General features: G+C 45.6%; 1 protein-coding gene across 5 annotated transcripts; it reads left to right on the top strand.

The window, feature by feature from the left end:
* Positions 1 to 25,611: 25,611 nt before the first annotated feature.
* Positions 25,612 to 89,110, top strand: USP48 (ubiquitin specific peptidase 48). 5 transcript variants are annotated; one of them, XM_047792332.1, is made up of 28 exons: positions 25,817 to 25,948; positions 36,891 to 36,951; positions 37,963 to 38,083; positions 38,998 to 39,154; positions 44,158 to 44,285; positions 44,724 to 44,848; positions 45,348 to 45,456; positions 46,733 to 46,866; positions 48,027 to 48,109; positions 52,831 to 53,010; positions 55,664 to 55,792; positions 56,529 to 56,678; positions 60,710 to 60,907; positions 61,541 to 61,655; positions 62,781 to 62,911; positions 63,554 to 63,625; positions 70,723 to 70,847; positions 70,998 to 71,120; positions 71,390 to 71,451; positions 71,700 to 71,810; positions 72,346 to 72,476; positions 72,814 to 72,920; positions 75,071 to 75,175; positions 80,504 to 80,659; positions 82,832 to 82,957; positions 84,635 to 84,683; positions 87,546 to 87,572; positions 88,570 to 89,110. In XM_047792332.1, the coding sequence occupies exons 4-28, from the start codon at positions 39,124 to 39,126 to the stop codon at positions 88,590 to 88,592; spliced, it is 2,730 nt and encodes a 909-aa protein (XP_047648288.1). In that variant the 5' UTR covers positions 25,817 to 25,948; positions 36,891 to 36,951; positions 37,963 to 38,083; positions 38,998 to 39,123; the 3' UTR covers positions 88,593 to 89,110. The 5 variants fall into 5 exon arrangements, with proteins under 5 accessions (XP_047648284.1, XP_047648287.1, XP_047648285.1 ...); XM_047792328.1 differs by lacking the exon at positions 36,891 to 36,951 and having other exon boundaries at positions 25,612 to 25,948; XM_047792331.1 differs by lacking the exon at positions 36,891 to 36,951 and having other exon boundaries at positions 25,620 to 25,948; positions 55,667 to 55,792; positions 62,784 to 62,911.
* The last annotated feature ends 26,130 nt before the right edge of the window (positions 89,111 to 115,240 follow it).

The raw sequence follows: 115,240 nt of genomic DNA, 5'->3' as shown, positions 1-115,240 counted from the left end.
AAGTCCTCCTGGATACCAGTCGAGTTCGTTAACCACTGAGCCACGATGGAACTCCCAGGAACTCCTACTCTTGTCTTTAAAACCTTCCCGTAAAAGTCATCAGGGAGTTCCCGCCTTTTGAGCACTAGCCACCTGGACTCCTTGCTTGGCGCCCTGCAATAAACACTGCATTTTCCTTTACCACGACCTGGTATCAGTAGATTGGTTTTACTGTGCACAGGTGAGGACACATTTGGTTTGGTAACCCTGGGGCTTGCCTGTAAATACTATTCAGATGGGATATATGCAACCTTCTCTTAAGACCTGGCTTTGTGGAAGTTCCCATCATGGCACAGCAGAAAGGAATCTGACTAGCATCCATGCGGATGCAGGTTCTATCCCTGGCCTTGCTCAATGGGTTAAGAATCTGATGTTGCCACGAGTTGTGGTGTAGGTCACTGACACGGCTCAGATCCTGCATTGCTGTGGCTGTGGTGTAGGCCGGCAGCTGTAGCTCTGATTCTACCCCTAGCCTGGGAAACTCCATATGCCATGGGTGCGGCCCTAAAAAGCAAAAAAAAAAAAGATCTGGCTCTGTGGACGTTACTGTAACGATATGCCCTATTGGATAAAGATGGTCTCCAAGAAGAGAAACTGGTACCTTTACCCAGCTTGCCTCTGGGAGATGCATCATGTTTGTGGACTGGGGACAGGCCAAGCTGTACTACATGCTCAGGACAGGAGACGCTTCACCAAGGCATTACCCGGAGTGGGGTGTGTGTGGTGTGGATGGTGGAAGATGCCAAGTGTCTGGGTGAACCTAGGGGGTTTTCTTGCTTTGGATTATCTTCTGAAACATATACCTCAAACTTTTGTTCAGAACAAGATGTAGAAAATCTTTTTTTTTTGTCTTTTTGTCTTTTTGCCTTTTCTAGGGCCGCTCCCACGGCATATGGAGGTTCCCAGGCTAGGGGTTTAATTGGAGCTGCAGCCGCCAGAGCCACAGCAATGCAGGATCCAAGCCACGTCTGCAACCTACACCACAGCTCAGGGCAACACCAGATCCTTAACCCACTGAGCAAGGCCAGGGATCAAACCCTCAACCTCATGGTTCCTAGTCGGATTTGTTAACCACTGAGCCACAATGGGAACTCCAAGATGTAGAAAATCTTGATGATGCAAAGAATGAAGATGATTAAGAGTATCTGTTCTCACAACTTAGAATAGATTTACAAGGAGATCCTGCTGAATAGCATTGAGAACTTTGTCTAGATACTCATGTTGCAACAGAAGAAAGGGTGGGGGAAAAATGTAATTGTAATGTATACATGTAAGGATAACCTGACCCCCTTGCTGTACAGTGGGAAAATTAAAAAAAAAAAAACTATACTTCAATAAAACTTTAAAATATGAAAAAAAGAGTATCTGTTCTTCTCTCTCTTTTTTTTTTTTTCTTTTCTAGGGCTGTACTCGTGGCATATGGAGGTTCCCAGGCTAGGGGTTAAATCCGAGCTGTAGCTGCAAGCCTGCACCACAGCCACAGCAACGCAGGATGCTTAACCCACTGAGCAAGGCCAGGGATCGAACCCATAACCTCATGGTTCCTAGTCGGATTCGTTTCCACTGCGCCACAACAGGAACTCCAAAAAATTTTGTTAATTTTTAAAAAGAATTCAACATGAAATAAGAGTTTAATTTCTACCAGCAAAAAAAAAAAAAAAAAAAAAGAAAAGAAAAAAAACAACCACCATGAGTTCCCTGGCAGTGCAATGGGTTAAGGATCTAGCATTCTCACTCCTGAAGTTCTGGTTACAGCTGTGGCATAAGTTCAGTGTCTGGTCTGGGAACTTCTGCATGCCGTGGGCGCAGCCAAAATAAAAAATCAGAGTTCCCACTGTGGCATAAGTGGGTTAAGGATCCAGCACTGCTACAGCTGTGGCATAGGTTGCAGCCGCAGCTTGGATTCTATCCCTGGCCCAGGAATTTCCACATACTGTAAGTGCAGCCAAAAAAAAAATTAATCTTAAAAAAGTTTTTTTTAGATAAAAAAACAATAAAACCAACCTCAAAAAAAAAAAAAAGAGAGAGAGAGAAAATTATAGTTTGGTCTAAAGCTCTTCACCCTAGTTAGCAAAAGGTGCGAATGGAATGAGTCTTAGGAAAAAGCAGAGCTTTCGAGTTCCCACTGATCTTGCAGATACCTACACCGCAGCTGCAGCAACACTAGATCCTTTATCCCACTGTGCCGGGCCAGGGATCAAACTTGTGTCTTGGTGCTGCAGAGACACAGCCAATCTTGTTGCACCACAGCAGGAACTCCTAATTCCATATTTTAAAGAGGGCCCTCAAACTGTCTGTGCTTCAGGACCCCCCAAAAAAACTAGTTCTCAGTGTTCCTGATATGGCCCAGTGGGTTAAGGATCTGGCATTGGTGCAGCCATGGCGTAGGTCAAAGCTGTGACTCAGATTCAATCCCTGGCCCAGGAACTTCCATATGCCGTGGGTGCCACCAAAAAAACCCACCACCACCACCAACAAAAAACCGGTCCTCCGGAGCTCATAGCCTGGTAGGGACTTCAAATTAAAACAGATAAACAAAGAAACGAACAAAGACTGTTATATAATTTCCAACCTTAACAGAAACGCGATGTACACTGGGGAGTCAGGAAAGTCTTCCCAGAGAAGAGCATTTCTGACTTGAGCCCTGAAGAATACGTAAGAGTTTCCATGCAGAAATTATATTAAATGCAATGATATATATTAAATGCACTTGTCTGAAATCAGTGCCTGAAATGTTCCTACTTCTTATGAACTCCTTGTAGACCTTTTCATATTACTTGCAATCACTTTTTTTTTCTTTTTAGGGCCACACCTGCAGCATATGGAAGTTCTCAGAGCTGCAGCTGCCAGACTTAGCCACAGCCAGATCCAAGCCTGGTCTATGACCTACACCACAGCTCAGGGCAACACCAGATCCTTAACCCACAAAGTGATGCCAAGGATCGAACCCACATCCTCATGGATACTAGTCTGGTTCTTAACCCCTGAGCCACAACAGGAACTCCAGTAATCACTTCTTAAGTGTTTGCAACACTCCAGTCACTGGCTGTGAGCTTGTCACATGCTTAATCACACATAACCTCACAATGAATCTACAAAGAGAGCACCCTTTGGGAGTTCCCGTCGTGGCTCAGGGTTAACAAATCCGACTAGGAACCATGAGGTTGTAGGTTCGATCCCTGGCCTCACTCAGTGGGTTAAGGATCCGGCGTTGTCATGAGCTGTGGTGTAGGTTGCAGATGGGGCTCAGATCCTGAATTGCTGTAGCTCTGGCGTAGGCCAGCAGCTGTAGCTCTGATTACACCCCCAGCCTGGGAACCTCCATATGCCACTGGTGCAGTCCTAAAAAAAAAAAAAATGATGAGAAATCTGAATACCGATAATGATAATAAGTAAGACTGGTAGGTAAGGGGGTTAGAATATTCCCCCGGGTCCCTCTTCCTCGCTGTGTGACCCTTAAGCAAGTGACAACCTCTCTGTGCCTCAGTTTTCTCATCTATAAAATGGAGACAAGGAGTTCCCATTGTGGTGCAGTGGAAACGAATCTGACTAGGAACCATGAGGTTGTGGGTTTGATCCCTGGCCTCACTCAGTGGATTAAGGATCCGGTGTTGCCGTGAGCTGTGGTGTAGGTTGAAGACACGGCTTAGATCCCATGTTGCTGTGGCTGTGGTGTAGGCCGGCAGCTACAGCTCTGATTAGACCCCTAGCCTGGGAACCTCCATATGCCGAGGGTGCGACCCTAGAAAAAGACAAAAGAAAGATCAATAAAGGAAGGATGTAAATTCACTTTCAGATATCGATGACCTCTGTTTAGGTATTAAGATACTTTAGAGAACAAAATAAATGAAACTCTACCCTGTGGAACTTACATTCCAGAGAAGGATAAAGGAGTAAAATGTATGGGGTATTTAAGAGCAAAAAATATTAAGAGGGAAAAACAGGGAGTTCCCGTCGTGGCACAGTGGTTAACGAATCCGACTAGGAACCATGAGGTTGCAGGTTCGATCCCTGCCCTTGCTCAGTGGGTTAACGATCCGGCGTTGCCGTGAACTGTGGTGTAGGCTGCAGACGTGGCTTGGATCCCGCGTTGCTGTGGCTCTGGCACAGGCAGGCGGCTGCAGCTCCGATTCGACCCCTAGCCTGGGAACCTCCCATATGCCGTGGGAGCAGCCCAAGAAGTGGCAAAAAGACCAAAAAAAAAGAGGGAAAAACAAGCATGGCCGGAGATGTTTAATGTCAGAGCCATGCTGACATTTTGATAAGACAGCTCAGGAAGGCCTCACGAGGAAGGGTCTTTGAGTAAAGATCTGAAGAAAGCGAGGGAGCCAGCCATGCAGTTCTCTGAAGAATGTACTAGGCAGAGGGGACGGCAGGTGCAGTGGCCCTGAGGCAGGAACACGCCTGGCACAAGCAACCACAGTGTGGTGTGAATGCAGCAATGCGGAAAGTGACTGGAGGTAAGTCCGATTATGTGGAGCCCTAGAGATCATTGCAAGGACTTTGCTTTTTCTCTGAGATGAGAACCACTGAGCAAGGCCAGATACTGCAGGGCCAGATAGGAGACAATTTTATTTTCTTTTTATTTTTTTTGTCTTTTGTCCTTCTTAGGGTCACACCCGTGGCATATGGAGGTTCCCAGGCAATCAGAGCTGTAGCCACCGGCCTACACCACAGCCACAGCAATGCCAGATCCGAGCCATGTCTGCGACCCACACCACAGCTCATGGCAACACTAGATCCTTAACCCACTGAGCAAGGCCAGGGATTGAACCCACAACCTCATGGTTCCCAGTCGGATTCGTCTCTGCTGCGCCACAACGGGAACTCCAGGAGACAATTTTAATAAAAGTCTAGAAACATTGTAAGATAGCAAGAAGTAGTCATTTGCTGGACATATTTTGAAGGTACTGTCCATAGGATTTGTTGACAGATTGGACATGGGGTGTGAATAAAATAGATGAGGATTTCCCATCGTGGCTCACAGGTAACAAACCTGACTCATATCCATGAGGATGTGGGTTCAATCCCTGGCCTTGCTCAGTGGGTTAAGGATCCAGCGTTGCCGTGATCTGTGGTGTAGCTTGCAGACTCGGTTCGGATCCTGCGTTGCTGTGGCTGTGGTGTAGGCCAGCAGTTACAGCTCTGATTCAACCCCTAGCCTGGGAACTTTCGTAAGCCGCGAGTGTGGCCCTAAAAAGCCAAAAAAGAAGAAAAGAGATGAGTCAATGAGTCAAGGTCAAGGAGGGCGCTCTGCAGTTTAACCTGAGCAACTGGAAGGATGGAGCTGCCACAGTGGGATGGGGAGGACTGTGGGAGGAGCAAGGTTGGAAGAGGATGAGGAGCTCCGTTTTGGACACATTCAGACTGAGATTCCCATTAAATATTCCAATGGAGAGGACAGGTGGAGGCTGGATCTTCAAGTCTGGATTTCAGGGCTGGGGATGTCATTTTGGGAGCACGTGGAAAACAAGTAAAGTCACAAGATAGAGCCACGGGAGAGCGAGGACGCACGGCCCAAAGGGTTGGCCAGGGTCCAACCCTTTTGGGGAATTCAGCTGGTACTCCCTGTTGTGTAGAAGATGACCACTAGGGGGCAGTCAATGCCAAGATGAGGATGAGGAAACATGCATCCTAGAAACTGCCCCTGAAGGCTGTAGGACCCTGCTTGCTAGACAGCTTAGCAACCGGGCATGGTGGCAGCTCACAGAGAAGCCAAGTGCTCAGCATCTGGGAATGAGGCTTCAATCTGTTTCCTCTGTGTTCCTGTTCTGGTAACCCTAGAGAAGGACAATTGTTTGCCAAGGGCTCTCTCCCCCAGACCTTCTTTGAGTCCTGGACATGGGCTGATGTTCCCGCATCAAGGCTGTCGCATCTCATCTGTCACATTCTTTCATGCAACTTACAGTTTGATAAGTTGCTAGTAAATAACTATTCATCGATCCCAACTCCAGGCCAGGTGCTTTGAATACCTTCAGTCCAGAAAAGCCCCGAGGCAGGTACAAACTTCTCCTTTTATATATGAGGAGGCCAAGTCCAGAGAGATGAGGGGCCTTGTTCAAAGTAGTCACGGAGATTGTAGGCAAAGTTAGGTGCTCATTTCCAGTGAGTTCCAAACCCCATTCTCTTTCTATTATATTATTCCACTTTGACCTCGAGTCCAAAAGTGCCTGGTCTCACATTAGGAGCTGAGCAGCCCCCAAAATAGAAAGGATAAACAAGGTCCTACTGTATAGCACAGGGAACTACATCCAACCTTCTAGGATAGACCATGATGGAAAAATTTTTTTAAATGTGAGTGTATGTGTGTGTGTGTGTGTAACTGAGTCACTTTGCTGTACAGTAGAAACTGGCACAGTATTACAAATCAATTATAATTAATAATTTAAAAAAAAGAGTTCCCTTGTCACAGCAGGTTAAAGATTGATCAGTGTTGTCATTGCAGCAGCTCAGGTCACTGCTGTGGGGCAGGTTCGATCCCTGGCCCAGGAACTTCCACATGCCATGGGCACACCCCTCCCACCCCCCAAAAAAAGAAAAGGCCATGGGAACAGAGAGGAGGGAACACAGCCTCTTTTGGAGCAGAAAAGCTGAAGAATACTAAGATAACAAGTATTAGGAAAATAAATAATAATTACTAACAATATTATTAGTAATGATAAGTTAATCGTAATTTATTAAGTGCTTTCTATTTGCCAGGGACCCTTGTTCTGTATTGGCTCATATCCTCTTCACAATAGTGCCATGAAGTAGCATCTCATTCTACAGATGAAGAAGTTGAGGCATAGGGCTGTTAAGCCCAACTAGCAAGTGGGGAAGCCATCTGACTCCCCAGAGGAGGAATCGTCGGAGCTGAAATCTGAAGTCTGCATAGAACCCAGCCAGCTGAGGAGAGGGTCAGCCTCCCGGCAGGAGAAGTGTTCACAAAGTTGAGAAGGCTTTAGAGAGCCCACGTTTGTAGTTTCTATCCGCAACCTGAGAGAGTGCCCCCTTCTGGTCACGGTGGACTCACACAGCCAAGCATGGCATTGAGATTGAATTCACAGACAGAATAGGCAGAGCCAGACATCTTTCTGACTTCCAGATTCATGCTCTTTCCATGACAACAATGTTAAGCAAGGTTTTTTGTTTTTTGTTTTTTGTTTTGTCTTTTTGCCTTTTTTAGGGCCGTTCCTGCGGCATATAGAGGTTCCCAGGCTAGGGGTCGAACCGGAGCCACAGCCGCCGGCCTACACCAGAGCCATAGCAATGCAGGATCCAAGCCGTGTCTGTCTGCAACCTACACCACAGCTCACGGCAACACTGGATCCTTAACCCACTGAGCAAGGCCAGGGATAGAACCCACAACCTCATGGTTCCTAGTCGGATTCGTTAACCACTGAACCACAACAGGAACTCCAAGCAAAGTTTGTCAACACCAAGTCCTGTGGGGAAATGGCTCTTCCCCTCCCATCATCCATATATCAGCAAAGGTTGTTAATAGCCCACAATACAAAAGTCAAGAATGAGATAATGAACACACAGTCATTTTTACTGAACTTGAGAAAGAAGCTATCAGTAGGTGAACCCAAGCCCTTACAAGTCATCAGACTGGCCAGAAGCAAAATGAAGATTGACAAGAGACAGAGGAGTTCTCCTCAAATTTGGCTCCAAGAAAATTTTTTATTTTTTTCTTAGTTTGACTGATTAATTTTTCATTGACAAAGGAATCGCTAGCAGGTGGCAGGACAGACAAGCCAGCTCAATCAGATGAATTCAAATCAGTACTGTTGCCAAGAAGAGTTTACAGGAAGGACATCCTGAAGTTGTCTTGAATTCCTGATTCACAGGCAAGTAGCCAATGAGCTGATAATTTGGTGCCCCAAATGGAAAACAAATAATTGTCTAATAAACAGATAACCAGTAGAGAAAACCACTATGGGAAACTATACACTAGGTTTGACAATCTTAACCATGTCTCAGCATCCAGAGAGGTAAAACTCAGAAAGAAAATATAAATAGGAAGTAGATCAATTAACTGGAATTATAACATCAAAAATAATTAAAACACTAGGGAATAAAATTGGATTGTGATGATCATTGTACAACCATAAATGTAATAAATTCATTGAGTAATAAAAAAAGATTAACTTTTCCATAACCAATAAAATTCTATCAACCACAAAAAAATAAATAAAACACTAGAGAGTTTATTCCCCAAACAGATAGATATTTGGGCACAAACTTACCAATTAAATATTCAAGGGAGAGAGATATTCCTAAAACAGCACATGCTAAAACATTGTCAAATCTGCCAATCTGGAGTTCCCGTCGTGGCGCAGTGGTTAACGAATCCGACTAGGAACCATGAGGTTGCGGGTTCGGTCCCTGCCCTTGCTCAGTGGGTTAACGATCCAGCATTGCTGTGAGCTGTGGTGTAGGTTGCAGACGCGGCTCGGATCCCGCGTTGCTGTGGCTCTGGCGTAGGCCAGTGGCTACAGCTCCGATTCGACCCCTAGCCTGGGAACCTCCATATGCCGCGGGAGCGGCCCAAAGAAATAGCAAAAAGACAAAAAAAAAAAAAAAAATCCGCCAATCTTTTCAATGTCACTTGACAGCCAAAAAAGGGGAAGGCAAGTAGTCTGGAAGAGCAGAGGATAAATCAAGTAGATAGACCGTGTCAAAGCCATGACCAAGTCACAAGAGAAACAGAAATGCCTGTGGGGCAAATCCTTTTTTTTCTTTTTTTTAAATGGCCATACCTGAGGCATATGGAAGTTCCCAGGCCAGGGATCGAACCCCAGCCTCCTCAGCGACAGAGCCACTGCAGTTGGGGATTCTTAACCCACTGTGCCTACAGCAGGAACTCCAAGGATGCTTAAGACTGGGATTTGCATAAATGCTAAACCCACAATACCAGACATATAGATACTTTTTAGTGTTTATGGAACTCCCCAGATCAAGAATCAAACCAGAGGAGTTCCTGTTGTGGCTCAGTGGTTAACAAATCTGACTAGGAACCATGAGGTTGTGGGTTCGATCCTTGGCCTCGCTCAGTGGGTTAAGGATCCAGCATTGCTGTGAGCTGTGGTGTAGGTCACAGATGCAGCTCAGATCTGGCATTGCTGTGGCTGTGGCGTAGGCCAGAGGCTACAGCTCCGATTTGACCCCTAGCCTGGGAATCTCCATATGCAGCGGGTGCGGCCCCTCAGAAAAAAAAAAAAAAAAAAGAATCAAACCAGAGGGAGTCCCCATTGTGGCACAGTGGGAACAAATCCAATTAGTATCCATGAGGATGAGGATTCAATACTTGGCCTTGTTCAGTGGGGTCAGGGATCTGGCATTGCCATGAGCTGTGGTATGTATTGCAGAGGCAGCTCGGATCCTGTGTAGCTCCCACTGTGGTGTAGGCCAGCTCTGATTACACCCCTAGCCTGGGACCTGACAGCCTAGAGTTAGCCCAACAAAATAACCCTATGGAAACCCAGCAGGACCCTGTGCAGCCCATCCAGGTTTAAAAGCTTTGTTTCTAGCTTGTAAACCTTCAGAGGGAAGGGAGGAGAGGCAGAAACAAAGGAGCAGCCTTGGGGCGGTGTCCCAGTTTCTCCTCAAAGGAGTACACATATATATTGGAATTCTTCGGTAGAAACTGGGGCTCCCGCCCAGGTGGAGGATGGTAACTTCTGGCTAAGCACCAGATTCCTGGAGTGTTAACCTGTCACCTCGCCACCAACCAATCGGAAGAAAGTCACACACCTTGCAGCCCTTCAACCCCAAATTTTGCCTTTAAAAACTCTTCCCCAGAAAACCCTGGGAAGGGTGGGGGTTTTGAACACAAGCTGCCCGTTTTCCTCCCTTGGCCCTTGCAATAACCCTTTCTCGGCTCCAGTCCAACTTTTCAGTTTGTGTATTCTCACCGTGCCTGTGCGTGGGGCACATGAACTTGGGTTTGACACTAAAATCAAACTTAAACACATTAAATTTACAGATTATGGGAGAATAAGGAATTCCCTGGTGGTGCAGCAGGTTCACTGTTGTGGCTTCGGTCACTGTTGTGGTGTGGGTTCAATCCCTGGCCCAGCTACTTTTGCATGCCTCAGGTGCACCAAAAAAAAAAAAAAAAAATTGGGGGGAAAATAAGTACAAATACAAGACTCTTACAGTATCCTTTTAATTTTTTAACTTTTTAAATTTTTTTTTGTCTTTTGGCCTTTTTCTAGGGCTGCACCCATGGCATATGGAGGTTCCCAGGTTGGGGGTCTAATCGAAGCTGTAGCCACCAGCCTATGCCACAGCCACAGCAACGCGGGATCTGAGCCATGTCTGCAATCAACACCACAGCTCATAGCAAGGCCAGATCCTTAACCCATTGAGCAAGGCCAGGGATCGAACCTGCAACTTCATGGTTCCCGGCTGGATTCGTTAACCACTGAGCCATGAGGGGAACTCCACAATATCCTTTTCAGAATAGAAAAATTTTTATATTGACAACTCTCAATAGCCTCATTATAACTATCACAACAACGTGCCCAGTTTTCCTATAAATAAACTGACCATAACCTAACAGGTCTGTTTGCAGGAAGGGGGACCCTTCCAGGGTCTTGTCTCACACTTGGAAATGAACTGTCAGAGGAGGCACATATGCCGACAAAGCAAGAGTTTATTGGGAAGGGGCATCCGGGCAGAAAGCAGCAAGTAGCAGAGTGAGGAAACCCAGAACTGCTCTGCCACGTGACTCACAGCCTCAGGTTTTATGGGAATGGGGTTAGCTTCTGGCTTGTCTCTGGCACTGAATATGGTGGCCCATATTTAGTCTGACTCAGGGTCCCTCGTGGTGGCACATGCATCTCTCAGCCAAGATGGAATCTAGCGCCCAAGATTTTGGGCAGTTGGTTGTCTCCCTCCATCTTTCTGGCCCCTCCCAAACTCTCTGGGTTTGTTTTCCAGGTGGCACCGTGTTCCTTGCTGGGGCCTCTGTTGTGAGATAACTCATGCAAGCTGAGGTTATCCGGCCCAGCTGAGGGGGGTAGGATGACACTTGCATGGCACTTCATGGATGAGGTAGCTCTGGCTCCAGCCACCCTCCTCCTCCTCCTCAGGTGGTAAGACGCTCTAACCCTTCACTTCCATCTTTGGCTTGGGGTTTTCTCCTTTCTCCCCCACTGGGTCTTGGAAAAATGAATGATGATGTTAAAAAAATGTTTTGTGCTTTATACGTATTTGTGAGCCGGCATAGGTTTTTTTTTTTTGTCTTTTCTTTTTTTGCTATTTCTTTGGGCCGTTCCCGTGGCATGTGGAGGTTCCCAGGCTAGGGGTCCAATCGGAGCTGTAGCCACTGGCCTATGCCAGAGCCACAGCAACTTGGGATCTGAGCCGCACAGCTCATGGCAATGCCAGATCGTTAACCCACTGAGCGAGGCCAGGGATCGAACCCACAACCTCATGGTTCCTAGTCGGATTCGTTAACCACTGCGCCACGACGGGAACTCCCGGCATAGGTTTAAGCCTCTCACATAGGAAAAAGAATCTACTTCTAGGCACAGCTCTGGAATGGGAGGGAACATTAATCCTTAGGAAGACTGACGCACATTCATTCAGTAAGCTTTTTTTTTTATTTTCAGGGAGTTTTTGTTTGTTTGTCTTTTTTTTTTTTTTTTTTCTTTTTAGGGCCACATCCACGGCATTTGGAGGTTCCCAGTCTAGGGGTCGAATCGGTGCTGTAGCCACCAACCTACATCACAGCCACAGCAACGCCAGATCAGAGCCATGTCTGCAACCTACACCGCAGCTCACGGCAACGCTGGATCCTTAACCCACTGAGCGAGGCCAGGGATCAAACCTGCAACCTCAGGGTTCCTAGTCAGATTTGTTAACCACTGAGCCATGATGGGTACTCCTTGTTTGTCTTTTTTTTTTTTTTTTTTGTCTTTTGTCTTTGTTGTTGCTGCTGTTGTTGCTATCTCTTGGGCCGCTCCCGCGGCATATGGAGGTTCCCAGGCTAGGGGTTGAAGCGGAGCCACAGCCACCGGCCTATGCTAGAGCCACAGCAACGCGGGATCCGAGCCGTGTCTGCAACCTACACCACAGCTCACGGCAACGCCGGATCGTTAACCCACTGAGCAAGGGCAGGGACTGAACCCGCAACCTCATGGTTCCTAGTCAGATTCGTTAACCACTGCGCCACGACGGGAACTCCTCCTTGTTTGTCTTTTTAGGGCTCCATCCACAGCATATGGAAGTTCCCAGGCTAGGGGCCTACACCACAGACACAGCAACTCGGGATCCAAGCCTCGTTTTTGACCTACCCGGCAGTTCACATCAATGCCGGATCCTTAACTCACCGAGTGAGGCCAGGGATTGAGCCTATGTCTTCATGGATACCAGTCTGGTTCATTACCACTGAGCCATAATGGGAACACCAGGAAGATATTTTTATTTAGGAATTTTTTCTTTCTTTCTTTTTTTTTTTTTTTTTTTGCTTTTTAGGGCCTCACCTGTAGCATATGGAGGTTCCCAGGCTAGGGGTGGAATCAGAGCTACAGCTGCCAGCCTACACCACAGCTCACAGCAAAACTGAATCCTTAACCTACTGAGTGAGGCCAGAGATCAAACCTGTGTCCTCATGGATACTAGCCAGATTGGTTTCTGCTGCGCCACAACAGGAACTCCTAGCAAGCATTTCTTAAGCACCTAGTGTGTGCCAGGCACTGTTCTGTGTGCCAGGAACACAGCAAAGAGCAAGGCAGCAAATTTCCAACTCTCCAGGAACTGGCAATTTCGAGAGGAAAGAGATAATGAGCAAATAAACAAGAATCCCTTCAGATGTGATAAATGTTAGGAGAGAAACAGGGATGTGACAGCTGGGGACTGAATTAGGTCTTATGGGCCCCACTTGGGCAGTAGCCTGACTGAGGTCCCAGGCCTTGGCAGGGACTGTTCTTCCTCTGCTAGGTTTCACACAGCCAAAGATGGAACTGAAGCTGAGGTTGAAGCCATGCATTTATTCACTGGCCAGAGAATGGAGAACTTGGAACTTCCTTCACAAATTAACTTTTCCCCTGGGGGATGATTAAAGTAAGACTTTATAGGCAGGGTTAACAAGAGGGAGGCATAAGCCCTGGTGTTCTGGGAATAGGCAGGGCTTTTCCTGGAACTGGGGACCACCTTTTTATTGCCCTTGGATGGTCCTTTGACATCTGAGTGGCAAGCGGGTTTAACCATCATGGCGCAAACAGGTCGAGATCCTGCTCAGCCTGAGTGGTTGGTGGTGTGGAAAGTGACATAATGTCTTTTCTATCAAAGGAAATCTTGGTGACTCCATTTTGCTTCGGTTTCAGCTGAAACGCCTTCCTGCGACCCCCCCCTTCGCCTCTTCTCCCAGTAACAATTTGTTTCAAATTAGCCAACCGAGAAGAATGTGCACCCTGACTTGACCCATGGGAAGGGGACAGGTACATCCCCTGTGTTAGGGATAAATAGGGAGGGTCTTTTCTTCTTTGCACGTGCTTTTTGAGCACCTGTGCCCTTCTGCAGAACTAAAGAGCCTTGTCAAGATCTCCCCATATTCATGTGTCTCATTTTTTGACACTGACAATCTGAGCCACATCCCCAACAGTGGTGACCTAGTTGGGAATCAGCATGAGCCTCTGGCTCCAAGGATCGGGGTTTTATGTGCTTGTGGGCAGCTACAGTTAACTGCTCCCACCAGGTGGGGGTTTTAGTATCTGCAAAACAGCTCAAAGGACAAGGGTCAGGGATATTATCTATAGCCCTTGAGGAGGAGGAACTAAATATCCTTGACTTTGTTTAATGCCTAAACTATTATTATTTTGTCTTGTTCGACTGTTTTCCTTTGCTTCTACATTTTCTCACTTCTCTGATTACTTTTGGAACTCAGGAAAGGCCTAGGGGGCTAAAATTTTTCTACAAGCAAGAGACTGGTGGAGGACATGAGCGGGTCTGTCCAGAAAGGCCCATAGAATTGTTGATTGGTTACGAGAGGGATGTCTGCTTTTAACAGGCTGGTCAGGGAGGCTTTCTCTATGGGGGTGACATTTGAGCTGAGATATGGAGGAAGCAGACATGTAAGAGCTGGGGAAAGCCATTATTAGCAGGGGGACTAGCACGCACAAAGGCTCTGGGGCAGGAAAGGACTCGATACTGAGGCTAAAGCAAGCTAAGTGAGGGGAGAGCAATAGGTTAGAGTTAGGAGGGCCACATCATAAAGGGTCCTTATATTAGTTTCCCAATCCTGCTGCAACAAATCATGACAAATTTAGTACCTTAAGGATGTTGTCCCTTATGTCTTAGTGGATTAAGGATCTGGCATTGTCACTGCTGTTGCTCTGGTTATAGCTGTGACATGGGTTCAGTCCCTAGCCGGGGAATTTCCACATGCTACAGGTGCAGCCAAAAAAAAAAAAAAAACCCTAAAGTTTTCTCAAGACAATTTATAATTCTGGAGGTCAGATGTCTGAAATGGGTTCACGGAGTTAAAATCAAAGTGTTGGCAGGGCTTCCCTTCAGAAGCTCTAGGGGAGAATCCATTTCCTTGCTTTCATCAGGAATCCATTCCTTGGGAGTTCCTGTTGTGGCGCAGTGGAAACAAATCTAACTAGTGTCCATGAGGTTGTGGGTTCAGTCCCTGGTCTCGCTCAGTGGGTTAAGGATCCGACATTGTTGTGAGCTGTGGTGTGGGTCAGAGACATGGCTCAGTTCCCATGTTACTGTGGCTATGGTGTAGGCCAGCAGCTACAGCTCCTGTTTGACCCCCACCTGGGAACCCCCAAATGCTGCGTGTGTGGCCCTAAAAGGCGAAGGGGGAGAAAAAGAATCCATTCCTTGGCTTGTGGTTCCTTCTGTCAACAGTGTAACACCTACCCTGACTCTGACCCTCCTGCCTTGCTCTTATAAAGATCCTTGTGATTACACTGGGCCCATTCAGGTAATCCAGGATAATCTCCCTATTTTAAGCTCTTTAACCTAATTCATCTGTAAAGTCCCTTTTGCCACATAAGGTAAGATTCACAGGTTTTGGGAATTAGGACCTGGGCATCTGTCCCACTCCATTTGGGCTCTGTCAACAAAAATACCACAGACTGGGTAGCTTATAAACCACAGAAATTTACTTCTCACAGCTCTGGAGCGTGGGAAGTTCAAGATCAAGGCACTGTTGGCGTGTCTGAGTGAGAGTTCATTTCGTGTAGTTGGAAGGCTATCTTCTCACTGTGTCCTCCCCGGGTGGAAGGGGCAAGGGAGCTCCCTGGAGTCTCTTTCATAAGGGCACTAACCCCATTTATGGGGGTCCCACCCTCATGAACTACTCACCTCCCAAAGGCACCACCTCTAAATACCATCACTTTGGGGGTTAGGTTTCAATGTAAGAATTTTAGAGGGACAAAAATATTCAGTCTATGGCAACCTTTTGGGGGATTCATTATTCTGCCTACTACAGCCCTATAAGTCATGAAAAGGAAGTTCAATTCTTGTTAAAGTGCAAAAGGATGTCAAAATGGAGTGACAGCTGACTTTGTTTAATCATCTTTGTCTCTTTTTTTATAGACTGATACAGAAGAAGGGCCAGGACAAAAGCTAGAACAACTCCAGCTGTGATATTGTGTTTATAAGAAATGTATATTTGGTTTTCCTCTGGAATCCTTGGAATTTCCACAGTGATTAGAATGATCAAGGTGTCTTTTGTTATTCAAAACAAGCTCCTTTCAGTCATACCTGAGTTGATGTTAATACAGTGACTTTTGGAAAGCCCTTAGGCAACCTAACCATGGGGGCTGGTTGCCAGGGGAACAAACTACCTTTAAATGAGCTTTCAACCCTGTAACTCCTACCCTCCACTCCTACCTCCCAGGAGATGAGATTGACAACCTGAAGATAAGAATTCAATCACCAATTGCTGGTAATTTAATCAACTATACCTGCTTGATGAAGCCTCCACAAAACCCCAAAAGACAGGGTTTGGAGAGCTTCCTGGTGGACTATGGAGGTGCTGGGAGGGGGCTATGCACCAAGGGCATGGGAGTTCTGTGCCTTGCCCTACACATCTCTTCCATCCAACTGTTCTCCAGTTAGATCCTTTTATAATGACTGGTGATTAGACATTAAAATGTTTTCCTAAGGATTTCCCTCTGTGTCACAGGGCATTAAGGATCTGGCATTACAGGAAAAAATGTCCCATAAAAAGCTAGAAAGGAGAGACCCCAGCCATGATGACTAAGCAAAGTCCAGCCAACTGCCCCTAACCACACCTCCCCCACACATCCACTTCTGTAAGCTTGCTTCCATATCTACCTTGCCTGACCTCACTCCTGTCTGCCAAGCATGGACCCGGAAGAGGTAGCCCATAAAAGCCTTGTGAAACCCTTCTTCAGGGCTCAGACTCTGGAGAGCGATCTCCTCTGAGCCCGCCAGTGTAATAAACCCAAGTTCTCCAACTCTCCGACTGCTCGCTTGGTTTCTTGCCAGGTAAAAGAGCTGATCCACTGCAGCCACAGAGCTGCTGGAGCTGGTACACTACAGCCACAGGGCTGTCACTAGAGTGGATATGCTGCAGCGAAGGGCTGCTGGGCAGCTGCTGTAACAGCATTGTCTCTGCAGAGGCTTGGGTTGCTAAGGCAGGGGCCCATCCTCAGCCCAGTGCAGTGGGTTAAGGATCCACAGCTGTGCCTTAGGTTGCAGCTGCAGCTTGGATTTGATCCCTGGCCCAAAAGTGATGTCACAGAATTGCTTCATGTGGGGAAGGCCCACATATTTGACGTCAGACGTGAAGAAGTGTGGTATTGGAGTACTGAGAATAGAGGAGATACATGGGAATGAGTTTTTTTTCCTTTACACCAGCAGTTAGAAAGCCAGTAGAGGAGGAGGTGGCAAAGAAGACTGAGGAACTCTTCCTGGCCCTCATCCTGCGCTGGTGAGAGAAATCAATCCCTTTCCTTGTTTGTTTCCCTGTTATGTTTTGCAACATAAAATACATCATCTGAGTGTAGGGGGAAAAAAAAAAAGAAGACTGAGGAAGGAGCAGTTTTGGTTTTTTTTTAATGTCTTTTGTCTTTTCTTAGGGCCACACCCACAGCATATGGAGGTTCTCAGGCTAGGGGTCTAATCAGAGCTGCAGCTGCCGACCTATACCACAGCCACAGCAACTCGGGATCCGAGCCACATTTGTGACCTACACCACAGTTCATGGCAACACTGGATCCTTAACCCACTGAGCGAGGCCAGGGATCGAACCCGAAACCTCATGCTTCCTAGTTGGATTGTTTCCGCTGTGCCATGACGGGAACTCCAGGAGCAGTTTCTAAGGCAGATTGAAAACCTGGAGATGATACTGCCCGGAAACGAAGAGGACATTGCAAGATGGTGGGGTGATCGTTTGTGTGGGTAATTGTAGAGAGCTGAGGATGAGAGAGCACTGGATTTGGTAACGTGGATGTTTTGGTAACCCGGATGAAAGCAGCTGTCAGAGTTCCCATCGTGGCTCAGTGGTTAATGAACCCGAATATCCATGAGGACTCAGGTTGGACCCTTGGCCTCGCTCAGTGGATTAAGGATCTGGTGTTGCCGTGAGCTGTGGTGTAGAATGAAGATGCGGCTCGGATCCCACGTTTCTGTGGCTGTGGTGGAGGCCGGCAACTATAGCTCTGATTCAATCCCTAGCCTGGGGACTGCAAGGTTTGCCAAGGGAGGAGCGCGCAAGGCCTAGTTGGTAAAGCAAAAGAGATTTATTAAGGCATCAGAGCGGCACGGGCTGGGCTCAGGATGGCACCAGCGCTGTGAGCAGGTGCTAAGCTTATAAGGGATTTGTGGTGGGAGTTCCCATTGTGTCGAAGTGGAAACAAATCCAAATCCAACTAGGAACCATGAGGTTGCGGGTTCAGTCCCTGGCCTTGCTCAGTGGGTTAAGGATCCGGCGTTGCCGTGAGCTGTGGCGTAGGCTGGCAGTTACAGCTCCTATTGGACCCCTAGCCTGGGAACCTCCACGTGCTGCAGGTGCGGCCCTAAGAGGCAAAAAAAAAAAAAAAAAAAAGGATCTGTGGCGGGAATCTGGCTGGAGTTCATGACGGAAACATGTGGCAGGAATGACGAAGGAGGAGGAGGGGAAGGCCAAGGGAGGGCTAGGTGGTGGAGTCCCGTGACAGAGGGCAGTTAATCCATGTAGGTGGTTAATCTCTGCTCCACAATCCGGGAAGGGGTGTAGATCTTGTGCTGGCCGTGCCCATGCCTGCAGCAGGTCTCCAAGGTGAACAGTCACATTCAGGGGGGTCGGGGTCTGTCTCCATCCTCCTGGGAACCTACCAGGAATTTTCATATGCCTCGAGTGCAGCCCTGAAAAAAAAAAAAAGACACACACACACACACACACACACACACACACACAAGCAGCTATAGAGGAACAATAAGGTTATAGGCCAGATTGGAGGTGGCTGAAGAGTGAACAGTGTTACCCAAAACCTGGGTTCCCTTCTTGGTAGACTTCAAGCCAAAAGACAACCAAGGCATAGAGGGGAGAAGAAAGGGTTTTTGCAGCAAATAAGGAGGACACTGGCCATCTGTCCCAAAGCAGTGTCTCCCTGAACAGCAAAATTGGGGAAATTTTTTTTTTTCTTCTATACACAGTGCATGTGGAAGTTTCCAGGCCAGGGATTATCACAGCAGCCACCCAAGTCCCGCAGTGACAAGCTATACGCCTAACCACTGCTCCACAAGACAATTCCCAGAATTTTTTTTTTTTTTTTTGGTCTTTTTGCCTTTTCTAGGGCTACTACTGTGGCCCATGGAGGTTCCCAGGCTATGGGTCTAATTGGAGCAATAGCCGCCGGCCTACGCCAAAGTCACAGCAATGCCAGATCCGAGCCATGTCTGCGACCTACACCACAGCTCATGGCAACGCCAGATCCTTAACCCACTGAGTAAGGCCAGGGATCGAACCCGCAACCTCATGGTTCCTAGTCAGATTCATTTCTACTGCGCCACAACAGGAACTCCAACTCCCAGAATTTTTAAGCTAAAGGTACATGCACATTTATGAAGGGCCTTAAGGAGAGGGAATTCAGCATAGAATTGGGGCAAAGGCTGACAGAGTCCAAGCTTCAGCTGATTGAAGTCACAAGGGTCAAAAAATCTCAGCATAGTCATTTCTTAGGTGCTGAGGTCTCAGCATGTAGTCACCATCCTTCACTTGGGTGGGGGGGCCTTAGTTCTGGCAAAACTCGGATTGTTATACATACCCTTGGAGGAAGAACTGGGACTCTATTTTATTTATTTATTTATTTTTGTCTTTTCTAGGGCCGCTCCTGTGGCATATGGAGGTTCCCAGGCTAGGGGTCTAATCGGAGCTGTAGCCACTGGCCTACACCAGAGCCACAGCAACGTGGGGTCCAAGCCACATCTGCGACGTACACCACAGCTCACGGCAGTGCCAGATCCTTAACCCACTGAGCGAGGCCAGGGATTGAACCCGCAACCTCATGGTTCCCATACGGATTCGTTAACCACTGCACCACAACGAGAACTCCAAGGACTCTATTTTATTACCAAACTATAGTTTCTTTTTGTGGCTCAGTGGTAACAAACCTGACTAGTATCCATGAGGATGCAGGTGGTATGGGTTGCAGATGTGGCTTGAATCTGGTGTTGATGTGGCTTTGGTGTGGGCCAGCAGCTGCTGCTCTGATTTGACCCCTGGCCCAGGAACTTTCATATGCCACAAGAGCAGCCCTAAAAAGTTTCCAGGCCAGGGATCACGTCACAGCAGTGACAACACTGATCCTTAACCCATGGAGCCACCAAGAACTCCTCTTTTTACGTTTTTAGATGTGGTTACCAGGCTACTAGAATGTGGCTCATATTTCTATTGAACAGTGCTGGGGTAGCTAATTCTTTTTTTCCCCTCCCTTTTGGCCATAGATCAAATCTGCGCCACATCTGAGACCTACACCACAGCTGTGGCACTGCTGGGTCCTTAACCCACTTACTGGGCTGGGATCAAACAAGCCACGCCACAGAGACAAACCAGATCATTAACCTGCTGTGCCACAGTAGGAACTCCTAGGTAATTGTTTCAATAATTTTACTGCAAAGGGAACCAACAAATTAGAAGGGAAATAGTAACAGGACTGACCATTCCCATCTTGCAACTTTCCTCCCTAAGATTCTGAGAGAGTCAATTCTAACAACTGCTCATTTGTACCTTTTTCCTAGGGTTGTCCCCCTGTTCCCAAAACAACAGGTGAAGGAGCAGGCTATGCGGCTGTTCTGGGGAAAAAAAGTTCCAGGTACAGGGAACAGCAAATGTAAAGTCCCTGAGGCAGGAGGCTGCTTGGGTAGCTATGGAACAGGGGGAAAGGCAGTGTTGTTTGAGCAAAGTTTGGAGGGAAAGGAGAGTGGTAGGAAATGAGGTCTGGGCAATAAGGTGTACAGGGGGTGGGCCTTTGTCATTGACTTTGAATGAGATGGTAAATTTTTGGAGGTTTTTAAGCAAAGCAATGTTCACCTGGTTTACATGCCAAGAACAAACTATAAAGACATGCTGGGGAGGGGGAAATTCCCCCCTCTACTCCTCTTGAGTTCTTATGGCTGGACTAGTAATAAAATTGACAAAAGACAGATTAACGGGATAAAAATAAACAATTTTTATTGTTGTTGTTGTCTTTTTGCTATTTCTTGGGCCGCTCCCGCGGCATATGGAGATTCCCAGGCTAGGGGTCGAATCGGAGCTATAGCCACTGGCCTACGCCAGAGCCACAGCAACGTGGGATCCGAGCCAAGTCTGCAACCTACACCACAGTTCACCACAACGCCGGATCGTTAACCCACTGAGCGAGGCCAGGGATCGAACCCACAACCTCATGGTTCCTAGTCGGATTCGTTAACCACTGCGCCACGAAGGGAACTCCAAAATAAACAAATTTTAATTCATGCCCATGGAATCTCGCAGAAATGGGACCTAAAAAATGGCCAGAGAAGGCAGCATTTATAGTTTTTAGACAAAGAATCAATAAATTTGTGAGCAATTGACAGGAGAAAGAAATTAAGGATTTGGGTGCCCAATCAGTGAAGAATCTAAACAGAGTTTGGGCTTGGGGCAGTAAATTAAAAAAGTAACAAGTTTGTTTATAGAGGCTTCTCAACCTGATTTCCCTGTCTTTGGCCATCAGGATGTCCTTCTATCTCCAGGGGCAGAGAGTGTACCTTTCACAGGAGAAATGCTTCCTGCTTTCAGGGAGACAGAAAGGAGGGTTAGGATGTATTCCTCTTACACTGGCCATTTCTTTTTTTTTTTTTTTTTTGTCTTTTGTCTTTTGTTGTTGTTGTTGTTGTTGCTATTTCTTGGGCCGCTCCCGCAGCATATGGAGGTTCCCAGGCTAGGGGTTGAAGCGGAGCCACAGCCACCGGCCTACACCAGAGCCACAGCAACTCGGGATCCGAGCCGCGTCTACAACCTACACCACAGCTCACGGCAACGCCGGATTGTTAACCCACTGAGCAAGGGCAGGGACCGAACCCGCAACCTCATGGTTCCTAGTCGGATTCGTTAACCACTGCGCCACGACGGGAACTCCTGGCCATTTCTTAAGTAACTGTAACTCAAAATAATAAACCACTGAGGCACATTTTGGGGTGGTCTACTCTGGGCCCCAACAGAGGCAAGGTTGAAAACAGGGAGATTAGGAGTTTCCTGGTAGCTCAGCAGGTTAAAGATCCAGTGCTGTCACTGATGTGTCTCTGGTGGCTGCTGTGGCACAGGTTCTATCCCTGGCCCAGGAACTTCCACATACTGCAGCATGAGGCCAATCTCCCAACCTGCCCTACCCCCACCCCTCCAAAAAAGAAAAGGAGATCAGTTTGGAAGCTTTTACAATAAAGCAGGTGAAAGGCTAGGTGGTAATGGTCCCTTTACAGTGGGTGCCTTCTGTATATACTTTGCAGGCATGGTTGACAGGATTTATGGAAGTTGTGCATGGGGATATAAGAGCAGGGGCATAAGAGAAAGAGGTTAAAGCTACAGCTCAGATTTCTGGAAGGATGGAGTTGCAACCTGCTGAGATGGGAAAGATTATAGAAGAACACTTGGGGGTGTTATAGGCTTCAAGTCCCCCTCAAGGAGATTAAACCCCAAAGCTTCCGGCCATGTCTCATTGTAATGCCCCTCCCCACACCTTGACCATCCTGGGCTGCTCACTGCCTGCTGGAGAAGGAATGTTGCCCATTCCTCACCCAGCCACCATGTAACCTCTTCCCCGTGTAAATAAGTTATCCTGCCTAAGACCAATCAGAAGATCAAACTGGGTCTGCACTCAGGTTGCATTTTGAGGTATAAAGACTATTGCAGAGGAGTTCCCATCATGGCGCAGAGGAACCAAATCCAACTAGGAAACATGAGGTTTCGGGTTCAATCCCTGGCCTCACTGAGTGGGTTAAGGATCCGGCATTGCTGTGAACTATGGTGTAGGTTGCAGATGTGGCTCGGATCTGGCATGGCTGTGGCTCTGGTGTAGGCCGGCAGTTGTAGCTCCAACTGGACCCCCTAGCTGGGGAACCTCCACATGCCACAGGTGCAGCCCTAAAAATGAGAACAAACAAAAAAAACTATTGCAGAGTCAGTCACGCCCTCTTTTTTAACCTTCGTGCACATGAGTTCTATCCCTCTCTGAAAATGCACTTTCACTTTAATAAACCCTTAAAATATCTGCTGTTTCAATGCTTTGTTATGGTGAGACAGGGACCAAGGAAACTCGCGGTATCAGGGGTGGTTGGAAGTAGAACATGTTAAGGACCCATGAAGTGCAAAATACCTTTTGTACACTAGAAATATCAGGTAAGCAGTAGGATATATAAGTCTCATATTTTAGGAGTTCCTGTCATGGTTCAGCAGAAAGAAACCTAACTGGTACACATGAGGATGCAGGTTCGATGCCTGGCCCCACTCAGTGGTTAAGGATCTGGTGTTGCCGTGAGCTGTGGTGTATGTAGGTCACAGACCTAGCTCAGATCTGGCATTGCTGTGGCTATGGCATAGGCAGGTGTCTACAGCTCCAATTCCACCCCTAGCCTGGGAATCTCCATATGCTGCAGGTGCAGACCTAAAAAGGCAAAAAAAAAAAAAAGAAAAGAAAAGAAAAAAAAGTCTTGCATTTTAGGAGCAAGGTCAGGTCTGGAGATAGTGGGATTTGGGAGTCATTAATTCACATCACTCAGGGAATAAGTGTAGTTAGAGACGAGGTTCAAGGACAACTCCAGGACCCTGAAGTTTATAGGTGAGTGATATGAGAAAGCAGAGGCATTTGGTGAACTTCATGAAGGTGGTTTTGGGGGTGATAGAAGCAAGAGCCTGATTTAGAATGGGCTTAAGGGGGCTAAGAAGAAGGGAATTGGAGAAGAGTATAGACCACTCTTCAGGAGTTTTGCTATAGAGCAGATAAGTGGGATGGTAGGTGGCAGGGGATGTGGGAGTTAAGAGGGTTTGTTAGACATGGGAGGAATTACAGCATATTTGAATGCTGATGAGACCGAAAAATCCATGATGCAGGGCAATATTTCCTGCAAGACTCAGACTCGTGTCTGCTATCCCTACATAGATGTCCCTGATGTACCCCAGATGCAATGTACTAAACACTGAAATCATCATGGAGTTCTCTTGTGGTGCAGGGGTTTAAGGATCTGGTGTGGTCACTGCTATGGCCTGGGTCACTGCTGTGAGGCAGGTTCGATCCCTGATCTGGAAACTTCCATGTGCTGTGGGCACCGCCAGGAAAAAAAAAATTGAAATAATCATCTCCCTTCTAAAGCTTTTCGTTCTTCTGTACTTTTAATCTCACTTGGTAGAAATTCTGTTTGTTTATAGGATCCCCTTGTGGCTCAGTGGGTTAAGGCTCCGGTGTTGTCACTCCAGTGGCTTGTGGCCTAGGAACTTCTGCATACCTTGGGCATGGCCAAAAAACTAAAAAAAAAAAAAAAAAATTCTATTCCTTTAATTACTCAAGTTAGAAAACTGGCATATAGCAGTGACAGCATGGAGAGTAATAGTCACAATTTCTATATGTGCTAGGTGAAGCAATGAATGACACAGGGAGCTGTAAGCACCTAGGAAAGGGCTATGACCTAGACCTGAAGGTCAAATAACAGAAAGGTAAACAGTTTGATTAGACAAACTTGAAAGATATGGAGTTTAACAATTCCATATCTTTCAAGTTTGTCTCCACAGTTCCACACCTACTACACTGCCCCATTTAGGCTTTCATTATCTCTGGCTTGTATTAGTTCTATAGTTTTCTACGCTTCTGACCTTGACCTAGACTGAGGAAACCATACAAAATGTAAAACTCCCATTATTTCACTTATCAGCTTTAAACCTTTCAATGAGTCCTCAGATAAAAGCAAAGCCTTGGCCATCCTTCCTCTCAAGTCTGACCTCCCTGTCTCATACCAAGAAGTTTCTCTCTTCTATCCTTTAACTTCTTGCGGTTCCCTTTGTCTGGAATGGTGCTTTTCTTCTCACCTGGGTAAACTCTATTTTATACAGGTGGGTTTAGGAGTGTTCCTCTTTGGGAAGCCTTATCCCAAGTACTCTAAACTTTACCACTCTTACCCACCCTCAAGTGCCGGACCACGTCTTATTTTCATAATTCCTTCATTGAACGTTTGTCTAGTGAATTACACACAATAAGCATCCAGTCCAAGGTTACCCAACTGGCAAGCTATTGATTCAGAAATTGGTGCTTAGACCGCCCTAGGGTTCTCATTCAAATATAAACCTCTCAAATCCTCACTCAACCAGGGCCCTTTACAATTTGCAAAACATTCTGATAAAGTTCCTCTTTATAACCTGAGGCAGGGGCCGCAAAAAAGGAAACGTCTTCAAACCCTGGAGCTAAAGAAGGAAGAAATCAGCATATGTAGATAGCGGTAAGTGAGGAGGGTCCGTCACAAGCTAGGGCGACCTTTCAGGTCAGAGAAACCCCGCCCAGGTACCAGCTGGCGTTCCGGCACAATCCTTGGCACAACAAGTCGGCTACTTCGAGGAATACAAATCCCAGCATGCCTCGCACCCAGCGAGTGGCAGCACGCAATGCACGCCGGGATACGTAGTCCAGTTCCTGCTCAGGAAAAGGCCAAACATCCCGTGACGTCAGAAGGGCCCGGGAAGGAGTCCGAACCCGTCCAGGCTCAAGTTAAATCTTCCAGAGAGTCGACTCTGGTTTCTTTCGTGACCCAAGTTTCAGACCCCACCCCCACATTCCAGCGGACCTATGGTGTGCGTTGAGTAGCCTCTCGCGTGAATCCTTCACGGTTAAAGGGAAAGTACCACCGGGCAAGAGTAGGCAGCCTTCGGTCCTCGAGGTGCCGGCTTGTAAGAGTAGTGTTGCGCAGGACGCTATTCTGGACAGGGGCTGAGACACTGCAGCCACATTAGCGCTGGTGAGGACGTGGCAGAAGTCTCCAACAGTGGCTTCCCTTTCCTCCGCCTGTCGGGCCACAGGCGCGGGAGGCGCAAAGGCTACTGGGGACGCGCATGCGCCCGCCGCGGCGTGGAGTACACCTCCAACGTCTGCGGGCGCGGGGGGTGTCGGGTATCCGTGGCGGTGCTTTGCGGCCGGTCGTACGGGTCGGGCGCGGGCGGGCGGCGGGCGGGCGCAGAGTCAGAGGCGCGCACAGGTGATTGACTGGCCAGCTGGCTGAGGGAGCGTCTGGTCCTCATCGCTGGCAGGTGGCGGAGCCCATTTGGGCAGCAGTGGAGGAGGCGGCGGCGGCCGGGCTCAGGAGGCACTCCTCGGGCCAAGGCCATGGCCCCGCGGCTGCAGCTGGAGAAGGCGGCCTGGCGCTGGGCGGAGACGGTGCGGCCCGAGGAGGTGTCGCAGGAGCACATCGAGACCGCCTACCGCATCTGGCTGGAGCCCTGCATCCGTGGCGTGTGCAGGTGAGGCCCGCGCAACATGCCTCGCGCCCCCTTCGCGTCGGACCTTGGACAGCCAGGCGGGGAGCAGGGGGTCGGGTTTGGGGAAGGAAAACGGCGGCTGGTGGCGTGCATGTAGCAGGCATGGGGAGAACAAGGTGAAGGCTTCCTCCTTTCCGCGGTCTGGGCGACCTGGGAAACAGCCTTCTCGGGCTCTGCACGAAGCCATGCAGAAAGGTTCTGCTGAAAGCCCTTCAGAAAAGGTTCTGGTTCTTATCTAGAAGATGGCGGTGGAGGTGGTTGAATGCAGAAAAGAGCTTAGCAGACGTTGGTAGTTGGTATATCTTGCTTGGCCACGGCTCGGCTTTTGGTTTGTAAAACGGGAACTTCGAAGTGAGCTTCATCACTGTGTATCCTGTATTGGTGTTGACGCTCAAGGCGTAATCATCTTTATTTTTGGGTAGGGAGGGTTTAGGAAAACGTATGGTTAGCCTGAGTCATCTATACCCTTCATCCTCAGTTGACCTCCGCACTCTCGTTAATCTAGTATTTTTTAGCCTTTTTCCGGAGGGGGCGGTTTGTGGCTCAACGCGGCTCTACTAAGTACAAAGTTTGAGCTGTGTTAAGTGCTGTCCTTTACTTCAACTTAGTCGTTGAACCTTGCGTTTCTTTTAGATAGAATCCTTAGCTGTTTTTCCACCTTTTAACGCGGGAACTATAGTTTTTGTTTCGGAATGTTGAATTGACTTGGCCAAGCCGGGCATGCTCAGTAGCCTTCTTGGAGCAAACATTTTGTAAAGACTTTCTGGAGTTTTTGCATTCCATGCCGGGATCTGGAAGGGAGGGAAGTCCTGGTCTCAGATTTGGAGCTTTAAGTTTAATATGGGAAGCAAAACAAGTTAGGAAGCTTCCATAAAGCAAAAGTAATTCCAGGCTCTGCGAGGCGGCTCACAAGGAGAGCAACAACAGTCAGTACTGGAATGACATAATACACGAGCCTCAGTTTCTCCACTTTATTAGGTTCTAGAGTAACCAAAAAAATAAACTTCCTATTTAAGTGCTGATTGTAACAGAAGTAAAGGAGTAGAAATTGGCTGAGATCGCTGTAAGGGGAATGTCATAGGTGAGCTTTGAGCTGCAGTTGCAAAGTTTACATTCAAGCAGGTTGGGCTGTGTCCCGGGCCAGGGATCGAACCCATACCACAGCAGTGACAATGCCATGGCTTAGGCCACCAGGGAACTCATACATCATATGGTTCAGGCATTTAAAATGTACAACCCAGTGTTTTTATTGCTTGTGTATTCACAGGGTTTTTTAGCCCTCACCAAAATCTAACTTTAGACTTAGCCCCCCCCAAAGAAGCCCTTTTCCCATTAGTTTGACGCTTGGTCCTCCCCTGTAAACCCATCCCCCTCACCAAGCTCCAGGCATCCATGGATCTACTTTCTGCCTCTAAATTTGCCTATTCTGGATGTTTCATGTATATGTAATCATACACTATGTGAACTTTTGTGACTGGCTTCTTTGACAGCATAATGTTTTCAAGGATCCACCCATGTTGTAGCATATATCAGCATGCATTTCATTAAAAAAAAATTGTCAGGAGTTCCTGTTGTGGTTCAGCGGCTCAGAACCCAACTAGTATCCATGAGGATGCAAGTTTGATCCAGGGACTTGCTCATTGGTTTAAGGATCCAGTGTTGCCCCAAGCTGTGATGTAGGCAAAGATGCCACCTGGATCCAGTGTGGCTGTGGTGCAGGCTGGCCATTGTGGATCTGATTTGACCCCTAGCCCTGGAACTTCATATGCCACAGGTTCGGCCCTAAAATAGACTATAATGTAATATAATATAAAATAATATATTATAATACAATACAATACAATATAACATAACATAACATAATATATATCATCCTGTAGGAGTTACCTGGTTGCTCAGTTGGTTAAGCATCCAGCAGTAGGTGGCTGGGGTTTGATCCCTGACTTGGGAACATCCACATACCACAGGCTCGGCCAAAAAAAAAAATTTGCTGTTTAAAAGCTATATAAAATGGACAATGAAATGTGCAATTTTTTTTGGGGGGGGGTCTTTTTTTGTTGTTTTAGGGCCACACCTGAGGCATATGGAGGTTCTCAGGCTAGGGGTCTAAATGGAGCTGCAGCTGCCAGCCTACACCACAGCGACAGCATTGTGGGATCTGAGCCACGTCTGCTACCTACACCACAGCTCACAGCAATGCTGGATCCTTAACCCACTGAGTGAAGCTAGGGATCTAATCTGCAACTTCATGGTTTCTAGTTGGATTCGTTTCTACTTCACCACAATGAGAACTCCGCGATTTTTTTCATAAGTTTGCTTTTTATGTTTGTAGTTTGTTTTTCAGGTTTCTTTTTTGTATTTTTAGGGCTGCACCCTTGGCATATGAAAGTTCCCAGGCTAGGGGTCAAGTCAGAGCTGTAGCTGCTGGCCTACACCACAACCACGGGAATGCCGAATCCTAGGCCAGGGATCAAACCTGAGTCCTCTTGGATACCAGTCGGGTTTGTTAACTCCTGAGCCACGATAGGAATTCCAAAATGTGGAATTTTCATTTTGTTTATTTATTTATTTATTTGTCTTTATGCCATTTCTGGGGCCGCTCCCGCGGCATATGGAGATTCCCAGGCTAGGATTCAAATCGGAGCTATAGCCACTGGCCTACGCCAGAGCCATAGCAACTTGGGATCCGAGCCGCGTCTTCGACCTACACCACAGCTCACGGCAATGCCGGATCCTTAACTCACTCAGCAAGGCCAGGGATTGAACCCAAAACCTCATGGTTCCTAGTTGGATTCGTTAACCACTGAGCCATGATGGGAACTCCTTAATTTTATTTTTTATGGCTGCATTTGTGGCATAGAAATGCCAGAATGTTAACCCACTGAGCAAGGCCACGGATCAGACCTACATCCTCATGGATACTAGTCGGATTCTTAACCAGCTGAGCCACAGCAGTAACTCCCTACAGTTTTTAAAATATACAATTCCTCAACATTCAGTAAATTTACAAGACTGTAAAAACATCACCATCATCTAGTTCCAGAACTTTTTCCATCACCCTAAAAGGAAACTCCATATCCATTAAGCAGTATCTACTCATCTCCCTCTCCCCAACCCCCGGCAATCACTAATCTTTTTGTCTCCATAGATTTCTTTCTTTCTTTTCCATTTTTGATTGCCCTGCAGGAGTTTCTGGGTCAGAGATCAGATTGAAGCCACAATTGCAACCTATGCTGCGGCTGTAGCAATGCAAGATCCTTTAACCCACTGTGCCCACTGTGCCGGGCCATGGATTGAACTCATCCTGGTGTTACAGAGACGCTGCTGATTTGTTTTGGATATTTCATATAAGTGGAATCATACAATATGTGCCCTTTTTAATTTGGCTTTCACTTACTATAGTGTTTTCAAAGATCATGTAATAGGGGGAAAAATGTAATTGTAATGTATACATGTAAGGATAACCTGACCCCCTTGCTATACAGTGGGAAAATTAAAAAAAAAAAAAAAGATCATGTAATAGCATGTCTCAGTACTTTATTCTCTTTTTATGGTTGAATAATATTCCACTTTGGAATATACCACATTTTATCTTTTCATCAACTGATGGACTTAAAAATTTTCCCCCCAAGATTATGGAGGAATAGTTGACAAATAGAGTTGTATATATTTAAAGTTACAACATGACAATTTTATATACAATGTGGAATGATTACCAAGATCAAAGTAACTAAAACATTCATCACCTTACATAAGTGAAGCTGATGGACATTGTTATTATTTGCACTATTTGGCTGTTGTGAGTAGTGTTGCCATGAACTTTATTAGTTAGAGGTTTTTGTTAGAACACCTATTTTCAGTTCTTTGGGGTATATACCTAGGAGCGGAGTTGCTGGGTCCTATGAACTCTGCTTAACATTTTGAGGAACTGACAAATTGTTTTCCAAAGTGGCTGCACTATTTCACAAACTCAGACAGTATTGGGAACACCAATTTCTCCTTGTTCTTAGACTGTTTTTGTCCTGCTTTTTTCTTATAGCCATCCTAATGGGTGTGAAGTGGTATCTCTAGTTTTTTTTGTTTTTTTGTTTGTTTTTTTTTGTCTTTTTTTGCTATTTCTTTGGGCCACTCCCGCGGCATATGGAGGTTCCCAGGTTAGGGGTCGAATCGGAGCTGTAACCACTGGCCTTCGCCAGAGCCACAGCAACGAGGGATCCGAGCCGTGTCTGCAACCTACACCACAGCTCACGGCAACACGGGATCGTTAACCCACTGAGCAAGGGCGGGGACCAAACTCGCAACCTCATGGTTCCTAGTCGGATTTGTTAACCACTGCGCCACGACGGGAACTCCAGTATCTCTCTAGTTTTAATTTGCATTTCCCTGATGACTAATAAGCTTGAATGTGTTTATTGGCCATTTATATATCTTTGGAGTGATATTTTCACATCCTTTGCCCATTTTAAAGTTAGATTGCCATTTTATTACTGATTTGTAAGAGTTCTTTGTATATTCTGGGTACAAATCCCCTATATTTGCAAATACTTTTTCATTCTATAGGTTGTCTTTCTTTCTGAATAAGTTAATATATTCATCAATATCTTTTTTTTAACCCACTGAGTGAAGCCAAGGATTGAACCGGCATCCTCATGGATCCTAGAGGGGTGTGTTAACCACTGAGCCACAATGGGAACTCCATCTAGTCTTTAATATAGCTGAACGCTTTGGCTCTGTCATGCCTTAAATTGTTCTGTGAAGTATTTTTAAAAGATATCGATGGCACAAAATTGTAAATCAACTGAACTTTAATAAAAAACAAAATAAAAGGATATTGATGATGTATTAACTTATATAATCTCTTCTTGCTAAAGGTCAGAAAGAAATGTTTAAACAAAGGGTGGGAAAAGCTGCTCTGTTTTTTTTTTTTTTTTTTTTTTTTGCTTTTTAGGGCTGCAGTCAGGCACATGGAAGTTCCCAGGATGGGGGTCTAATCAGAGCCACTGCTACTGGCCTGTGCCAGAGCCACAGCAACGCAGGATCTGAGCCATGTCTGCGATCCACACCACAGCTCACCGCAACGTCAGATCCTCAACCCACTGAGCGAGGCCAGGTATCAAACCCGAAATCCCATGGTTCCTAGTCAGATTCATTTCTGCTGCTCCACAATGGGAACTCCCAATACCCTGGCCTTGCTCAGTGGGTTAAGGATCCTACATTGCCATGAGCTGTGGTGTAGGTTGCAGACACGGCTCGGATCCCGCGTTGCTGTGGCTCTGGAACAGGCTGGCAGCTGTGGCTCCAATTCGACCCCTAGCCTGGGAACCTCCATATGCCGCAGCAGCGGCCCAAGAAATGGCAAAAAAAAAAAAAAAAAAAAGAATTTTCAGAGTTTGGACTTATTTTACCTTTAGTTGTGTATAGGAATATAATGTCTTGTTTTCATTACAAACATAGTACACGGAATTCCCTTCATGGCTCAGCAGAAACGAATCTGACTGTTACCCAAGAGGATGCAGGTTCGATCCCCGGCCTTATTCAGTGGGTTAAAGACCCGGCATTGCTGCAAGCTGTGGTATAAGTAGTGTAACAGACGTGGCTCAGAGGATCTGGCATTGCTGTGGCTGTGACAGTGGCTACAATTCTGATTCGACCCCAGCCTGGGAACCTCCATATGCCACAGGTGGGGCCCTAAAAAGATTAAAAAAAAGAAGAGGAAAAATAGCACATGACTATCAAAAATAAAAACATTACAGAAATATAATGCGTTCTGGAAAGTCATTGTTACCCTAGCTTGAAAAACACTTCAGCGACCTCTAGCTCTAGTCCAAAACCCTTAATGAGGACTACGGGGCCTCACTCTGGAGTTGTGTGGGTTTCTTTAAGTGGGGACCCAGGGATCAGACCCACTTCATAGCAGTGGTGCAAGTCTCTGCAGTGACAAAGCCAGATCCTTAACCCACTGCACCACAGGGAAACGGAATTTCTTAGGTACAGAAAAGTGCATAAATCATGAGATTTACACTGGATGAATTATCGCACAGCTTTCCAGGATGGTGCATAGTATATTTTTCTTGTGGCTCATTCACCTAATACATTCACCCATGTGCACTACAATTTGAGAAGCAGGGATAAGCTAAAATGAAATATGTGTATATTTATAAGGTTATTTATATTACCTTTTGGGGGTGGGGAGGCTGTGCTCATCGCATGCAGAAGTTCCCAGGCTAGGGATCCCATTGATTTGATGAATTCATTTCAAGTAAAAGCTACCTCCTGGAGAACAAGGTTATAATTTGAATAATTCCTTTGTCCTTTTCTATATGTACATTAAAACATAAGTTTAGTGTTGAATTTTATTGACTTTGCTTTGTCAGTTGCTTCTTAAACTTTTTTTGCACAGATTTCTCTGTATATGGCAGAGAAGTCCTAGAGAATAGGGATATAAGTGCTAAGGGACTGGTTTATTGTTTTGCCCTTTTAAAATTGTTTATTGTTTGTTTTGTTTTTTATTTAGTTGATTTACAAGTTGTGCTTCTGCTGTACAACAAAGTGATTCAGTTATACATACATATATGAATATATATATATGTGCACACACATATATGTACACATTCTTTTTTTAAACATGTTCTTTTCCATTATGGTCTGTCATAGGATATTCACTGTAGTTCCCTGTGCTCTACAGTAGGATCTTATTTATCCATTCTGTATATAATAGCTTACTTTTGCTAACCCCAGCCTCCTATTCCATCCCTGCTCCAACCCCCTTCTTGGCAGCCACAAGACAGTTCTCAATGTCCATGAGTCTGTTTCTGTTTCGTAGATAGGTTTATAAGTAATATGCAGTATTTGTCTCTTTCTGACCTCACTTAGCATGATAATCTCTAGTTGATGACATTTTGTCCTTTTGCATGTATCTTGCATGTCTAGTATCTGAAACTTTGATAAAATAATGCTAAGAGGAAAAACAGTAAGTTTTTCAGTGACTAGAACCTAGAATTTAGATGATAATTGTTCTTTATTTTCACTATGTTTCAGGAAAATAGGTGCTTTAGTAATTTAAGCAATTTTAATGCCTTTTCATTTAAAGTATAAAGTAAAATAATTTTATGTGAATAGCTAATTCTATCATTAAGGTTAGATATGGTAATGATTTTTAAAAGTACACACTAAGCGTCATGTCCACATCTGTCCCCATCATCCCATTCTTTCAGATCCTCTGTAAGAAACAACTATTATTACTTCTGGTTATTCACTCAGTGTTTCTTTATGTAATCAGCAAACACAAACATTTTCTTCTCCCCATTCTCAGACAAATTAAGCATACTACATTCAGTGTTTTATACCTAAATTCTATATCAGTCCTAGAAGTTTCCTAGTTTTTTTGGGGTTTTGGGTTGAGGGGTTTTGGCTGCACTTATGACATGCGTAAGTTCTCGGGGCCAGGGATCAAACCCATGCCACAGCAGTGACCTGAGCCACTGCAGTGACAACATTGGATCCTTAACCCACTGAGCCACTAGGGAACTCTGACCGACCCAATTTCTCCTTTTTTCCCCTCACTTCCACAAAAATAATCTGTAACAAGTAGTGTTGATTTGGACTCTTAAATCTACTGTTATCTTGGAGTTCCCGTCATGGCTCAGTAGTGGTTAACGAATCTGACTAGGAACCATGAGGTTGCGGATTGGATCCCTAGCCTGGGAACCTCCATATGTCACGAGTGTGGCCCTAGAAAAGACAAAGAAAAAAAAAAAACACACCAAAATCTACTGTTATCTTACATTTCAGGTTCTTGTTTCTCTTCTCTTATTAGCAGCATGTGTTAAATCTATTTCACTACTCCCCATCCCCCCACTTGGAGAAGAGCCAAGATTTATATTTTGAAAACCTCCCATTGAGAAAAAAAATACTTGGATGCTTAAAACTTGTCTTTTTAAAAATAGGAGCTATATAAGAATGGCATTGATTTTTTTTTTTTTTTTTTGAGGGCCACACCCATGGCATATGGAGATTCCCCGGCTAGGGATCTAATCGGAGCTGTAGCCGCCAGCCACAGCCATACCAGATCCGAGCCGCATATGTGACCCACACCACAGTTCACGGCAATGCCGGATCCTTAACCCCCACTGAGCAAGGCCAGGGATCGAACCTGCACCCTTATGGTTCCTAGTTGGATTGTTTCCATTGCACCATGACGGGAACTCCAAGAATGGCATTGATTGAAAAAGCAAAACTTCTAGAACCTTCAGATGATTCTGATAAGACACCTTGGTTAAGAAGCATAACTAGAGGATCTTTCTAAAATGAAACTTCCAAGTATTTTTCTTAAAATAAAATTGTATACTGGCTCCTTGTTGCTTATGGAATAAAGTCCAAGCTCTTATCATAGTATCTGAGGTCTTCTGTGGCCCCAGAATTATCTGCAGCATCATTGGCCTTCCAAGCTTCCTCTCCTCAGAGCCTCCAGCTGTGCTGACCTGCACCTGCAGGAGACTTAGCCAGCCACATAAACCTTCATTGGTTTTCCTCTAGCTTCCTTCTCTAGCTTCTCTCCACATGTGCTCCTCCCACGTCTAGTGAACTCCTGTGTGAGCTTGGAGACTCAGCTTGGCAGCAGTTCCCTCCTGTGCTTAATGCCATCACAGCAGCACAGCACTTCTCTGAAGTTGCCCTTTTACCTGTCTGTCGCATCGTGGGTTGTGAGCCATCCTTTTTCTTTTTTTTTTCTCCTTGGGCCGTACCTGTGGCATGTGGAATTTCCCAGGCTAGGTGTCAAGTTGGAGCTGTAGCTGCCCACTTACACCACAGCCATAGCAATGTGGGATCCCAGCTGCATCTGCAACCTACACCACAGCTCACAGCAACGATGGATCCTTAACTCACTGAGTGAAGCCAGAGATCCTAGTCGGGTTCTTTTCCACTGCTGAGCCACAGAATTTGACGCTTGGGACTTTGTCTTTATTTTGGTATCTGCAGGTCCTATAATTCTTATGTGAGCATCTCTGCTTCACAGAATGAACATGTAGAGCCTAGTTGCTTTTATGAGATCATAGATTTTGGTTATACAAGATGACATTGTTTACTTGCATGTGCATTGTGACGTAACTTGGGGAAGGCTGCTACTGGCAATATTTATTGACAGCAATTTGAAACTGTCCCTGCAGTAGCCCTCTGAGCATAAATCATCTCCCAGACTGATCACAGTCTAGTTCTTACCCAGCACTGCTTCTACCCTTGTTTTCATCATCTTCTGTTCTTGCTAGAGGTTGAAAAAGCAGAATAGTCTCATGTATTCAAGTGGGTTTCCAAGGGGATAGAAAGAAAAAAATTAGAAGATTTTAGTGTTACCTAACTCTGTTCCCCCCCCGCCCTTTTAAATCTTTTTTAAGGCTGCACCCATGGCATATGGAAGTTCCTAGGTTAGGGGTCGAATCGCCACTGCCACACCAGATCTGAGCCATATCTTCAACAAGTGGTAATTATTTTTCTTATTCTGTCCTTACTTCCACATTGATAGTTGGCTTCCTTCTTTAAGGAAACGATTTCTCATTCATCCATCCATCCTCTTTCGTCTCACTGGAGTCTTACATTATTGAGCAGGTTGTAATCCAGTCATCACTTATTTGCTCAGGTTGTTCCAAATTTGGCCACTGGGAGCCCCCTTCAAGCTCATCCTTTTTTTTTTTTTTTTTATCTTTTTTGGCCACCCTGCAGCATATGGACAGGGATCAGATCCAAGCTGCGGTTGTGCCAAGGCCAGATCCTTAACCTACCTATGTCCCAGCGCTCCAGAGATCCCTTTGCACCATAGTGGGAACTCAAGCTCTTTTTTTTTTTTTTTTGTCTTTTTGCCTTTTCTAGGGCCACTTCCCACGGCATATGGAGGTTCCCAGGCTGGGGGTCTAATCGGAGCTGTAGCCACCGGCCTACACCTGAGCCACAGCAACATGGGATTTGAGCTGTGTCTGTGACCTATACACCACAGCTCAGGCAACGCCAGATCCTTAACCCACTGAGCAAGGCCAGGGATCAAACCCGCAACCTCATAGTTCCTAGTCAGATTTGTTAACCACTGAGCCACAACGGGAACTCCCTCAAGCTCTTCCTTTTAACACGTGCCCCTTATTCTTTGAGTACATCCTTACTTTGTGGGTACAGCAAGATGTTCTATGTACATCTTGTACTTTCCCTTCCCAGCCTTCAACTTGGCCATCTCTCCAAGGAGCCCTGGATTCTTAGAGTGGGGAATATTTAGAAATCAACATCTGCTTGAGAACCCTTTCCTCTGCAATGACGGTAAAGCCTGTCTTTGGGGAAAAAAGAGAAAGAAAGATCAAGATCTGGTTGCTAGGTGAGCGCATGTTATTGCTCTAAGGCCCTCAGCTGACAAAAAGCTGTCCAGTTTAGGCTGCCCAGTTAAATATAAATTTCAGATAGACAAATAGTTTTTTCTTCTTTTTGGCTGCACTTTTGGCATATGGAAGTTCCCAGGTCAGGGACTGAATCCAGCTCCAGCTGCAGCTGCCAGGAATCGAACCCGCCCCTCTGCAGTGATCCCAGCCACTGCAGTCGGATTCTTTTTTTTTTTTTTTTGTCTTTTTACAGCCATACCCACAGCATATGGAGGTTCCCAGGCTACGGGTCAAATTGGAGCTGTAGCCACTGGCCTTCACCACAGCCACGCCAGATCCAAGCTGCATCTATGACCTACACCACAGCTCGCAGCAACGCCAGATCCTTAACCCATTGAGTGAGACTAGGGATTGAACCTTCGTCCTCAAGGATACTAGTCAGATTTGTTTCCGCTGAGCGATGATGGGAACTCCTCTGCAGGGTTAATTTTATTCTTACTGTCTTAATTTATAACTTTCCTCTCCAAAACCTGATTCCCTTTATCCCCAATATATTTATTCAATTTCAGATCGGGTGCAGAAAGTTTCAGAATTGTTGACCCATGTATGTGTGAAAAAGAAGCTATTAAGGTTTGGTATTTGTTCCTTTTGTCTTTATTGCTAATCACTGAGTTCAAGTCACTTGGGTCAGAGCCTCACCCTCTTCCTCTCAGTATAAGTATGTTATCTATTGAAATTTGTTCAGTGTGGGGTTCCCTCCATCCTTACTCATTTGCGTATGACATTCATGTGGCCTCAATTCAGCAGGTTATTGGAACAGTGTATTCAGAAAAGTGTCACGAATCTGGGTTTTTTTTTTTTCTTTTTTTTAAATTTTAATCCTAATCCTCCTCAGACTCTAGGTAACCAGTTTTCACTAGTCTCTGATTTATCCTTTGTGGGTCTTTGGGCGCAGATGAGCAGACCCATGCGTATTTTACATCCCCAGCTTTTACCCACTCAAAGAGTAGCATGCTGTAGTTTGTCTTTGGCATTTTGCTTTTGATTTCCTAATCCGGAAATTACTCTTCCTCAGTTTATAGAGATTGTCATATGTTTTTCCTGCCACAGTTGTGTAGTACTCCATTGTGTGGAAGTACCAGATTCCCTGTGTTTGGTCATATAGGTAGTTTCCTGTATTTTGCATACAATGCTGTAATGAATAACCTAGTATATATGTTTTTGTGTTGTTGGAGGTATATCTTCAGGGTGAGTTCTTAGAAATGAAATGGTTAGGTCAAAATATAGCTAAATATGTGGGTTTTTTTAGCAACTGCAAAATTCCTTTCTATAAGAGTTTTAACAAATTTGCATTCTCATCAGCAGTAAAAGAGTTATTTCCCCACAGCCTCACAAACTGGTTGTTTCTATAGTCTAATAGATGAGAGATAAATTTTTAAAAATAGTATCATTTGGGAGTTCCCTGGGGGCTCAGTAGTTTAAGAATCCAGTATTGTCACTGCTGTGTCACAGATTCTATCCCTGCCCCAGGAACTTCCACATGCTGTAGGCATAGCCAAAAAAATGGTATCATTATAGTTTTAATTTACATGTTTCTTACGGAACTATGGTGTTTTTTAATTACACAATATTTTTTCATAGACGAAACTGCAAAGGAAATCCGAATTGCTTGGTTGGGATTGGCGAACATATTTGGTTAGGAGAGATAGATGAAAATAGTTTTCATAACATTGATGACCCCAACTGTGAGAGGAGAAAAAAGGTAAGCCATCATTTTTAAGGAGATTTCTATACAGCATTCTTTTGTGTTTTGTTCTGTGCCTTTGGTCAGAAACAATTCCTCATTTCAGGTAACCTATGAAGCTTTAAGATCAGTAGTGGAATTTAAGACTCTAAACCATTTGAATTGGAACAGTTCTTAATGATATGCTTTAAAACAGGTAGCTGTGTAATCCAGTAAGTCAATAATTTAGTTAAACGGTGATTCTATGTTTGCTTTAACATCGCATGCTTTATTTTGAACTCTTTTTTAAGTCTCTTTAAAGGAGGTGGTAAATAAAGGCAACAGGCTCCCATAACGATATGACTTTGCTTTTGGGGGTTTATCTTTTTACATATTATGCATACAACTGATAGGTTTACTTTTTTTCCTTTGGTAATACACATTAATACTTTAACCATGAAGCCTGGCGTTCACAAAAGAGCGGCGTAGTTTTCTCTTAAAAGGAGTGATTCTTTGGTAAGTTCAGGAATTCTCAGCCTCTGGAAAAAGCTGTAATCAATGCCCTGTGCGCCCCATCTCCCACATCTGTAGGATAAACAGAACTCTCAAGAAGATATATAGCAAATGAAAAACCTGTATGCACATGTTGAAAACTGATCTTTGCTAGAGGCCACTGTTCTCTATGTTTAGATTTAAGCGGATGGAGTAGAAGATGACGCGAAGACTCAAGATGGACTGTGGTGCTGTCCGAAGTCTCTCCTACTGCCCGTGGTTAACCCCAGCGGGGATGTCATGACAATAGGCCCTAAGCTTTTCCAGGACAGGCTTATGGGGATGTATTGGTTGAAACAACTTAGCACATTCTTACTCAATTAAAAAAAATGTTTCTTAAGAGTTTTTTTTTTTTTTTAAAGGAAATTGGTGCTATAACTGTAAATTTTGTATTTTTGTAGAACTCATTTGTGGGCCTCACTAACCTTGGAGCTACTTGTTATGTCAACACGTTTCTTCAAGTGTGGTTTCTCAACCTGGAGCTTCGGCAGGCACTCTACTTATGTCCAAGTACCTGTAGTGACTACATGATGGGAGATGGTGTCCAGGAAGAGAAAGGTTAGTGGGCAAGGCCTTGGGGAGGGCTCGCTTGTGAGCATATTGCCAGCTAAACCACTTTGAACCAACCATACAGAGGAAACTTCAACCACAGTTTCTCTGTGTAATACATTGTGATTGCAGTGGTTGATAAAAATCTGTCAGTAGGAGTTGTCTTGTGGCGCAGCTGGTTAAGGATACTGTGTTGTCACTACAGTAGCTTGGGCCACTCTTGTGCCTCTGGTTCCACATTCTCTTTGAGTGCAGCCAGAAAACAAAAGCAACAGTCAGTAAAGCAGGAGAGCTTTTTACTGTTCTAACTAGTTTGAGAGACTTAATACTTTCATGTAACCAATCTTTTGTCGTTTTCGGCCACACTCACAGCATTTAGAAGTTCTTGGGCCAGGGCTTGAACCCAAGCCCACTGCAGTGATGCTAGCTCCTTAACCTGCTACGCCACAAGAAAACTCCCACCAGTCTTTTGTCTGATTTCCAAATAGGTGGTTTTAACAAAAATACCCTCCAAAATGAAGATTAAGTTAACCAACCTTGGCAAAATAAGCTACTAATAAGCAACTACACTCTTGGCAAATTTAGAAGTCAGTTTCAAACTGTTCCTACTGGAATTATTTACTTTTCTTCAGGCATATGTGAATTGTTACTCCTAATTGATATTTCTAATTAGATATTATTCTCTTTGAGATGAAACTTCCATGAGATGAACCAGCCTTTTTTCCCTCAAAGCTGGGGGGTAGAGGAAGTGAGTATTTTAAGATTATATACAGGTCTGCGAGATCCAGGTTTGGAACCCTTGACTCTTTTGTCTTTTTTTTTGGTCTTTTGTCTTTTTAGGGCCACATCTGCGGCATATGGAGGTTCCCAGGCTAGGGGTCTAATCGGAGCTGTAGCTGCCAGCCTATGCCAGATCTGAGCCACGTCTGTGACCTGTACCACAGCTCACAGCAAAGCCAGATCCTTTAACCCACTGAGCAAGACCAGGGATCGAACCCGCAACCTCATGGTTCCTAGTCAGATTTGTTTCTACTGCACCACGACAAACTCCAGTAGTAGCTATTTAAAGAATTAGTGTATGTAAAGGATGAATAATGAAAAACAGATCATTTTTAATTTCTAGTCTTTTTTTTTTTTTACTGAATTATAAATTCACTGATGAGAAGACAGCTAAATAATAAGTGAAACTAAATTTCTGTTTTGTAAAACGCTGTACCATGGCCTTCTTTGGGTGTTACAGTTTTAATATGTATCTTCCAAAAGTGTTGGAAGCGTCCATGCACAGCAGGTTAAGGATCTGCTGTTGCCGTTGCCCTATCTGTGGCACAGGTCGCAACTGTAAAAAAATAATTAAAAAAATTTTTTTCTGGGAGTTCCCGTCGTGGCTCAGTGGTTAACGAACCCAACTTGTACCCATGAGGACACAGGTTCAATCCTTGGCTTCACTCGGTGGGTTAAGGATCCAGCATTGTTGTGAGCTGTGGTGTAGGTTGTAGACATGGCTCGGATCCAGCATCGCTGTGGCGTGGGCAGGCAGCTACAGCTCCGATTCGATCCCTAGCCTGGGAACCTCCATATGCCACGGGTGCAGCCCTAAAAAAAGACAAAATAAAAATAAAAATTTCTAAACACTTAGATTCTCATATTTCACCAATCCTTCACCTTGATCTCTGATAGGAATGTGCATTTCGGAGTTCCCTTCGTGGTGCAGTGGTTAACGAATCTGACTAGGAACCATGAGGTTGCGGGTTCGGTCCCTGCCCTTGCTCAGTGGGTTAATGATCCAGCATTGCCGTGACCTGTGGTGTAGGTTGCAGACGCGGCTCGGATCCCGCATTGCTGTGGCTCTGTTGTAGGCCAGTGGCTACAGCTCCGATTTGACCCCTAGTCTGGGAATCTCCATATGCCGCGGGAGCAGCCCAAGAAATAGTAAAAAGACAAAAAGACAAAAAAAAAAAGAATGTGCATTTCTGGTGCTATTAACAGGCACAGTGCAGTGAAAAGGGTTTATGCTAGAAATGGTGGGATCTGAGCTCTGGTTCTAGCTCCACTACTCCGTTATTTTACAGTTAGGAAAACCAGTAGAGGATAAGTTATCTAACCTGTGAAATAAGAAAGTTGGAGTAGATGCAAACCTAACTTGAACAGCTTTTAACATCCTGTATAGCTCTTGCACCCCAGGAAGTAAGATTTTTATCTTTATTTTACAAATGAAATACTGACTTCCTTTCAGAATAGGTAGCAAAGAGATAAAGCACTCAGACCATTCAGGAGGCAAGCTATACAATGATTTGAACAGAGAAAGAATTATTAACAGGAATTTAGAGTAATGGGAGAATTGGTTAGTAAGAATTTCAAAGGACTTGAAAAAACACTGTCTAAAAAATCTGTCAAGCCAGAGTTCCGGTCGTGGTTCAGTGGTTAATGAATCAGACTAGGAACCATGAGGTTGCGGGTTTGGTCCCTGACCTTGCTCAGTGGGTTAAGGATCGGTGTTGCCATGAGCTGTGGTGTAGGTTACAGGCTAAAAAAAGACAAAAAAAAAATCTGTCAAGCAGATGTGGGGGCCAACTACTACCCCTAGGACTGAAAAAGATCATGCAAGGAAGAGTCCCCCACCCCCACCGACCAGGACTGAGATGAGACCTCACTGGAGAAAGCACTGCCCGTGCTCACCGGATGGCCCAAAAGGGGCTAGGGTGCCTCAGTGGGTTTCCTCGCTGGAAACTGGCCTCAGGGAGATGGGGGGGGGTGCCTAAGAGAGTGTCCAGGAGGTCGTTCACAAGGTGGTTATTCAGGAGGAAGTGCCTCACCAGACGCAGCGAACTGAAGATACTAGAGGAGGTGCTGGGAAAGCTGCTGGCTGAAAGAACCTGGAGCCCTGAGAGCTTTGGCCCTCAGAGCCTGATGAGAGGCACTACTGAACCCCCCAGCGCCCTCTGCTGACAAGGCTCAACCTTGCACTAGATGGCAAGGAGTTCATCTCAGCACAAAGCTGGCAAAGAAGGGTAGATTTGGAGCTAAAAAGCAATGAAATGAAGTTTTTTAGATCCATGCTTACTATTGGCATACCTTTCCCCTACTCATAGAAACTGGAAGCGAAATTTTAGGTTTCGTAAAAAAATTTTTTCTTTTTTTGGTCTTTTTGTCTTTTCTAGGGCCGCTTCTCGTGGCATATGGAGGTTCCCAGGCTAGGGGTCTAATCGGAGCTGTAGACACCAGCCTATGCCAGAGCCACAGCAATGCAGGATCCGAGCCTCGTCTACAACCTACACCACAGCTCATGACAACGCCAGATCCTTAACCCACTGGGCAAGGCCAGGGATCGAAGCCACAACCTCATGGTTCCTAGTCGGATTCGTTAACCACTGCGCCCCTATGGGAACTCCTAGGTTTTGTAAATTTTAAAAAATTTATTTGTTTTTTTAATGGCCACAACTGCAGCATATGTTTCCAGGCTAGGGGGTCGAATCAGAGCTGCAGCTGCTGGCCTCTGCCACCGCCACAGCCACAGCAATGCCAGATCTGAGCTGAGTCTGCGACCTATGTCACAGCTCACAGCAAAGCTGGATCCCCAACCCACTGAGCAAGGCCAGGGATCAAACCCACATCCTTATGTGTACTAGTTGGGTTTGTTAACACTGTGCCACAATGGGAACTCTTACCTTTTTTAGGATTTTTAAACTAAAATCATTACGTTCTTCATGTTTAAACCACTGTTCCCTGAGATTGCAGTCATTTGCTCTGGTTGTGGCAGGTTCACATTAATGAGATTATATTAAAAGTATTTGGGGAGTTCCTGTTATGGCTCAGTGGTAATGGGCCTAACTAGTATCCATGAAGAGGTGTGTTTGATCCCTGGGATTACTCAGTGGGTTATGGATCCAGCATTGCTGTGAGCCATGGTGTAGGTCGCAGATGTAGCTCGGATCCTATGCTGCTGTGGTTGTGGAGTAGGCCAGCAGCTGTGGCTCTGACTCAACCCCTAACCCGGGAACTTCCATATGCTGCAGATGTAGCCCTAAAAAGGATACAAAACTATTGGCTATTTCATGCAAGTGGTAAATATAGTATAGTTTTTATTATAGGACTGAGCATTTCAGTGTGATTCAACACTCTGTAAACTATAGTCAGGATTGCTATTGTTGTAACATGTATAGCCCCTTGCTTTTGGGAGGTATAGATAGACAGCCACGGCTGTTTCACTGTTGCAGAAAGACATGATTACTAATTTGTTTCTTTAAAAGTTTAAAAACTAAAATAAATACAAATATAGTTTGGAAGAAGGGTGTTTTTTTTTAATTTTTTTTATCACATCTGTAGTCATATAATGATCGTAACAATCTGATTTCACAGGATTTCCATCCCACAGCCCAAGCACATCTCCCCCCCCCCCCCAAACTAAGAAGGGTGTTTAATTGTGTTTTCATATGAGGAGGAATCCATTTTTTAAAAAAGTAAAGATTTTAAGAGTTCCTGTTGTGCTCAGTGGTGACGATCCTGATTAGTATCCATGAGGATGCACGTTTGATCCCTGGCTTCACGCAGTGGGTTAAGGATCTGGAATTGTGTGAGCTGTGGTGCAGGTCCCAGACTTGGCTCAGATCCAGCATTGCTGCGGCTGTGGTGTAGGCTGGCAGCTGCAGCTCCGATTCAACCCCTAGCTTGGGAGTTTTCCATATGCCTTGGGTGCAGCCCTAAAAAAATTAATAATAGTCAGATTTCCCATCGTTTCTTAGCAGAAACGAATCTGACTAGTATCCATGAGGATGCAAGTTCAATCTCTGGCCTTGCTCTGGGTTAAGGATCTGGTGTAGCTGAGAGCTGTGGTGTAAGTGGCAGATGAAGCTTGGCTGTGGCGTAGGCTGGTGGCTATAGCTCTGATTCGACCCCCAGCCTGGGAAACTCCATATGCCACAGTGTGGCCCTTAAAAAAAAAAAAAAAAAAAGGCAAAACAATTTTTTTTTATTAAAATAAAAAGTAACAGATTTAAAAAACATTTCTTTAATAGACTATGAGCCTCAGACGATTTGTGAGCATCTCCAGTACTTATTTGCCTTGTTGCAAAACAGTAATAGGCGATACATTGATCCATCGGGATTTGTAAAAGCCTTGGGTTTGGACACAGGGCAGCAGCAGGTAAGAGCCTTTTATTTTTTTAATATAAAAAGTATTCCTTACAATGTTTATAGAAGGAAATGAAATTTTTTTTAAATTAGTTTTTTTCTGTTTTTGAACAGGAACATTTATTCTTCTGTATATTACACATTTTCCTTGATCCCATTTCTGAAAATACCTATGTAGGCACAAGCTGATTCAGCACAGCTCTAGTCCTTGTTCAAAAATGGTAATTAAAAGTTCACTTGTGGCGCAGTGGGCTAAGGATCTGGCATTATCACTGCAGTGGCTTGGGTTGCTGCTGTGGCCTGTGAACTTCCACATACCTTGGGCACTGCCAAGAAATATGCTAATTTCAAAGTCCAGATAGTTTCTGGGTTATTTAACATTCTACTGTTTGTAACAGAAGTAGAAAAGCAATATGATTTTTTTCTTTTTCTTATAAACCCAAACTTGAAGGATGCACAAGAATTTTCAAAGCTCTTTATGTCTCTCCTGGAAGATACTTTGTCTAAACAAAAGAATCCAGATGTTCGAAACATTGTCCAACAGCAGTTTTGTGGGGAGTATGCTTATGTAACAGTGTAAGTATGTTTCTGCTTTTCATGATACATTTTATTCTAAGTCCGGTTGCTCCTATGTCTTCTCATTTTTAGTTCAGTTCCAGGTTTTGGCTTTAGTGGCTTATCATGGGACCTGAAGTATTTATAGTAATACATTTCCATGGGAACATGTAAACAACTGACTTGATAATTGCAGTTGAACCCATCCAGGTGTTGGGAACTGTTTCTGGCTAAGCTCCTGCTATTTATTTTATGGCTGGTATAGGCTGAAAGCCTAAGATTGGATCCAACTGGAATATTAAGAGCAGGAATAAAATAACGCTGAAACATTTTTGTAATCATAAAAGATGTGGCCTCACCAATCAATTTGTTTTTATATAGTTTTTGAATACACATAGCACAAATGATTGCTATGAAAGAACTAAGGTAATAAATGCTTATTTCTGTATTTCCAGGATGTGATACAGTAGAACCTTAACGCTTTTCCTATTCTGATCTTTATCACTCTCTTTTATTATAGTTGTAATCAGTGTGGCAGAGAATCTAAGCTTTTATCAAAGTTTTATGAACTGGAGTTAAATATCCAAGGCCACAAACAGTTGACAGATTGTATCTCGGAATTTTTGAAGGTATATTCTAATTTTGGTGTGTGCATTGTTTCTGTTATTAACACTTAAATACTGTTCTGATTTTTTTTGTTAATTTAATGGATAAATTCATTTCAGTTTTTTTAATATGTGAGTTATCTGTAATGATCTAGAAGAAACTTTGTAAGCTATACAGTATTGAAGTAGGCTGCATCTTAAAGTAATTTTTGGCTGTTTCAGGTTATTTTATGTATAGAGTTATGTATGTGGGAAGTCTTGTGTGACTGGAGGTTAAGAGAATAAGAAAATGTAATTAAACTGTAAGGTTAATTTACTTTTTCATTTAATGAGAACTATAACATGTTCAATACAAATTTTTTTTACATCAAAAAGTGGTTGCACTAATATCGTATTACTTAGAGTAATCTGAACCAAAAAGCTGTTATAAAAGCATAAAGGAAGAATTTAAAAAGAAACCACCATTAGCTCTAATACTGAATTTTTCTGCACACTTTGTCATGTACATGTTTCAGTAATTTTAACTGTATGTGTGTATGAATTTGTATATAATTTTGTATTGCGATGCCCATGTGTAGTTTCCACTTGTAGTTTTCAATATTTTAAAATTTATTTTCACACCATATACAAAAATAAACTCAAAATGGATTAAAGGCCTAAATATAAGACTAGAATCATAAAACTCCTAGAAGAAAATATAGGTAGAACCCTCTTTAACATAAATTGTAGCAATATTTTTTGGATCAGACTCTAAGGCAAAGGAAACAAGCAAAATTAAAAAATGGGACCTAATTAAACCTAAAAGCTTTTGCATAGCAAAGGTGATCACCAACAAAATGAAAAGACAACTTCCTGGGTGGGAAAAAATATTTGCAAATTATGTGACCAGTGAAAGGTTAATATCCAAAATATATAAACAGCTAAAAGAAAAACTAATTTAGAAAACTAAATTAATTTTGCTGCATCAAAGTGAGAATGATCTCTTTTTTTATATCTACTTCCTTAAAATTCCCAGAAATGGGATTATCAGGAAAAAGAACCTAAAACAAGTATTCTAAAAATCACACATTTTGGAAAGAGAAATGTCAGTTTTAAATCATTGTATTCAAATCAGTAATGTCACTGCTAAGCTCATAATCTTGTGTGTTGTTCATTATTTATAACTTGATCTTAAATAGCTTGAATAGACTATTGAATAAAATGAAATTATAATTTGCATCAGAGATTTGATCACTTAAACATCTTTCCATCTTTTTTTTTTTTTTTTTTTTTTAAACTAATACATCTTATTCCTGATCAGGAAGAAAAACTAGAAGGAGACAATCGATACTTTTGTGAAAACTGTCAAAGCAAACAGAATGCAACAAGGAAGATCCGACTCCTTAGTCTTCCTTGTACTCTGAACTTACAGCTAATGCGTTTTGTCTTTGACAGGTAAATTGTGCAACTCATAGTGTTTGTTGATCACTGTGGACTTATATGTACAGATTTTACTACAGATAGATAAGGCAGTGCAATACTTCAAATTTGAAATTCAAGATTTGGGGATGGAGGAGTTCCTGTTGTGGCGTAATGGGATCAGTGTCTTCTCTGCAGCACCAGGATGCAGGTTCGATCCCTGGCCAAGCACAGTGGGTTAAAGAATCCAGCATTGCTGAGTAGGTTACAACTGTGGCTCGGATCTGATCCCTGGCCCAGGAACTCAAAAACACACGGGGTGGCCAAAAGAGGGAAAAAAAAAAGAGAGAGAATTTGGGGATGAAAGTTAATAGATGGAGCTTGCATTTTGAAATGCCAGTATTTTGTGATTTTTCCTAATATTCTTAAAGAGCCAGTCATATATAATTAAGAACTAGAGGAGTTCCCATCATGGTGCAGCAGAAACGAACCCGACTAGGAACCATGAGGTTGCGGGTTCAATCCCTGGCCTCGCTCAGTGGGTTAAGGATCAGGCGGTGCCATGATCTGTGGTGTAGGTCACAGATCCCAAGTTGCTGTGGCTGTGGGGCGTAGGCCGGCAGCTGTAGCTCCCATCAGATCCCTAACCTGAAAACCTCCATATGCTGCTGGTGCGGCCCTAAAAGGACAAAAGGACAAAACAAACAAAAAGAACTAGAAAAATAGATTATTTTTTTTTCTGAAAGAATTACTAAAAACTTCAAAGGAAAAGCAAACATTTAGGTAGGAACTGAATTACCTTGACATTCTTTATTATCATATAAGAACTCAAGTAAATTTTCTGCTCACTACAGTATTACTCAACCACCACCCTGCACTGTTCCCATGAGGATATGTCTTTCATTTTTATAAGTCAGGCAATGTTTTTACATGTGCATTTCTTCTGTAAGGCAGGAACATCTGGTTTCTTTTGTAATAAAGCCTCTGGAAATGTGCTGTCTGGAATTAGCACTTTAAAATCATACTTTTTAGCTTTTTGGTTGTTTATTGCCCAATTCTAAGGCAGTATTAATGTTTTGAACAAGATTGCTAAGTGAAATCTACCTAGCTGCTATTTTAATAAATAGCTGATAGAGCTTATACATTGTTTTATGGTTGTTTTACATATAAATACAATTAGCTTTCTTTTTGGTTAGGCAAACTGGACATAAGAAAAAGCTGAATACCTACATTGGCTTCTCAGAAATTTTGGATATGGAGCCTTATGTGGAACACAAAGGTAATATTTATACCAAGCAGCGGTAATTATGCTCAGAGACTGTGACTAGTGATCTACTTGTATTGACTACAGAATAGCAGTTTACTACTAAATTTTATATTAATCTCTGGGAAGAAGGGCATTTTAGGCAAGCTGAGATGTTACTTCCATTTTACGTGAGTGACTACATAATAAAGATTAGATGGTTCGTCAATACCTATATAATTAAGGGTGTAAAAGAATAAAAAAATGAAAAATATATTTTGTTCTTCCTGAACTCACTCTTGATACTTTAGCCTCAATACTCTATAATTCCTCCCCAAATCAAGGATCTCCTGGCTGCCACCACTCACTTGTTTGTTTTTGTCTGCCCCCCATGGCATGTGGAAATTCCTGTTCCAGGGATTTGAGTCCAGCCACAGCGGTGCCAATGACGGATCCTTAACCTGCTGCACCTCAAGAGAACTCCATCTTTCTCAAAAAGTTTTTTTGTCAGAGACATTAGGCGGCCTAGTTCCAATATTTATGCTGTAATTATTCATATCTATGACCACTGATAAGTTGTAGGATGCTTTGGTATAGTCGCTAATAATGTACTACTTTTGGAAGGCTTCACCTTACCAAACAGTATGATTTTTCTTTTTCTTTTTTTTTGATTGAGGTAGAATTGATTTACAGTGTTGTGTTAGTTTCAGGTATACAACAAAGTGATTCGGTTTGTGTGTGTGTGTGTGTGTTTTCCGATTCCTTTTCCATGTAGGTTATATAGAACATATTTATTTTTCAAATCCTTTTCCAAGTAGGTCATTGCTGTTGATGTATTTTATGTATAGTGTGTATATGTTCTCCCAACTCCTAATTTATCTCTCCCCCACACCTTGGCCCTTTGTGAGTCTCAAACAGGATTGCCCTTGGTTTCTGCTCCTCATGGTGGAAAAATCATTTTACTTTTCCTAAGATTGTACAGATTTAATGTACAATTTAATACAGAAATTATTTCAAACTTTATCCATAAAATGTTTCTGGTGGCAGCTTATAGAAACAAGCCATAGGAGTTCCCATAGTGGAACTCGGACATATTGCTCGGATCCCGTGTTGCTGTGGCTCTGGCGTAGGCCTGCAGCTACAGCTCCGATTAGACCCCTAGCCTGGGAACCTCCATATGCCACGGGAGCAGCCCTAGAAAGGAAAAGACAAAAAAAAAAAACCAAAAATGAAAAAAACAAACAAGCCATAAAGTAAAACCTTCAAAGAAATGATTGAGGAGGTTGAGGAAGTTATGTATATATTTAAGCCTTAAAATGTATGATACTCTAATCAGTACTTTGGTTTAAAATTGACATGTCTGGAAGAAATAAACTACTGTAGACATTGCTGCTGGACTTTGTTGCTGTTCTCTTTAGCTTAATGAATAAATTTAGCTGCAGTTTATATGGTAGTTTGCTTCCTTCTTCCTTTGTTTAGGTAGTTATTTCAAATTAGAGAAGCTTGATAGTTCAGTGGTTTCTTGGGGTCACAAATCTAAGAGATGTAGAATTATTATTTTCCTTGACGCCAGCCTGTGGTTTTGAATAGTTACTGTTACTAAATTTATTATATTTGTCCAATTTATGCTGTAAAGTAAACTTTTAACTGTAACAGGTCAAAAAAACCCCATATTTATGTTTACTTTTAGTTTGCTGGCTTACTAAGTGTAACTTTTTTAAATGGCATAGCAGTTAAGGATCCTTTGTTGTCTTTGTGGTGGTGAATGTTTGATCCCTGGCCTAATGCAGTGGGTTAAGCATCTAACATTGCCACAGCTGTGGCTTGGATTCCATCCCTGACTTAGGAACTTCCATGTGCCCTGGGTACAGCCAAAAAAAACTCCTTTTTTTTTTTTTTTTTCTTTATAGAGCCACACCTGCAGCTAGGGGTCAAATCAGAGCTGTAGCTGCCTACCCATGCCACAGTCACAGCAATGCCAGATCTGAGCCGTGTCTGCAGTCTACACCACAGCTGGATCCTTAACCCAATGAGCAAGGCCAGGGATCAAACCCGCATCTTCACGGATACTAGTTGGGTTCACTACTGCTGAGCCACAATGGAAACTCCTCCCCCCAAAATTCTTATTTTAGAATTATAACCTATGACTGGTAAAATTAATTCAGTAGTTTGTAAGTATAGGCCTGTCTTTCACAGGCTGTTGTAATGTTTGCCATACAAATGGATTGCCTCGTAAGCAGAACACTAGAAACAAATTAACCTTTTACAGTTGACAGATTTTATAGTAGGTAATAGGAAAATTCAGAAATCATAGGGAAGAGTTATAAATAAAAAGCTCTTGTAATTCAGTCTCCCAGATAACCAGTATTTATATTTTTTTATAATCTTATTTATATGTGTCCATACACATGTAACCACACAAATGGAAAAGATCTAAAAGATAAAGATGTTTTGTTTGTTTTGTTTTTGTTTGTTTTTTTGTTTTGTTTTGTTTTTTTGGCCATGCATGTGGCATGTGGAAGTTCCTGGGCTGGGGATTGAGCCTGTGTCACAGTGGTAACAAGAGCTACAGCTGTTACAATGCCAGATCTTTACTTCATTGCACCACAGGAGAACTGTCAATAATGTGACTCTTAATAGCAGTCACTTCCTTTTTTATTTTTTTTGCTTTAGCGTTTCACTATCTGAGCTTGCACCCCTAAACATGATGTTTTAGTTTACGCTTTGCCTCATGGGATATTGCCAGGGAAAACCTAACCCATGGTGAAGTCTTAATCTGTCTCCTCTGCTCCTTCAACTGGGCCAGTAACGCTGGAGAAAAACACCTTAGGTGTGACTGTATTCTCAACCTTTTTATTTTGGAGAATTTCAAATTTGTACCAATAAAATTAACAATTTTGATTATTAATTGGATTCGTTCATCCAATATGTGAAATGACATTCCTAATTACTTAAATTCAAATTTGCGGAGTTTCCATCGTGGCTCAGGGATTAATGAACCCAGCTAGTATCCATGAATTCTTGGGTTCAGTCCCTGGCTTTGCTCAGTGGGTTAAGGATCGGTGTTGGTGTGAACTGTGGTGTAAGTTGCAGAGGTGGCTTGGATCTAGCATTGCTGTGGCTGTGGCATAGGCCAATGGCTACAGCTCCATTTCGACCCCTGGCCTGGGAACCTCCACATGCCAAAAAAGGTAAAAAGACAAAAAACCCCAAACAAAACAAATTTGCATCAGCTTCTTTTTTGGCCACACAAGAGCATATGGAAGTTCCCCAGCTAAGAATTGAATCTGAGCCTCAGCTATAACCTATGCTGACCTACACTCTAGCCACTACAATAGGGTTCCTAACCCACTGGGCCATAGAGGGAACTCCTCTATTTGTCTTGTCTACATGTTTGTGTTTTTTTTGTGTGTGTGGCTCCCCCGAGGCATATGGAGTTCCCTGGCCAGGTGTGAGCTGCAGTTGTGACCTATGCCACAGCTTTGGCAACACCAAGTCCTTAACCTGCTATGCTGGGCCAGGGATCAAACCTGTGTTCCAATGCTGCAGAGACACCATCAATCCCGTTGTGACATAGTGGGAATTCCTGTCTATACCTATTTTGAAAGCAGTTTAACTTAATGACATATGTCCATATGTCCTGGCCAGGGATTGAACCCACACCATAGCAGCAACCCAAGCCACTGCAGGGACAAGGCTGGATCCTTAACCCACTAAGCCACAAGAGGATTTCTATATATATATATTTTTTTTTTGGCTTTTTAGGGCTGAACCTGCATCATAGGAAGTTCCCAGGCTATGAATTCCCAGGGGTTGAATCAGAGCTACAGCCGCTGGCCTATGCCAGAGCCACAGCAAGGCATGATCTGAGCAGTGTCTATGACCTACACTGCAGCTCGTGGCAAAACCAGATCCTTAACCCATTGAGCGAGGCCAGAAATGGAACCTGCATCCTCATGGATTCTAGTCAGGTTCATTAACTGCTGAGCCACAAAGGGAACTCCCTCTAATTTTTTAAAAACATGCTTCCTTTTTTCATTTTTTTTTTTCTATTATAGTTGATTTTCAATGTTCTGTCAATTTCTGCTGTACAGCAAAGACATGTTTTCTTTATTCTGGAAACAATAGCCTTTTAGATTTGCAATTACTAGTTTGTATCATTAATTTTTGTAACAAATTGATCAGCCAATTCTTTTTGTTTTGTTTTTTGTTTTTTGGTCTTTTTAGGGCCACACCCATGGCATATGGAGGTTCCCCGGGTAGGGGTGGAATCAGAGCTGTAGCTGCTGGCCCATGCCACAGCCACAGCAACGCAGGAGCCAATCGACCTACACCATAGCTCACGGTAATGCCAGATTCTTAACCCACAGAGCAAGGCCAGGAATCAAACCCCAGACCTCTTGGATACTAGTCCAATCCATTTCTGATAAACCATGATGGAAACTCCGTGATCAGGCGAATCTTTGTAGGCATACGGCTCCTCCAGTTTATGCATAAGGGCAACATATCCTGCAGAGTAGCTTCCTAACCCCAAGTGCCCAGAATGCCATAGCTTTCCTTCCGTACGTTTTGCATCTACAGTGGGCTGCTTAAGATGATCACTGCATTACTTTATAAGACTAAATTTTTAAATTCTTAGGTGACGTATTTTGAATAATATCAGATGCATAAATAAATGCAGTCATTGTAATTCAGGCTATAAGAAGAAAAAATGTTATCCATAATTTCCCTCACGTTCTCCCTTTCTCCTCCCCTAGGTGGGTCCTATGTGTATGAACTCAGTGCAGTCCTCATACACAGAGGCGTGAGCGCTTACTCTGGTCACTACATCGCCCACGTGAAGGATCCGCAGTCCGGCGAATGGTACAAGTTTAATGACGAAGACATAGAAAAGATGGAGGGCAAGAAATTACAACTAGGGATTGAGGAAGATCTAGGTAAAACCTTTAAGTTGTGAGTGCCCTTTTAAAATACAATTTTTTTTAACCAGAATTGTTTATGATCATTTATTATGGCCCACAATTGTTACGGACTCTTCGAGGATATTTGCATTTCTTAAACATATGACGTCCCTGAATATCTTTTATATCAATGTTTGAATTTTTAAAAAATGATTTTGCGCTAGAAATGATTTCCATAATGTCTTCAGGACAGTTTTGAAGGCCTATGTATAATTTTCAATTACCAAGTTGATTGTGGGCAGCTAAGCATAGAAGTTGGTCAGTATTAAGCTAAAAATAATAAGTAGTCAATTTAATATAGCAGGCTTTACATAGTCCTTTTCTTTGGGTCAGGACATTGATTTGGGGGAAGTAGAGTATGGCAGGGGAACATCATTTCCAGGACAAGGTCTGCTTCTTCCTATGAAGTATCTTAGTCTTACCCCATTTCTAAAGTGCGGAGCAGGTGCCTCTGCGGAATAAGCTGCTTTCTGTTGGGTAGCAATGAGGTCTGCTGTAAAAGATACTTGAATAATATTCTAGTGTGTAGCTCTTTTCGCAGTTTTCTTGGGCCAAAATTCCCATATATTGCCTAATGGAGTGGACAGGTCTTCCATTAGGAGCAATCTTGTTTGAGTCATCCCTGTCATTTTAGGGTGAGGCTCGAGGTATGGGATGCAAAAAAGAGAAAAGGAATGGGCATAGTTATGTGTCCTGCAAGGGTTCTTTTCTTTTTTTTTTTTTTTGTCTTTTTACAGCCATACCCACAGCACATGGAGGTTCCCAGGCTACGGGTCAAATTGGAGCTGTAGCCACTGGCCTACACCACGGCCACAACATAGGGGGTTCTGAGCCATGTCTGTGGCCTACACCACAGCTCAAAGCAATGTCGGATCCTTAACCCACTGAGGGACGGAACCTGGGTCCTCATGGATGCTAGTCAGATTCATTTCTGCTGAGCCATGACAGGAACTCCCTTGCAACGGTTCTTAAAGGATCAGAACCACTTTCCCAAGGTGGAGGTATAGGCAGTTGGGGTGACTTTCAAGGCATGGGTAATCTTTGCAGGTATTCATGTGGTAGCTCTCTTCTTGTAATTTGAAGTGTTCTTTATTTTTTATGTATACCATTTTTATTGATTAGACCTCAGTGAAGCTGGAAAAGAGAAAGTGGGAGGTGTGCTGGGCTTTCATGCTCTTTGTGGTGCTCAAGCCAGACTTTCACATTAGAAGTTCTCCTATAGGAGATCCCGTTGTGGCTCAGTGGAAACGAATCTGACTAACCGGTATCCATGAGGATGTGGATTCCATCCCTGGCCTCAATCACTGGGTTAAGGATCCGGCATTGCCATGGGCAGTGGTATAGGTCACAGATGCCGCTCAGATCCCACTTTGCAGATGGTTTCCCATACCAGTGTTTCAATTACACTGACCCTGCAGAATGTTTTTCTAATGAAATATACTAAGTTTTCTCTAACTTAAAGCTCCAAATAGTTAGAAATTTCCTTTGGATTGAGCTTTTTTTTCTCTCTCTTTTTTTTTTTTTTTGGTCTTTTTTTGACTTTTCTAGGGCCGCTCCTGTGGCACATGCAGGTTCCCAGGCTAGGGGTCTAATTGGAGCTGCAGCTGCCGGCCTACGCCAGAGCCACAGCAACTCCAGATCTGAGGCACATCTGCAACCTACACCACAGCTCACGGCAATGCCAGATCCTTAACCCACTGATCAAGGCCAGGAATCAAACCCACAACCTCATGGTTCTTAGTCTGATTTGTTAACCACCGAGCCACGACGGGAACTCCTTTCTTTTTTTCTTTCTTTTTTTTTTTTAATTATCACTACATAATTGATCAAACCAATATGTTATACATTTTATTAAACACAGCAAAATTTATCTTTTTATGAGATGGGTCTTTTTTTGTCACAAAGTAAGAATTAATTTGTGTCTTTCTTTTGTAAAGTGGGAGACTGAAAGATAAGGAGGAAACCATCAGTGGGACCTCAACTTTGAGACAGATGAATTTTAGAAAAGTACATAGTGAAGTGAGGGTCTGGTCATTGATTTCCTCCAAGATGTCCTGGCCTCATATTCCTTGGAAGGTTGTCCTGGGATAAATCAAACTCAATTTGAAGATGTTGTTTTCTATTTGCCACCGAATTCACTGGCAAATGGAATGCTTATGGGCGAATGCTTATTGGCTAATCTTGGTATTTCATTTCATTGTGGGGGGAACATTCCGTTTTGTTTCTTTGGGCAATTAAGTATTTTGGTTCAGATAGGTCATCGGGAAAAATAGTTTCAGTTTTTAAAAATGGAATATGCAGACAAGATGGATTAACAACAGGTTTAAACATTGAGAAATTTAATTGAGCCTACTTAATTTATATTGTTTTGGGTTTTTTGGTTGTTTTTTGGGGTTTTTTTTAGCCACCTGGAAGTTCCAAGGCCAGGGATTGAACCAGCACCACAGTTAGTGACCCAGGCTGCTGCAGTGACAGTGCCAAATCCTTAACCTGCTCTGCTTTTCAAAGTATCTTGAGTTTGTATTATAGGAATTGTTTTCTATGACTCTCCTCATCCCCCTTCCATGCAAAATAATGAACAAACGATAGGCGTTCTAATTTTGTCATCCTTTCATTTCTCTTATCTCAGCAGAACCTTCTAAGTCCCAGACACGTAAACCCAAGTGTGGCAAAGGAACTCACTGCTCTCGAAATGCTTACATGTTGGTTTATAGGCTACAAACTCAAGAAAAGCCCAACACCACTATTCAGGTACCAGGTAAGCAATTTTCTAGGAGTACATGAGGCAATTAATTTAGAATACTGTGCATTAAGTTCAATGACAAGAATGCATTACTTTCATCTATTATGATAGGTTGGTTGGTTGCATTTAGTAAATAGTGAAAGTGTATATAATCACATACTTGCTTTAAAGTGGTTTTAAAACTAAAGGAGCCTTTAGCAGAATTATTCCACTGGCTTCCTAAAGAACTGCAAAAGCAATTAAAGTCCTAGAGCTAATCAAGACTAGTTTAAAGAGCAGTTGGTTTTTTTTTTTGTTCGCTTTTGGTTTTTTTTGTCTTTTGTCTTTTGAGGGCTGCACCCATGGCATATGGAGGTTCCCAGGCTAGGGGTTTGATTGGAGCTGTTGCTGCCAGCCTGAGCCACATCTGCAACCTACACCACAGCTCACGGCAACGCCGGATCGTTAACCCACTGAGCAAGGGCAGGGACTGAACCCACAACCTCATGGTTCCTAGTCGGATTCGTTAACCACTGTGCCACGACGGGAACTCCCCGCATCATCTATTTTGAATGGTGTTTCTGAGCCATTTGATGGTTGCAAGTTGGATGTCTAACAGAAAGGGAGACCACGGTAGGAATTTGCCACCAAAATCTTCACCAATCAATATTTGCTGTAATTGAGAAATCAACATCGTTCTGTTTCTTTGAAAACAGGCTAAAGTCTTTTTGTTTTGGGTTTTTGTTTGTTTTTGTCTTTCTGTTCTGATCAGCCTTTCTTCAAGAGCTGGTAGATCGGGATAATTCCAAATTTGAGGAGTGGTGTATTGAAATGGCCGAGATGCGTAAGCAAAGTGTGGATAAAGGAAAAGCAAAGCATGAAGAAGTTAAGGAGCTGTACCAAAGGTTACCTGCTGGAGCTGGTCTGTAAGATATTCTGGGACAGCACTGTTGTCATTAAGTGCCTTGTTTCTTTTTTGTTTACAAATGTATATGAACAGACTTTTCCCTGCCCTTCCTTACAATCCATTAATGCCAGCTTATGCACTATACAATTACTCTGTAAACCAGCAGTAACTTAATGTGTAGCAGTCCATATAATTTTCATTATCATGTACGTTTATAATGGGAAGCTCTTAATAAATTATGAGGTTTAGGTCAGCACTCTGCATATATAACTCTTGGAGATATTTCTCATTTATGAGACATTAACTTGTTTTTATAAGAAAAATCTTGGCTACCCATTGAAGCAGCTTGTGTAGTTCCTTACGTACTTTTTGCCCTAACAGTATTAACAGGCATTCCTTTATAGCTGTACTATGTTTAATGATACTATTAGATTATTTTGAAATTTAATGTCAAATATTCTAAAAACAGGGAAGCTTTCTGCTGACCCCTAATTTCTTAAGAATTATCCCACATAGTGCAACTCATTCTTTTACTGTGTATGTTTATTCAAGTTTATCTAATGCCTCAAAAAGGAAACCTCAACTTTTTAAGGCTGATATGCCATTTGTAATGTTTTCTGTCATTTCATAGGCATGAATTTCCCATACACAACTCCTCCTTTAAAAAGAGGCAATTTTAGTAATTTTAGAAAATAAATACTCAAGCATAATTACACTTGTGGTTTTTGTCTTTTTGATATCTCAGTTTTCCATTACTGATATAATTTTAAGCAAAAGGTGAATATGCATTGCTACCTCTGTAAGAGTATCTCTCAAAAGTTTTTTCTAAACTATATCTTAATTTGATTCTGACCTTTCTTTGTAACCTGTTATTCTCACTCTGTTTCAGGAGTGGGAATTATCCTAAAGAATTAGACCAATCGTGATTTTACTGGAAATGATTTCAAAATGAACATGATTCAAATCTCTAAATTTATTCAAAGGAGTTGGGACCTAGAAACCTATTTTCTGATCTTTATTCATAGTTTCCCATATTCACTGGATAAGAGAAAGGGACTTACTGTGTGTAAACTAAATGGCTGTTTTGAATCATTCTTTAAAACCGCATGGTCCAAAAATGTTATGTGTCAAGTTAACACTGCAATCCTTTTGCCTGTTTTCATTCCATCTAGAAGAACTTGGGCATATGTTCTTCAGATATGAATATATGTTATCAGTACTTTTACAAGTTATGAGCTTTATAAATTTTTTTCCGTTTTCAGTAAGCTTACATGGTGGAAAGTCCATGTCCTAAAATATTGTCAGATCTCAAAGCCAATGACCATGGTTTTGTGCTGCCAGTCAAGTCTTCTGTAATGCTTTTTCTAAAGCTCATCTTTCTTTGTGAACATATTAAAAGCAGGGTCATTTATCCTAGAATATAAACCTGAGCCCCTTTAGCCTGTTTTAAGTTGAAATAAATTGTCTCTGAATAATCAGATTATCTGTAGGTAAATTGTGTCAAATATTGTTGATGCCACGATCTTTCTAAACTTCGTAACGTTCCAAAAGAAAATTCTAGTTCAAAAATCAGAGCATTGAAGAAATATATAACTTTGAACTAATAGAATACGTCTCCCTTTGACTATTTTAACAATTGCTTTCCTGCTTCATCTGATGCTAAGACTTTGTGTAGTTTGTTATCTCCAACTGATAATTAGTTCACATTCCCATTCGTTAGTTGATTATCCAGGCTTTTGGAATCACAGTAGTAGAGAACATCTTTGAGAACCTGCCAGGGGTCTTTCTCTAGTGCAGAAACTTTGCCCAAGCAGAATCTGCCTTAATTATTGAGCCCAGTGCTAGCTCCCAATAGTTAGGGAAGCTCTTGGTATTAATTGATACAACTCTTCACATTGAAAGTGGAAAGACCCCTGTGACCACTGTTGGTTGCTCTTTTTCCGAGGATTCTCCAGCCACTTACACCTGGCATCTGAAGTCTAGAAAAGTGGGGAGTTAATAAGTATGGTGTTACTTCAAGTTAGATCCTGTCTCAGCTCTATTTCAGTTTCTTTCTGTTAAGTTGTGTGTGCTTTTTTTCTCATCTTCATGTATTACATAGAATTTGTGTTAAACCTACTCAAAACCGAAACAGTATAAAGTTTTCTGTAGGACTTGGGTGGAAATTGGAAAAGGTCTTGAACTAACTGCCTTTGAGTCTCATTGTTGCTGTCGGGTCATTGTGACAGTCACCATGGGCTTTGAATTCCAGTGGACACCCCTGGCAGGGAATGTATTTTTCCTGGATTCCCTCCCTTTGTAAAGAGTCAGGACTCATAGTTATTCTTTCAGTTGCAATAGCACGTGTTGTCCTCATCCCACCCCTCCCCACCTGTTAGTGAGAGAAGACCTGGTGAATTGTTCTTGACTGTTGTTTTTTGTCATGTCCTGTTATCCCTTCATCGATAGTCTTGAAAATTACTAAAAATTTTAACCTATGTGACTCTCCTTGGGAAAAGATTAGGTATAGTAAGACTTTGATTTTGCTTTCTTGAATAGAGATCGTTTATTTTGTCTTGTTAAAATGCCTAGTGCACTCTATTCCTGACAGAGTAAATTGTAAATCGCAGTAAAATTGTGCAGTAATTTTGAATTTAACCATCCCGTTACGTATTGTAAAGTGCCACAACCATGCTATCTGTCCTGTGTCTTAAGGTCTCTACTTTTATATATTGAATAAATGTACAGTTAACTTTTCTGTTACGCTTTTCTTCCAGAAATGCTCCAAATGCTTTGTATATCTTTTAGATTTAGCCATACCCTACGAAGTAGGTAGAAGGCAGGTATTATTACCTTCATTTTACAAATAAAAGACCTGAAGCATAGAGAGTTCAAGTGACTTGCTCAAGTTCAACTTCTCGGGGGCAGAACTTGAATTAGACCTTGTCTCAACTTACAGTCTCTAATTCTTCCTCTGCAGCTGTACCAGTTGGGAGGCTTGCAGTTTATGATGTACAGTTTTAGCACAAATAAGAGATCCAACAAGTCTGAATTTTGTTTTTGTAAAAATCAAAATGTCTTCCACTAAACTTAAAATAGAAGTTAGTTTTTAGATTCGTGACTCTGAGGGAAGTGTAAAGTTGGTCAAATGGGCTTTGGGTTGAGTTGTCTAAGCCTCAGATGGCATCAGAAGTAGTACCATAATACACATTTATAAATTCAACCTCTGTATGTTTTCTTCTATGTTTTATGCTGGGACTCACTGGAGATCTTTGTAAGTAATCAAAGTTGGCCCCTTTAATCTTTAATTTTGGCTTTTACGGAACTCTGGGTCTCTCGTTTTCCCAAATTAAAACTCATACTGATGTGTTTGGTCTGTCTTAATTTTTGCAGGTTCAAAATTGATAATGATTCATTTCTAGTGCACTTCATCCTGGAAGTTGTTTAAAATAGCTTTAGTTCTTGAAATACATAAAAATGTAATGAAGCGATCATGATACGCATTTGGGTGGGGAAATTAAATAGTTGTTAATTCATCTTGGATGAAGAAAAGGTCAGTGGTTGAAATGGACTTGTATAGCTGATGAGGTTCATTTTTAATGTAGAACTTAGACTTCTCATTTTAACGTTCGGTCATATCACACATTGGTGGCAAATGTTTTTGAAAGTCATTTCTGATGTAAGCATAGCTGGGGGTGAGCTTATGTGATTTGAGCCGGCTTGGACTGTTGCTTGTAGTCAGCAAGCCGTGATGTCCTGATCAGAGCTCTGCTGTGCTGTCAAGCAAGACACTTGTCTCTGTGGAAGCCTCTTTTGTAGAATGTGGTTAATAATACCAGCCAACCTTACAGGGCACCGTGCAGCTCCCTGCACAGCTCCTTGAACTCAGATGAATGGTAGTTAAATGGAGCTCTGGGCTGTCCTCATCCCACGTCTCCCCTCAATAATGATTCTCCTGATTCTGCTAACTTTGGAAAGAGCTTGCGTTGTCTTTTGAGGAATGAATATATCATTTAGTCCAAAAGCTGTAAAAGTACATAGACTCTTTCCCTTGCTTTCGTCTTCAGAGCCCTATGAATTTGTCTCTCTTGAGTGGCTGCAGAAGTGGCTGGATGAATCGACACCCACCAAGCCTATCGATAATCACGCTTGCCTATGTTCCCACGACAAGCTCCATCCTGATAAAATATCGATTATGAAGAGGATATCTGAATACGCAGCTGACATTTTCTACAGTAGATATGGAGGAGGACCAAGACTAACTGGTAATTCCAGATGCCTGCTTAAGAAAGAGCAATGCATGAAGTCTTCATCATAGCGTCTTGATGATCATTTGACCCAGACTGCACTTTCAAAAAGGACTTGCTAAATCAACTAGAATTAATACACAGCTTTATACATGGTATATTTATAATGTTAGGAAAGAAAGAATGGTTTTTCAGTTTTGTTGTTCCCCTGCCACACTCACCCCCCCCCCCCCCCCCGAAAACAGACAAAAATAGGATACATTTGAGAATGCCATCTAGCGGTATTTTGTTACTTTATAGAAATCTCTTCAAAATATTGGCCTGGTTGATACCCACAGGAAGCTCTTAAACAATTAACATTACCAGTTGTCAGATGAATTAACCTCACTTATGTGGTCTTGTAAAACATTATACTTTGTGGCATAGATAGTTTTAGATACATTGTATGAGTTTGTATCCTGTTGTTCCTTCTTTATACAGAGTAATATTCTTGCTGTCTTGATATTTATGGTAGCAAAATCATTGAGGATGTAGACCAATTGGCTATATTGTCACAATGTATGACTTTCTCTTAGAAGTGTTAAAAACATTTTCTTAGCAGGAAGCCTGTATGTGAAGCCAACCTCTTCCCTTTTGTTCTCTCTGTCTCAGTGAAAGCCCTGTGTAAGGAATGTGTGGTAGAACGCTGTCGTGTGTTGCGGCTGAAGAACCAACTAAACGAAGATTATAAAACTGTAAATAATCTGCTTAAAGCAACAGTAAAGGGGTATGTCACACAGTAAATGTTGATGGATAAGGTGGAAAATCAAATAGCTTATTTATGGAGAATAGAGAATTGGGATCTTTGGGAGGAAGAAAAGTTTTAAAGTGGATGGCAGCATCAGATTAAATTTTGCAGCGATCACCACTGTGGCAAAGATAAAGCTGAGTCACAGCCTTTGTGGCAGTATTCCATCCAACAGAAAGGTGGAAGCAGAGGTGTAGGTATGAGGTCTTAACAAACCAAGGGAGTAATAACCTGTGTTCTGACTTGGAATTGTGGAATGCTGATGTTGGAAGACTATTCTAGCAGGCCTGGGGGAACCTCTCTCGCCCCCCCCCCCTTTTTTTGTCTTTTTTAGGGCCGTACCCACAGCATATGGAGGTTCCCGGGTTAGGTTAGGTTAGGGGTTGGAGCTACAGCTGTTAGCTAGCCTACACCACAGCCAGAGCAGCGTGGGGATCCGAGCTGCATCTATGACCCACAGCACAGCTTACAGCAATGCACGCTCTCTTATCTTCAGAGAGGGTGAAGTAAGTGTGTTAACAAATGGTACCCAGTGCTTCACCCTTGTCCGAAACATTGAGACTACTTGGGGTTTGTCTATCCCCCCCTGCAGAGTGCCTTTGGATTCAGGTGGCATTATATTTTGTCTGGTTTAACTTGAACTGTATTTCTCAAAGATCAATCAAATTTACCATTTTTGGACATTCCACAAACAGGCTACCAATGCCCTCTTTCTGGATAGACATGGATGTATACATATGTAAGTGCATATATTGAAGGCACAGCTATATGTTGTTCCAGGTAGTATTCCAGTGAAACAAGTGGACTCTTGATTGGTGTGATTGGATTAAATTATTATTTTTGGCCCAGTCCATGGCAGTGGAACTTCCCACACCAGGAACTGAACCTAGGCACAGCAGTGACAATGCCAGATTTAGGATGGAAACAAAATATTTTCTATACCCTCAGTTTGATGTGGAGGGAAGAAATGGGTTAAGAAATTGTGTGCACAGCAGCAGATAGTAAGCATTTTAGTTCTCATTATTTGTGGCCACGACTAGCAACGAGAGGAGAAGGACAATAGGAAGTGTCACTTGCGTAACTTCACATTCCCTCTCTCCACAGCAGTGATGGATTTTGGGTGGGGAAATCCTCTTTGCGCAGTTGGCGCCAGCTGGCTCTTGAACAGCTAGATGAGCAAGATGCTGAAGCAGACCAAAGCAATGGGAAAATGAATGGCAACACCTTGAATAAAGGTAATATTTAAAACCTCTATGTAGACGGTTGTGACTCAGAAGTGTCAGCATTTGTTTTTAGGAAAGTTGGTTTTAATTTTCAAGGATAATTTTTCAACACCTGAAGCTTTCAAGAATGTCTGCAAAGAAATAAAAGGTTTTTAAGTTGTTGGACATGAGCAAGGGCTCAGCAATTCACAAGAGGCATTCCTGATAATGTAGCCTGCTTTTGGCTTGAGTTAATCCCAAACAAAATTACTTTTAGTTGTATTCCAGCTAAAAGTTGTTTTTTGTTTTTTGTTTTTCCTTTTCAGGGCGGCCCCCACGGCCTGTGGAAGTTTCCAGGCTAGGGGTCAATGTGATGTGCGTGTAGATGATTAACCTGGTTATGACGCAGTGTTATACCTTGACTAGAATGAATGGAAAGATATGTAAATTGTTTTTTTATTTGAAAATATGCACTTCTTTTTGCATAATCTAAATCTTTTAAACTGCCATTCAGAAATTTTTCTATCCTTTTGAGGAAACTTTTTAGCGGAATTGTGAAGAAATCATTTGGGTCTAATTTTTAAAATATTTTAAAGTTTTCTGTGTTCAAAATTGCTAGTTTGAACTTTAAATACAATAGCTAGAGTAGTTTTTATCTGTATTTCTTTTGATTAGATGAATCAAAAGAAGAAAGAAAAGAAGAGGAGGAAGAATTAAATTTTAATGAAGACATTCTGTGCCCACATGGTAAGCTAAAGTGTAAAACTTCTGTTAGTCTTACTTCAGCATGTCATATTTTTTTTGTCTTTTGGCCTTTTCTAGGGCCACTTCCCGCAGCATATGGAGGTTCCCAGGCTAGGGGTCTAGTCGGAGCTGTAGCCACCGGCCTACGCCAGAGCCACAGCAACGCAGGATCCGAGCCGAGTCTGCAACCTACACCACAGCTCATGGCAACGCCGGATCCTTAACCCACTGAGCAAGGCGAGGGACTGAACCCGCAACCTCAAGGTTCCTAGTCGGATTCGTTAACCACTGCGCCACGATGGGAACTCCCTCATAAATATTTTGTTAAATGTTTTACACTCAGAGATCAGGCATGAAGGGCAGCTGTGGTGGAGTAACTGGTATTCTAAACTGTAGTGGAGTTCCCATCGTGGCGCAGTGGTTAACAAATCCGACTAGGAACCATGAGGTTGCGGGTTCAGTCCCTGCCCTTGCTCAGTGGGTTAACGATCCGGCATTGCCGTGAGCTGTGGTGTAGGTTGCAGACGCGGCTTGGATCCCGTGTTGCTGTGGCTCTGGCGTAGGCCGGTGGCTACAGCTCCGATTGGACCCCTAGCCTGGGAATCTCCTTATGCCGCAGGAGCGGCCCAAGAAGTAGCAAAAAGACCAAAAAAAACATAAATAAATAATAAAAAAAATAAACTGTAGTGACCTCAATGCTTATGTTACCCTTTCCAACTCTTAGTTTGTTTGGCCTCTTAGCCCAGTGCCTCTCACACCTTTTCTCTCCTTGCAGAAAATAATTAATGAAATAGGATATTTTTCATATTTTAGAGAAGAAACTTTGTCACTTTGCTACAGTGAAAGGCTTTCTGAGCTTGGAGAATAATTTCAGTTATTTCCCACATCTGTATCTTTGTCCAAATATGAACAGTTTGAGGACAGTATTTGCACATTTCTTCTTCTTAAGGCCCTTTCTGGTTTAGTTTCTTTCTTTTTTTGTCTTTTTGCCATTTCTTGGGCTGCTACCGCAGCATATGGAGTTTCCCAGGCTAGGGGTCTAATCGGAGCTGTAGCTGCCAGCCTCAGCAACACAGGATCCAAGCCGTGTCTGCAACCTACACCACAGCTCACAGCAACGCCAGATCCTTAACCCACTGAGCAAGGCCAGGGATCGAACCCGCAACCTCATGGTTTCTAGTCAGATTCGTTAACCACTGTGCCACGACGGGAGCTCCTAGTTTAGTTTCTTAAGACGTTTATTTGACTAGCTACTGGGTACTATATAACTCTTAATAAAACTTCCAAATCCTCATATATTTTTTTAGGTATTTATTTTATTTTAATGAGTGCTCACTTGTTAATTGTGTGTGTGTGTGTATAATAATTTTATGATGGGGAGTCCTCATACATGACACGTGGTTAGCAGTCTGAAAGTCAAAGTGTCTCCTTCTCAAAGCCTTGTATATAAATCCCCCCTCAGTCATTTCTTTTTCACTCCACCTTGAGAAAAATTGCACCCAGAGAGGTTGGGATGTCCATGGTGAATCTAATCTGTTGACTCATGTTTGCATTTCTTGTTTGTTAATGTACCGTGGATACTCAGAATTCTTATTTCCACTCCTCATAAATTCCTTATTTCTTACTTGATCACCTCGTTTTGAACCTCTTCCCTTCTTTCCCACTAGTGCTTTTTTATCAAGAGCCCTTGATGATACTCGTGATAGTAGTTGTCATATGAGTGGTACTTGCGAGCCTGTCTCTCAGGACACATCTCACTGAGAATGTTCTACTAGGAAGTGTGGGTAAAGGGTCATCCTGGGATGTGGCTTTGGATCTCTGGGTCCCAAGCCCATCCATCCATCCTTCCTGCCTCCCAGTTTGTAACCCTTACACTCTTAGTGCACAGTGGGAGCACAAGTGTGAGAGTAGATGAGTAGATGGGACCCCCGAGGGGTAGACAGATTGTGTAATATGAAATGAAGGTCACATGAGCAGCCAAAGGGAGATGAGTTTTTCTCTTGATGCTTCTTATTTTTATTTTTATTTTTTTGTCTTTTTGCCTTTTCTAGGGCTGCACCCACAGCATATGGAGGTTCCCAGGCTAGGGGTCTAAGCGGAGCTATAGCTGCCAGCCTACACCACAGCCACTGCAACGCCAGATTCGAGCCGAGTCTGCGATCTGCACCACAGCTCACAACAATGCCAGATCATTAACCCACTGAGTGAGGCGAGGGATTGAACCCTCAACCTCATGGTTCCTAATGGATTCGTTAACCACTGAGCCACATCGGGAACTCCTGATGCTTCTTATTAATTCTTTTTTTTTTGTATCATTATTTATTAGCATCCACATGTAGGTGATATCATATGATGTTTGTCTTTGTCTTCGCTTCTTATTAATTCTTATTCACCTTTATAGCACAGACGTGGATATAGCAGAAGTGCCCCCATTTTGAGAGTGGCAGAACCTGCAGTAAAATACTAAGTTTTTATGCTTGGTGCTGCTTAAGCAGGGTGAGACGGTGCCAGAATTCTTCCTCCTCAGATCGCTGACATTTGCTCCCAGCCCGCCTCTCATCTTGTCATTTCAGTTTTACAGTTTTGACTAGAAAGCTTGGCAGAGCTGAATGTGATTTCAGGACTCATGTTGCTCCCCTCAGCTTGTCAGAAGTTGTATGTTAGCTGTTTTTCAGATCTTCTAGTTTGATCTGCAACTCGGTGGCATTTTTGTTGCTGTACCTTTTTATTAAGCATGGTAATAGGATGGTTCTCAACTGTTGTATTTGCGTATGCATGTCACCTGTGCATGGAATTTGGGATTTTAGGTGCAGGGTAGGAGTGAATTGTTCCTGAGACGTGGTGATGGTCGTCACTGTAGAGCTCGGTTGGACATTCACTTAATGTTTCTCTTGGGCCTGTAGTTTTCTAAGTGTATAGATACTAATTCATTTAATCTACACAACAACCTGAGAGGTCAGTATTGCTCCCATATTGACTGTACAAGTGAAGGGAAACTGAGGCATAGAGAGGAGGTGAGAGTCATTGGCTAAAGGTTACTACACTTGGTGGGTAGTTTTCCCTTGATATAATTGTCTGAAATTATTTTTCTTTGAAAATTTGAAGGACTTGCGGTATCTATCAGTGTAGCATTTGTCCAAAGTCATTTTTCTTAGGCATTTTTTCCCCCTTCTGTTTTTGGAAGCCGCATCTAAGATCTCTGTCCACGGCACTGTGACATCTCCTCCTTCTGCAGGTCCTAACGCAGATAATGGATCTTGCATTCTCTTACCTGGAAAATGCAGATCTGGCTGTCACTTCCCAGAGGTGTAGAGAGGAGGGCTTGGGGGTCTCTGCCTTCTATATGGAAACATTGACTTCTCCATACCTCCATGTACGACCCTCACTCCTCTCTCTGCTTTGCATCTCCCAGTGCAGAGGCTTTAGGTTCTATGTCCTCAGAGAAGCCTGTGTCTTCTTTGGTGGGCAGACAGGGGAGGTAGAGTGTCTAGAAGGGGCACTGAGAATTTTAACCTTGGAAGTTCCCTTGCCAGGGATCAAGCCCTCCGCACAGCAGTAACCAGAGCCACAGCAGTGACAACACTGGAGCCACCAGGGAGCTTCTTTAACTGCCTCTTCAATAGACTTTTAATCTGTTCTCTTCTGATACCCCCAGTTTCTAGATGTGTGGGGATAGTTTTGTGAGTGTAGTAAATCTGGGTTCCTTTGTCAATTGAGAATTGAGTTTTCTTGTGTCTCATCTACCTTTAAGCTTCTAAAATATTTGTGGTTGTCGTTCCCTCTCTTTTCTTTTTAGCCATCGTTATGATTTTATATCCTTAAGAAAGAAAGATCCCTGTGCTGTAGTCTAATGGTGTTTCAGGGAGCACTGAAAGTAAATGGCATTTTAGAACATCATTTTTATCTGGAAGTCCTTGTTTGAATTTCCATATCCTAAAGCCTGTATATTTATCTCAGATTTTATGTGACTTAATCATGGATTATATTCCATTAGATGATTTACTGCTATCTTAGAGTTTAGCACTTACTGCAGAGATTCCATATCCATCAGGCTTATCCATTTTGTTTTATATTCATTTAACTGATAAACTTCCTGTTTTAAATTTTTTTTTTCTTTTTAGGACTGCACCCTTGGCATATAGAGGTTCCCAGGCTAGGGGTCAAATCAGAGCCATAGATGAATCTGAGCTGTGTCTACTACCTACACCAGAGCTCATGGCAATGCCAGATCCTTAACCCACTGAGTAAGGCCGGGGATCGAACCTGCAACCTCATGGTTCCTAGTTTGATTTGTTAACCACTGAGCCCCGACAGGAACTCCCTAAACTTCCTTTAACTTAGCTTTTTGATTACACCTAGGTTTACTTAGCAGTTGAGCAGGTTTTTTTTAATAAGTTCTTCAGATGTTCTATGGCCCAGATTGCTAGAGTTTTAACTAGAGGGGAGGGGGTTTATCCAGAATCTAAACTCATTGTTTACTAGATTTTAGTTTTTACCAGAAGAATCTTTGGGGGTTAGGTTATCCAATTATGTTTGATGAATTAAATCATGGCTAGTTTGATCTTCTGTTGGGAGATGTTGCTCTCCAGGTGAATTTAGTCGATTGCCATTCTTTTCAGATTTAAGAAACAATTTTGCATATTGCAGGCACTAGTGTAACTTCTAAAAATTCTTGTCACAAGTAAAAGTGCATTATGTGGGGTAGCACTGTTTAGGTATATTAAATCATGGTAGTTATTTCAATCATGTGAAATTAAATTTAGAAAAATGGCTAAGAGTCAAGTGGGGGACTTTTTTTTTCTTCTTCTCCTTTTTTCTTTTGTCTTTTTAGGGCCATACCTGTGGCATATGGAGGTTCCCAGGCTACAGGTCTAATAGTAGCTGTAGGCCCACACCACAGCAATGTCAGATCTGAGCCCTGTCTGCAACCTACACCACAGTTCAGGGCAACACTGGATCCACAACCCACTGAGTGAGGCCAGGGATCGAACCTGCATCCTCGAGGATGCTAATTAGATTTGTTGCCAGTGAGCCAAGATGGGAACTCGGGGTGAAGGACTTTTTATTACCAAATTTTTTTTTTTCCCCTCTTTTCTTTTTTAAAGGGCCACTTCCATGGCATATGGAAGTTCCTGGGCTAGGGGTTGAATCAGAGACAAGTTGCTGGCCTATGCCACAGCCACAGCATCGCCAGATCCAAGCTGCATCTTCGACCTATACCACATCTTGTGGCAACGATGTATCGTTAACCCACCGAGAGAGGTCAGGGATTGAACCTGCATCCTCATGGATACTAGTCGTGTTCTTAACCCACTGAACCACGACGCGAACTCCCTATTACCAAGTTCTGCTTTCTGTCAGATGACTTACTGAAGTACTTTGGTAATTGCAGGCATAAATTTGAGTTGTTCTTTTCTAATCACCTGAGTGATCATCCAGCATTACACCAAGTCATAAAGTAAAAGTGCCCTTCTGTCAGAACAGGAGGCAGTGTGTCCAGAGAATCTGTGGAAGAGTGTGTGTGTGTGTGTGTGTGTGTGTGTGTGTGTGTGTGTGTGTGTGTGTGTATACTTGTACTATTGTTGCCTTCACTCTCCCTTTCTGAAGCAGATTGGGCAATACTACATATGTACAGAGGAAGGGACCCTTAAACAAAGAGGAAAACACTTGAAAAGCATAATTACCTTGCTGTTATTTCTAAATTAGTTATAGAAATCTACCTTCATCTTTTTTTATGGCTGCCTCATGTGTCACCATAAAGATGTACTTAATCTTCGTCTGATAATTTAATCAACTTTTAAAAAATAGTATATTTCCTAATTGTGTCTGAGTATAAGCATTTTGGAGTAAGTTTTCATAACCTCAGAGGATATTTGTTAACAGCACACTCAGAAATAAAGTTAATTTTTACATCGTGACCTAGTTTCTCTGGTAATAAGTACATTAAAGCAAAGTAATCTTTTCTTGGGATTAGTCAAAGCTCAATAAGAGGTGAAGGGTGCAGGTTAAGAAGATGCATTTTGAGGTCTAGGAAATTAATGGGGTTTGGATGAGACAGATCTGGTTTCATATCCCAGCTTCTGGGTGTATTAATTTCTCTGATTCTTGGTTTATTTGTCATTTATTTATTACGTAAAAAAGCATAGAGTCATGCTCCTGTGTTTAGAAAGTCCCTGGCTATATTAACCTGAGGAGGGGCTACTGAGATTGAGGGGCGCTGCCATCTGGGTGTTCTTGGGATCTTGTGAGGTAAAGAAGAGGGATGATGACTGGGGGATTCTGCTTATTCTTTCTTGTGAAGAGCCACAGGGTTCAGGGTGCCTGCAGGCAATTGGGTTGACTGGAGATGGTTTTCTTTTTTTTTTTTTTTCTTTTAGGGCCACTCCTGTGGCATATGGAGGTTCCCAGGCTAGGGCTCAAACTAGGGCCATGGCTGCCTGCCTACACCACAGCCCCAGCAACGTCAAATCCGAGCCACATCGGCGACCTCTGCCATAGTTTGCAGCAACACTGGATCCTTGCACCCATTGAATGAGGCCAGGGATCGAACCTGTATCCTCATGGTTACTAGTTTAGTTCTTAAACTGATGAACCACAGTGGGAACTCCCTGGAGGTGGTTTTCCAATTGAACATTAGATTGCTTTTACTATTTAACTGTGAGTCTCACACAACCTTAAAATACCCTTTCAGGTCAGGATGATTTTAGTGAAGTAATAAGAGAAAATATAGCCTACAGGAAAGTGTGGCATTTGAATGCAGGTGTATATGAGATGCTGGTAAACATCCCCAGCGGACATGCAGGGACTGCAGGATCCCTGGAAGCACCCTTAACTGCTTTTCTTCACTGCCAGGAAGAAAGCCCTAGATTGAGGTGGAAGAAATGTTTATCTCCTTTAGAATTTGATGATATTCAAAATTTAGAGATTTTGAAACTAAAGAAAGGAGAAAGGATTACAGCACTTTAGAACAGAAAGAAAAGCAGCCCTCCAAAATTTTCTTAAGTTTAAGAAATAGAATTTTGGAGAGAATATTGATTTTTTTTTTTTTCAAAACTTTTTCTCTTCCTCCCCCCGCCCCCCCCCAATTTTTTTTGACTTAGGGGAGTTATGCATATCTGAAAATGAAAGAAGGCTTGTTTCTAAAGAGGCTTGGAGCAAGCTGCAGCAGTACTTTCCAAAGGCTCCTGAGTTTCCAAGTTTCAAAGAATGCTGTTCCCAGTGCAAGGTACTGCACGCTGTACTGACATCTGTGAGGATTACATGCCACCTCCCGGGAGAATTGACATTGTGCTATTAATGGGGGTGTCAGGGAGGAGGCAGGTCCTGTGCTGTCAGCAGGAGGTGGTTGATTGCTTCCTGCTTCATTCTCTTTCAGATTTTAGAAAGAGAAGGGGAAGAAAATGAAGCCTTACATAAGATGATTGCAAACGAGCAAAAAACTTCTCTTCCAAATTTGTTCCAGGACAAAAACAGACCTTGTCTCAGTAACTGGCCAGAGGTATAATGATTGATTCTCACATCACACCTTCTTAAGGCCCTTGCCAAATTCCTGATGAACTGTTTCAGAATAACCAAGAGCGTCTCAATTCTCCTGTATATCGTTTTCTAATCTTAGTGATTCTTGGTAGAGAGCTGCATTTCTCTTATATTTATGAAACTTGAAAAGGAAAACCATAGCATATGGAAATGTTTTCCACCGGGGGGATATAGGCTAAGAATGCCGTGAACTAATGGCTACTTGTATCTCATTTTTTTTTCCTCTTCTAGGACACGGATGTCCTCTACATTGTGTCCCAGTTCTTTGTGGAAGAATGGCGGAAATTTGTTAGGTAGAAACCAAACATTTCTATCTCCTTTTTTTGTTGTTGATTCACATATTTTATGGTATATTACTTTTACTAGCATACAGTGAAAGTTTAATTTTCTGATAATTCAAATGAATGATCCTGAGAAACACATTTACTGACTAATACCCTTCTAAATATATCTATGATTTTAAAATAATCGTCTTAAAAAAATTTTCTCTTTAGTCGTGCAATAGTGAAGTGTATTGATCCTCCTTGTCTCATTTGAGTAGAAAACCTACAAGATGTAGCCCCGTGTCATCGGTTGGAAACAGTGCCCTTCTGTGTCCCCACGGGGGCCTCATGTTTACATTCGCTTCCATGACCAAAGAAGATTCTAAACTGTGAGTTTCTTCTCTTCATGCGATTTTCGTTCCTAGTGATTAATAAAACGTGTTGAGGAAATTTCTCCTTTGACATAAAGGGTCTCTTAGGTCTCTTATTGAATGTGTGGGGGAATTTCCTCTGGTCTGCGCTAGTAGGTTGAATTCTTGTCTTTTCTCTCTCTCTCTTTTTTTTTTTTTTTTTTTTTTTTGAAGACTGCTTCTCCGTAAAAAGAGGCTGCCCAAGGCAACCTTGCTCATGTTTCCTCCTTTTCCTTCCAAGCGCTGGTAACCAGGGCTGTGTCTCTAGGGTGCATCATCCAGTATTTATCCCTCTGCAGCTAACTTCTTTACCCATGATTCATGTAATTGCAGTCCATTTAGGTTTCCTGCTGTTAGGTAGCATTCTGTTGTATGAAAAAAAATCATTTTCTATTGTGAAGTATCTTTTCCTTCTTAATTTCTTTGTATTGAATATTGGTTTCGATGATTGTATTTTAGGGAACGAATGGATTATGTCCATGTGTCTTAAAGCATGTTGTGTTCTTTTGCACAGTATAGCTCTCATCTGGCCCAGTGAGTGGCAAATGATTCAAAAGCTCTTTGTCGTGGACCATGTAATTAAAATCACGAGAACTGAAGTGGGAGACACAGACCCTCCAGAAACACAGTATATTTCTGAGCCTAGTAAGTTTTCATACTGTTCTTGGTTTGGGTTGTTAAAAGCTGACATTTTTAAGGGGGAATGAAATGGCATTTGTATTCCCTATTTAAAATTAAAGATCCTATGGCAGACCAAAAGAGTACTCCCCTAGGGGCAAGTATGATATAATTACCTCATTACTTGTATATCTGTTGACAGCAAATGGATGTCTTTATATTTGCATACAATAGAATACAGTATTTAAGAGAAAATATGACAGTTTAATGAATACTCTCTGGTAACTTTGATCTGTGGTTTTAGATCTTTCATTCTTTGACAGTAATTTCTGTCCCTGCTATTGTACTTTTTTTTCCCCCCAAGAACTCTGTCCAGAATGTAGAGAAGGCTTATTGTGTCAACAGCAGAGGGACCTGCGTGAATACACTCAAGCCACCATCTATGTTCATAAAGTCGTGGATAATAAGAAGGTACCAGCCCCTCTTCTGGCCATGACTAGAAACGCTTAAGCTTGCTTTTTGACTTGCTGTTGGATTTTCACTGAGGACTGCCTAGAGTTGCCCTGCGGTTCTCTGTTTTATTTTAGTTTGTTTTGTATTGGGGAGCCATTGGGTCAGAATTCAAAAGGAATACTTACGTGATGTATGTGGACTTACTCACTTGATACATAAACATTAATTGAACGTCAGCTGTGAGCCAGGAGTGGTCTCTGTGCTGGGGATACTGTTGGTGTAGAAAACAGAGAAGGCACCTTTCCTCAAGAATATGTGTACTTTGTGAGGCAGATCAAGAATAAGCCCATAAATCCATAGGATGATTTCATATAAGAATAGGTATTTTGAAGGAAATATAGCAGGGTAAGTTGAGAGACCAATAGAGTCAGGGTGCACTGTTGGATAGGGAGTGGTTAGGAAGGGTGCCTCCACGGAAGAGTTGTTTTATTATCCGAGACCCAGCCTTTGGCATGTGGTCCAAGCAAAAGCATAAGCCTAATGTGCTCAAGCAATAGTTACTGTGTCTAGAGCATCAGTGCCCAGTGGAACTTTCCACAGTGATGGAAATGTTCCAGATCTACACTATTCGCATGGGAGCCACTTGCCACATTTGACTATGGAACACATAGAGTGTGGCTGGGGTGACTAAAGAGCTGAAATTTTTCTCTTCATTTAAGTTTAAATATCCACATGGGTCCTCTGGCTACTGTAGTGGACAGCACTGGTCTAGAGTTTCTTCCCAGGAGGGATAGCGATGTGATGAGGGCTCAGGTTTTGTTGGATTTTATATACATCAAGGCGAGGATATGGAATCTCTAAGTGTAGATGCAAGCCATTGGAGAGTTTCAGGGGAGGTCATGGTGTGGTCTCATTTTTACTTTCAGGTCCACCCATACCATTGTGTGTGGATGTGGTAAGGACATTATGGGAAATAAGGAAGCCAGTTTAGAGCCTCTTACACTGATTTAAAGGATAGGTGTGATGTAGACAGATTTGGGTATATTTAGGGGGCCAGGGGTGTTACTATGGATTGGTTTTTTGGGGGGATCTTTTTTTGTTTGTTTGTTTTTTATTTTTTTTTATTTTATTTTATTATTTTTTTTAAATTTTTTTTTTGTCTTTTGTCTTTTTTGTTGTTGTTGTTGTTGTTGCTATTTCTTGGGCCGCTCCCTCGGCATATGGAGGTTCCCAGGCTAGGGGTTGAATCGGAGCTGTTGCCACCGGCCAGAGCCACAGCAACGCGGGATCTGAGCCGTGTCTGTAACCTACACCACAGCTCACGGCAACGCCGGATCGTTAACCCACTGAGCAAGGGCAGGGACCGAACCCGCAACCTCATGGTTCCTAGTCGGATTCGTTAACCACTGCGCCACGACGGGAACTCCCTTGTTTGTTTTTTAAACTATATTAGGGATGGCTCTTAGGTAGATCCTTAGCCAGATTTCTAGACATCTCATTTTTTTAGTTCCAAGGTTTTTTGGAAGTAAAAACAGAATGCATTTTATTTAATGGTAGTTATCAAACATTATTTGAAGATAACTTAAAAATTATGCTCTGATGGTCTAGGGTTTTGCTTTTACAAGTTGAAATGATGGCTTCATTTCCTAATTTGGTGAGAAAATGAAGTTCCCCCTAGAATTTTCTTATATTTTGTACCTATCAGTGCATGTATATATTGGTATCTAGTATAAAATAGTATCCAATTTAGGTAAAGTTTCATTATTATTATTATTTATTGCTTTGACAGCAGTATTTATCCATAGTTCATTTTCTCAGTCTTAAGGAACATTGGGACTCCGGCCCATACTTGAAAAGGCTTGACAGATCAGTGTCACGGGAAAATGTAGAGCACCTTCGAACTTGTGCAAAATAACATCATTGTAAAATCTGAACTGCTCTGCAGAGACTGTTTACATTTATGGGGAACACATTAAATACAAGAATAGATCAGAAGGTAAAAACCAGCGTATTAAAGAGCAGAGGCTACAGAGAGGCCTTGCATCTTGATCCTCTGTCTGGTCTATTATCCCACCATTGGTAAAGGTGGCCAGTCCAAGCCCCACGGCCACCATAGCTCACCTTCCTGGTGGCTGACCTACTTCTCTCTCTTTTCCTCTCACATCCAGGTGATGAAGGATTCAGCTCCGGAACTAAATGTGAGTAGTTCTGAAACAGAGGAGGACAAAGAAGAAGCTAAGCCAGACGGAGAAAAAGATCCAGATTTTAATCAAGTACGTGCTGAACCTACTCTTCATTGTTATACCTTCTGATGTTCTGAAAGTAGTCACTAAAAGCCCCTGGACATCCCCATAGCCTTGGAGGATATTGGTTTTCCTGTTTTTCTTCTCCCCTTAGTTGGGTAGCCTGCTATAGCTGTCCTGATTTTTTCATGAAACGCAATGGACTACATTATTCCAGCATAAATACATTTCTTGCGCTTAAGGCTAAATACTCTGTAATGATTAAATTTTTATCTGGAAAGAAGACTTAAGACCCATATCTTGGTCTGTTGATTAATCACGGAGTCTTTATATATTAAACTCATTTTCCCTCATTACAAACAAAATAAGACAATAGCCTTGATAATGGAGTTTATAGGAGTTCCTGTCATGGCACAGCAGACACGAATTGACTAGCACCCATGAGCATGAGATACCTGGCCTTTGCTCAGTGGGTTAAGGATCCAGCGTTGCTGTGAGCTGTGGTGTAGGTCTCAGACTCGAATCCCACCTAGCTGTGGCTGTGGTGTAGGCCGGCAGCCATAGCTCCAATTGGACCCCTAGCCTGGGAACCTTCTGGGAAGAGTTAGGGCTGTGCTGGATCTGATCTCTGTACCTAAAAGCAAAAAAAAAAAAAAGGAGTTTATAGAAGAGATTTTTGGGTCTCTTAATGTATTAGTCAAATGACTAGATCAGCATTAGTTTTTCATTCTTCATGGTGATGATATTAAATTCCAAATATTTAATAACTAAAATGTCCTGTTTTCTGTGTATATTGTTATATTTCTACCTCTCTTGTTTGTTTATATTCTACATTTTCATAGTGATTGGAGGAAATTGTCAAAAACAGGAAACACTGAGAATATGGCTGTTAATATTGTGTAAATAAGTTTCAGCTTCTCAAGATGTCTGTTATTCACCAGGGCAGTATAGATTTACCTTAAATTTATAGGATTTCTACTGTAGAGTTTAGTTTTATGAGTTCCCTTGTGGTGCATCATCAAGTTAAGGATCTGGTGTTGTCATTGGGTCAGCTTGGGTCTTTGCTGTGGCATAGGTTGGATCCCTGGCCTGAGCATTTCCTAGTACCACAGATGCTGCTAAGCTGTTTGTTTGCTTTCTCTTCTTTTGGCCACACCCAAAACATGTGGAAGTTTCTGGGCTGGGGATTAAATTTGAGCCACAGCTGCAACCACAGCCATTTGTATTCCATCGCCTGTTGAATTTCATAAAATGTTAACTTTAAAATACCCATGAGAGGGAGTTCCCGTTGTCACTCAGTGGTTGATGAACCCAACTAGGAACCATGAGGTTGCAGGTTCGGTCCCTGGCCTTGCTCAGTGGGTTAAGGATCTGGCGTTGCCAAGAGCTGGGGTGTAGGTTGCAGACGCGGCTCGGATCCCACGTTGCTGTAGCTCTGGCGTAGGCCGGCGGCTACAGCTCCGATGTGCCCCCTAGCCTGGGATCCTCCATATGCCACAGGAGTGGCCCTAGAAAAGGCAAAAAGACAAAATAAATAAATAAATAAATAAAATACCTCTGAGGAGTTCCCGTTGTGGCACAACAGGATTGGCAGCATCTCAGGAGCCCTGGAATGCAGGTTCAATTCCAGCCTGGCACAGTGAGTTAAGGATTCAGCAGCACCAGTGAAGTTGTGGCTTAGGTCACAACTATGGATCAGATCTGATCCCTGGCCTGCAAACTCCATATGCCACAGAGTGGCCAAAAAAGGAAAAAGGGGGGGAAAAAATCTGGGAAAGAACAAAGTCAGGCACTTTGTTCTGCTGGCATTGATTGTTCACTCACTGCTACCAAATTTTTGTTCTGGGCCCCTTTGCCTCAGTGCTAACCACTAAATCTATACATTTTATAGGGAGTAGATTTTCAGTTTAATGGGGCTATGTTCCTATAATATCTATGTCCTTATTAAAATCTATGTTTATGTATGCCTTCTTTTCCTTAGGGTGGTTTTGGAGATGATTTAGTCAAGTAATATGTCCCCTTTTTTTGCAAATTAATTTTTTTATAATGATTTTTAGTTTTTTTCATTATAGTTGTTTTACGAAAGTCTAGTAATATGTGTCTTGATAGGAGTTTGCAACATCTTTCCTGCCTTCTAAGTTGTCTTTTGTCAACTTTGCTCATGTCCCTATCTTCTCTACAATCCATTTTTCAATTCAAGTCTACAGTCTTGCTGATTTGGTTTTTCATTTGACATACTAAAAATAAAAGGGGTGTGTGTGTCTGTCTGTCTGTCTTGTCCATCCAGACTTAGGACCCCCTCCTCTGTCAATTATGCTTGGCTGGCAGTACCATATTGTTTTAGTTATCTCTTGGGAATATGGTTTAATAATCACTTAAGAATCTCTATTTTTCTGGTAAACTTTGTAAATTAGTGTTAAGCTAGGTATGTGTTCTTATTTCTGTCATTTCTGTCATTTTAAGCCTTACTTTTCAGCCTCATATTTAGAAAAGTCTTAAACCTTTTCAAGTGATAATACATTTATCTAACTAAAGCTAACTTTTTTGAATGTCTAGTTTTACCCATTGCATTTTTTTTTTTGAATGTCTGGGTTTTTTTTTTAAATTTTGAATGTCAGTTTTTTTGTTTCTGTCTTTTTGCCATTTCTTGGGCCGTTCCCGCGGCATATGGAGGTTCCCAGGCTGCGGGCTGAATCCGAGCAGTAGCCGCTGGCCTACACCAGAGCCACAGCAACGAGGGATCCGAGCTGCGCCTGCAACCTACACCACAGCTCACAGCAACGCCGCATCATTAACCCACTGAGCAAGGGCAGGGACCGAACCCGCAACCTCATGGTTCCTAGTCGGATTCGTTAACCACTGCGCCACGACGGAAACTCCTCCCATAATTTTTTTTTTAATACTGATTTTCTTCTGCCTTCCTTGTCACTGTTTGGATGTTAAAGTATTCTAGAATATTGAATGTATTTTTGTCCTGCTAAGAAAGTGTAACCTTCTTTTTTGAAAAGAGTAGATAGTTCCACAATAATGTCAAGTGCTTTCAGAATGTCCTCAAGCATTTTCCTTTTCCTCTTTTTTTGCCTTTTTAGGGCCACACCTGTGGCATATGGAGCTTCCCAGGCTAGGGGTCAAATCAGAGCTGTAGCCACTGGCGTATACCACAGTCACAGCAACACCAGATCCTAGCTGCTGCATCTGGTACCTTCATCACAGCTCATGGCAACACCAGATCTTTAAGCCACTGAGTGAAGCCAGGTATCGAACCTGCGTTCTCATGGGTGCTAGTCAGGTTCATTTCCGCTGAGCCACAACAGGAACTCCTTCAAACATTTGCTTTGTAGTATATTACAGTATCTCAATACATAGCTCTGTAATTGTTCTTTCAAATCCCTGTAATATGAAATGATGCGTTTCTGTTTGTCCTTAATGGAGATGAACAAATCCCCTTTCCTCTTTGCTCTAAGCTAGATCAACACAGTTCCTTTGACTTTGACCTTATCTACAATTTAGGTTAATAATGCACCCAGAGTTGGATATTACTTAGGTAATTGAAAGCCTTCTAAAAGCAGTGGACTGGTTTTTGTTAGATAAGTTGGATTTAAATTCTATGGATTTTTTTGAAAAAATAATTCTGGGAAAAGCTTTTAGACCTAAACCCATTTAAAATCAGTCATTAAAAAATATATCTTGCTTAGTGCTCAGAACTTTCTTTTTTTTTGTTTGTTTTTTTGTCTTTTTCTAGAGCTGCACTCACGGCATATGGAGGTTCCCAGGCTAGGGATCGAATCAGAGCTGTAGCCACTGGCCACAGCCACAGCAAGGCGGATCCGAGCTGCGTCTGCAACCTACACCACAGCTCACGGCAATGCCGGATCGTTAACCCACTGAGCAAAGGCAGGGACCGAACCCGCAACCTCATGGTTCCTAGTTGGATTCGTTAACCACTGCGCCACGACGGGAACTCCCAACACTTTCTTTTTGTTACTGACATGGAGGCTAACCATAAACTGCTGAGAACTTTAATGTGAAAGATAGTACTTAAGACATCAAACTTAGTTTAAATTTAAACAGGACATGACACTGTGCCTCTTGACATGATTACAAAGTATGTAGCTTCACCTCTGAAATATTCTTGCAAAAAATGTTTGACCCAAATGTAATCTAATATTTAGAAGTAACTTCCAATTTACAGAAAATACTAGTGTCTTTTTACAAAGCAACAATAAATGCCTCATCAAGAGGTTAAAAGTCAGAGTTCCCTTATGGTGGGTTACGGACCCAGCAGCGGCTTTAGTTTGATTCCTGGCAGGGGAGCTTTCACATCCCGTGGGTGTAGTCACAAAAAAAAAACAAAAAAAACCCCAAAAAACCCCCCAAAACACTCAAGGTTCTTTTGCGAACCAGGCCAGGGAATGAATGAAGCAACATTTTGAAAGTAATCTTTTCCTTTGGTTTAATTAAATCTGGATGAGCGGCCAGGCTCTGGCTCTGGCTTTCGTAGTTGTCACTGAGTGGCAGCTGTGCATAAGCAGAGCGGGTTAGGGGGCATTATGGACACAGATGCCACATACTCATCATCAATGGAGCTCAGAGATTTACAAAGCGGAGAGGATCAGGAGGTAAACACAGAAAAGCCATTTGTTCGGGATGATGTTCCACTGGCTAGGTGCTGTACAAGGAATGATTCAGCTCTAGCTGGGAGAATAAAGAGGCGTGTGCCTCTAACATAAAAAAAAGGTGAGGCTCAGATCCCACGTTGCTGTGGCTCTGGTGTAGGCCAGTGGCTACAGCTCCGATTCGACCCCTAGCCTGGGAACCTCCATGTGCCGTGGGAGTGGCCCAAGAAATGGCAAAAAGACTAAAAAAAAAAAAAAGTTTAATACATATAAATTAGGATTCAGGTTCCTTACAAATTAATTTTAGTGAGCTCAAACTTTTTCACTTATCACAATTTTTTCCTGATTTAAGGTCAAATTTCTCATTTTGCTCTCAACTTTTTCTTTTTTTAAGGCTGTCCCTGGGGCATATGGAGGGTTCCCAGGCTAGGGGTCAAATCAGAGCTGTAGCCCCTGGCCTACGTCACAGCCACAGCAACGCCAGATCTGAGCTGCGTCTACAACTTATGCACAGCTCACAGCAACGCTGGACCCTTAACCCACTGAGTATTGAACCTGCAACCTTCATGGTCATGGATACTAGTCAGATTCGTTTCCGCTGAGCCACAACGGGAACTGCCCTACTCATTGTTAGCTAACACTGAATTTCAAATGATTAGCAGTCAAACCCCCTTTTGCTTTATATGCACTGGTGCAGTGTGGATAATTTCAGTGCTTTCTGTTTTTCGTGTCTTTATTATAGAGCAACGGAGGAACAAAGCGGCAGAAGATATCTCATCAAAATTATATAGCCTATCAAAAGCAAGTTATTCGGCGGAGTATGCGACATAGAAAAGTTCGTGGTGAAAAGGCACTTCTTGTTTCTGCTAATCAAACATTAAAAGAACTGAAAATTCAGGTGAAGGAAATGTCGCGTCTGTTTCAGTATGCTCTGGTCTCAGCACCTTGACTCCTTCCTGCTTTGCACCTAAGTTTGTATATGTATCTGGGCCTTCTTTCAGGGTTGTCCCTTTAAAGTTGTCTGTTCAACAGAGTTGGGCCATTGAGAGAGGGCTTTTTTCATTTTACAAGAATGACGGCAGGGTCCTCATAAAGTCATCTTCTATTTCAGAGTATTCAGAATTAGCCAAGAATCTTTCTGTGAAGATGGAAAATGTTTCAGGGATTCTGAAAACTTGTGCAAGTTCTGAGCAACCAGTAATAATGAGAAATAATCAGAGCCATTTAGTTCCTTACACGTCGAGGTGGTGGTTGTTGAGGGTTTATTTTAAAAACCCCAGCCCCCAGCCCCACCCCAGATTGCCTTCGCACATCACCTCAGTGTGCACAACGCAGGCAATTGTGAAATGCCTCCTGATACTGTTGTTTCTTGGTAGCAGTAGTGAAATACTATAAATGAGGGTGCCAGTGGCACATCACAAAACCCAGGAAAAAGAGGCTGTTAAGTTCAAGATGTCCATGAAAAAAAAACTGGACCCTTATCTGTTTTAGTCTTTGCTACAGATCCCAAAAGTTGACCACTTTTCCCTCTTTGCTACTTTCATGTGGAATAGTTTACTGGTTATGCATTTTTCCTTGTTGCTGATATTTATCGTTGTAATTGAGCAAAAGTATAGGCTTCCTTTGAGGGTGCTATGTGTTCCAGAATGTCCTGAGAACGGTATTTCCCGTGGTTGAACCCCCGGCTCTGAAAATAAATGTGTTGGCGTAATATCTTTGCTCTGTTACTGTAGCTTTTACATCCGAGAAAGCTTGTTTCTATTGCCAGCTTTTTGCCTGTCAGTGGTAAACCTCGAACATTCAAAACCTTTAAATTAGAAAAAGAGCCCCTGTGGATAAAGATATTTTCAAAGCCCATGCTGCTTTTATTGTGGTGTGCCATTTTTAAAGAATAAATCAAAAGTGAGCCGAAGTAACCTCTGTCTCAGGCATGTTACCTGCATGAATGAGGTGTTAGCAGGCTGCAGCTATTCCCAGGAAACCCCCCCAAATGAGCTCTTGGATGTCTCCTGCAGTGGCCTTTTTCTCTTCTATCCTTGCTTCAAGGACCTCTGATCGAAACAGGCCAAAGAATGAGCAGTGAAACGTGCTTTCCCCTCACTGCTCTGAGGTGAGAGCTTTGAAAGCTCCCACCAGACAAGACCTTTTTGCCCAACCACCCAGGCACGGTCAGAGCTGGTGTGGGATGCATGTGATCCTCAGCTGGTGGTGGTGGGTGACTTTTTAAACATAGCAGGGCATTTTTTTATGTTTCATAGAATCTTTTCTCTAAAAAAGGTAGAGCTAGTATGGTTGCTTAAAACCTTGATTAGATGGAGTTCCAGCTGTGGCTCAGTGGTAAGGAACCTGACTAGTATCCAGCAGGACTTGGGTTCTATCCCTGGCCTCGATCAGTGGGTCAGGATCCCACGTTGCCATGAGCTGTGGTGTAGGTCACAGACACAGCTCAGATTTGACATTGCTGTGGCTGTGGTGTAGGCCAGCAGCTGAAGCTCCAATTTGACCCCTGGCCTGGGAGCCTCCATATGCCACAGTTGTGGTCCTATTTAAAAAAATAAAAAGAAAAGAAAAGAAAAAAGGAAGAAAGAAAGACCAAACCTTGTTTAGGCAGAATTCATCCACCTGTGAGGCCATAAAGTAAATGTAGTACAATTTGTTCATCTCTCGGTTAAAGATAGTCTTACGAAAGGATTTGGCGTGGACTCAATTACTAAAAGGATGTGGAACCTGGATATGATAGGAGCAGCCCTGAGAGCCTTTCCAGAGCCTTGTACCCCAAGTTGTCAGCCCGTCCCTTCCTTCTGCTCCTTTGATTTCTGCACACACCCACCTGCGGGTATAATTGCCTCCTCATTCTCAACCAAGTCTCCTAAGCAAGGTCCGAGATATATTGGGATTATAGTCTCAATAGGAATGTAGCATATGGGCTGACTGCAAACCATAGTGTATCTTTTGTTATTCTGAAGTCTTTTATTTCTTCTTTAGAAATTGTGCATTTTCTTATTCAAATAGGCTGTAAGTCTCAGCATTTTGCTTCCTACAAACTTTGTCTCTTTTTCTCTTGGCCCAGATCATGCATGCATTTTCAGTTGCTCCTTTTGACCAGAACCTGTCCATTGACGGAAAGATTTTAAGTGATGACTGTGCCACCCTCGGAACCCTTGGCGTCATTCCTGAATCTGTCATTTTGTTAAAGGTAGGCAACACTCTCTCCTGGAGGGATTTAGATGGTTGGAGTATGCGTATGCTGTGTGTAGTGGTTGTTAAGGGTGCGTCAGGTCCTTGGCAGCGTGTGGTAGTCAGCTCCTGCGGTGAGTTTTGCTGCCTCTACATACAGTCTCCATCTCTGGCTGAGCCCTGGGAGACTTAGAGGAGGTCATGACCTCATTGGGCCTTGTGGGGATTTAATCATTCCTTGTAATCAAGGTTTAACCTCCTCCCTGACTTCTGGAACAGCATATTACTTAACCATACACCCTTCTAATATTAAAGCATTTCCGCCTTTCCTCTCAAAATTACCAGCCAGTCAAGCTAGGCGATGAGCATAAGATAGGAGGCTTGGCAACTCTGGGTCGCCTTAGTGGAATTCTTATTCAAGGTATGGAAACTGGCTTTGAGTAGAATGGATTTAGGAGAGGTAGCTGGATGGTAGGGCCTTCTGACACTTTGTCAGTTTGTCCCAGAACCAGCCTCTAATGAGGCTGAGGACCTGGTTTTTTGTCACTTTCCTTTGCCTCATTTGGTTCTTGGTGGTTGGAAGCATCCCCCTTGCATGATGTGGTAGAAGAATTGTCAGAGTTCTGAGCTGTGAAATACGCTTTTCGCCCCCTAGGGCCTCAGTTCTGGTCAGATAAGAGTTAGGCCTGGAAACAATGGTGCAGACCCATATCTACCTCACCACACACACACACACACACACACACACTCACTCTCTCTCCCTCTCTCTCTCTCTCTCTTGTCCTGCTACCGCCCCCCGCCCCGCCTTGCTTTTCTTGGAACTGTAGGTTCTGTGGAACTGTTTTCAAAACCTGTTTGTTTTACTCCTGAGGACCTGGTCCTGAATCCTAGAAACGGCCTGTTTTTACCTCAGATGGGCAATTAGAGTCCATTCTGGCCATTCTCCTCTTTGCCCGCGCAGCTCACCCCACCCCACGCTCAGACTTGCCACTGGTTCTGCCTCCAAAAGGACATGATCTTGGTGGTGAGGAAGGATTAAAATAGGTACATTTTTTAACCTAACTGGCATTTTAGCAGGACCATTCTGACTTTTTTATTTCTACCAACTCACAATGCTGTCACCACTGACACCTTAACTCATAGCAATTAAATCAGCATTTCGTAACCTCAGACAGTTCAGACATTTCCCCATCTAAAGGCGTTTGAGGAGTTCCCATTGTTGCTCAGCAGGTTGAGAATCTGACTAGTATCCATGAGGATACAGGTTCAGGCCCTGGCTTTGCTCAGTGGGTTAAGGATCCGGCATTGCCATGAGCTGTGGTGTTGGCTGTGGCTGTGGCTGTAGCTCCAATTCGACCCCTAGCCTGGGAACTTCCATATGCCCAGGCTTCCAGATACAGCCCTAAAATGAGAAAAAAGGAGCACCCCATTGTAAATCAGCTATGCTTCAATTTTTAAGAAAAGGCTTTTGAGGGGCAGGAAGACAATGCCACTTCCATTGTGCAATCCGGGGTTTATGGGGATGGTGAGTCAGGGCTTGCTTGTTAATCCCGGACATGGCCAGCCGTGGCTTGGGCCCTGGGCACCATTTGTATTTGTGTCTTGGAGGAGGGATCCACTGGTCAACTCCTGGGGAATGCTCCCTTCCTGACTCCCACTCCCTCGTAGTTTTGAATTGTCTTCATTTGTTTTCTAGGCTGATGAACCAATTGCAGATTATGCTGCAATGGATGATGTCATGCAAGGTAAAGACCAATTTGTATCAGGAATTTGTTGGTGAACTTGTTAGAGGAGGGTGGGATTATAGTTATTAAAAGTTTAGTTTACAGCTTACTTTTAACTTTGAAAAAAGCTTCTTCATGTTAAAGTAGAATCTTACATTATTGCTCTTAAAAGATCATAGAGGAGTTTCCGTTGTGGGTCCGCAGGTTAAGAACCCAGTATGGTGTCCATGAGGATGCAGTTCAATCCCTGGCCTCACTCAGTGGGTTAAGGATCCCAAGTTGCCACAAGCTGTGGCGTAGGTCACAGATGCTGCTCAGAGATCTGTTGTTGCTATGGCTGCAGTGTAGGCAGACAGCTGCTCCTCTGATTCGACCCCTAGTCTGGAAACTTCCATATACCACAGGTGCAGCTATAAAAAGGAAAAAAAAAGATCACAGAAGGAGAGAATGGTTTGCCTCTCTTCGACCTGTTGTAGAGTTCGTGATTCAGTTCTTTGAAGAAGTTAAAGTAGAAAAGTGAGAATGAAGTCCTGTTATATAGGGAAACCTCTTTGTTCAAATACTAGCGGCCCATCCCTTACCTCCCACAGTGGAGGGAAGAGATTCTGCTCTGGGGAAACTGGGGCAATTTAAGAAAATAGTACTTTACACTTAAAAAGGTGGAAATGGACAGCCAGAGGGCACCAGAGTTGAGCAAAGAGCATTGGACCCAAAGATGTCAATCAACAGACTTGAGAAAAGGAACCCAGAGGAAATAAGAGGACTTAGGAAGTAAAAGAACGCTTGAGAATTACCTTAGGGTCTGTATGTAAGGAACACTCAGAGGACAGAATTCATGAAAATAAAAAACAATGTTTACAGGGGCCCAGTACAATAAGTGGAAATCTAGGGATAAGATCACAAAAGCATCTAAAGGTCACTGTTGTGGTGCTAGGCCAAAGAACTTCTACATGCCACAGGTGCAGCAAAAAAAGAAAGAAAAGAAAAAAGACAGACTGGAACAGTGTCCAAAAGTATTCTGAGGAAACGTGAATTCCAGTCTAGAATTAATTGTAATTAGACACACTTTAGTCTAACCTCACACTGGATGGCTCCTTGAACACATTTCTCACCATTGCATTGAGATACTCTGGCAAACAAGAGAGTTAATTTAACATAAAAGAAAGAAGTCAACAGTGGAACCCGAAAACAGGGATCCAGTATAAGGGATAGCTGCCCGAGGAGATGGTGGCGGGAAATTCCAGGAGAGAAGCCTGTGTCGGGCCATGAGCACATCTGATCTAGATGGGAACAGTGGGTGCAGGCTTTCTCCCTAGGGAAAACGGGAAAGAATAGATGAGTCTTGAGGTTTACAAGGCTTTAAGAGTTTACACTTCAGGAGTTCCCGTTATGGCGCAGTGGTTAACGAATCCGACTAGGAACCATGAGGTTGCGGGTTCGGTCCCTGCCCTTGCTCAGTGGGTTAACGATCCGGCGTTGCCGTGAGCTGTGGTGTAGGTTGCAGACGCGGCTTGGATCCTGTGTTGCTGTGGCTCTGGCATAGGCCGGTTGCTACAGCTCCGATTAGACCCCTAGCCTGGGAACCTCCATATGCCGTGGAAGCGGCCCAAAGAAATAGCAAAAAGACAAAAAAAAAAAAAAAAGAGTTTACACTTCAGTTCGAAGTAGTACAAAGAAAATGAAATAGGAGTTCCCGTCATGGCTCAGTGGTTAACGAATCTGACTACGAGCCTCATGTTGGTTCGATCCCTGGCCTTGCTCAGTGGGTTAAGGATCTGGCGTTGCTGTGACCTGTGGTGTAGGTCACAGATGCAACTCGGATTCAGCGTTGCTGTGGTCTGGTGGCTCTGGCGTAGGCCAGTAGCTATAGCTCCAATGAGACTCCTGGTCTGCGAACCTCCATGTGCTGCGGGTGCAGCCCTGGAAAAGACAAAGAGACAAAAAAGAATATGAAACACAAATAATGCAGCATTTAATAACCCCAGAAAGGCTTAAGTCGTACTAGATAAGAACTATAACCAAGGTACACCAAGGAGCAGTATTAATGGAGTAAAAAGCTAATGTTAAATTCTGGAGATCAGCTTGACAAAAAAATGCCACCATGTCAGGAGGATGGTAAGGGGGCAGGTGGTAGAAGAATTAAATTTTTGGAGTTCCTGAAATGTGTGGCTCAGCATAAATGAATCAGACTAGTGTTCCATGAGGAGCAGGTTCGCTCAGTGGGTTAAGGATCTGGCGTTGCCATTAGCTGTGGTGTAGGCCAGCAGCTACAGCTCTGATTCAGCCCCTAGCCTGGGAACCTCCATATGCCGCAGCTGCGGCCCTAAAAAGACCCAAAAAAAGGTGGGGGGGGGGAGCAACTAAATTTTTGTCTTTCAGTGAGAAAATTATCAGATTATGTATTAGCAATGCCAGCAAGTTGTTTAGAAATACTGAGTTTAAATACCAGAAGAAATGGCTGCAAGGACCAAAAGTGGTTCCTTTCTCCAGGCCACACCCCTCCAACTACCCCTGTCATGTACCATTTTAGCTCCAGTTACCACCCTTGTTCTCCCTTGTTATTTATTTATTTATTTTTTGAATGGTCACATGTATTGCTTTGATCAGAAATAAAAACAGAGAAAGATTGTCACTTGATTATTATCCATAACTTCAAGTGAGGGAGTTCTTTTGTGACGCACCCAGTTAAGGATCTGGTGTTGTCACTTAAGGGTTTGGGTCGCTGCTGTCATGTGGGTACCATCCCTGGCCCAGGAACTTCCATATTCCATGGGCTTGGCCCCCAAAATTATTTTAACCTTTTCATCTGTAGGTATTGAAGTGAACTTATAACTATCTGTAGCAACAATCTTTTCAATTTGGACTTTTTTTTTTTTCTCCTAGTGTGTATGCCAGAAGAAGGGTTTAAAGGTGAGTTACATTTGTCATGTTTTGTTCATGAATGTCAAAGTCATACTGTAATTTTCTATTAAAGTGAAGCCTGTAATTTGATTTTAAAATTTAATTCAATCTGAGTCTCACGAGTGAAATTAATTTTAGTTAAGTGCATTTTTTATTCAAGCTTCTTCATTATCTGTTTCAGTACTCAGGCCTCTGATAGGGCTTGTGTGTTAGACATATCTACTGCCAGATGTCCATTCTGCTTTTCCTTTCTCATTTCAGGGGGAAGTTGGGGAATTAGCTAGTGGCATTTTGATCTTTATAGTTAATCTTTTCCCAGTTCCTCCTATTAGAGTAAAACAGTTTGCATGTTACTGATAAGAATTAGAGAAGAAATTGCTGAACTGTATTAGGTTCAGTGAAAAAATTTCATATATCTACTTAGAATTAAGGCCTTTCTTAGATGAGTACTTTATTTAGGTGGATAAATGGCAGGGCCTCGTACTGCATCTTGGCCACTGTAGCCATGCACACAGCTGAATCCAGACCTTTGGCATTGACAGATTTAACTTTTGATTCTTTGTGGCCGAGGTCCCAGCGGGTTGTGATTTTGCCGAAGAATGAGTTTGAATCAAATACCAGGGGTTCTTTGCTAAAGCGAAGAAGTGAGCCAAGCTACTGGCCTAAATAAAGCCTCTCTCTCAGTGCGGCTTTTTGTCTCCCCATTCCCACTACAAAGAAATTCCTGATGTGGTTAAAACAAAGTAAAAGCAAAAAAAAAAAAAAAAGTTCTTTATGAAAATGGCCATCAAATGAAAGCATCAATAAAATCTGATTAACTCGTGTAAAGATAACGCCGTGGGAGCCACATGGCTTTCAACAGAAATGTGCTTTAGCTGAAGCCTAGAATCTGCGGATGTCAGTGAGTTGGATATTTCCTGTTGGTGATGCAGCCTTGGCAGATGGGGTACATGAACTCTGACCCTGTAGTTCATCACCGCACCTCCACTTGTGTTTCTTTTCCCAGGTACTGGTCTGCTTGGACATTAATGTTTTGAACACTTGCTGACTGCTAAGAAATGACCAGAAGGGAAGAGGAGTTTGACATGTTAGGGCACAGAAAAAGTGGATCTAAGAATTAAAGCGTTAGAGGACTCTTCCAAAAGGCAGAAAACCATTCAAAAGTGACTGTCCCACAATGCCTTATGTCAAATAAAGCAGATTGCACTGAAGGCCATCAGACTTGAAGGAAATGTTTCAAATTTTATATTTAAGGGGGGTGGTGGGAGGGAGAAGGGCAAGTAAAAACTGAGAAGGTTTAGTAGCAGCATCCGTAAATCATGTTTACATATGAGATTTATAGTCACAGGAGGCAATACAGTTCTGTTCTGTTTCCTTGCTCGAGTTTCATACCAGATGCACTGGTCCATAACAGACTTATATCACCGTAGATGGGACGACAGTCTGCTCTGAACTAAAAGTCCTTCTTTAGAGACATAACCTGCTTACCAATACCTGTCTTTGATTCATATTTTACTTTCAATAAAGCATGAAAGTGAAGAACTTGCCAAAATTGTGAAGTAGTGTCTTCAGACATCCTCCTCTCCGTGTCGGCCCCTGCGTGTCTCCTGAGCCTGGGGGTTGTGTCTCATTCTTGCCTAAAATGGCTTTTTACTTTCATTCCTTTCAGAAGGGACGGTGCGTGTTTTTTGCATGGGGTAGAGTCTCCTCCAGTTTCACTATTATTAAAAAGTGGGAGATCAGGTAATCCTTGCCCTTCTGAGAAATCGGACCAGCCTATCAGAAGAGTAAAATGCCTGAAATACGCTATAATAACACAAGGTTTTTGTATCAAGTTTCTTCTTCCCATCCCCCAAGTCTGCCATTTCTTGTATCACCCTCTGTTCTGAGATGCCCAGAGAGAATCAAAAAGGAAAAAAGCGGGGATGGAGTGTGCCCTGTTATCCAACTCAGGACCATTGTTGACTAGCAACACATAAAACCAAAGCAATAGTAGGAATATTGCAGGATTTTCAAATGGAATTTAAGACTGGAGTGTGTTTCACGGTACCGTGCAAGTTTAGGGTATGTATAGGCCTCTCCTGCTAACACTTTATTTAGCCTGGGGTTTTTGCTGATTTCTTTTTTTTTAAAACCCCCCCCCTTTTCTGAAAATTGAAATTGAAATACTGAATGGGGGAGGCAGTAACTTTGAGGACCTGTGACCTTGGCAGCATCCCTTTTGCATCTCTCTTTTTATCAGAATAATTATGGCTGTTTGGTAAAATTACAACTTCTTGCTTGTGTTTGCCCACTGTTTGCATTGTCTTTCAGTCTGTGCCCCCCAAGGCGTCAGGGGGTGTTTAATGAGTCCCTGTGAGCCTGAGGTGCCCACAGGACTCAGACCATCCTAGGAACTCGGGTCCCACCTTGAGGTCGGCACAGGGAGAGAAAGGACTCAGATCTTGAATAGCTAAACGTGATTTTTAGGTCTTAGCAGCTGTGCCACCCTCCTCTCCCACCCCCCCCACACTCCAACCCCCATGAAGCTGGCACATAAAATAACATCTCAAGCAACTACTGTTTTCCCAGGGCAAAGGCTTTCTGCGAGTTGGCTTAGTGCTTGATGCAGCTGCCCCCCCCTCCGCTGAAGAAGCTGTTTGACTGGAGAAGGTTCTTTCTGGGGATTGACATGACATGTCAGTAGCCCCCAGAAATCTTTTTCCCCCAGTTTCCTGTTAATAAGTTTTTAAATGTGTTACTTGAGTCTTTTTTCCCTCATGCAATAGTACAAAATAACAACCCAGTACTGGTTCCTTTGTCCATGAGGTGGGAGCGGGGTGGGTCCCGTGTTAATTAGCAGGTGGTTTTCCTCCTGCCCCCACAGCTTCACCCTGGGCACTAACTACTCAGAATACTCTCTGTGGCCCCATAGCACCAGCCGAGCTGTGAAGCTTTATTAGAAATGCAGGCTCGGAGTTCCCATGGTGGCTCAGTGGTTAACGAATCCGACTAGGAACCATGAAGTTGTGTGTTGGATCCCTGGTCTTGTTCAGTGGGTTAAGAATCCGGCATTGCCGTGAGCTGTAGTGTAGGTCGCAGATGTGCCTCGGATCCCGCATTGCTATGGCTCTGGCGTAGGCCGGCGGCTGTAGCTCCGATTAGACCCCCCAGCTTGGGAACCTCCATTTGCCGTGGGAGCGGCCCAAGAAATGGCAAAAAGTCTAAATAAATAAATAAATGCAGGCTCAGGGAGGTCCTGTCATGGCTTAGTGGAAATGAATCCAACTAGTATCCGTGAGAATGCGGGTTCGATCCCTGGCCCCACTCAGTGGCTTAAGGATCCAGCAGTGCCATGAGCTGTGGTGTAGGTCACAGATGTGGCTCAGATCCCACGTTGCTATGGCTGTGGTGTAGGTTGGCAGCTGTAGCTCCTATTCAGCCCCTGGCCTGGGAACTTCCATAGGCCATGGGTGGGGCCCGAAAGAGCAAGAAATAAATACAAGAAATGCCAGCTCAGAGAAGGTCGTTCTGTGTAGTACATTCAATATCCTGTGGCAAACCCGTAATGGAAAAGATGTCTTTCTAAAACTTGAGTCGCTCTGCTGTACAGCAGAAAGTAACACCATTTTGTAAATCAACTATACTTCAGTAACTTGTTAATAGTTCAGGTGCTCAGGCCCCAGACCCACTGGATCTGTACCTAAGCCCTCCTCAACCCCCCTGCCTTGGCTTTGGCCTTCTTTACCCCCCACAGTCAGCAGAACTGTATAATTACATCTTTTAGGGGTCTGTATCACCACCCTCGTCACCACTTAACACAGGGAAGACGGGTACAACGTGTAACCTAAAATCGGGTCTTAATTTATCTCTATTTACAAACAGATCAGTCGTCTTCTGGGGTGTGACCACACATAGACTTTCTAGCCAGTTTTTATATCATGCATGTGTAATATTCCATGTTACCTGTGGAAGGTAAGATGAAGTCACCACCCACATGCCCCACTCACTCCTGGTCATATTCTGTCCCTTCCTCAATCCCAATCTAATGTGTGCCACACGCCATTCTGGTGCAGGTTGTTGTCACCACCTGAAATATAGGTCACCATTTGAATGTCTTCCTTCCTTGGGTAAATAAGAATCTGTGTATTAATGAACTTTATTTAGAATTGTTACCATTCTGCCCAATTAAAAAGAAATGAACATCTCTTTGTTTCTGTGGAGTCATAATCCAGAGCGATTTTTTTTTTTTTTTGTCTTTTTGCTAATTCTTTGGGCCACTTCTGTGGCATATGGAGGTTCCCAGGCTAGGGGTCTAATCGGAGCTGCAGCCACCGGCCTACGCCAGAGCCACAGCAACGCCGGATCCGAGCCGCCTCTGCAACCTACACCACAGCTCACGGCAACGCCGGATCCTTAACCCACTGAGCAAGGGCAGGGACCGAACCCGCAACCTCATGGTTCCTAGTCGGATTCGTTAACCACTGCGCCACGACGGGAACTCCAGAGCGAATTTTTTAATTTAAATGCCCAGTTGGTTGATCTGTGTGGCTGTGGACTTCTTGACCAGACCCTGGTTAATATTTAAAGCAAATGCAGGGACTGAAAAACTTCCTTTAAATACTCAAAGGATCCTTTATCCCTGTCTAAACACACTGCTGAGGTGAAATGAGCATCGGAGCCTGTCTTGCCTGTTACAGAATCATGCAGGAGTGTCACATCCGTTCTCTCTGGCATTTGAATGTTCAGCTTGTTCAGTGTTACAGGGGACTGTGAACAGAGTTCAATCCAATAAACAACCAGCGTTTTAAGTTTCTCACCCTTTTGCCAACAGCCTGTGCCCCTCTACCCCAGGTGTAAGGTTTTGAGATGAGCTGCATTTCTGATTCTGAAGGCTAGCAAATTTACCACCCCAAAACCAGGCAATGCATGGATACCCATATTAGGTAGGGATTTCATTATCAACCTGAGTGGAATCCTTGATTCATAAAAATATAAATTACAGACATTTGTAATCTGGTACCACTTTATTTGACATTTCATAATGTATCCTGAGGGCCAAAGAGTTTAGTAGGGTGGGGAGACAGAAAACAACCTTATGGGTTTTTTTTTTTTTCCCTAGTCTGGCTGTTGAGTTAATTGGGCTGAGGAGTCTGCTAGCTGTTCAGGGAGCACAATATGTGTGCAGGTGAGTGTTGAAAGGACAGGTGTAAAAAGTTTGCCCTGTGCCTAAGAACTTTGCTTTGTCTTAGTGTCTGTATTATGTCTTAGAACAGAGCAGTATTTGCTACTCATTCACCCTCCCACACCGAGGATCAAGCAATATAAATATTGTTGGGGTAAAACGCTTCGTATGATTCTTTGTAATTAGACTCTTACTGCCTTTGTGAAGACATGCTGCGGAATCTTCAAAAAAAAAAAAGTCCAGTCACCACATAGCCAAGCTTCCTAGAACCCCTCTCTGAGAACATGAGTATGTACCTTCCGCTGGAAGCTCTTAGAGTTAAAATGATGGCTGGACAGGTGGTGTTTGATCATCCTGTTAGATAAATATTTCTTCTTGGCCCGCAAGGAGAAGGGAAAGCTAATGGCCAGATAGTAAGCCACTTTGATTCTGTGTTTATTTGCAGGGTCGTGTGGAAAGAATTTGAACCATGTTTAGAATGCCTGTTGAAGATTTATGTCTTTGTGACAGACAGGTCCTGCCCCAGAGGGCAGCTTCCGGTGTTTTGATTGTCATTGCCAAGAGCATCAGGAACAGGTGCTTGTGAGCCTTGGAGGCAGAGCTGTGCACCGGGCATCACAAAGCAAAGCAGGGGACACTGGCCAACGCTCTGGGCCATTTTGTGATCTGAGACTCATATTTTTCTTTTTTTTTTCTTTTTTTTTTTGTCTTTTGTTGTTGTTGTTGTTGTTGCTATTTCTTGGGCCGCTCCCGCGGCATATGGAGGTTCCCAGGCTAGGGGTCGAATCGGAGCTGTAGCCACCGGCCTACACCAGAGCCACAGCAACGCGGGATCCAAGCCGCCTCTGCAACCTACACCACAGCTCACAGCAACGCCGGATCGTTAACCCATTGAGCAAGGGCAGGGACCGAACCCGCAACCTCATGGTTCCTAGTCGGATTCGTTAACCACTGCGCCACGACGGGAACTCCATATTTTTCATTCTTTACCTCCTGAGACTTGGTAATATTTTTCAAAAGTAGAATACAAGGAACAGGTATTTCTTCGGCTTCCCCTTCCCCAACAAATAAACCACAGGACCAGTTTTATCCAATGAATGCAGTGTACTGCTAACCCTAGCACATTCAGCACTTCTTAGAAATGCATGTATTTCAGACCAGTTGGTGACATTTCTTCATATGGTAAGAATGAAGTCACTTTTCTGCGCCTCATTAGATTTTGAGATGAAGGAGGTTGCAGCATTGATCTTGTGAATCAAGTCACCTTTGTAACTTTTGCCAGGAGTTATCTGGCCTTCTCTAGGAAACACTGCTCTGCCTTTAGAATTGGGACCTGCACCAGCTCGTTACTGGATCAGGCCCTGGCTGTGCGCCTCCCCCCCATCCCCCAGCAGAGGCGAGACCGTCATCCCTGAAGAAGTGGATCCCGCTGCCAGACAGGCTCCATCCACAAGCATGGATGATACATTGGCTCTTCCTGGGCTGTGTTTTCACACTTTCCCATTCATGAGGCTGTCTGAATTCCCCCTGAAATTAGTTCTGAGAGCTCATCCAACGTAATGACTGGGTTGATCTCAAGTAGAGGGCATCATACTCCACCCCCCTCCCCCCGCCACACACACATGCTTAAAGGAAGAAAGAAAAAAATGCTTTCAAGGATTTGGCCGAGGCTACATAGGCCAGGGCTTTTGGAGTGAAACTGCCGTTGGTCAGGGAGGGAACCAGCCTCATAGCAGCAGCTGGAACGGCAGCTTGGGTTCCGGATCTGCATTAGCGCTGCCAGGGGAGGCAGGCCCTGGGCCACAGGCAGTGGGGGACACACCCCAAGAAAACCAGAAGGCCTGGGCAGCCTCTGCCTGGGTTGAATTTTTGCAGGCGGGCACCTGGGCCTCTTTGCTGGGCTTGGATCTTGGTCTCCCCTCCCCTCATTCTCTGGTGTATTTGTATCTGTAACGGAGAGGACACTAAACTGCTGCCAGTTCTTTTTATGATCCTGGATAAGTGTGTTCCCCTTTGTGCCTCAGTGTGTGTAGAGTGTGTAGAAATGGTTGTGCACAAATTTAGTGGAAGGGAGGCACTAGGGCTTTACCTCCGGCTCCACTCCTGCACCTTCCCACTCAGCTAGTTTCAGGGAGTGTGTTTGGAACATCGCCAGCCTGGACCACCTCTCAAAGCGTCTCTTGTTTTATCGGTGCGTGAGTCACTTCTTTGGTTTGTGTTTGTATCATTGGTTTAGCTGCATCTTCTCTCCCATCTGTAGCAGGCACTGGCTCTCGGTGAAGGAGGCTTCAAGCCGTGCTAGACTGTCTAGAATTCTGAAACTAGAGTGAACTGCTTATTTTTGTTTTAACTGGGAGCCAGAGTTAGGGCTGTGCTGGATCTTACGTCTGTACCTAAAACCACTTCAAATCCCAGAAAATGAATCAACCTAATTAGTCTAGACTGTTCGAGCTCCCCGAGGGCAAAGGCTCTCGCCATCTTACTCATCTGTATCCCACAGCGCGTCACATGTTCTCAGCAAGCAAAAACGGATGAACGCTTCAGGATCCACCAGTAGCTCTTACCCAGTGACAGCAGGGAGAGAGTTTTCTGCTGCTTTGGTGTGACCAGTGCAGTCCCCACCATTGGGCTTATCTCCTTTGTCCTCAAAATGGGTACTTCCTAGCGTTGCCCACAGTTGTGAGCCGCCCCCCAAGGGTGGCATCCCGTGCTGTGTCTCCCACGTCAGCATGGCCGCCCACCAAGACACTGAGACCTCTGAACCCTTCTTGATGTGCCCTGGAGCTGACCTTCAGTCCTCACCCAGCCTTGTTCCTGCTAGAGGGGAACCCTCCTCCCTTCCCGCCATCCCTGCAGCCCACCTGCGTCTTCGTCACCAGCCCCTCCTAGACCTGACTCAGTGCTCTGTGGATAACACACCTGGGGGGACCCACCACTTGGGGTTTTTCTCCCTCTGCCTTTTCAACTGGGCGGTCCCCATCCCCATCTTTCTCCCCACTGAGCCGACCTGGGACGGGTGGTGGAGAAAGGAGAGTTACTGCCATGCCCATTTTTGGACCCCCTCACGCGTTCCGAGTTTAACTGTTGTGCCACCCACAATTTCCCTCTCCAGCCTTCATAGATGTCAGAATTTTTGAAGGCAGCTTTCATTTCTTCAGTTGGGAGGGAGGGCAGGGGTGGTGGCTGGCTCACAATGTATTAAGTGTTTGGAAAAGAAAGGACATGCCTAGAGGCAGCCATGCGTGAGTGGTCCGTCTTGAGTGGTTTGGATTGAAGTAGGGCAGGGAAAGCGAAGCTCTGGGGCCTTCGTCCAATCTTCCCTTCAGTACCCAGGCTCTGTGCCCAACCCCCCCATGGCACGGGCTTGCTGCCTTCTCCCCAGGGTCCCTGACCGTCTCAGCATGCTGCCCCCCAGGACACATGAGAGATTATAAGCTTCTTGCACTGAGGTTTTCTGTAAAGAGGAAAGTGCTGTAATTGAAGAGCTCCTTGGTTATAAAGGAGAAAGAGAGGCCTGGCACAGAAGAGCCTTCATTCTTTGACTCAGCCAGGATCGGGTACATTCAGTCCCTCAGTGCCAGTGGGACCTTGGGGACCTTGGGGTTGCTGGTCCAGACCATGAGGGATCACAGCTGCAACTCCTCTGCTTCCATCGGGCCCCTTGCTGAGGCTCACGTGAGCCTCCACTCTGGAACGCTACCGTGAGCAATGCCTTCCTGGCCAGAATTGGGAGCCCTGGACGCTGTCCCACAGCGTGGAGGGGAAGAGGGTGCATTTGGGGAGTAGGTGAAGAAGCTGAAGAGGCCCTGGAATTTTGATGGGGACAGAATTCAAGGATCCACCCGGCCGAGTATACAAAAAAGACAAGGATAGGAGATGTGGGGCTTTAGAGAAACCTGTTCCCTTTCTGAGATGTGTGAGCCCAGCCCTGCTGTAGGCAGATTAGCCCAATGTACACTACACTGGAAGGGCGTTAGGCTTCCAACCAGCATCTCCCAAATAACAATTTTATTTCACCAAGCATCTCGCAGGACCACTGTCCACTACAACTTACCAGTCTGGGGCAGGTGGATACACTACAAAATCCCTTCTGCGCCATCCTGAAAAGTGCCTTGACTAGTCTCATTCAATTTCTTCCCTCTTATTACAGCTTTGAGCCAAACTATAAAGCCCTGATGCTTGCTGAGCCTGAGGGGTCCAGGCCCAGGCCTGAGGCTTAGGCAGGAAATCAAATGCTCCAGGGATGGGGTAGGCTCAGCGTGAATAGGGTGCTGGTCTCAGAACCCCTGCAGTTTCTTCTTCTCTGACAGCCTTGCTGTACGCATACTATTCACCAGCAATGCTTTATTAGAAATGCAGAGGCTCTGGCCCCAGACCCCCTGAATCTGGATTAGGCCACTCCTATGCTCTTAAAAGTTTCAGGAGTCCTAGGCTGGGAACACTTTCCCACCCATGGCTGCGGCGAGACTGTGGGAGTGACAGAAGGACTGGGAATAACTAGTGCCCTAACCCTACCTCCTCTCTCCCTTTTCGCATTTGCAGGGGGTGGGTTGAGGGTGAGGCATGGCCTGCTTTTCCCCCTTAATTCCAGTCTCTCTTGTGGAGGTGAGAAGACTTAGCAGGGGATGTCCCTGTGGGACTGAAAACTCAGTACTGAAAACTCAGGCCTGCGTGTCTCAGATCTTCTAGAGGCTGATGTAAGCATTACTGAAGGTCCCAGGTATTTAATGAAGTGAACCCCCCATGACAGGGAAATTAGAGGGGGGAAGTGAAGTGACAGTCACTTGTTAAGCACACAGCAGGTGTTCCATAAATATGTTGAGTAGGGAGTTCCCTTCGTGGCTCAGTGGTTAATGAATCCAAGGAGGATCCATGAGGATGTGTGTTCAATCCCTGGCCTTGATCAGTGGGTTAAGGATCCGTCATTGCCATGAGCTGTGGTGTAGGTTGCAGACAGGGCTCGGATCCTGCGTTGCTGTGGCTGCGGTGTAGGCTGGCAGCTGTAGCTCCGATTTCACCCCTAGCCTGGGAACTTCCATATGCCAAGGGTGTGGCGCTAAAAAGCAAAAAAGCGAAAAAAAAATTTTTTTGAGTAAATGAATGGAAGACTTGAATCTTCCATAAGTCCTGTCTGTGAAATAGGTCTATTGGACTTGCTGACCTTGGAGGGTAGATGCCATGGAGGTTTGTTTCCACCCCTTTTGCAACCTCAGTTTCCCCAGTTATTGGAGCAAGGGTCTGAGATCTCACGGTTTCCAAGATCCCCTCTAAAATCAATGTTCTGTGATGGATTCAAGTTCAATGACCTGGGCCTGCCAAGCATACCCTCACCCGGTGGTCCCCCACAGCTCTAGCCTTGTAGACACACTGCCTGTCTCTTGGATTCATCTAGGGTAGCTACCCCTTGGAGGGGACCCCAGTGGGAACACAACCCAAGTTCTCTTCAGTGGGAAGTGGGGCCCAGGAGCCACTCAAGGATCGTCGCCCTTGCTGCTGCTGCTGCTGCGGCTGACTTGCTTGTGACCTTGGGCAAGTCTCTTCCCCATTTTGCGCCTCAGAGGTCAGATTAAGGTGATCCCTGTGGCCCCTTCAGGCCTGGGTTTCCACTCTTGCCCCCACCCGCCTTCCTCTGCTGCCTTCCCTCTGCTCCTTTAGAGTGTGGTCTGGGGCTCACCCCCTTCCCGGTTCCAGTCCCGGGACGATGTGGGAGAGCCGCTAACCTGGGGAGGGCCGCCGCGGGGCGGCTGCCGGTCGCACGCCCAGCGCCCCAGAGCGGAGGACAAGCGGCGGCGGCACAGCATCCCCGCCCAGCTAAACCTGTGTGCCTTTTCCTACCTCCCCACCCCTGCAGACGCGCGGAGCCCAGGCAGGCCCAGGGCGTGCCCCCCACTTCCCCATCGACCCCACTTGTCCAGAAGTTGCCCTTCTCCCCTTGGAGCGTGGCTGTGGGCTGGGCCGCTGAGTCCTCGCCTGGCTGGAGCAGTCCGGCCGGGTAACCTTGAGCCAGCCCTTGCCCGCTCCAGTGCTCAGTTTCCCAACCTGTAAAATGGGGCAGGGAGCGCCCGCCTCCGGGACCTGTTGTCGGGGGCGGCAGGGTGGGGGGCCGCTCCCGCGCCCGCGGCTCCGGCTCCGCAGTGAGGGGGGAGCGCGCCGGGAAGGAGGCTCCGCGGTCACGTGACGCCCCCCCCTCCCCGAACTGCGGCGGCGGCGGCGGCGGCGGCGAACGCCGAGCCGCGTCCGAGCAGAGCTGCAGCGGCTGCCGCAGGCACCGGAGTGCAGAGCCCAGGACGCCCCCGGCTCAGGCCCGCGGTGAGTCCGCCCCGCCCGGGTGGTGGCCCTGGGAAGGGGAAGGGACGGAGGTGACCCGGGCTCTCCTCGGCCGGCCGCCAAGACCCGGCGCGGGCGGGTCGGGCCGGGCCGGAGGGTGGGAGCAACGGGCGGGGACCCGAGGGCGGGCGGCCGGCGGGGAGGGGGCGCAGGCTGGGGTCGGCCGCGACTGCAGGCGGTGGACCGAAGGGCAGGCCTGGGCTGAGCCGGCTCAGCTTCCTGCCTCGGGGGTGTGGGTCCAGGCCGCGGCTCCTGGGGCTTGGGTCCCACCCCCTTGCGTGGGTGGGGGGTCCCGTGTTCCGCCTACCCGGACGAGGGGACGAGAAGTGGGTACGTTCCCTCGATCTCTGGAGAGGGGGCGGCCCCCGACACCCCCCTGGAGGAGGCACTGCGGTCCTCAGGGGAGGGTACTGGGGGTCCAACGACCCTGAGCCTAGGGGGCAATGATGTCCTTTCTTCCCCAGGGACAGGGCGCATCCCCACCCCCTCAACCCCGTCCCTGACCCGCCGTGGAGCAGGGCACTCGCGTCACGCAGTCGGGCGCCCCCTCGTCGCCTCCCCTGGCTCCGCAGGGTCTGAAGACTCGGTGGGAATCCACAGGGCGGTCCCCGCGCCCCGCAGGCGCTTTGGTGCCAGCCGTGGGGCGCCTGGACTTGGGCAAGAGATCTTGTGTTCACACACGCAGGCACGCAGACCCTGGCTCAGGAGGTGAGAGCCCTCCCTCCGTGCTAGTTAGACCCCGACCTGTCCCTGACTCCGAGTTTTTGCTGAGGTCCTACCACAGGCCTGGGAGTGAAATGGAGAAGGACACCCCACCCTTCACACATGGCATATTGGTGTCGCCCCGTGCTTCACTGCCCTCCCTCACCAAAGTCAGAGGCCAGCAGGAGGCGGCACTGGGAGAAGCTGGGTCAGGACGGAGGAGGAGAGAAAGGCAGAGGGGAAAAGAAGGGAGGAGGTGGCATTGCCTCCTCAGGTTCCTGGTCCACCTTGCCACAGGACAGCTGGCCCTCCTTCAGCGGGGGTGGTGTCTGGAAGAAGAACCTGGGCCAGGGGAGTTTCCTAGTAATGAGAGGGAAATCAGCCAGACGGGGGCCCTGAACAGGGAGAGGGCAGCAGCTGAGTGGGACGGGTGGTGGTCATGCCCAGCTGGCCCGAGACCCCTCCTCGCTCCTCTACCCAGGACCTCAGTCTCACTCTGAGACCCTCTGGTAGTTGGAGGGTCCTGGGAGGCAGAGGGGGACCTCGGTAACCTTGGAAATTCTTCCAGGGTGATGATTAATCCTCAAGTGGCTGAGTGCCTTCTCAGCCACAGCAAGGTTTCAGGGAGGGGAGCTGAGGTCTCCATTGCACAGATGAGGAAACTGAGGCTCAGAGAGGTTAAATGAACTGCCCGGGATCCCAGAGTCGCCTTTGCCTGGCCTAGAATCAGTTCTCTGACTCCTGGTCCTGGCAGAGCCTCACAGCGGTGGGGCGGAGGAGGGATCAGTGACAGGTGGAGTGGTTCACAGGGACCTGCTCTCCCGTGCTGCTGGGGGGGTGGGTGCATCGGGGCTGGGGGTGGGTGGGGCACCTGGGTCGGTTGAGAAGAACGGCACCTCTCTTCAGGGCCCCAAACTCAGAGCTTCTCCCCCTCCAAAGCCCTGTGCTTCCTGTGCCACCGCTGCCCACAGCCGTGGCGGTGTTCCCACCCGGAAACCTTCCCGGCACTTTCAGCCTTCCTTGGGCAAAGCCCTCTGCTCTCCTCTCTGCCCCAAGGTGCCTGCCTGGCAGGGGTCTCCAGAGATCCCTCCCCTGGCTCTCTCCACCCTCCACCCACTATAGGAGATAAGAAAGATTCTTCTTTCTGCCTCTTGAACTGCAGCTCGTTTCCTTTTTGGCTCGGAGGTCTCTGCTGCTTGGGCCTCAGGCTGCCAGCAGGGTCTGCGCAGGCCTGGGGTAAGGGAGCCCTGAGGCCCTGCTCCACCTCCCTCTCCCCGGCCCCACCCCTGCCGGCTGTCACGTTCCAGAGCCGAGAGGCCTTTTGAGGACTCCTGCGGCAGGTCTGCCTTCCACGCCACCTGTCTGTCTGCGGAGGCCTTTGTCCGGGCGGTCAGACACTGCTGAGCTGCCACACGTGCCTCGCAAACAACCAAGACCCATGCACGGCCAGACACAGAGGCAAACACGCTCTGATGCACAAATACCCTGAGACCCAGTTGCAGGAATGCACCGCACACATGGCCAAGACCCCTGCCTCTAACTCTGACCCACACGGCAAGTGGAGGGACACGCCATCCAGGCGTTGTGTACACACAGTGGAGGCGGGTGTAGTCACGAGAGGAGACACCTCCAAACCCTCATTGGGCTGATAACTGCTTCCGTTATCTCCTCCGGGGGAACACACATGACACACGCATGGGGGAAGAGCACAAGGAGGCCCCACACCCTTCGAAATCAACCTGGCAGATAGGCACATGCACCCACCCACACCCAGGCCACCAAGGGTGCACAAGTGCATGCATTCCCTCAGCTTCCTGCACGTGGGACGTGAACTTGGCACCACCCCAGGGAGGGGGCGGCAGAGGCCCCGCCAACCACCCCCAGCAGAGCCTCAGCCTCATCTTCTGCCCTCTTTTCTGGTTCATGTGAACCCAGGTGGGCTGACCCTGGAAATCCTGGGAAATGACCAGTCTTTCCCGTCAGTGGACCTTCCTCTCCTGCCCACCTTCCCCCAGACATACACCTGCCCCGGAGGCCGGAGGAGGCTCTCCCTGGGCTGCCCCTTTGCTGTCCCTGGAAGTCCTGCTCCTCAGGCCCCTCCCAAGACAGGACAGCCCAGCCCAGGCTCCAGGCACCCTGGGATTCCCTTTCCTTTGCCACTTTTCCAGGAGGCCTTGCCAGGTCCCGGTTTCTGCTTTGCCCTCCAGCAAGGTGTGAAGGGAAGGGAATCTTACCTCCTGGCCTGGCAGAACCTCCATCAGGCTGGGCCCCCGGCCCCCGAGTTGTGCCTCTGAGAGGCTGGTGTCGCTGGGAGGCAGCTGCCCAGAGGGGCTTCTGTGGGTTCACATGTCATCTCCAGGCCAGACTGATGCTGGTGGAGGGCCGCAATGGGCTCTGGGCTTTGCCAGGGCGCCGGTCCTCAGTCCAGGCTTGGCCAGGCCTCTTGCTGGCAGTGTGGCCCGGGGAAGTCATTTCCTTCCCTGGGCCCATCTCCAGCTCCGGGAGGCCACTCAGTGTGGCTAGGGAGTGCCAGGTGTAGAGTGGCAGCCGTGCCAATGAGGAGAGGAAGTTTGGCTCTGCTGGGCAGTGTGGGGGCAGGAGGGGGCCCCTGGCTAAAGACTGGTTGAAAACTCTGTGTTGGAGTTCCCGTTATGGCGCAGCAGAAATGAATCCGACTAGTATCCATGAGGATGTGGGTTCGATCCCTGGCCTCGGTCAGTGAGTCGGAGATCTGGCGTTGCCATGAGCTGTGGCGTAGGTCGCAGACGCGGCTTGGATCCTGTGTTGCTGTGGCTGTGGCGTAGGCTGGCAGCTGTAGATTCAATTAGACCCCTAGCCTGGGAACCTCCATATGCCTTGGGTATGGCCCTAAAAAGCAACAAAAAGAAAAAAGAAAAGAAAACTCTCTGTCCACACCAGGCCCAGCAGGGTTGCCAGTGCAGGGACTTCCTGGGCTGGCCACCCTGGGTCCACAGCGGGGGACCTGAGAGTAGGGGGGCTGCCACTGTAGTTTTCATCTGTGGGTATTTTTATGCCCCCATATGTGCTCTATTTTTAGGGCTGCAGACTTGTACTTGCAGGCAGTGACTCAGAAAGGAAGACAGAAGAGTCAGAGGGGTGCTGGTGGAGACACCCCAAAACAGGGAGGTCCCACTGGGACACCAGCCTTCCTCCCTGGAAGAAAGGGGTCAGCCCTGTGCTGTCCTCACTGGTGCTGGCACAGCGGTGGGGCCCTCGTTTGCACACTCAACAAAGAATGTATTGAGTGTGTAGTATGTGCCAGGGACAGCATGAGACATGGGGAAACAGACATGAGCTGGGTGTGGCATCCTTCAGTCCCTGCCACACAGATGAGGAGGTAAGGCTTAAGGGACCAAAGGACCTGGCCACTCCTCTAGTAAACACTAGAGGCCCCACCCTCGAAGAGGTATTTCTTTTTGGAAGAAAACCTGAGTTAAAAATCTGACTTCATGGAATTCCCACTGTGGCAGCAGGTTAAGGATCCAGTGTTGCTGCCTGCTTGCATCTCTCACAAGCGTCCTATCTTAATAAATCTATTTCTTGCCAAAAAAAAAAAAAAAGGAATCCAGTGTTGCCACAGCTATAGCATAGGTCCATATAGAATAGCATTCTATATGCTATGGGTGTAGCCATTAAAAAAAAAATTAAAATCTGGAGTTCCCATTGTGGCTTATCGGTAACAAACCTGCCTAGTATCCATGAGGACGCAGGTTCAATCCCTGGCCCCACTCAGTGGGTTAAGCGTTGCTGTGAGCTGTAGTGCAGGTTTGATCCCTGGCCCCACTCAGTGGGTTAAGGATCCACCATTGCCGTGAGCCGTAGTGTAGGTCGCAGACACAGCTCAAATCCCGAGTTGCTGTGGCTGTGGCGTAGGCTGGCAGCTGCAGATCTGATTTGACCCCTGGCCTGGAATGTCCATATGCCAAGGTGCAGCTGTAAAAAAAAAAAAAAAAAAAAATCTGACTTTGCCACTAACTAACTGTTCAGCTTGGGGCCCATTACTCCATATCTTTAAGTCTCTGTCTTTTTATCTGTAAAGCAGGGATCACCCACTTTACGAACCTGATGGGGTTAAAAGGATTAGTATAGGCAGATACCCAGGGCAGTGTCCAACCTGTCATAGACATTAGTTGGGGACTCAGAAGTGACAGGCTGGGAGTTGTCAGAAATCCAAGTCCAGGAGTTCCCGTCCTGGCGCAGTGGTTAACGAATCCGACTAGGAACCATGAGGTTGTGGGTTCGATCCCTGCCCTTGTTCAGTGGGTTAACGATCCGGCGTTGCCATGAGCTGTGGTGTAGGTTGCAGATGCCCCTTGGATCTCGCATTGCTGTGGCTCTGGCACAGGCAGGCGGCTGCAGCTCGGATTCGACCCCTAACCTGGGAACCTCCATATGCCATGGGAGCGGCCCAAAGAAATAGCAAAAAGACAAAAAAAAAAAAAAAAAGAAATCCAAGTCCAGTGTCTGCTGTGTGACTTTGGACAAGTAGCTTACTGTCTCTGTGCCTCGTTTCCTTCTCCGTAGAACAGGGATGATAAAGCCTTGTTTGCCTGCCTACCTGGGAGTGTTGTTTGTGCAGATCAGACATGATGACTGGGAGCTGCTTTGAAAAACATAGAGCTGCATTCAGACATGTGAATGCGCAGAAGGAAAAACAGACACCAGCCAAATATGGAGAAAAATCCTTACCAAAAAACCCTTCAAACATTTTATTACAGCAGTAGCAAATGAGACTTTTATTTAATGTTTAGGGGGCAGGGGGAATTGTTTCCATAATCTCACATTTCTAAGGCATTGCCCTTGTCACATGAGATGGGTGATTTTCCCCCTTGGGAAGTCAGTACCTGGCACATAGTAGGTGATTGATAAATGATCGTGGTGGCTATGAGTGGCGTCATGAGTCGTGTAGTGAAAAGGAAAGAAGATATTTCTGGTGGCACCGTCACTACAGCATGAAAGATGACAGTCAGGACATTGGTTTGATTTCCCTGGAAGGTGTGTGTAGGGATGAGCTAGAGTCGGTTTACTAGGGACCCAGCTGAGGAATTCTCCCAGCAAGCCAATGGGAAGACCATTGGAGGGATTGGCTGAGCCTTCTGTGGGCAGACCTTGGGTAGGAACTAGCCGAGCACAGTTCTCTGCCCTGCCCCTTCTGTGTAAATATGAGTCCACTGCCTATTTCCCTGGGGCTCATGTCCCTCCTGTATGCAAAGAAGAAAGCTCCAGCATCTTCCACCCCAGGGTCGGGAGACAGGACCGAGGTACCAGCCAGTCAAGGAGGCGGGGGCTATCATCTGTGTTGGAAAGCGGAAGACCTGGGTCCCCCTCTGACCTCGCCCTCCTGGCCGTATGATCTTGGGCAAGTCACCAGCTTTCTTTCTTCCCATCAGTGCAAAATGTGGGTGTAGTTCCTACCTTTTTGATGTGGCTCCAGTGAGACGGAGCTGGTGACCGTGCTGTACGAGCCTCAGGTGTGTCGTGTCTCTGGGGGCATTGTGCTGTTCCTTGCAACAGTGTGTTCCCCAGGCTTCCCTGAGAAGCTGGGGTTGCTGGGATTTGCAGAACAGAGGCTGAAAACAGACTCCTGAGTGGCCAGAGGCTGGGACCTTCTCAAGGCCACAGGAGCCACACACCTGCAGCAGCCAGGCTGCAGCAGGGAGTAGAGGGATGAGGCCTGTAGGTCTGGCCCTCTGCTCTGCTCCTGATTCTCTGCCAAGCCCGCAAAGGGAAGACATCTCCATCCCTAATCAGAGGTTAGCGCTTTCCAAGACCCTACTCCTCTGAGTTGGGATTTTTGAGGCACGGTGAAGGGTGACCTTGGGAACTTCTCTCTGCTTGCAAGCTCAGTGCCAGAACTGTTGGGACAGCCCCAATTTCTCCCTTCTCAAAAGTAGGACAGGTCAGAGTTCTCACTGTGGTACAGTGGGTTAATGATCTGGCTTGTCTCTGCGGAAGTTGCAGGTTTGATCCCTGGCCTGGTGCAGTGGGTTAAGGATCCGACATTGCTGCAACTTGGCATAGGTGGCAGGTGTGGCTCAGATTCGATCCCTGGCCTGGGAACTTCCACATGCTGTGGGTGCAGTCATAAAAGAGGAAAAAAAAGAAAGTAGGACATGTCATTCACCTGCAAGGGGATGCCAGGACGAGGCCCAGGCTAATGGCAGGCAAAACTCCCACCTGGTGCCTCTTCCCAACCTTGGGGGTCCAGGGAGGGGCCCTCCACCTGGCAGACCACTGCAGGCCCTTGTGCCAGCCCAGGCAGTAGTCTATGGATGCCCCCAGGCTGAAGCTCTGAAGGTGGGTTCCAGACTGGCCTCACTGGCCACCTGCCTCCCCCAGAGCTCTGGGAGCTTTTCCAGGTGCATAGGGGTGCCCTTCAACCCCTCCCCCAGGGCTTTCTAGCCCCCAGAAATAGGACTGGACAGAGTCCTGGAGCAAAGCCCTCATCTGTCTCTGTCACGGGGCAGACCCCCAGACCTCCCATGCTGAAGAGATGTGACCCTCTGAGGGGCAAAGAAACCTGGGAGCTTCCCTCTGCTCTTGCCCCCAAGACACACCATCAGGGTCTGCCCTGTGTTAGTCAAGGTTGGAGCTGTGGGTGGCTCAAGGGTTCCAGGAGCGTTCTAGTGGGGGAGCAGCAGAATGGAGGCTGAGTGATGGGCTGCAGGTGGGGGCCATTTGTCGAGCACTTGCAGAATGCTGGGCTCTGTGCTAAGCACTTTTCATGGATCTGTCTCATTTAATCCTCAGAGCAACCATCATTAGGCCCACTGAGTCTCATAGAGGTTAAACAGCCCGCCCAAGGTCACCCAGCTGGTGTGTGGCTGGAGCTGAGAATTAAGGGCTCTCTGACTCCATTTTTAACCACTTCGGTGTACTTCTTGTGGAATCAGATGTGGAGGGGGACAGGCCTAGCTCTGGGCCGGGGCAGGGGTGGGGCTCAAACCCTGAGGCTGCCCCACCCTTTTGGGACATGGCCCTGCACCTCCAGCTCCTCCTCCCTCCCTTTTCCCTTCCCTGTGGCCTGTGCACGGGGCTCAGCACCCCAGGCTGGGTTGGGGAGGAGGATGAATGCGGAGATTTGTTTGCAGGGGTTCCCGGGGGGTGTACAATCCCACAGACCCTGGCTTCCGCTGCCCCCTGTGCCTGCCTGAACTCCCAGCTCAGAAACGGAGAAATCCTCAGCTGGAGGGGAGCCCGTGGAGATCAGCTGGTCCAACCCCCTCATTTTACAGATAATACTTATGATGATTGCACCCAATGGTAGCAATTCACAAAAGACTTTCACATCTGGGTTGCCTCTGATGTGTGCGCCAGAGCCCTCAGGGCTGGCAGGACTCATGGGGCCATTGTTATTCTCCTCACTTTGGGGCTGAGGGAACAGGTTCAGAGAAGTGGTGGGATGGGCCTCGGGGCATGAACTGGGCTCCAAACCTAGATCTTGCCTCCCCTGGGCCCACTGCACCGTCTCAGGCTACCCCCTACCCTGAGGCCTGGAACTCGCATGGTGTGGCTCCAGGACTATGTCCTGCCTTTAGGGACAGCGTGGGGGGTGTGTCCAGGGGGGACTGTTTCTTTTTTCTTTTTTTTTTCAAGGCCACACATGTGGGTCAAATCAGAGCTATAACTGCCGGCCTACACCACGGCCACAGCAACACAGGATCCAAGCTGTGTCTGCTACCTACACCACAGCTCATGGCAATGCTGGATGGCTGACCCACTGAGCAAGACTAGGGATTGAACCCACATCCTCATGGATCCTAGTTGGGTTAGTTAACCGCTGAGCCACGGACAGGAACTCCCCAGGGGGAACTGTTTCTGACTGGCTTCCTCCCTGTCAGGGAAACACCCTCCCCTTCTCCATGCGGAGACTGTAGACCGAGGGGCTGAGCTGTTTTCGGGGAGCCTCTCCAACTGCCATGCCCATGGAGGCCAGGTTGCCCCCAAATCAGACAGAAGGCACCATGGAGAACCCTCACTTTACAGAGGGCTAGGGACCTGCCCACAGTCGCACTGAGCCAGTGGCAGAGCTGGGCCTGTGACCTGGGTCTCCTGATTCAAGTGTGTGGCTGTGTTAACAGTGCTAAGAATCACCCCCACTTACTGGACACCTACTGTGTGCCAGGGCCGAGCACTTTATACTGAATCCTAAGAACAACCCTATGAGGGAAGTACTGTTATTGTCTCACCAGCCCCTTTTACCGATGAAGAAATGGAGGCTCCGAGAGGTTATGGAGATGGCCCAAAGTCACAAACCAGGAAGCGACAGAAGTGAGAATTCAAACACAGGTCCACCTGACTCTAAACCCACACGGATGTCCACCCTGTGTATGTTACAACAGGAGCAAAATTTATTTTATCCTTTTTGTAAATAGCCACCCTAGGACATCATTCATCCACTGAACATTTATGGAGTGCCTTCTGTGCTGAGGACACCAGGGAGCTGATCTGGAGCCAGAGGCCAGGGGTTGAAGGTCAGAGATCAGGCAGTGAGGTAGTGGGCCTCCAGACACTGCTAGACCCTCTGCGCCCACCAAGGATGGCTGCCCTGCCCGCTCCTTCTGTCCCTCCTGGCCACAGGCTGTGCATTTGCAACCTCTTTCTCTGCCCTTCTTGCTTGCTTGTGGTGTATGTTGTGGTCTGATTTGCCCTTGTGGGAAAGGGGGCATCACTCAACAGGGGCTTCTGGATTTTATATGCCCCAAGGAAGATTCTACAGGCAGCAGCAATACTACCCACCACCATGCAAACTCTTTGTGGCCACAAGGTACCCTGTTAAGTCCTCTCTGTGTGCATCACCTTGTGAGCCAAGAGCTGATATGTCTCCATTTTCCAGATGTGGGAACTGAGGCTTAGAGTCACATAGCTCAGGACTGGGCTGGAGGAGTTCCCTTTGTGGCTCAGCAATGACGAACCCAACTAGTAACCATGAGGATGCAAGTTCGATCTCTGGCCTTGCTCAGGGGGGTAAGGATCCGGCGTCGCCGTGAGCTGTGGTGTAGGTTCACAGGCGAGGCTCGGATCTGGCGTTGCTGTGGTTGAGGCATAGGCTGGCAACTATGGCTTTGATTCGACTCCTAGCCTGGGAACCTCCTTTTGCCTCAGGTGCAGCCCTATAAAGACAGGAAAAAAAAAAAAAAGACTTGGCTGGAACCCCGCTCTGTTGGCTCTCAGGCCTATGCCCTAACCATAGGCTCACACTGCCCTGCTCTGTGTCCAGGCTCTGTGCTTGTGCATTTAGAATCCTGGTTCCTGGAAGGCAGGCTGCAGACAAACAGCAAATATCTGTTGAGCACCTACTGTGTGCTTTGGGGAAGTGCTTTGGGAGGAGAAAGCTTTTGAGGATGGGGAGATTGGGGGGGTTTGGCAAGGGATGTGGGGCCCCATGCAGCCATCCACCCAAATCCTGAGGGGGAGGAGGCTCTCAGGCCCTCAGGGTGTCAGGGCAAGAGGCAGCGGTGCTGTTTGAAGGGCTTTCTTCTTGGCAGGAGTGTCCCTGAGAGTGATTCAGAGCTGAGTCAGCTTAGGGGGTCTTTACAGCCACTTCTACTTCCTTGGCCTTTGGGCAAAGCCACTTAGCCTCTCAAAAGGCCTCAATTTCCTGGTCTGTGGACTGGGAATGATAATAGCACCTAATTTACTGGGCGGCCATCATGCACTGAACCGGAGAGAGGGCTTGGCACGAGGCGTCAGGAACTATTAGAAGCTCTTACTGAGCTGGGGTTCGTGTGTGATGGGGGATGACGTCTTGAGGGGGCGTCGGGAGAGCTGGATCTGCTCTATTTGCAGGCCTCAGTTTCCCCATCAGCCATGCTGACAGAAAACTCTTGCGTAATCCGCCTCAGGAGGCCGTTGTGGAGATCACAGAGGTCTCAGGCGCGTAGGTGCGTCTTGGTGATCTGCACACCGACAGAACGGTTCCGAGGGAGAGGAGGCGGCGGGAACACGGTGGGCGGCGGCACAGGTGTCACTATTGTGGCGCACAGGTGTGTCGTTGTGGGCCCGGAGCGGCGCGGCAGCACGCGCAAGGAGAAGGGAAAAAGGCAGGTTCTGGGGCCCGCCTCCGCTCAAGGGGAGGAGGGAGGGCTGCGGGGTGCGGGGTGCGGGGGTGGCCAGCTCGCGGCCCAGAACGCCGGGTGCTTCCTCCTGGCGCCCTCGGGTCCCAGCCTTGCCGTAAGAGACGCCTAGGGCGCTGTCCCTGGTCCTGGAGCCCGCCCGGCACTCGTCCTGCAGTTCCCATGGTTGCCAGTTGAGGGCGCCGAGGACCGTGTCGGGCTCCCCAGGCCAGTTTCAGAACACGTTTTTTAAAGAGCGTTCTTTATTTTCCTGTAATGGTATTTCCAGATAATAAGCCTACCTACCTACACATACAATTTTTTAAAAAAACAATATACTGCACTAAGAGAAGTGAAAGCCCTCACTTCCATAGATAAATACTCTGACATAATCACGCCACAGGACCTAATGAAGTAACCAAATGCTTGCACCTGTTTTGTATATTTAAAAATACCTTTAGGAGTTCCCTGTTGTGGCTCAGCAGTAGCGAACCCGACTAGTATGTCCATGAGGATGCGGGTTCTATCCCTGGCCTTACTCAGAGGGTTAAGGATCTAGCAGTGGTGTAGGTCACAGACGCGGCTCGGATCTGGCATTGCTGTGGCTGTGGCGTAGGCAGCTGCAGCTCCAATTTGATCCCTAGCCTGGGAACTTACATATGTCGCATGTGTGGCCACACTAAAAAATACTCATATGTAAACCAGAGTTAAGTTGTAGGGTGAGATAAACAGGCTTTTCCCTCACATGAATGTCTGGGGGCATGTGTGATGCCTGGCAATTCTCCCCGGGTGGGACTCTCCCTGGCATAGCTTTCCTAGCCCCCACCCACTGAATGATATTGGGGATCCCCAGTAACTGCTGAGGGTGAAAACCACCTTCACATATTTCCCTAATGCCTTCCAGGGGCAGAGCCTCCCCTGTTGAGAACCGTTGCCACAGTGGGAGTCTTGGCAGGGTGAAGAGGGCTTCGCAGAAGCCCCGGCTGCTCAGTGGGTGCGTGGCATGAAGAATCGTCAGGGCAGGCAGTCCCCCACTGTATATCCGGACCAGGAGAGGCCCAAAACCGGAAGAGATTGTGCTGGAGTGCCCAGCGGAGCTGGGGACTGCAACCCAGTTCTCCTGTCCCCTGGTGCAGGGTGGCACTCTGGGAATGAGCAGCCTCCCTTCCAGTTCAACTTACCTGCTCCTGAAAACGGATGGAGAGGGTCTTGCCGTCGGCCAGGGTAGGGGAGAGTGGCGGTTGGATTCCAGTCTAAAGTGTGTGAGAGGGGTCTTGGCCTCCCCTCTCCTTGGGCATCCAGCAATTCACACCTCTTGACCCCTACCTTTATTTCTTCTCAGTAGTTAGCTGGGCACTGTTTCTGTGTGTGTGTGTGTGTGTGCACGCGCACACACACGCATGTGCACACACTGGCATGCACATATATCTGTGTTTATATTTTATGTGAACGTAATGTGACCTAAGGGTGTGTGGGCCTGTGATTTCATATGTGAATCTGTTGTCATTAGCATGTATTCACATGCGTGTACAAACCCAGCCTTAGTCAGCACCCACCCATTTGGGACCTGTGGGTGGGGACTTGATTTGACCTTTGCGCACCTGCACCTGGGTTTGCAGGGTAGGGCTGATGTCCATGTGAGCACGTCAGCAAACATTTGACCTTGATATGATCTCTGTGCACATGAGTTAGGTGTCTCAGTGCGTAGTTCAAGGAGAGGGGCGTGTGTGGCCGAGTGAAGCTTCTGGGCAGGTGTGTGTGCAAGTGCACCACAGATTCTGTCTTGTTCATCCTCTACCCCTAGTTCCTGGTCAGGTCAGGCACACAGTAGGTATTTGAGTAGGCAGAGGACTCAGAAATTCATTGACTGGAATGAGGGGCTGAGTCAGGATGGTTGGTTCAGCAACTTCACCTGGCAGCTGCCTGGGGAGAGGGTGTGAGCCAAGCCACACCCACTCCTCCCTCCCTTCCTAGGGCCTGAGGACCCCCCAGCAGACTCCCTTTCCAGGAGCTCAGGCTTTGCAGCATCTTGGGATTGAGTGGGTGTGGCTTGGATAGAAAGGCCATGAGCTAAAGATAATGATGGTTCAAGCCTATGAGATTCTCTCAAGGCAAATGCATTTTTCCACAGTTATGTCTCTAACCCAGCAAAGTGAGAGTGAGTGTTTAACAGATGAGCACACTGAGGCCCAGAGAGGGAAACTGGTTAATGCAGAGCCACACAGGCCAGGCAGGAAGCCCCCAGCAGATGTCCCGAATGGGAATGACAGCAGGAGGGAGGGCAGAAAAAGTTGCTGGGGATCCTGGCAAGAACTGGCCCCACCAGCCCCATCTGGAACCCAGGCCTGGGATCTTCCCAGGAACCTGCCCTGCTCTGCGCTCTTCCATTTCCCTCGTGAGGCTTGGGAAGGGGGAGCTGGAGGCAGGTGGGTGGAACTCCCAGAATTCAAGTTCCCAGGGTGAACTTGGAAGGGGCGCTTTGCAGCCCTCCGCCCCCACCGTTCCCTCCTCCTTCACACAGTCTGGTACCTGTTTAGCCACTTGAGTGTAAAACTAATACGCCCAGCAGTGGGGGCCTCCTCCTTGGTCCTGGAGGGCAGCCTGACTTTGGTTTCTGGGGGAGAGGCTGGAGGGAAAGAAAGAAGGGAGCTCTGTCCCACCCCAAAAATGGCAGTGGCTTCCCAGCGCTGTGCTGACTTGCTAGTACTGAGCTCCCCGCCACAGTGGAGGCCAGTGGAGGCTGGATGTCTGGGGAGAGTTAAATACGGTATAGCTGGGAAATGTCAGCACCTGGTCCAGCACCTACGCCCTTACCGCACTGCCTCTGTGTGTGTCTCTGTGTCTGTCTTGGAGGCTGTTCCTTGTTGCCCACACATAGATCTGCCCTGTTTTTTACAACAGCTGCATATACTGCGTGGTGTAAATGGACCTTAATTTCTCTCTCCAGTTCGCTCTGGATAGCCATTAGTTTGTTTTGGAACTCTTAGTAATAAATCTTGGCTAACTCAAAAAAATGTGGTGATTTCACATCATTCAGCCTATACAAATGATGCTGCAGCAAGTGTTTTATCTAACAAACACATGCAATTCAGATACTATTCTCAAGGCTTTATAAGTATTAATTTAGTTACTCCTGAAGTGGGTTCTCTTATGTTTGTCATCAACCCTATTTGAAGATGAAGAAATTGAAACACAGAAAGATGAAGTGCCCTGCCCAAGGTCACACAGCTGATGTCAGGGAGAGCTAGGATTTGAACCCTGGGAGGGTTTACAAAATGAGGATACAAGCACTTGGCCTCCCTGTCCCTAGTCCTTGGCCATTCATCTTGAGGCTCACCTGTGCTGATGTAGGGGGTAAATTCTTGGAAGTGGTGTTGCAGGTTAAGAAGATGCATTTATTTATTTATTTTGGGCCACATCCATGGTATCTAGAAGTTCCCGGGGCCAGGGATCACCCCATACCACCGCAGTGACCCAAGCCACAGCAGCGACGATGCTGGATCCTTAACCCGCTAGGCCACCAGGGAACTCCCAAGAAGGCGCAGTTAAATTCTGCTATTGCCGGAGGGACCAGGACCTGGCCCGGGAGTGTCCTGGGCATCGCTGACCCCCGCCCCCACCCCACCCCCAGCTCTTGCCAATGAGGCAGCTGCAGCTGGTCAGAGCCCAAGAGTCCGGAGCCCACACTGAGCTCTTTGTCTTCGGTGGGAACCCTGCAGCCCCCACAGCCCCTCTCAAGGGCCCACTGTCCCAGCACCAGCAGGGCCTCTCGGGGGCCAGGTCCCGGCTGGGAAACTTGGCACATTCGAGGCTTCTTGGCCACCCTGCCAAGTGGACATGTAGAGCCCACTCAGGAATCATTTCTACCGAAAAGAGACTGGCGAGGCTGAGGGCCGTGTCCAGGTGGGTGCGGCACCCGGGACAGGTCCCAGTGCTGACACTGCGCACATCTGTTATGACCCAGGCCCAGCCCCTGAGCCTTCCCTCCACCCGGCTCTCTGGGCGCCCCCGCTGCTGCTACCAGACTTCCTCCCGCTTCCGCTTCCAGCCAGTCTTGCGCTCCTAAGGTTTGCCCCTCGGGAGCCTACCAGGAGTCCTGTGACGACTGGGCTTCCCACGCTGCTCAGGAATTGTGACCCTGACCCTGGCAGAGTGCGCTGCCAGGAGGATCCAGACCCTCCTCTGAGAACCAAACCAAGCGGGTGGGTTCTGGGTGGAGGAAATCGTGAGGGTCCTGCCCAGGCTCTGAACTCTGCCAGCGGCTCTTGAGGCTTCCTCCACCTGCCAGAAGGTGTGGAGAGGAGAAGGGGTCTGGGGTAGCACAAAGAGATGGGCTGGTGGGACCCCCCCAAGAGAAAAGTAATTGCTGTGAGCTGAGGTCTCAGTGTCTTCATGTCCGCGCCCCATCCCCGGCCTGGGTGAGGCGAACGGTGGAGCCCTGTACCCAGACCAGCCATTTCCCAGAGGAAGATGGAGCTAACTGAGCCCTGGCTCAGCGCCAGCGGAACAGTTCCTGAAAGGCTTCTGAAGAATGCCTGCCACCCTATCCTAGTGCCCCTGGCTGTCCTTCCTACCTCCCCCCACTGCATCTGTTCCCTGCAGTTCCTTTCGACAGAAAACCCCATAGAAAACGGCAAGGTTCTGGGGGCCTCCCCCAGTGCAGGGGGTGGGGGGGCAGTGGGTGTTCTGGGAGGGGCAGATGAGTCCTGGGGGCAGGGCTAGTGTCCCCTTCTCCTGACACATCTTTAATTGGGGCCGCAGAGCCGGCTTCCTGTGGGGTGGCGCACTGGACTGTGAGCTCTGGATAAGGGGGTGCAGAGGAGGGGCTCAGAGTGTTTGTTGAATGAATGCCTCACTGGCTCTAGGACTCAGAGCCGTTTCCCTCAGAGGGTTGTTGAGGGAGAGAACCCAGGCTGGATGGATTTTCAAGAAGAGGGTGGAGCATCTCCATTCCCACCCTGTTCCTGCTCCCCTGGGCAAGGGGGGCTCCGTGGAGGGGGATGAGGCCCCCCCAGTGGGAGACTCTGTTCCTGCCTTTTCTCAATCAGGAGCAGAGCTTCTGACCCACAGGACAGGACGCTCCTGGCTGGCATTTATTGAGCAAGTACAGTGAAGGCCAGGGCTAAGCACTTGACAGGCATTAACTCACTCCAATGCCACGAGGGCCCGCGAGGGTTAGTCTTATTTTACGAAAGAGAAATTCGAGGTTACAGCGCACACCCTATTGACCCTGGGTGCCACATTCTTGACCCAGCCGGCTGTGCGCTCCCTCCTCATGATGACCAGGTGGCAGTTTCGCCGACAGAGCCCGAGGGCTCTCGGGTGGTGGAAGAGAGTGGCGCCGCGGAAGGGGGTCTGCAGCTGGGTACGTCCTGGTCTGGGGGTGGAGGGTTGGCCTCTTCCTAACG

This window comes from Phacochoerus africanus, chromosome 8, assembly GCF_016906955.1.
Source record: "Phacochoerus africanus isolate WHEZ1 chromosome 8, ROS_Pafr_v1, whole genome shotgun sequence".
In the NCBI taxonomy this organism is placed as follows: domain Eukaryota; kingdom Metazoa; phylum Chordata; class Mammalia; order Artiodactyla; family Suidae; genus Phacochoerus; species Phacochoerus africanus.
Note: the sequence above shows the minus strand (reverse complement) of the source record. Positions and strands in the feature narration are given on the sequence as shown.

What these genes read in the sequence shown, in the direction of transcription:
- USP48 (XM_047792328.1), top strand. Translation starts at nt 25,815, where the DNA reads ATGGCCCCGCGGCTGCAGCTGGAGAAGGCGGCCTGGCGCTGGGCGGAG. An exon ending in AGGGATTGAGGAAGATCTAG is followed by an intron (nt 53,011 to 55,663) that starts GTAAAACCTTTA and finishes CTCTTATCTCAG; the next exon opens with CAGAACCTTCTAAGTCCCAG. An exon ending in AAGATCCAGATTTTAATCAA is followed by an intron (nt 75,176 to 80,503) that starts GTACGTGCTGAA and finishes TCTTTATTATAG; the next exon opens with AGCAACGGAGGAACAAAGCG.